Here is a 144,179-nt window from a genome sequence, read left to right as displayed (position 1 = left end):
TCATTCAGGACAGTGCTAGGCTCCTCATCTGAGACTGCTGCATTGCAATTCTATTTCTTCTCACCTTTCCGCTGTGTTTTTGAATTGAAACCCTTCACCTGCCAGGCACTATCTATTTGTCATTGTGCAATGCATTAAAAGGGTCCTCTCTTTCGACAGCACTACGCACTGTTCATTCCAGAATCCTATACTCTGTGACATCCAAACTCCTGTGTCATCCTGAAATTTAGATGGTCCTGATTGGAAACAGAGCCTTCTCCTTTCTAGTTGTGATGGACTGAGACTCTCTCCCTCTTGAGCTATGGCGTGACTCCAATTTCTGGGAAAAACACTTAAAACTGTCCTTTCTCCACATTAGTAAAGTCTGCACCTCTCCTTTGGAGCACTCTTAGTGCCAGAATGCCAGGTTTGCATATCATTTTCATTCATCCCACTCAAGAGAACAATAAATAGGTTAAATTCATTTAATGTATATCGACTTATTAGAGATTTAAAATTTATGTACGCATTTTATTAGAATTTTTAAAGCTATTTCTAACCATTTTACTTATATCAAAACTAGGTAAGTTGCTTCTTGCAAAGCGGCTTCAAACAATGCCATATAATTAATGTCCAATTGATATTACCTCCTATGAGGTCACTTCCTGTCAGGTTAAATCTTATGCAAATTATAGGGGCCTCGCTTGTTCCTATTCCGCCCGGGGCCCCACAAATCCTAGGACTGGCCCTGTGTGCCGTAGGCCAAGAGCTGCATGCACTTGTGTGTGGGAGCGTTGCAAGGCACACAGCTAGGGGTTCATGATGGCATGTGGGACGGCAGCTGGCTACATCGTCTGTGAGTGCGCTGGTCAAGGTGCCATTAATTGAAGTTGTTCAGGCCACACGGGCCTTGATTACAGCACAGCCACCAGGCGCAGTCGCAGCCCTGCCCGTGACCCCTGTCATCACGAGCCTCCGAGGGCCACGCCAGGCCGCAGCCGTAGCCCACGTCACTCTGCACCAGAAGGTTCTAGGCGGACATGCATGGTCATCGGCCCTGGAGCATCCAGCGCACCCACCACAAAGTCCCAGAGCTGGGGAGGCTTGCAGAGCAAAGAAAATATGGCCCAGGTCGGCGCAGGCTCTGGAGCTTCGGGCTCAAGCGCCCATCTTGTTTCTCGGCCAGGCCAACCCCCTACCCCCAGCATGAGGCTTCAAACTGCAGATTCCTCACCTAGGAATATGAACCAGGAGCCAGAGTGTGTCCGGTACATTTTGTAGCAGTGCTCCCATGTGCTGCTCGGTGGCATTGTGCAGCTCCATGCTGACACCACACCGCCCCGGATGTGAAGGAGCAGGGCTGCTTATAAGCATCACCCCTTCGCTGATGACAGTTTCTTTCTCTCCATGCCTTTCGCCTTTGGGTTTTAGTATAAACGAGCAGAAGCATGCATGTGGGATTCAAAACCATCAGAACCCTGGTACTTCATTGACCTCACAAAACACAAACACACCAGTAGAATGCAGGAAGGTAAATGTAAAAAAGAAGTTCCCCAATGACGCAAAACTACTAAAATATTTCTGTGCAACAAGCAGAAAAAAATGCATAATTTCAACCACAATCAAATACTACACCAGTGCCATAGATGAAGCAAAATGCTCTTCAAGACATCTAAGCAGTGCATCAATCCCCTGCCTGATGCTCAAGCCCCACACTCCACAGACTAATATGGAAGGGCGAGATTTTGATCAATACCTTATCACTATCGATCTAAAACCCCGGTCTGGTCGACTGAACCTTTATTGCCTGTCATTGAGGGAAGAAAGTGCATCCCTTACCAAGTTAGTTCTCCCAATAAAGGACTCTGCTTCAAAGGATCACAAACAACTTCTAGCTTTCAAAGGTTTATTATAAAGTCAGGATAAGTTGCAGATACAAGCATCTCAAAATGAGATTCACCAGATACACGGGCCCAACTACGTACATGTGTTCTCTGAAAGCCCTCAGACGAACAACGGAAACTACCAATACCAGTTCTAAAAACAATAGTGCTATTAGCATAGACACATATTGAAATCTATCAGTCATTTACAGCCGGAGATAAAATACAGGTTAGGCTGACCCTACCCTGCTCTAGATGGTATCCCTACTTAACCAGGTCTCAACCTATCAAAAGGTGTCAGCAGTGAATGACTCCCAAGGGAAGCCACCCACTCTCAAACTCTTGGTGAAAACCTATAGTTCTCCAATCATGACCCCTCTCTGCCTACCCATCCGCTCTCTAAAGGGTCCTCAGGCTTCTGCTCTAACTCCACCCAGGGGTGCTGTCCCTAATACAAAAATCCAACAACATTTAGGACGCCCCTCGTGAGACGCCCCTCACGTGGTGTAGCTTCTGGCTTTTTCCATGATGAAGCCTTGTGGTTAGAGTCGACCTTGCTTCTCAGACTCTTCTCCGGCCCGCTGATACCCCTTAAACATTCCGGAACCCTCCTCCATGTCTGGTCCATTTCTTGAACAAGCTTCTATTCATTTTATTAATAATTGAATACCCCCTTTTCTCTTCCAGACAGACATTTGCAGCCAAATCCCAATTCTCATGGTCTTCCAACCGCGTTGCAACATTCCCCGGCCCAGACTAATATGTGTAAATCAACGTTAAAGCTTTCCAGCTCTACAACATTTTTATAGTATTCAACTTCTTCTTTAATTATTAGCATGTTAATACTCTTATTCTACTGATTCGGTAAACACATCTATAAATCAAGGCCTACTCATTATTACTAAACATTAGTGCAATCCATATTGTGAAATTTAATCACCTTCCCCCTCCCTCCTAGCTCTGGCCCTGAGGCCTACCACGTTCAACGTTTCCGTATGCCATCTTACATTTTAGCAGCTACACAACATGGATTCAGGAATAATCACGTTTAATAAAATCGTATTGCTTCACACATTTCTGTATTAGTTCCACTTCTACTTAAATTTCTATATTAACTACACATTTCAGAATATAACTATGGATACTATCAGCACTCATGGCATTTCTCTTCATGACTTGTGCTTACTACGTGTAAATGTGATGCATTTCTACATTTTGGTCAGTTTGCGCTCTCTCAGTTCCCCCCTTTGATGACCTCTCGGGGTCATCACTAATATTAAACTGCAGTGATTGCTAGCATAACTCGTTTCTGTGTTTCCAGAGCCCTCAGACTCCGGTACTGACTATCTTGTATGGCAGCCAATCTCTGCAGCTGTTTTCTCTGAGCCCTCGCTGACCTTCTTGCTCTGTACCATTTGAATACCCTCACCAAACCCCATAACACGATCCCACAGATCAATATTATGATGATAGGTTTTAGTATTTTCCACACAAAGCTTTTGCCTAAGGTGGTGAGCCAACCTCCAGCTTCACTTATTCCTTGGCCCACCTTTTCCCAGACATTTTCTCTGCTCAGGTCTTCGATCTCTTTGTGAATATCAGTTATGTTCCTAATAACTTTTTCAAGGGGCTTCGAATTGTCTGGAATGTAAGTGCAACATTCCTGGACCTTCAAAGCCTTACAGACTCCGCCCTCTTTTGCTAATAGGACATCTAATGCAAGACGGTTCTGGAGAACCATAGCCCTTATCGATTGCATCTCTCCTTCTACCAGCATTAAGGACTGAGCAGTGCTGGCAGACAACCGGTCTACGACTGTTGCTAGTCGTCTAATTTTAACATCATTAAGAATTAATCCCAGAAGAGGGAACACAGCTCCAAAGACATCTCCAACCATTTCTACACCTCCTACATCTCTCCTTCCCCTCGATGATGTCTTGCCCTCGATGATCTCTAAGTCTTGGGCATGATATATTTTAGGGAAGATAATTGCCAAGTAACATGAGCCATACCAATTATCAGGTAGCCTCACGTAGGCATTTCTTCCACATACGAAATATACATTTGGAATCACTTGCATTCCCTTCAGGAAGTCCTTGGTGTAGTACTCTAAATTGAAAGCATGTTCACAACTAACTTCTCCCACGTATACATTTTCATAATACGTTTTGGCTCTATGAAGACATAACTTTCCTCTCTGCGTTCTATCTAAAGCTATTGGACCACTACTACCCTTTCTCTTGTGTGCCTTTTCTTCCTCGGTCCAATCTGTTTTCCATTGTCCTGATTTTTTCAAAATCTTTTGTCTCCTATTCCGATCATCCACCTGCCCTATGAACTTTTTCTCGACTTCTGACACCTTGCATGTCAGGTTATTTCTGCGGGCATGTGAAGTATCTAAAGTAATCCAAGGAATGAAAAACTTTGCCAACCTGTCTTCACTCTTCCAGTAGTCCCATTTATTCATTTGTTTATAATTTGGGACTTCTGGTAACACTGCATCGTAATTGGAGAAATAGTATTCAAAACTATCTCTCCCATAAAATATACTAAGCAACAAGCTACATGTAATGCCATATGTCAACGGGAGGTGATGATATCGAATGCCTTCATCTACAGACGCCGGCAACTGCATGCAGACGTAACAGTCCTTAACCTCCATGGCATCCACGTAGTCGTATAATAATCTAGCATAAGCATTTGACCTAAAGTCACCTTGGGACTCATCCACGTGTAACCTGCGGGCTTCTGCAGCTAATAACGCTTTTTCGTGTGTGTTTTCCCTTTTCTCCCCAGCAACGGTGGGGGTAAGCGCCTCTACAGATTTCACATCAGTTACCTTTGCCTCTTCCTCATGTCCCTTTACATAAGAGACCGTTACTACTAAAGCTATTAATATTATCACTCCTACTATTAGTGTGCCTATTATACATTTAGCCCTGCGGTTCTGGGTGCCGGCCTCCATTTCGTCAGATAGTGTGGCTCTCTCGTAACTCAGCACAAAGTTCTTTTCTTCTCGTTCCTTTACAGTCTCTTTTACTCCTTTGTCCTTAGAACCACACAACTGGAAGCTGACAACCTTCTTCGCAAAAAGTCCTTTATAGTTCAATACAGACAACCCTAGCCCTTCTCCACCAACTCAGGGAAAGTCCCTAAGATTCTCTGCTTCCTAGGCGCTAGGTAATCTTCTTTTCTTCACGCTTATTTACAAAGTCTTTTAAGCATCCACTATCAGGCGCTCGCCTGCAGCTTCGATAGCAAAATTCAATATTTCCATACGAAGATTGTGCTCTTCTGGGGCTGATATCTTTGTACCAAAATCGGGGAATTGCAATTCTGTGAGAAACATGTGCTTTAACTTGCTGAGGCGGGGAGGTCGGGGGAGCATGAATGTCAGTGACCCTTCTTGTTCAACTCCGGGTACTAACAGTCGTATCTCCACTGTTACGATGGGCTCAGAACTGGACACTACCACCGCTCGGATCCTCCCTGTCACTGGTTTTGAAGCCATCTGTCGCCAGATATGTCCACTCAGGGGTGGAGTATCTTCTGTTAGGCACACGCACTCTTCTTGACCTCCTCAACTCCGGTGCTCCAGCGCCCTGAGCACCTTCTTCTGGGTCTGAGTCTTCTGATATCGGAGGAAGGGTTCTCTCCGGAGTTGACCTTAGGCTAGAGCTCCTTCTTTGCGGCCAATCAGCTTCTCCACGTACCCTTCTACTCCGTCTTCTTCTTGTTTTTTCACGCTCTCTGGCAGGCCTGTCAGCGTCTGACTCGTACTCCCAGCTACTTTCTCCTTCAGTAGCATCGTCTGTCTCGCTGCTGTACTGACCGTCCTCAGCTTGGTCAGACTCGTTCCTCGCTTCCGCTGGCACCTCTACAGCTTGGCTAGCCCCCTCTATGGCTTCTCGGTCCACTGCTGGACGTCTATCCGAGAGAGGAGCTGTTTCTTCCAGAGGTGCTGGAACCCTCCGCGTGTGCGACGCGTGGATCCAGTTGGGCAGGCCTCCCACCTTCACCGCCGTGTTTGTGGTCAGGATGATCTGGAAGGGCCCACGCCAACGAACATCCAAGCAGCTGCTTCTCACGTGTTTTTTCACCAGGACCCAGTCCCCAGGAAGCAAGTCATGACACGGGTCCTGGCACGATGGTACCTCGGCAGCCTGCACCTGAAGGGACACAGAATGAATGGCGTCAGACAGCCCCTTACAATAGTCCAGGATCATATCATCTGTGATGCTAATCAGTGCAGCAGTTGGGACAGAAGGTAACCTCATTGCTCTTCCCATCAACACTTCATGAGGTGATAAACCCGTTCTCCTATCCGGGGTACTACGGAGGCTCATAAGGACCAATGGCAACGCATCAGGCCAACTCAAGGATGTTGATGAACACACCTTTGCAATTCTGGCCTTGATGGTGCCATTTATTTGCTCCACAATTCCTGAAGCTTCTGGTCGATAACTGCAATGTAGTTTCTGATCTATGTTCAAAGCTGCACAAATCATTTTCACAAGCGAGCTGTTGAAATGCGTTCCCCTATCTGATTCCAAAGAGGCCGGCACCCCGAAGCGCGGGATAAGCTCCCTAAGCAGTATCTTAGCTACTGTGAGGGTGTCGCACCTGCGTGTAGGATATGCCTCAACCCATCTGGAGAAAACGCAAACAACCACCAGGATATAACGGAGGCGGCTGCACCTTGGCATTTCGATAAAATCTATCTGCATTCGATTGAATGGACCTCCTGACCTCCCAATGTGGCTCAGTGCAACTGGTGTCTTTTTCCCTACATTCAACTGCTGGCACGTCACACAACGCTGGCACACTGCTTCGGCTGCTACTCTGAACTTGGGGTTGTACCAGGTCTGTCTAAACACTCTCAGCATAGCATCTCTTCCTAAGTGGACAGGACCATGTATGTGTCGGGCCATTGGGCTCACCATCTCATTGGGCAACACTGCTCTGCCATCTGCTGAGACCCAGAAATGGGCCTCACCCATCACACATCCTGCCTTTTGCCATGTTTCTCTTTCACAGTCAGGAGCATTCTCTTGCATCTCCTTCAGTTCGTCCCAAGTATCAACAGTTTCCAATATCATAGCTAATTCAGTCCTTACATTTATTCCACCCACTTCCACCTCTGTGAAAGAGTACCCTGTTTCCGCGCAATACCGCGCGACTTCGTCGGCATATCTATTGCCTTGTGACACGAAGTCCATATTTCTGGTATGTGCGGTACACTTCACAACTGCGATACCTGCTGGACATTGCAACGCCTCTAACAACAGGCGCACAAACTCTCCATTGCGAATGGGAGAGCCTGAAGAGGTCATGAAACCTCTTTGAGACCACAACTGCCCGTAATCATGAACTACCCCGTAACCATATTGACTGTCAGTGTATATGGTGACTCGGATTTTATTGCTTGCCAGGCAGGCACGCGTCAGGGCAATAATCTCGGCTACCTGAGCGGAGTGTACTCCTTCCAGGCATCCAGCTTCCACTACTCCAGTAATTGTACAAACAGCGTAAGCTGCTCTCAACTGCCCAACTTCGTCTCTTACACATGAGCCATCGACAAAGAAAATTTCATCTGGGTCGGTCAGTGGCTCATCTACGATGTCGGGTCTTGGTTTGGTGCATAGTTCAGTCACATCGAGGCAGTCATGGTCTGTACATTCATCATCATCCTCAATATCGTTTGGAAGTGGCATCAAGGTAGCAGGATTTAAAACAGAGCATCTCCTGAGGGTCACGTTCTCTGCAGCAAGAATGACTTGCTCATAGCGCGTGAGCCTGCTATTCGTCAGATGCTGGGTTTTGGTCCTGGTCATCAACAATTCAACGGAATGGGGCACATATACCTCTAACGGGTGCCCCATAACAATGTTCTCACATCTCTCAATGCTGACACCTGTTGCGGCAACGGATTTGAGACATCCGGGCAACGCTGCGGCTACTGGGTCTAAAGTAGCCGAGAAATAAGCGACTGGTCTACGGGCATTCCCATGGATTTGGACTAACACAGACAGCGCGCATCCCTCTCTCTCACAGCAGTAGAGCAAGAATGGTTTATCGTAATCTGGCATTCCCAGAGCCGGAGCACGACACAAGTCCTCTCTCAGCTGCAGGAACGCCATCAAACAGTCTTTGTCCCATGGTACCGGATCACTCACCTCCTTGTGCGTCAGTTTTTGCAAGGGCTTTGCTTTCAGTGAAAAGTTTGCAATCCACTGTCGGCAATATCCCACCATTCCTAGAAACATCCTGACTTCTCTCTGCGTTTTAGGCGCATTCATCTTCATGATGGCCTCTATCCTGTCTGGTGACACTTTTCGTTTACCTTTCTCAATTCTGTGTCCCAAGTACTGTACCTCTGTCAGGCAGTACTGTAATTTTCCCGGGGACACCTTATGCCCATTTTCAGCTAGGTGATTTAACAATGCAATAGAGTCTTCCCTGCAAGCTTCTTCTGTTTCTGACGCCACAAGAAGGTCGTCTATGTACTGGACCAGAACTGACCTCTGGGGCAGCACTAGACTTTCAAGATTTCTCTTCAGGAGCTGGTTGAAGATCGATGGGCTCTCTGTATACCCCTGAGGAATACGACACCATGTTAGGACGCGACCTTCCAGCTTAAATGCGAAAAGAAAATGGCTTTCTTCGTCCAAAGGGATCGAAAAGAAAGCCTGGCAAAGATCAATTACAGTGAACCATTCTGCTTGGAACGGTATCTGAAACAGTATCACTGATGGATTCGGTACCACTGGACAACACGAAACGACTATGTTATTAATCTTTCTGAGGTCCTGCACTATCCGAAATTTCCCATTTGGTTTCTGCAAACCCATAATCGGGGAGTTACATGGACTACCCACGATTTCCTTCAGTATTCCCTGCTTAATCATGGACTCAATCACGGGTTTTATGCCTGCAATCGTTTCTGGAGTCAATTTATACTGAGGGGTTCTTGGGAACTCAGCATGTGGTTTCACTACAATTTTCACTGGGTCCACCCCTTTCACCAACCCAATCTCTTCCCCAGTGAAATCCCACACTTCTGGAGCAACTGTCTCTCTCAAATCCCAGGGGAGCTCGTCTACTGTCAGAGTGGGATACAACTCCACACATATTCTGGAATTTGCGACTTTAAAGTCTGCATCATCATCATTAGTCAGTACCTCCACTCCTTGCGGGGTACAGTATATAGTGCAGTTCAATTTGCACAAAAGGTCTCTTCCTAGCAGACATACAGGACTAGAATCGCAAACCACAAACTGATGTTCATCACTGTACTTCCCTATTTTCACCTGCACGGGTTCAGTCAGAGGACTGGTCATTCTCTTGTTAGCGACCCCCACCACTTGTATAGTCTCCCCAGACATGGGCAGGCCTGGCACTGCGGCCGACCTGATCGTGGATCGAGTGGCTCCTGTGTCCACTAGAAATGTCGTGGGGAACCCTGCCACTTCAGCCTCAACATAGGGTCCCCTCTGGTCTACCTCCAGGGCTGCCCCAAGGGTGCAGTCATCCCTTTCCACTCTCTGTCCAGTTAGTAGGTCCACATAATAGCATTCCTCTCCTCCGACAAACAGGGGCATCTGTCTATACGTCTTACCCATGGTCCCTACTCTGGGTGGCTGCGGGAACTGAGCTCGGGGAGGTGGCCCCCCCCCTTTGAGCACCTTTCCCTGGTATTGCGTTACCCCTCTTGTAGGCACGCTCTGGGTCTCTTCCTCTTCTACCTCTTGGTCTCCTATCTCAACATTATAGGGACACTCGCGTTTCCAATGTCCCACCTCGTTACACTGGTGGCACCTAGTTGTTTTCTTTAAGGCAGCTATATCTATCCTGGGTCTAAAGGTGGAGTTCTCCTCATTGCCCTTGTTCTGGCTGTATTGTTTCTTTCCTCCAGTACCTGTTCCTGGTTGCTGTTGCTGCTGTCCCCCCTTCCCTGCTGCCTGCATCTGTACCACCATCAGTTTCTCCTTTAGTTTCTTAGCCTTGGAGTCTATCTCATCACAGCAGTACCTGGCATACCTCAGTATTTCGTCTAGGGGTTTATTTTGCCAACAAATCAAGTGTTGCTGTATCATTAAACTAATATCCGGTCTCAGCCCCAAAACGAATTTGGACACAAATTGCCCTATGTCCTTCGGATCCATGACATCCAGACCGCTATACTGTTTAAACGCCTTCAGCAATCTCTCGTAGTATTCGTGAACTGTCTCTTTGGGTTCCTGTCTTGTTCGGTCAATTTTTACCCAATCTATGTCCTGCATTGGCACTTTATCTTTCAGCCAAGTCAATACTCTCTCGAACTTTGCCATCACACTCTCGGACGGCCCATTAGTCCTAGCATCTCTCTCTGGCTCTATGGTGGGCCACTCAGCGCTAACCTTGCATGCGGTCCACAAATCCCCTGGCACTACTATGTCAAACAGCGTGTTCAAATCTATCCATAGGACCTTTGAGATTTTTACGAATCTCTCAACTTGCTTATACCACTCCACTGGGTTTTCCCGCAGTTTGGGGAAAGAGGTGGTAAAAGCAGCTAAATCCCCCCTACTCCAAGGGACGTGGACATAGGTCCCATTTGCGACTTCCCTCAAAGGGTATGTCTCTACTCCCTGCTGTCCTCCTGGTGTCATCCCAAGTGTGCTTCTCCTGACGGTCCCTCTCTTGGACCACCTCTCTTCCCACTTATCTAGGGCCCTCCATGTCCTTATTCCAGTGATCAGTTCCCTTATGTGTGTTTTCAATCCGATGGTTCTCCTCTCATCTAGATCTCGGTCTGTGTAATGTAGCCTGTGGGTGCCCTGTAATGCTTTGGTCCTTGACAGGTCTACCATATATTTGCCTGCTAGTTCGACTAATTTCTCATGGATTGCTCTCGCCTTTCGAGTTACGTCCTTTGCCATGAACAGAATTTCATCCTGCTCATACATGTCCATTCTTTCTAAGGGCAGGGTACCGTCTACCATGTCATCCAGATCTGACTTTAAGCTGGAGACATCGAGTCTTTTGGCTTTTATTTCTGCTCGCAATAACTCCTTCGAGGGAGGTTCACAGGTATCTCTCCCATCCCAACTCCGGGCCCTACGTTTGGGTTCGGGAGAGTTGGGGAGTGCTCTCTCTTGTTCCCATCTCTCCAGATCCCATGCTCGGCCATCCGATCTTGGAAGGTGATGGAACACGGGCCTGTTACCCCCTATCTTACTTTGTCCATTCTCTCCCCTCTTCTCACAGTAGGACTCTCTGTTATCCTCCCTTCGGTCTCCATTCTCTCTTGGCCTCGTATCACTTAGTATCTGATACGATCCTTCCTGGTTTCCCATATTCCCTGGACTGCGCTCATGTCCGTCGTCACAGGGACTATGGTGCGGCCTCTCGCAACTCCCACTCTGTTCTCTCCTGCTGGGCCCACAGTGGATACACTTAAAGCTATCCCTGTACTCCCGAGCCCTCCTGTCTTCTTCATTAGGTATCGGGCGAGACACCCCCCCGTTCTCTGGGCCCCCATTTTCCAGGTCTGATCTACCTCCACTCCGGGCCCAATGGGTGACTCTTCTACTGTCCTTCTCCCTCCCGTCCCACTCCGGACTGCTCTCTCCAGCCCCGCAGTGAGTCCGGGCTCTGCTGTCCTGACTTTCCCTTTCAGCTTCCGCCGCTATGATGCTCTTGTGAGCCTCAACTGCCTCATCCCATTTCTTCATGTACTCGTTTAATTCTTGAAAGGATTTCCGTCCTGGTCCCCTCATATCCTCTGGCCATCTAATGTCCCCCAGATCTCCTGTTGTGTGTACTGGGGTGCTCCAATCTCTTGGTATCGGCAACTGACTTGGGGAGTTGATCGTATCTTTCCTCCTTGCCATCTCTGCTCTTTCTCTGTCCCTCCGTACCCGTTCTTCCCCTCTAGCCCTGTCTGGGTCGTATACCGATACTATAGGACCTATGGTAACAGGTACCTGCAGTGCATCAGGTAATGCGTAGGATGTGGCACACTCCGTTTCTGGCGCTCTTTGCACCACAAACCTCCCGACCACCTGTTGCACTTGGCTAGGCTGGGACAGTTCTTTCTTTGCAGCGGGATCCCAATTGAGACTGGGAAGCGGCCCATGCTCTCCTGCATTGCCCCCCCCCCCTCTCTCCATTCTCGACATCTTCCCCTGCTCTGTTATACGGAGGTGGCCTGTCTGTCAATAATCTGTTTATCAGGCTGTCCTCTGTCTCGCTCTCGTCATCCTCTTCTAGGGGGCTTTTGTTTCCGGGCATCTCTAACACTGGATATAATTTATTAACTTCCATGTTATGCACCCTCCATCTTTTAGCATCCTCATCCCACTTGGCATCCTGTACTGCCCTTACCGAACGTTTCACTCTTTCTTGCCGTCTATTCATGTTCTTTTCATGCGCTGCCCTAATCCATGCATTAAGGGCTTCAAACTGAGTTGGTCTAGGCAAGGGTCTCGTAGAGGTCATAATTGCTTTTAATCTGTGTAGCACCTCTAATCTAAACGTCCCGTACTTCGGGAACGTGAGTTCCTCATTTCCATCTGTCATCTTACTCCACTCTGAGATCCACAGAATCGTGTGCAGCCCAACATTTGTCCCCATGTAACGAGCTGGCGTACCCTCCGGCGGGGCTTCTTCCCCTTCATACGATCCCCTGCGCTCTCTTTTAAACAGCGCTCTTAACCACTTAAAACACTTCATAATTACGCGCAAAATTTCCAGCTTGAATACTCTGTTTACTTCCTGATGACAATCCACCAATCCTAGCGCGGCTTTGCTAGCTGACCTATCGCAGCGCGGTCTTTCACCGGCCGGCCAATCCCAGCGCGGCACTTTCTGACGTCACTAGTCTCCGCTTCGCAGCAGCACCCCTCCTTTCTCAGCTCTCCTCGCGATCATGCATGCGTCCCATTCATACACCGAAAAATGACTACTTCCGACCAAGCGGTCACTTCCCTCGACTGTACGTCCACAGTCTATCTGTAATTGTCAACACAACTGACGAGATGTCTATCGTCTCTCTGATAGGTTCTTTACACACACAGTAACTTCCGGCCAGCGTCCGTTACTCACGCACTCACTCTTACGTTCCCCCTATCTGGTCCTTCGGGTGATCACTGGTACCTCATGACCCCCTTCACACTGGTTAACAATTACTCTGAGTGTCCGATACACCCGAACCACTTAAGCTCTCCTTGAGCTTAAGATTTCCACCGGTTGCGCGCGCTCACAACCTGTTCCACAGTCACTCTACAGGCATTCAACTCCGCCAGACATTACAACATAAATGCAATACAAAACACCGCAATCTTAACACGCATGACCCTTTATACTCACTCTCGACCGATACTGCTGCTTTTCTGTCTCACGTCATCCGGTCCTTCTTCGGCGGGCGGTTCTTCCGATCTTCGATCTCTAGGGGCCTTGGGGTAATCTAACCTGGCCTAGATCACCTTCCTCAAGAAGGCAACCATCCTCTATAGCTACCAACTGGAAGGGCGAGATTTTGATCAATACCTTATCACTATCGATCTAAAACCCCGGTCTGGTCGACTGAACCTTTATTGCCTGTCATTGAGGGAAGAAAGTGCATCCCTTACCAAGTTAGTTCTCCCAATAAAGGACTCTGCTTCAAAGGATCACAAACAACTTCTAGCTTTCAAAGGTTTATTATAAAGTCAGGATAAGTTGCAGATACAAGCATCTCAAAATGAGATTCACCAGATACACGGGCCCAACTACGTACATGTGTTCTCTGAAAGCCCTCAGACGAACAACGGAAACTACCAATACCAGTTCTAAAAACAATAGTGCTATTAGCATAGACACATATTGAAATCTATCAGTCATTTACAGCCGGAGATAAAATACAGGTTAGGCTGACCCTACCCTGCTCTAGATGGTATCCCTACTTAACCAGGTCTCAACCTATCAAAAGGTGTCAGCAGTGAATGACTCCCAAGGGAAGCCACCCACTCTCAAACTCTTGGTGAAAACCTATAGTTCTCCAATCATGACCCCTCTCTGCCTACCCATCCGCTCTCTAAAGGGTCCTCAGGCTTCTGCTCTAACTCCACCCAGGGGTGCTGTCCCTAATACAAAAATCCAACAACATTTAGGACGCCCCTCGTGAGACGCCCCTCACGTGGTGTAGCTTCTGGCTTTTTCCATGATGAAGCCTTGTGGTTAGAGTCGACCTTGCTTCTCAGACTCTTCTCCGGCCCGCTGATACCCCTTAAACATTCCGGAACCCTCCTCCATGTCTGGTCCATTTCTTGAACAAGCTTCTATTCATTTTATTAATAATTGAATACCCCCTTTTCTCTTCCAGACAGACATTTGCAGCCAAATCCCAATTCTCATGGTCTTCCAACCGCGTTGCAACATTCCCCGGCCCAGACTAATATGTGTAAATCAACGTTAAAGCTTTCCAGCTCTACAACATTTTTATAGTATTCAACTTCTTCTTTAATTATTAGCATGTTAATACTCTTATTCTACTGATTCGGTAAACACATCTATAAATCAAGGCCTACTCATTATTACTAAACATTAGTGCAATCCATATTGTGAAATTTAATCACCTTCCCCCTCCCTCCTAGCTCTGGCCCTGAGGCCTACCACGTTCAACGTTTCCGTATGCCATCTTACATTTTAGCAGCTACACAACATGGATTCAGGAATAATCACGTTTAATAAAATCGTATTGCTTCACACATTTCTGTATTAGTTCCACTTCTACTTAAATTTCTATATTAACTACACATTTCAGAATATAACTATGGATACTATCAGCACTCATGGCATTTCTCTTCATGACTTGTGCTTACTACGTGTAAATGTGATGCATTTCTACATTTTGGTCAGTTTGCGCTCTCTCAATACAATATCAACAACATCCTCTTCAGTGAAAAATGTGCAAATGATCTGGCAGATCTAAGCCTATTACTCCTCACTTTTCGCCCTTCGATGTAATACCCTGCATTAGTTTTCCCTCAAACTCATCTCACTTCAAGACCTCGCAGGCAACCTCAATACCCTCAAAGCCACCCCATATGAAGATGATGTCTTGCCCTCATCTTTTATCAAAGATACCTCTGGAAAAGCTCTTTCACCTTAAGGTGGGTCAGATGCTCCTTGTCCTGAGAAAACCTACCATCGTTCCTGATTATCTTGCCATCTATCAGCTTTCACCCATCTTTGGAAAGAATAATAAAAAAAGTAGTGTATACACTACTATAAGATCATATTAGCATCAACCGTCTCACTAATTATTTATTTATTTAAAGTATTATATAGCGCTGGGTAGACCCGGAGGTGTCAGAGCGATTTACAGAGTATCAGAACGAAGCAAGTTACACAAAGTTACAAAACAATTACACAATGTTACAAAATAGAAAAAAAGAACACGAGTTAAGGATATGAGAATACTCAAGGATGGGATGAGAAGACGCATGATGAGGCAACAAACAACAAGAGGAATAACAGTAAAAGCGGAGCTTAAGCGGCGGCAAGAAGCAGCCTAAGGGGCAGGGGAAGAAAAAGAGGGAGCACAGAAAGGAAAGGGTAAGGCAAGCAAATAAGGACAGGAAGGTAAGAGGGAAACAAAACGGAAAAGACACCAGGGATGTCAACAAAAACAGACAAGCATTTACAATGCAACGGTCTCGCCTTTGCCAAAGTTAGAGCTATTGGCATTGTAAATGACAACATTTTTATTTATGTGTTGGTTTTGAAAACAGATAAAGAAATGGCATTGTCATTTAAATAGCCATACAACTTGTAATTACATTAGACACACAGAGGGTCACACGCACACATACAATCTTACTACCACACACAATTTCTCTCTCCCACACAGTCTATGTCTCTCCCACACAATCTGTCTGTCTCTATCGTGCACACACACTTACAATCTTACACAAACGCTCACACATGCAGTAAAGCGCAGTGGGCGGGGGGGCAATGAAAGTGACAAACGACAGGATAGAGAATGTAAAATAAATAAGTGAAACGACGTAAGTGGTTTTATTTATTTAGTTTACATTCCATATCCCGTCGTTTGTCACTTTCACCCCCTGCCTCTCCCCATCACGCTTACCTGAACGGGCCGCCACTGATTCCAGTCCACCTTCTGCCTCTCTTCTCATTCTTCCCCACGAAGCACACAGCCATGAGACAGACTTTAGGTGTTGAAAAGCTTGATATTGTGAAGATGAGCCTTGATCAGGAGGAAGTGAGTCTGTATCTTAATGAAACTAAAGAAGGCCTGCCAACAGAACACTGATTTTATGTCTATGACATTGGATGTCTTCAAAGTGACATAACACAGGTTTCAATTCCACTCCTATCAGCAGGGCCTTAAAGATCTGAGGTCGTCACAGACCTCTTCAGCTCCCACAGACGCAGTCATAGAGCATCACCCCCACATACACTGATACAAGATGCGACAAATCTGGTCAAGTTTGTGCCGAATTTGCTCTGAGTGCAGAAACTTACACGGATACAAGGTACAGTATAATCTATGCATCCTAGAATGTACGCTATATCGTGGCACTAATCTGTACATCCTTGTAAAGATGTCTGAGAGAGAAGCACACCCTCCTCACAGCCCTGCTGGCAGTGTTGACGGAGACCTCTTTATCAGTGGTGTGGATTTAATTCCCAGACCCAATAAAATGTTTGAATGTCCCACCCCGGGGACAGTGTGGCGCAACGTGCGTATGTGCAAATCACCGCCGCATAATAGCGTGAATACCACCCCCTCCTCAACCCGGCAGGGAAATAAGTGTAGATGCTGGCTTCACAGGTGCATTGTGTGAAATACATTTAGTAATGACTCAGTGCCCCCACGCCGAGTCTGTGGATGTCCCCTCAGTAGTGCAACGCTACCCCACCTCTGACAGTGCTGCGGGCCCACACCCGCTTCCCCCAGTGGTGCAGTACAACAGAATCCTCAAACCGGGTCTATGAATGACCTAGTATAACGCCCGCCACCCGGGCTGTCCTCTGAGCCCACTTCCCCTCCACCTGCAGCCCCTCAGCGACCTCACACTGGGTCTGCGGACGCCCCTGCCGTGCTGCACTGCACGGACACCAGACAACGGAGCCGGCAGGGTGTGAAGGCGGAGAGACGCCCCCGGCCGGCCGGCAGCCTCCGCCCCTACAGTAGATCATGGCCAGGCCGGTCTTGTGCAGGAAGCGCGCGCGGCGGTGCTTGAAGAGCCAAATGGTGAGGATGGTGAGGGTGAGCAGCAGGGTGAAGGTCAGCAGGCTGACGCTGTCCTGCCGGTGGCTCTCCTCCGCCTCCTTCTCCGTGGCGATCTCCTCCATGGCGCTGCTGCTTTCCTCCTGCCCCAGCAGTCCGGGCACTCCCAGGGCCAGGGCGAGCAGAAGCCACCGCCGATAATAACTGCCGCGTCCGAGTCCCCTATCCCGGGAGCCTACCAGGGACAGCGCCAGCACGGCCAGCCCCCTCTCCCTACCGGCCTCTCAGAACACCCGAGCCTGGGGCTTCCTCCGCCTCACTGGGCCGCCCCTTCACGGCGCTCGACGCCGCCTGCCCCTCGCAGGGTTCTCTCTTAAATCTCACACTAAAGACATCCCGAGCCGCAAACGCAGCAGCCATTCCAGAGGGACACCCTAGCCAAATAAGCACGTAAAAAATGTTGCTTTCTAATAAGTCTCTGAATACACAAAAACCTGGGTGTCTGATAGGAAACCAATGTGTTTCAGGGACCATACACTGTATGAGATCTGTAAGATATATAGCTAAATAACAGAATGGTCTTTAAATAAAGTTTAACAATCCAACGCATGTAACCACCAGCAAGAGTAGGTGAGACCCAAGATCCACAGATGGATTACCATCAAAATCTTGTTGGTGATCTGATTTTTCTCATCTGGTCATCCACAGGGCCGGGCTGGTGTGTCTCTAGATCAGTGAGACTACTTCCAGAACCGCCTGGTAGGACTGGGGTCAAGCCCACAATCGCTTGTTTGACCATGCGTGGGATCACCAAATGGAGCAAAGAGCAGTGCAAAGGGTGAAAGTGTAAGGAAAAGTGAATTTAAAAAGGAATAGAGAACTCACAGTAAGGAAACTTTAATGGCTGTAAGTCTCTTTCTATTTAAAAACCAGAACAGCGCAAAACCGCAGTGTAAACAAATGACTGCTTAGGGGCCAACATGTTTCTGCCAAACAGGGGAAATACTCCCTTGGCTTTCATCAGGGCCTCTGTTCTTAAGGACTTTTGCTACTGCTAGTGCAATACACACTCATAAAGAAAAAGAAATAACAGTGACAACTTTAAAGGATATATTTTCTTATTCCTCCATGTCAGCTGGTGTATAAATCACCCATCTCGACAGGGGAAATTACCTCACCTCACTTGGACCAAACTCCGAGTAAGGGAGGCCACGCTCTCTCCGTCGTTGCCCCGAGCAAAATCTGAGGTTGGGGGAGGCCAATAAACTTCCCTTAGACCCTCCAACCCCCGTTGATGTTTTCTTCTAATAAGTCTCCTCAGAGACTCAGTTCGTTGAGAGCAATGTAATAGTCAATATTTATAAAGCCTAAATGAGCTGTCTCTAGGCTCTTAGATAAAATGTGCGATTACTCAGCTCAATGGTGCTCACTTTATTGGCATAAATATATGAACCATGCTGGAGTTCAAATCTGTCATTTAGACGCACTTTCAACGAGCCATGTTATTTAGGCTTTGTTGAGGTTTTTGACTCGATTCTATCAATAATGTTTATAGTAGTGGTGAACGAGCACCTGGAAGCTCGAGCCTGATTTTTTTTGTCCCGGACCGGCAGCCAATCACAGCGCGGCCCGGGGAATGACGTCACGGGGGTGTCCCCGGCCGGCAGCCAATCACAGCGTGGCCCGGGACACACGGCAACAAGGGGCGGGACTTAAAAAAAGAGTCAGAAACGCCCACGATTTGCGTTCTGACCGGGAAAAAGTGATTGACAATGATGTCTTCCAATGGCTAGCCTCCATTTATGGAGCTAGCCAATGGAAGACAGAGGCGGGACAAAGCCCCATACTGTCGGATCATAAGATTTCGCCTGGGCGGAGCACTGCTTTGCAGTGCTACGGCCAGGCGAAATCTAAAAAACGAGGAGCAGGTCCGTGGTAAATGAGAGACAATCGTGATGTCGCCCAGCAGGAGACCAGTGGGGACGGAGGATGGGACAGGGATTGCTGAAATGGTGGATCGAGGGTAGGAGAGGCAGTGGAAGATAGTCCCAAAATAGCGGGGAGCAAAAGGGTCCAAGTCCAGAAGCCATCGGGGCTCAGCCCAGAGGAAAAAGAAAAATAAGAGCTGATTTCATGAAGAGGCACTAGATGGGGAAAAGAGCCAGATATTCAGGGTGGGAGGCAGTCTATTTTCGAGTCACAGCTGTGCCGTCCATGTGCAAATGTTTTGGGCAGCGGTGTCCGATACATTGTCGATAGGTCACAGGAGGAACTGTTATGGGTGCCAATGCAGCAGACTAAGGGAACAGGAGGCAGCAAAGTTGGAGCCAGCATGGGCGCTTCTCCGGCACAAACGGGAGAGGGACAGGCTCAGACGCCATGCAGAGCAGTGCCGATAGTTCTTACCTCCGCTAAATCCCAAATTGTCCCAGGTGACTTGCGGGAGATGCTGTAGGTGAGGTAACTGAAGGGGAAGGCAGCGGTAATCAAGCTCGCAGGCAGGGAGAGATTCGGTCGGGTAGAACCTCCGCCCGGCTTCTCTGCGGCCATCCGGAGAGATCAGAGAGGCATCTGCAGTGTTGTAAAGGGTTCAGCCGAAAGTTGGTCATCAGGGACTTCAGAGAGAAGGTGGGGGAGGAGGAAGACATATAGCGGACTTGAGAGGGGAGCTGTGCCCAATGCCCGGCTGGGTAGGTGTCAGCCCCGGCGAGATACCTGGGCCAGACTCCCCTTTAGCTGAACAGAGCGGATCCACCTGACATCGGCCATGCTGGTCCTGGAACCCATGGGAGAAAGCCTTAATTGCAAATTCTGATGAGAATCTTATGCTAACAAGCGCTGGAATGGAGCATCGAGGACTGCAGTTGAGGACGGAAGCCCAGGTGAGTAGGTTTATCCCCAGAGGAGGTGGGAATCCAGGGATTTTTGCCAAAAAGACTATATCTGGCCGGGAGCCCCCGGCCAGAGCTCCTCATCGGGCGGCCATCTTGTCCATCAATTGTTACCAATAAGACCTCATATTATTCTGCAACAGTGAAACAGCCATCTTACAAATTATAAATAATGCTGTCCTGAACACAGATAAAGATGCCTCCTGATACTTCGTTTTATAAGAAGCCTTCATCACTGTTGAGCATCCTACCCTCATCCTCAGTGACGTTCAAAATTGTATTCACTGGTAATATCCCAAAAAGGGTCCCAGTGCACCAATTCAACAGTCATTTGTCAGCAGATCAAAGGAGCTCTCCTTCACCTGTGAAGTCCTCCAGGGTACCATACTATCCCCTGCAATGCTCAACATGTACATGAAATCCCTTACAATCACCAACAACTGTATCAAAATGCTTCAGTAAGCTTAGATGCAGAACTTTACAAGAAAGTCACCTTCTTCCTGACACCAGATGTCCTAGACGCTGCCTGTATCTCTAGTTCACCACCAACAACAAACTAGTTGAAGCATGGCTTAACATTATGAACCTGGACAGATTCGACCACAACTATCACTCAAGTCCAAGGCTCTCTAATTCACCCTCGACACAGGCCTCGATCTCAAATAAATCATTGGCAAGAGCACCAAGCCCGATTGTTACCAGCTTCTCTGTTAAAGACAGATTTGATTTAAGAAAGTGAAGCTACTGCACCTGAAAAGTGACTTTAGAACTGCCATCCAAGCCCTAATACTCATATCTGCATGGCAATAAGACCCAACTCAACTGAATTTCAGACAATATACTGGTACCCTGAAAGACATATTACAGGCTGCAGCACTCCTCCTCAAGGGTCTAAAGAAATTCAACCACATCACCCCTGTCTCGGTGAAACATCCCTGGCTCTGTTTCCCAGCTAGCACCATCTCTAAGACCAGTTGATGATCAACAAACACTATATATGCATGTAAAAAGATAGGTCTGACAAGAGTAACAACATATTACTTTTGTAAATCAGCTAGTGGCACAAAATTATATATTAAAATATTGTCAGTAATTTTCTTTTACTATTTTTTTATATTATTTTTTATTTTAATGATTATTTTTTTAGCTCTACACAGATGACCATTTGCTGAATTCAGAATTTGTTCTAGTTTTCTGAAAAGTATAGCTTTCTGGATTCACTCCTGTGTTTCATACCTGTTTTTACCACAAACTGCAAGTAGGCTTAAACCACACAAATTAGACAAAAATAAATAACTACCACTTAGACAAAATGCAAAAACTGTGGTGACATGTTTTTTTACAATTATGCTTATTCCTAAAAGGTGGAAAGATAGTGCACTGGTACAGAAATTACTTTTGTTTGTGCCATTTTTAGAGAAAAAATATACACTTTCTTGCAGTGGCGTAGGAAGGGGGGGGGGGTGCAGACCGCACCGGCTGTCATCACTGAGGGGGGTGACAAAATGGTAAAAATGTGTGTTTTAAACACATTTTTTGCCATTTTGTCAAGCCGGGGGTGGGGGGGTGGGGGCAAGAAATGTTCCGCACCGGGTACCATCTGACCTGCTACGCCACTGCTTTCTTGCACAGCACTATTTTCCATTGTTTGAAAAAAGCACAAAACTATTTGATATTTTTTTATATTGTCCCTGTTCCCTCCTGGCAAATCCACTAACCCTGGGTACCTTTAATATCTGCAGCACATGTGGGAGGTGAAGGATGCGTTTAGTGAATAAAAGGCGTGAAGGCTTCTCAGCGAAGGGCCCCAAACAGCAAAGGGCTCAGCACTGGAAGTGCAAAAGACTCAGTAGTTAAAGACTTCATCACTTTGATGGAAGTAATAGTGTCATCTTACAGTGGGCTTTTCATTTCACTCAAAGGCAGGCAGAGTGACTCCTTGGCACACGGTGATTGGGTCACTGTTTCCAAACTAAATGGATACCATTAGCATGGGGACAGATTGATGACTTTGTCACTCCTCACATGTGAAAAAGACTTCACAGTGATGCCAGCACGGCACTGTGTTTTGTTTCTAATTAAGCATCAGCCACAGTGTGCTGCTTCTATCGAGTCGGTGACCTACGAGGAAAGAGCAATATACTTTTAAATACTTTTAAAGTATTTTGAGTTAAAAAAAAAAAGTTTAAGCGTAGAGCCAGACTGGGAACAGAAACCAGCCCTGGCAAACTGCTCGACCGGCCTCCCTGGGGGGTGGTGGGGTGGAGGGGAGGGAGTAGTTGGGGGGGGGGGGGGGGCGGCAGTGGCGTTGCGTTCGAGCTGTTTACTAGGGCCGGTTTGGGGTGAGGGGGAGGGGGTGGCAGTGGCGTTGCGTTCGAGCTGTTTACTAGGGCCGGTTTGGGGGTGTGGGGGGGGGGGGGGGGAGTTGGGGGCAGTGGCTGTGCGTCCATGGTGCTTACTAGGGCCGGTTTCGGCCGATGTTGTTACTGGGGGGCGATATTGCCAGCCCCTGTAACAAAAACGGTCATCAGGGGCCCAAAACCGGTCCCCACCCTGGCGGCCCGCCGGGGAAACGCCGTTTCCCGTTAGGAAAGTCCGGCTGCAAGCGCCCGAATCATCATCCAATAAGAACGCTTCTAAATGAGAGTTCCGATTCATTGCCATCCATATGAGGGTAGGTGTCAGGGGCACATTTGCAGGTTGTTTGCTCACTTAAGACACTTATAACATCTCTGCCTGTGATTAATTATAAAGCACGTAATCATGGAAGGCGCTTGCTAAATAAAAACTGACATCAGTCTTAAGGATTGAAGCATTAAAGTGGATTACAAAAACAGCCCGCCCAGCTTCCCCTGGCAAGGATGGTGACTTACTGAAGCTGTTCTCTGACCTTCGCACGTACCTCGTCTTGTCTTGCTTGGAATCCTAAAACCGCATGCATGGGACAGTTGGAGACGCCCCCTAATGACCACATCAACGCATGACAAACCCTCCCCGTGTTATGAACTTGACCTGAGGGAAGATATTTGTTTGTTCTTTAGCTGATTGTCATTATCTGAGTTGAACGTTCACCGAACTAAAGATACTGTCTAGGGACCCTGGTAAAAGTGCCCATCTCTAAAGCAAGCTAAATTAGCACAAGTTGGCTCCGTGTTTGCAGCAAAAGCAGTATGAATGAATGAAATAATTTGACAATGCGACGAATCACCCCCCCCCCCCCCCCCCCGTCCCCCCAGGCGTATCTCGACGCACAGTGACTACAACCAGTATGCCAGTTAACTGCACTTAACTTTGCTTCTCCTTAGGGAAACTGCAACAACGTTTCCATGTCTTGTGTGTTATCCATGAGAATTTACGTTGTTCATGAGTGTGTTTCTTGCGTGCGTGGACTCACAGAGTGGAAGTATCATGGTATGTGATTTCTAGCCCTTTCTGCCATGAGTGTGTGACCAGTAAGCACTTCAGTGTGTGGTGCCGCCCTTGACTAAACCTGCTCCGACAATGGGGATGCTTAAAGTCCCGGTGACTCCGTCTGGTCAGCCAAATGGCACCCTTCAAACTGTTTAATATGATCTTAAAAAGGTGAGGTTATATTGTGGCGCTATGTAGGAGGAGCTCGTTTAAATGTCTGTCACCACACCAAATTAGTGTGTGCATTTGCTATAACACAAGTCTTATGGGCTCCTTCGCCAAAACTGGCAATCCTGAGATAATATAATGAAATGAAAGTAACATTTATAAAGCACGACAATCACTTTGGGGTATCTAGGCGCTAAGCAGAATCTGACAGGCTAAGAGGATCCAGAAGATGGCAGAATTATTTGGAAAAAAGCCACGTTTTTAGATCTTTCCTAAACTCTAGTAGGTTTGTTTTTAACTTTAGATCTGAAGGAAGAGAATTCCATAATCTTGATGTGCATAAAATGAAGCTTCTCCCGCACCATTTGGCTTTCTTAAATCTGGGGAATACCAGGTTTCCACTTGTGGATGATCACGGTGAGCACGTTTGGATATATCGATGAAAATGCTGTATAAAGCAGTCTGGGTCAACAGCTTGTTGTGCCCTGAAGGCAATGCAGAGTGCCTTAAACTGTATACGTTTGTCAATGGGGAGCCAGTGTAGTTGAAGGAGTGCTTAAGAAACATGTCTGTTTTGGAATGCCCAGCAGTAGCCAGGCTGCGGCAGTCTGCAGTGTTTGTAACTTATGTAGAAAACGTTTTTGAATCTTAATAGAAAAAAGTGCATTGCCATAATCTACTTTACATAACATACTTTATTGGTCATCCTAGTTATGTAGCATCTTATAAATATTTAAAATAAACGAAATAAAAAAGATTAAAACATTTGCCTAAGGAAAAATGTAGGCATAATCAAATGCTGCTGGTACTCGGCATTACTAAGCAGATGATATGTTTCTATGTCTCACTTACCCAGAAAGTAGGCAAAAGCCTCTTGTGGGCCACACCAAAACTGTGGTATAAGAGCCTACCTATTGCTTATCACTAGTTGGCTTTATTGTTAGCCTGATTAGTAAGATTTTGATGGCTTACCTTTCACTTCTTGAATTAGCCCCTTCCCTGGAACATTGCCTAATTACGATCCTTGTGATTGGCTTACGTATCCTCTCACTACTCACATTTAGGGAACTACTTTTTTGTTCTTCGCTTAGTCTCCATGAGAGTGCATGTGTTTTCTATCTCTCACTTGCATGCTGCTTCCACCCCCCTAGCATCAGCTTCCCTGGTGTCCTCTGAACTGCTGCCTCATACCATCCCTTAAAGCTTGTCCATTGCTTTCCTAGCCAATCCCTGGCCTTTTCTTGTTTTTTGAGCCTCCCTCTGCCCAGCCTCAAGCTCCTACATTGCTCTCTTTGGCAAAGCCAACTACCCAAAGATTTCCACCTCACCCACTCTGACACCTACTACTCTGTTTCCCCCTGAACCTCTCAAGGTCTTTTTTATTAATTGTATTATTTTTTCATGTTTTTCTTTAGGTGTGCACATGTACATACCTTGGGAATGATGTAGCTATTAGCACCGGCCACGCCATTTTTAGGTCTCGCCTGTCGATGCGCATGCGCATCGAGCAAGGCGAGAGTATTGGCACTTATCCGCTCTTTATCCACACTGCAAGGAATCGTGGCGATTCCTCGCAGTGCACGAGAAATTTAAGCTCAATGCGCATGCGCATTGAGCTTAAATGCGCGTGCACATGCCCCCAGCCGCCTGCCTTGCCTACTCTCTCTCACAGCCTCCCCCAGCTCCGCCCCCTCACTACTTGATTGCACGGCCGCTAGGCCGTGCCTCCCCTACTCTCCTCCCCCCTCCTCCTCTCCTCCCCTGCCTGCCTGCCGCTAGGCCGTGCCTCCCCTACTCTCCTCCCCCCTCCTCCTCCTACTCTCCTCCCCTGCCTGCCTGCCGTGTCGCACCTCTCCCCTCTCCGCCCCCTCCCCTGCCCGCCCCCTCCCCTGCCCGCCGTGTTACGGTGAAAGGCTTGTTTTTTGTTTGTATAATTTAACCCGCTCCGCCCCCTCCCCTTCCCTCCGTGTCGCATTTCTCCTCCCCGCTCCCCTCTCTTCCGTCCGTCCGTCTTGTTTTCTTTCTCTCCTGCCTCTCCTCGCCAATGTCTTTCTACTTGTAACCCCATTCCATCACTCGCCTCACTCTTCCCTTGTCACCCCACTCTCTCCCTTGCTCCTCTCATTTGCTTTGCTTCCCCACCATGTCCTCTGACGTGTGCCTTCCCCTCCCCTCCCCCGCGGCTCACCCCACCTCTTCTCGTTTTCCCCTCGCCCTCCCCCTCCTCCCTCAGCCATCGCTCCCATCTCTCTTTGATCTGAGTGAATTATTGGTATTGATTTTGGACTGGAAAGCTGCAGGGATTCTCCCTTGCTCCTCCAATTAATTGAGAGCTGCAGGAAAAAAATGTTTCATGTGAAATTCTAAAAGCTCACCACCCCTTCGAATATGTCGTTATGAGAGAAAGCAACTGAATGTGCCCACTTTCCGTGGTAGCACCCCTCCACACCCACATACGCAGTGCGCCGTTAATTATTAAACGCTGGTACCCCATTTTAGATTACCATTTCCAAATGGTGCCCCAATCACTCACCAAACGCCGACTGTATTTAAAACTACTGGTCTGTTGCCGGTTCTGTGCCGGGTGTGTTGGCTTGTGTGTTTAGTCTTTGCTGGATGTCTGTTTGTGTGTTTTCTTTCTCTCCTGCCTCTCCTCGCCAATGTCTTTCTACTTGTAACCCCATTCCATCACTCGCCTCACTCTTCCCTTGTCACCCCACTCTCTCCCTTGCTCCTCTCATTTGCTTTGCTTCCCCACCATGTCCTCTGACGTGTGCCTTCCCCTCCCCTCCCCCGCGGCTCACCCCACCTCTTCTCGTTTTCCCCTCGCCCTCCCCCTCCTCCCTCAGCCATCGCTCCCATCTCTCTTTGATCTGAGTGAATTATTGGTATTGATTTTGGACTGGAAAGCTGCAGGGATTCTCCCTTGCTCCTCCAATTAATTGAGAGCTGCAGGAAAAAAATGTTTCATGTGAAATTCTAAAAGCTCACCACCCCTTCGAATATGTCGTTATGAGAGAAAGCAACTGAATGTGCCCACTTTCCGTGGTAGCACCCCTCCACACCCACATACGCAGTGCGCCGTTAATTATTAAACGCTGGTACCCCATTTTAGATTACCATTTCCAAATGGTGCCCCAATCACTCACCAAACGCCGACTGTATTTAAAACTACTGGTCTGTTGCCGGTTCTGTGCCGGGTGTGTTGGCTTGTGTGTTTAGTCTTTGCTGGATGTCTGTTTGTGTGTTGGTTGACTCTATGTGTTATGTGGGTGTGTTTGTGTGCACGCGGGCCCGCGCTGCACGTAGGTTGTTGGTTGGTTAACTGCTGGCTGGATTCTAGCTAGTGCAGGTTGTGCAATGGCTGAGTTTTGCCTCTGTACTGCATGTGTGCGTTGCCTGCTTGTAATGCCATTGCTGGCTTCTAACTGATTATGCTGGCAAAATCATACATTAATAGTTTAGAGAACAGCAGATTTAGAGTATTTGGAATACATTATCTTCACTCTGTGTATTTTATAGACTGTAAACATTCCTCAAAGTTAGTGTGAGAAGCTGGCTTGGTATATTGTATTGTATTGTATTGTAATTCTTCACTCACCCTCAACCCCTCACCCTCACTCACCCTCAACGCCTCACCCTCAATCACCCTCAACCCCTCACCCACCTTCACTCACCCTCACCCTCACTCACCCTCACCCACCCTCAACCCCTCATCCTCACTCACCCTCAACCCCTCACCCTCACTCACCCTCAACCCCTCACCCTCACTCACCCCCACTCACCCTCAACCCCTCACCCTCAACCCCTCACCCTCACTCACCCTCACTCACCCTCAACCCCTCACCCACCCTCAACCCCTCACCCTCAATCCCTCACCCTCACTCACCCACACTCACCCACACTCACACTCACCCACCCTCACTCACCCTCACTCACCTTCACCCTCAACCCCTCACCCTCACTCACCCCCCCTCACCCTCAACCCCTCACCCTCAACCCCTCACCCTCCCTCACCCTCACTCACCCTCAACCCCTCACCCTCACTCACCCTCAACCCCTCACCCACCCTCAACCCCTCACCCTCAACCCCTCACCCTCAATCCCTCACCCACACTCACCCACACTCACCCACACTCACCCCCACTCACCCTCACTCACACTCACCCACCCTCACTCACCCTCACCCTCACTCACCCTCACCCTCACTCACCCTCACTCACCCTCACCCTCACTCACCCTCACCCTCAACCCCTCACCCTCACTCACCCTCACTCACCCTCACTCACCCTCACTCACCCTCACTCACCCTCAACCCCTCACCCTCACTCACCCTCAACCCCTCACCCACCCTCAACCCCTCACCCTCACTCACCCTCAACCCCTCACTCACCCTCACTCACCCTCAACCCCTCACTCACCCTCACTCACCCTCACCCTCAACCCCTCAGCCTCACCCTCACTCACCCTCAACCCCTCACCCTCACTCACCCTCAACCTCATGCTAAAGATTTAAAAAAAAACCCATAAACAATTCTAAAAGCACTAACTCTAATGCTGCGAGACCTATTGCATTTCTAATGCTTGTTGTTTCTTTTTGCCAAGGCTACACAGCAATAGCTGAAAGCATTTTGCTTATTACCGACGCTGGACTGCATCGAAAAGTTTATTTCGCAAAGCCAGTAGGTCACAAATGTGGACCTATAACTTAGTTGTGTTGAATCTTTAATTAGGAAATTAAGGGGTCAGTATGCTATTAATAAAACCTAAACATGACACGATTCTAAAGGTAATAACCTTGTGGGTTTATTGAAAAATATTAGCATTACAGCAATGGGATTACTTAATAAATCATAAGAATTTGTGTAATTATAAGTGTTCAAATACACCTGCAAAATAGACTGAGGTAGAGCCTATCTCCCTGGAAAGCCCAGAAGATCACTAACAACTGGCTCTCCTCCCAATAACACGTCTTTTATAATGTTTTTAGGACAAAAGGCACATGCTTATTCATAACATGCAATTGCTTAGAAGGGTTGCATTAAAATATTTCATTCATGACAACCCATGAGTCTTTTAGTTGGTGCAACTTCTCTTGTAGTTCCTATTTCATAAATCATCTTGCTGGTTAAAGCTGCACATATTTAGTTAAGGAGTCAAAATCATACATTATGAATCACAGGATTACAATAGCTTATTTAACTACAGCATAGCTTGGTTAAGTAGCCTTGAACATGTAACAGAAATATTCTTACCTTTAGAGAGGAGAATACATTATTATACACAATTATTAGGACATACCATGGATGATCCTGTGCTTCTGTTGATTTTCTAATATAGGTAAAACGCAGGCACAAGGAATGCTTGTACACTTAAAATAAACACGCACCTTTTAAGCAGCATTTCATGAATGATTGCCAATGCGGACTGAATGAAGCATGCGTGAATTATCATTATTATCTAGCAAAATTAAAACTCCTTTACATTTGTCATTCTACAATATATTCAGAGCCACAGGGATTATGCAGCAAATGAGCACCAAAATGTGCAGCAGAGTTGAAAAATGATGCAGCAAGAAAATGAAAACTATGTGACAAAATGCGGCATGTCTTATGGTGGTAGTATTTGATTATTTGTTCGTTGTACATGTTAACACTGTTTGGGAAAAGGTTTAACACCTTTTTGATCATTTTAACACCCTTTAAATACACGAATGAGCAACTGAAAGGTGCCCAGACAACCTTCGCGAATGGCCTTCTACTGCGAGGAGCATATGGTGCTGCCTTTTTTTGTAACTTTAATGCATTTGAGCTAGAAATATTTTTTGTTAAAATCTGCAAATTATGCAACAGTAAGCACTTCAGTGTGTGGTGGCGCCCGTTTATGTGACAAATTCAGCAAATCCACAATTATGTGGAAAACAAAATCATGATAGCCACAAAATATGATCATTTCAGTAGCCCTGAATATATTGTTTGGTACTCACTGAAAATAAAAACTATACCTCCATACTTCCTGTAGCAGTTATCAATTGTTTTCTAAATAGTGTATTTTCTTGAATGTGGACTAGGTCTCTTGAGAATGTACTCAAACAAACAGAACCATGCATATAATAAACATGTGTTTACCATACTTGTTACTGTGCAGTAATGTAAATACCGAGTTTAGGCCCTCATTACAAGTAATGCATATTTGAATACAGTAAGTGAGGATACCGTGTGACTGGAAATAACATTTTTGATCAGTATCCCTAGACACAAATCTACTAATAAAGGTTAATCCCTTAGAATTCAGAAGAAAGTGCAGACCCATTTTCTCCAAAGGAATACCTGCATAGGATTACTAATTCCATTGGGATTAATGCTCCCACTTCTCATCTACTCTAAGCAAATGCTAAATGAGAACAGGGCTGGGTCATATGCTGGAGGGAAGTGAAGGGGAGGTGGGTGTTTGGGTGGCAAAGTGAAACGTAGTTGATTTCTGCTGGTCTGTTTGGGGGCACACAATCAGGACCACACCTATCGGCGGGTTTAGTGCGCGGTCGTGCTAGAAAAGGAGAGCGCTGACACCCGTAGCTGCTTTCTGCTTCCTGCTGGTCTGTTTGGGGGCACACAATCAGGATCACACCTACGGGCGGGCTTAGCGCAAGGTCGCGCTAGAAAAGGAGAGCTCCGACCCGCAGCGCGAGGACGCGCCCGGGCTAAGACAGGGCCAAGTGCAGGCCCATCCACGCCTATTGGACGGTGTGCTGAGTCTGCCCTCTAACGTCCCGGCCCCAACACAAGTCACTGTGATCTTACTCCTTCTTGGGAACATGGTAAAGAGGAAAGGCAACTTGGAAAAAGTGGGGGGGCAGTAGCTACACTGGACGCATGCTTATCTACAGCAGTGAGTGTACTTACGCATGAAATCGAACTCATACAGAGGCGATTATCTTTAGAGCCCCTTCTGCTTGCGCGCAACAAAATTTGTTTTATTTATTTATATGTTTACTTACCTCTAATCGGCTGTAATCAGTAGTTTACTACCCACCATCCTGGCCCTCCCCACCCCATGTCAGCGCCCGGCAGCACTACCACCACAGGCCTCTACTGTGTGTATCGATAAATACACCAAAGGTAAAGACGGGAAGATGTACATGGCCTTTATGAACCTGACAGCGGCCTTTGATTGTGTATCCCATCATAGGCTGTGGACCATGATGGAAAGGATGGGGATTGATCCACCAATACTACTTTTCATCCGACAGCTATATGCCAATGCCACTGCCTGTGTTAGATATGGCACAAATGGGGAATGCACATGTCCATTTAAGATCAAGAGAGGAGTCAGACAGGGCTGGTGCTCTCCCCTTCTCTTTTTTCCATCTATTCAAATGGGGTCAGGCTGCCCTGACTGACTCCCCTCGGGACCTGCCCATCTTTAATAGCACCCCCCTTCCAGTATTGGCATATGCTGACGATGCCGTGCTAATTGCCATGTCTGGGGTAGCCCTGCAAGGCCTGATAACAACGTATGCCTCATTCATGGCCTCACTAAACCTAAGGGTGAATGAGTCAAAATCGTTTATCATTACAGCTGGAGCACCCGGAGGTTCGAAACCCCCTTGTTTTCACCTGGGATCAAAGAAAATCGAGGTAGTTGAATCCTTTCCATACCTGGGTGTATTATTCGATAAAAATAATTCTTGCGAAACCCTGGCTAGTGTCAGAGCCCTAGGTATGGAAAGAAGCCTCCAAGCTATTAAGGGCTTTGCTAAAACGTTGGGTACTAGTCCCCTGGACCCCAATAAAAAGGTATACGCTGCAAAAACAAAGACAGCAGTAATGTAGGGGGTGGGAGTCTGGGGGATGGCCAAGATTGTGAAATTACAAATATTATAAGATAGCTTCTTTAAAAACAGGGTATCGATTCCCCAGTCCTTCTCCAATTTCAACCTACATAGCGTACTTGGGTTGCCTTACATGACAAATTCAATTAGACTGGCCCCAATTCTGCTTTGGGTCTCAATGTGGCGTAGGACTACTGTTAACTTAACGCAGAGAATAATTGATGACTGCTTCAAACTAGAGCATCATAACAAGATTGGCTGGCTCAGTTACATAGAGGCGCAGCCTAGTGCAATCAGATTGGGCGTATTATTCGGGGAACCTGCATCCTGTAAAATGGTGTCTAAACAGAAAATCATTGACGCATTTACGCAGAGGGCAAATTTCACCCGTAGAGAAAAGAATCAGCATCAAAAAGGGTTAATTGTATATGACCTCACCTGCAAAGAGACGAGGGTTGTTTCTCCCATTTATCTAGTGTTGCGTCTAGCCAACACAGATTAATTCTCCTTCGCTTCCGCATGAATCTCATTCCCTTGATGATAGGGTTCCCGGATAAGTAATTTTAACACCTAGACTTGATTCCATTTCCATGTGATAATCACTCATCCCAGTCAGATCTTTATCTCGTATTGTTCTGTAAATTTTATCAGACAGAAAGAAACGTTTGTACCCTTCCAATTTTAAGGCGTACTAGTTTTAGTCAATGCAGGGTGGCGTTGATTTTTTTTTTTAATCCCTTCCAGATCCGTTTGTCTATTTTTCTGTAGCCATCTTTTTTGTGGGCATGCTTGAGAAAGAGAAAGTCCCTGGGGAGCCTGTGGAAGTAATTAACTAAATGTTAGTAATTTTGTAACTTTGAAATAACGAGGCACCTGGCATCAAAACTACTAAAGCCCCTTTATGATCTGGAAGTCTGTATAAAACGTGTTTGAAATAAATGTGTGCTTTTATGACCTCTACCAAGTGATCGAATAAAGATTTTTTTTAAAAAGAAGGGGAGGATATGGACGCTCAGGATAGAGCATTAGGCTTGCTTCTCTGTTCACCGGGAATGAGCCGGTGGAGGCCGGGAGCTGATTCTCTGTGAAGAACGTACTACCGAACAGCTCCTAAACAACAAACTTCTTTTCCCACCAGGCCATGAACTCCCACATAGTTATGAGGATGTGGTAGTCATTCTAGAGTGCTGGGTATAACTTTCTTTCCTGACCACATTGTCTTTGCTAGGCAATGGTGATGCTATGCTGATGAAGCCAGGAACTTGCTACCCATATCTGGATTTTTTTAACAGAACTTTTGCTTTCCATTTAAAGTTGTTTTTAAGGACATTGGGAAAAAAATAATGTTGATGTTGAGTTATGTTGTGAAATGAACTTCAACATATTTGAACATTTAACTTCTAAGACAGTAGGGTTTTTGATGTCACTTAAGGTTATACAGTACTCTTAAGTTTGAATCGTTTTTTAGAATGTTGTACATTTGTAAAAATGTGTAAAGTATTCAGAGTGTCAATAATTTTTATATGAGTTGCAAAGTTAGACATTTTAGAATATTAATGTTTATGCATTTCTTTACAATGAGTCAAGTAGAAACTACAGGTCATCTTCCACAAGAACGTGCGTAGTGATGAAACTTTGGGTAGTTAATAAGTTCATAAGGATAGCATTGAGGAACACATATTTAAATACTCATCTCTTTATTTACTTCAGGAGCAACAAGTTCCACATCAAAGTGCAAAGAGTTTATTACACAGTGCTATCACTAAGGTATGTCCATTCACAATCTAATGCAAGTATGTTGTGTCCTTTTACTAATTATATCTCTTATTGCCTTTAGTTAACTCACATCACCTTAAAGACATTAGAAGGGAGCAGAAATAAGAGTGATGTAATTCAGAGTCACTGCTTTTTCTCTGATCCTATTCCCCTTTCCTCGGGTTTACCACTGACTCTCATGTTCCTGTGCTCATTGCTGGAGTAAGAGATGGAAGAATACATCTCTCTTGTTCAATCTTATGTACAAGGTCATTGCTCTCTAACACTGAGTTTGGACTTTGTTTCAACTCTATTATTAATCTTCTCCTGGACCATAAACCACTCTGATGGCCCTACATATTCGTGGTCTAAGTTTAGAGAAACAGTGCTATTTTTTCCAAGATTCCTATCATGATGTCACTATTTAGCAAATATTTCTCTATCACTGTTAAATTCTAAACTGTTATCAAAGATAACTCATAGTATTTGACAGTTTTCACCAATACTGGTTCTTGACCTAACATCAGCTTTTGGGAAATGATAGCTCTCCTGTATTTGGGTGAACACCCATGTGTATACTTTTGCAAGTCACAATCTATTTTTATTTCTGACACCATTGTCCTCCTTACCCAAGATAATCCAAGCCATGCCTTGTGCTTTACCTTCTTCTCATGGGGACTCCTCATCAGACTCATTTAACGTGAACTGTCCTGACATTGAATACAGTCTGCTGCCTGGATGGTCCAACAGTGTTTGTATCATTTCAACCCACTATGCCAATACTTTTGATCGTTTCTTGTGCTTCCTTGTCAGTTTCATTTGCCCCTTTTCTGTGATGGCCATTTCATCATATCTCTTTCCGATGCTTCCAATCTGAGCGACTTGAAATAATAAAGTAATTTCACTAAACATGAGGATATATATTCAAAGGCAACCAGATTTCCCCTGTTCCTTTTAATGTATAAATGTGCTGCTTTCTGTTTCAACATGGCTCAACTGTATTTTTAACCGGCCTTCTCTTGGAGAGTATCAGTCAATATACTTCTTCCATATCAGGCACTGTACACCATAATATGATAGATTTCTACCACAGTGCTTTCCGTTCATCAAGGCCATGTACTGACATAAATTCATTTTTATACTGCCTATTCTAAATCATGACCCTCTTGTTGACATTCCTGCCATTCCATCACAGCTCAAAGGCTAGCTCTTTTTGGAGTGTCAGAGTGTTACCCCTTCCATCACTGGCGGGCAAATGATATTATAGGTTTTATAAATACTGTGTATATAAAATTATCTCACTCTACTTTCATCTAGGCTGATAAAGCTGACTGCTGCTTCTTTGGTTAGTACCATTACCTGAAAATGTTGTATTCGAACAAGTTATTTTTGCTGGGCATCATTTTATGTACCACGGCATACAATAATACTTGTGAATGGAGCTATTCTGAAGAAAAGGACAGCGAAAAAAACCACACGTAGAACAAGTGCAAAGGCAAATTGAAAATGAATGAGACTGACAATGTGTCTACAATTAATGCTGTGATTGCATGTGTTGGTGGGAGGTATTTGGTGTATAATTCCATTGTCTCTTTCTTTTAAAACTCCGTCTAGTTTTACTCTCAATACCAATGAGACGGATATTTCATTTAATTGTTTCTCTAGTCCGAAACCTTCATTTGTTATTTTTCAGTAGTATGTTTGTAAGTTGTGAGCCAGGCCAAAAGTCTTGGGTATGTACAGGGATCTAATTGGGATGGACTAGTAGTACATGTTTTGAATGCATTGCGGATCAACCACCATACTGCTTGACCTACAACATTACGATAACCAGTTTGGTGGTGTGGGAGTAGGCCGCTATGCCAGCGCCTCGCTCCGACACCATCAAACTTGACTTCTGGCCACCTGCCAGATTAGAAGTGTCCTCATAGTCTGGGGGGAGGTCCTTTGGTGGTCCACGGCGGTGCCTATTTGAAAGGCACTGCAGTGGTAGTGCCAAAGTCCATTATTGCACGGCATGGGCTGTGAAGTCCATGTCATGCAAGAAAGGGGTGCATGCACAGATGACGGCACACCACGTTTCCCCCTGTATGTACCACCAGGCCCAGAGGCAATAGGGGGCCCGGTATGGCCCCCTTAGTTTCCTCACCACCAGCATTTTCATGGTATGAGCACTGCCTTGAGACCTCTGATGGTGAGGAAACTCGTAACGTGCTGCGCCACCGCCAAACATATTGAGGCCCCAGACTGCCACGCCCCTGCCAGGGATCACGGATCCCAGGCAGTTGTGGTGGTCCTATGGCGATCTGACCACCGTAGTTGTAATAGGGCAGTCGGATCGCCGGTGCGTAATAGGGCAGTTCAATGGACCGCCAAACTTGTAATTAGTCCCTTAGTCGTTAAATCTGTTCTCTCTTTGTCTTGGAAATAGTAGAGTGCTTTGAGAGCTGGGTTAGAGTGATAAGAGTTCTGTACTTCCCATTATAGTTTGAAGAGAATAGTTTTTCCTATTAATTAAAATATTTTTGGTTCCTGAATTAATACTGAAAAGAGAACAGTGTTTCCGGATTATATAAGCTTTTTTGTTAACTATGCGGAATTACTTTTAAAGTACAAGTTGGCATGATCCCTAATATAGTGTACATGGCAAACTCAATTGCCTGATGGCACTAGAGTTGTAGTGTTATGAGAATAATTCAAAATGTTTCTGTAGGAAAGCATTATTTTCAAATTAAATAAAAGATCAGATTTTCCTGTTTATAAAAATCTAAGTAGCATTGTAAGTGCACGTATTTTTCATAATTGTGGGTGTTGTGAAGTGGTGGCCCTCCGGTTGTGAATCATGCTAATTGGGCCTCACGGTGCGGGCAGAAAACAGACGCAGACACTGGAGATGTGGTGTTCGTGGACTGCCTTGCAGCTTCGCCTCCTTTATTATATATGCACGCTCACGCCAGCCGCGTGAGTGCAGGGGCGGAAACTGACGAACGTGCACCAGCGGGGAAAGCTGGTGTGCCAACTGTTGCATACCATCTAAACTCAGTCCTTGACTGGATTATGAAAAGTCTCATTGTTCACTTACTTGGCAGGCAAAGTCTCTTAGGTAGGTGCTTGGTGGAGGGTTCTCTTTCAGAGCATATCTGGTGGCCCCCCCGCTGGCCGGGAGGGTCTGCACCGGGGTGCTGGGGATGGGAGGCAGGTCGGGATTGGCCTCTGTGACTCTGGGACTCTCAGGCACGGGGAATACTCCGGGATGTTGATCATCGGCTCTCAGGCACTCACTCTGACGGTCTTCCATTTCTTCAGTGTGGTTCTCGATGGCAGCAGGAGATGCAGTTTGGCCTTCTTGTTTGAACCATGAGATGTTACGGGTCACAGTTTCTCCTGCTTTCTCAGCCGTCACCATTGTCCCTTGGCTACCGATCACTGTCCAGTGTCCCTCAGGATAACAGTTTCTCCTGACTGGAGCGGGCAGACTGCTGCTCTCGGGCCTGGCTGGCTTGGTTGTTGTGGTTCTCTCTCCTCCTGAGCGCCCCTTCCTCATCGAATGGTGGTGGAGACCAGCCTGGGGCAACGGGGATACCATCTCGGCAAGTGCCGTTGAACATTAGTGCTAGTGCCCAGGGTGTTTGGCACATTAAGCAATGTGGTGTGCTCCAATACTCGTGTAGGAACTTCTGGAGTTCTTTCTCCGGGTCACTCTGCTCCGCTACGCCAATGCAAAGGGACTTGTTTATTGTTCTCATGAAGCGTTCAATCTCCCCATTGGCTTGGGGCCACTGTGGGGTGAAGCGCCAGTGCTGGATGCTGTGGTGGTGCATGAATTCGCGGAATTCATGTTCTTGGAATGTGGGTCCATTGTCACTATAGAGTTCTTTCGGACATCCGAACATTCCAAACATCTTCTCCAGGGCCAGGTCAACGTGTAGGAACGCTACTGAGCTCACCACTTCAACGATTGGATACTTGGAGTAACTCTTAATAAGAGCTAGGGTTACTCACCCATCAAGAAAACTTCCAAAATCCACACCCACTTTCTCCCATGGGCTCTTACCATGTTCTTCAGTGTGAATGGGCGCTGGTCTCTCGGGCCCGCTTGTGCTTTGGCATGAAGGGCACTTGCAAACTATCTCTTCTATCTGGGCATCCATCCCCAGGAACCAGACCTTTTCCCTCATGCTGGCCATCATCTTTTTCATTCCCTGGTGCCCTCCGTGAGCCAGTTGTGTCGCCCGCAGCTGCAAGGATGCTGGAATGATGATGCGAGCCCTCTCAGGAGAAGGCCACCTTGCAAGAGGCTCAGCTCGTTCCTCACCCTCCACATGTGCATCATGCTCTCCTTTTCTGTGCTTGACCTCCCATTAGAAGACTGCAGGAACTGCCGCCATAGCCCTCCCTGGATTGTGTCCCGGACTTTCAGCATCACTAGGTCTTCTCCGGCTGCAGTGGCTATTTCTTCAATCGTCAGTGCTCGGGGACACGTCAGGGCTGCTAGCATGTCCACTTGGGCTTCTGTGTCTTCACAGTTCTGCTCCTCTCTCTCCTCCCTGTTCGTGTCTGGGTGCCTTGATAGGAAATCGGCGGGGTTCTTGGCTCCGGGCCGGTAGATCACGTCCATGTTATAGTGTTGGAGCCCAATGGCCCACGTCTCAATGCACGGTGGTGCGCCAATCCTCTGAATAGCAGCACCAGGGGTTGGTGATCCATGAGGACGGTGAACGGGTGTCCACATATGTATCGGTGAAAATGTCGGCAGCCCCAACGGATTGCTAGGGCTTCCCTTTCAATCTGTGAGTATCATTTCTCGGTTGGCGAGAGCGCCTTGCTGGCGTAGGCTAAGGCAGCCCATCTCCTGGGCTCTTACTCTTGTGTGAGAACTGCTCCTAGGCCCACAGGACTGGCGTCCATGAGTATTTCAGTTTTCTTCGCAGGGTCGTAATACACCAGCGTGGTGTGGTCGAGGAGTGCTTTCTTGACTGCTTGGAATGCTGTCTCTTTGGCAGGACCCCACTTCCACATGGCGTTGGCTCGAGTGAGGTTCCGGAGAGGTTCTGCAAGACTGGCTAGGTCCGGGATGAATCGGCCGCAGTATGTGGCCATTTTCAGGAAACTGAGGACCTCCGTGACAGTGAGCAGTGCGGCTGCGGTCTTGATCGCTTGGGACTTCTGTGGGTCGACCTGTATGCCTTCTTGAGTGAATGTGTATCCGAAGAACTCAATTTTCTGTTGGAACAGCAGGCACTTCTCCCTGTGTAGGGTGACCCGTGTTCTGACAGTCGCTTCAGCGTAGCTCTCACGTGTTGGTAGTGCTCTTCCACCGTCTTCGAGTGGATGATGATGTCATCACTCACATTTAATACACCAGAGAGCCTGACCAGGATTTCTTTGACAGCGTTTTGGAAGATCACTGCGGCTGATGATATGCCAAAATTTAGCCTTTTGTATCTCCGGAGGCCTAGGTAGGTGCTGAAAGTGGTTATGTACCGGCTGTCTTCGGCGAGTGTGAGTTGGTGATAGCTGGCGTTCAGATCCATCTTCGAGAACCACCTGGAACCATTTAGATCAGCCACAATGTCATCCATAGTCGGCGTTATGTGACACTCCCGCCGGATGGCCTTGTTTGGGAGGTGCATATCTATGCAAAGTATGATGTTCCCAGGTTGACGCGGCTTCTGTGCGATTACCATGGGTGACACCCATGGCGTGCGCCCAGACACTTTCTCTATGACCCCTTGGTCTTTGAGTTTCTGTAGTTCCTTTTCTACCAGTGGTCGTAAGAGGAAGGGGATTCTCCTGTGCTTTAGAGCCGTTGGTGGGACAGTGGTGTCTATATGTAGCTTGATCGGAACTCTCTTTATTTTGCGTAACCCTTTAAACAGGTCTTTGAATTGGCTCAACATTTTGTCCGTCTGGTCCATCTGTATTCTCCTGGCGAACATTACTAGGGCCAGATCCTCAGCTGTGTGACTGCTGAGCCGCTTGTCCACCTCCTGGTTAGTTACGTGGATGTCAATGGTGATTTTGACGCTTCCTGATTGTACTGGCTCCTTTGAGCGGCAGTGGTGAGTTGCTGCCGTATGCGAAGATTTTGGCCTTTGACGATCTGAGCTCCGGTCTGGGTTTCAGCTTGTTGTACTGCTGGATCCCCATTCCAGTCAAGGACGCACCAGTATCAATCACCACATTGACGTCAGACTCTGGGATCTGGATCGTGCATCCAGGTTGGGGTCGCCTCCTGCTCTTTAGGGCTCAGGTGAACGAAATTAGATATGTCTCCCCCTCGTCTTCCGATGTGGATTTTTCCCCTTGGTAAGCTGTCTGCTCCCTTTTCTTGCTCCTGTGTTGTGACGTTAGAGAGACTTGCAACAGCTGGCGGACCATCCTTCTCATTGGTTTAGGCCGGTTTTCTTCCTTACTGCATCTTTCTCCTGCACACCGATGCGAAATGGTTCGCGATGCCGCAGTTAGTGCATGTCTTTCCTTGTGCCGGACACAATTGTGACGTGTGTTCCTCATACCCACAGTATCCGCAGCGATTCTTTGGGACCTGTGGTTGACGATCTCACGGCCTGTGGGTCTTGTCTCTTGTTCTAACTGCAACCGTTCTCTCTGACTTTACTGTGACGCGCTTCTCTGTCCCTCTCATCAGCGCCACGTCATCTCTTCTGCACGCGCCGCCGACAGGTCATGTGACCGTGCTAGCACTATGATATAATTTATCAATATGTTCGGTTGCCTCAAGAGGAGGCCACGCAGTACCTTACTGCGTATCCCGAGGATTAGCTGGGCTCTGATTTCCTCTGCGGCCCGGTCGCCCACAAGGTGAGTGGCGGCTAGATTTCTGAGCCGTGCGTGAAAAGCGTCTACAGACTCGCCCTCCCGTTGCTTGGCTTGTCTGAGCTTGAAGTGTTCAAAGTCTGGGTTCATTTGGGGATCGAAACGGGCATTTAGGGCTGTGACGGCTGCAGCATATTCATCCGGGGGTCCTGTGTTCGGTAGGTGCTTGAACAGAAGTTAGATTTCTTCCCATGCATAATGGAGTAGAAGCAAGCATTTCACTGCCCCATCCTTTTCCTGCGTAGTGATGAAGTAATTTTTCAGGCGGCCAAGCCATGTTTGCTATTGTGGTGCTATTGTGGTGCTGCTGTTAACCTGCCTCACTGAAGTGAGGCAGGTTAACAGAGGGGGGAGGATGCGGTACTGCTGGTGCGGGGGCTTGGGCGGTGTCATCTTGATCCCCCATGTTGTTTGACATGGGTGCTGACTTGAGGCCTGCCAAGGAGACTTGCTGCTGGCGGGCGTCATGTGGGCTGACTTGCACATGGGTATAAGGCACTAACTCAGGCTGGCATAGGCTACCAGGATGTCCTTATGGTTCTCTTTGAGGACATGCTCGATTCCCCTTCTCACACGAGGTGTCGGTTGTCCACCAGGTGAATGCGGTGGCCAGGAACAGTCGAGGAGACTGCAGATGCCTCCAGGAGACAGCTTCCTCCAGGGTCGGGCCACAACCAAGGGCATGTGTAGTGGGCCTGCAGAGCTCTGGAGGGGCCTCACGGTTGCAGCGAGGTGATGCTGCTAGTTTCACACCTTCCTTAGGGCAGGAGCAGGCATGAGTTATCCCACCCCCGTCGCCAGTGTTGTGTAGCGGGGGCTTCTCCCGCTGTGAATAACGCTAATCGGGCCACGCGGGCAGACACGGACACTGGAGGTGTGATGTGCGCGGACTGCCTTGCAGCTCCGCCTCCTTTATTATATATGCACGCTCATGCCAGCCGGCATGAGCGCAGGGGCGGGAACTGACGAACACGTGCCAGCGGGGAAAGCTGGTGTGCCAACTGTTACAGTGGGCAAACCTACATATGGTTCAAAATAATAGAGTGGAGTGGAGTGGAGCTTGTGGAGTGGTCCCACAAGCTTGGAAACAGGCGATGGTGATTCCCTTGCTCAAAAAGCCAGGCCTAGATCCGAAGGCCCCAGTTAATTATAGGCCCATCTCTCTGTTGCCGGCTCTCACGAAGATTTTGGAAAAGCACGTTCAAGGTGTGCTTTCCAATTTTCTTGAAACCAACGAGATCCTGCATGCCACCCAATCGGGCTTTCGTCCCCATCTTAGCACAGAGACTGCGCTCCTTGAGGTCTCAGAAACCATTAAAGGGGTTCTGGACTCTGGGTGCAAAGTCATGCGGGTGATGTTAGATTTGTCGGCGGCGTTCGACACCGTCCCCCATGATGGTCTTCTCGCCAGACTCTCTGAGATAGGTCTACGGGGGACGGTGTTCGACTGGTTTTCCTCCTTTCTAGCCGGCCGCCGGCAAACGATCTGGGCTCCGCCTGATTCCGCCGTGATGCCGCCTCTGGGAGTCGGGGTCCCACAGGGCTCTATCTTGAGCCCGACCCTCTTCAACATCATTATGACCCCGTTGGCGGCGTTGGTGGAGTCGCATGGCGCCCAGATCGTATCCTACGCGGATGACACCCAGCTCCTCTTCTCTTGTAAGAGAGGAGGTGACTTTGATGGGGAGAGTATTCGGGATTGCCTTGGGGCTGTTTTTCAATGGTTCCATCTGAACAGCCTCAAGTGCAATTCCGATAAGTCCGAGGTACTTTTCTTTGGGTGTGACACAGAGCCAGACTGGCAGGCCTGGTGGCCAATGAATATGTTCCCTCCGTCTTGTTCCTCCCAGGTTGCCAAGAATCTGGGGGTCAAGATGGATAATAGGCTAACCTTGAAATCCCAGATCCTGGGGGTGTCGGGCACTTGCTTCGGCATCCTTAGGATGCTGCGGAGGTTTCTTCCCCTGCTTTCCGAGGAACACAGGACACTGACAGTCCAGGCTCTGATTGGGTCCAGGTTGGATTATTCCAACATTCTTTACCTGGGCCTCCCAGAGTACTTGCTGCAGCGGCTTCAAGTGGTGCAGAACGCCGCTGCAAGGGCAATTTATGGTCTTAATAGGCGTTCCAGTGCCTCGGGCCTGTTGAAAACTTTGCACTGGCTTCCCATCCGCAAGCGGATCGCCTTTAAGGCTCTGACTCTGGCCTATAAAGCTCTTCACAAGGGGGGAGCTAAGTACCTCCAAAAGAGACTGGTCTTTTATCAACCGACCAGGTCTCTGAGGTCGGAATCCCTGTACTTGGCAGTTGTTCCACGTGTAAAGAAAGCGCGCCTCGGAGGCCGCTCTTTTGGATTGCTGGCACCACAGTTGTGGAACTCTTTGCCGCTTGCTCTGCGGGGAGCCACTAGCCTGCTGGCTTTTAGAAAAGGCCTTAAAACTTGGCTGTTTACTCAGTAGCCTGTTTACTGTGAGTTTATGTCTGGCACTCCGTTTATTTTATTTTTTTATCTGGTGTTATGTTATTCTGTCGCAGTTTTTCCTTTCTCCAATAAAGCGCCGGGACACTCTTTTTGAGTAGCCGAGCGCTATATAAAAGAATAAATAACATAACATAACATAACATAATCGTTTTTTTTGTTCAATTTGTTGCAATTTTAGTGGGAATAAACCTACCCTTATCCCGCAATTATCACTAATTCCTCACCCTGAAAACTCTTTCTGTTCTGCACTTTTTGCACCCGCCTACCTGGTTGCTGTAGTTGCCAGTAATCAACTTCTTATTCATTACACCTCCCATCTCCCCTGTCTCTTTCCATCCATAACTTTTACTTTCTTTTCTATCCGTCATCTACTTGTTTTCTCTCCATTTTTTCATACTTTTTATATACATTTTAAAAACAACTGGTTGCTGAGACTCCTATCCTTCTGCTTATTACATAATACAATGATTGTTTAAAAGAAACTATTTTTTTAAATATTTTAACAGCTGGTGTTGAAGGGGGTACTATGGATCTATATATATATATGCCCAAGCCTGAACCCTGAGCTTATAATAAATGTATGTAGAAAACATTGCATTTGAGTCGTGTTAAAAACATTTTTAAGGTCACTTCCTATGATATCATTTGCTCCCAAATACGTGCAATGACAATTCCACTATCCTTGTGTTTTTGATAATATAACACTACCGGATGTTTTCACATTATCACACTTATTTTACATTGTCACTGCTGTTTCTGCCTGGCCTTGCATTTTCTTGGAAAGTCCTTTTACTGATCCTCTGATCCGTCTTCATAATTCAGAGAGCCTTGAAAATCTGTTAAAGCCAGTATCTATTCCAGTGCCTTTTTATTCTCGTTAACGTCTAGGCATTGGCTTGAAATGATGCTTCAATACCAGGCGTTGTTTTACCAGCTGTCTCCGAGAGCCTCATCTATATTAATTTAACAGTTCATGATCCTCTGCAGCTCTACTAAGTTTCATTCCCACGGAGGATGCCCACTGAGAAAACAACAGACGAGTAGAAGTGAGGCAGGGTCTGCTTTCCCTGCTATAATATTGTTTCTCAGTTAATTTCTGTGAATTTTGGTATCACTAACAAACAAGCTCTGGTGGAGCATAGCTGTGTTCCTATGCATAGACAAAATACAAACCACTGTACATCCTATGACACAAGCTAATTAAAAAAAGACAACATAAAGGCAAAAAGATAACTAATATAGGTAAAGACAACAAAACATGAAATGTGACAGCATGAATTAAAGCAACATACAGCATGACAAGGCAAAAATAACACACACCATTGAAGTCTAGCACACAACATTGCAACCAGTCTTAGTATGGTGTCAGGCAAAATAACATAATGAAGCCATAAACAGCAAAAGAAAGCAAATATCACAAGAAAAGACAAAATATCAAAGTAACATAAGACATAATGTGGTGACATAACACAAAGTGAGACAACTCACAAGGGAATACAAGGAGACATAACACAATGTGTGGTCAGGCAACATGCAGACGAGGAGACATTACTTAGTGTCGGACTAGACAAAAGTATTACATAAAAGCAGGCAATATATTACAAGAATGGCCAACCTAAAACATGTCAGTATAGCAGAGGACACCATGGGGCAATTTATAAAGTCAGATGAAAACATCTGTTTATGACTGAAAATGTTTTCATTTACGCTTGCAGGAATTCACAAAAGGAATCCTGGAAGATATATATAGTTTGAATATTGTGTGCTTCTCCACTACAAGTGGAGACAAATGCGCAGTAGTGGTATGTTTTATGCTATGCAATGGATTGGAAGTGGATGGAACAAAGCGTGGCCAGCCTTGAACATTTGTGACCACCCACAAACTTGTATATTTTTGAGCATTCACACACTCCGCTCCAGTCGATTCCCACTGTGGAAATGGTCAGTTTTACTCCAACAAAGGTCTGCAGCAACTTCCATTCCAAAATCAGAAGAGACAGATAAATTCCAAACTTGATAGTGATGTTATGGGAAGAGGCTTCACAGGGGGACGCCGGTTGGGGGGTGGGGAAATGTTTTGCTCATAGGGTGAAAAGAAAAAAAATATAGATTTGCACATTTCATTTGGTTTCATTTATTCAGTATGCAGTATTCTGCATGGAGTAAATTGGATCCCTGTAAATATCCCTTATGACGTTCTCAATAGAATACGTGGAAACATGCACCTGGTACAGCTTTTCAGGTAAAATGCTTGCAAAGTGTTTTTAGGACTAGTTTTATAATTGCATTTGCAATAGTATATCTAAACTAAGCCTCCCTACGTGAGAGAACAAATCTGAGAGGTATACAAGAAGAAGTAACAAAAGAAAGCATAATACATAGCAACAGTGGTCATTACTACACACCTCAAGACATAACGACTAACAGGGGTATTGCAGAAACATTGTACTTAACAGCAAGAGATAACATAAAGGATAACACAGCATATCATGAGGTAAAAATGTGCCTTTTTAAATGACTGGCCCCGTTTGCTGGCAGATATACTGTGCATTTGGCAGACGCTGAGTAGGCCAGTTGGACATATTACAATGTGCAAGTGCGTTGTATGTTAAAGCTAAGTTCAAGCCCTCTGACTTGTCTGCTCACTAAGGATAAGAGGAGTGCACGCCACAGTTGCTTACCTTGGCAGGCCAATGATACGGTCATTTCTATATTTATATTTTATATGACAAAAAAGGTTGCAATGAAATGATGATCATTCTTAAGTGTCAGTCTCCATCCTCCCATATTCAGAGAGTGGGTGTGCCCAAGGAGGCAGCAGAGGCTTTATATAACTTAGGAAACAAAGGCTAGTAGCTGGTGCTGACTTGGGAGTTTGAAGTAAGTTTTGTCTCTGCTTCTTTTTGTCGTGCTATACCAATCCATTTATGCTGAGTGCTTTGACGTGCTTGTTACTTGTTCATCACTTACTCGAGATGCAGTCATTGTTGACTAATACAGACCCCCATCGCCCAAAATATTGTTTAGCTTATTTTAATTGCAAAAAAATGTTTTAGGAATATATTATATTTATATGTACTGCCTATTTAATTATGCAATTCTTTCATATGTACTTTAAATTTGAGTAAAAGCATGTATTTTTCTGTGCATTGAAGAGCGTCATGAAAACGATGTAAGACGCGACCTCTGTCTCTTTTGTAGTTTAGCAAAGCTTGCATTAAAAGCAGTTTTTTCAAAACGTTTTTACAGGTCAAAACTTCAACTATCTCCCTACTTTCTTGTACTCACAGTTTCACAATAAGGTGAGCAGCTATGATCCCATGTCATTGCAGTTTTGTGTCATGTTATACGCTGTAGAGCATGATGCAGTTTAAACATATTGCTCGAGTTCCTTATTGAATATATTATACGCTACATCTACAGCTATACATATAACGGCATATTTTAATTTTCCTTTGTACTTAACCCTCGGGGTGTGTAAAATGTGCTTAACGGTGGGGGACACCTAAGAAGGGGAGTGGTTGGCATGGCATGTTTGAACACTTGTGGGGTCCGATAAGCTACCAGATGCCAACATTGATACTACAGAATGAGCTTCTCGGGGGGAGGGGCACGTGCAAGGAGCCCCGGACCTCGGTATTCGCAGCTGATTCACCTCCTCACTCCTCAGTTCTTCCCTTCTCCGTACAATCCTCTATCAGATGTAAATTATGCACGCGGAGACGAGGCGCTGGATACCGTGAATAATTTATAAATGATGTATTGCTGCTGTGCTTGAAAGTTCTGCTGCAGAAATTAGAGAAGTGAGTTGAGCTCAGAGTGCCCGTATTTCCGGGTGTGGAGCTGTTTTGAAGCGGCGAACCTCCAGCACGCAATAGAACTATTATGATACGCAGCGCCATCTTGTGGCTGCTGTGGTATCGGTGACTAGTCTAGAGTGCAGCCTTTGCAGAGCTGAGCGTGGTTATTTCTGCACATGCGCAGCTGCTAAAACGCATAGATCAGGACCAGTTGGCCTTTAAAAAGCAAAGGGATATTGTAGGCCATGTATGGTTGACTTAGGAAGGCAAACACTTCACCCCTGGGATAGACTTTAATGATTGATTGGTTCAGTGACCAGTAATATCCTCATCTGCATTTGACTCAGAGTGTTCACATTGCCACTCATTGATGACAGGTGTAATACGTGACCTAATATATTCCCTTTTCCACTATTAGAAATGAAACACTTTTCACCCCATATTCTAAATATACTTGTACATGTGTAGGCACATGCGTGTAGACACCACCAGACAGTAAAATATCTAAATTATTTAACTGCTAGCAAGAGGTTGCTCCATGAAATTGCAGCTTTTTATTTTATAATTACTGGAGCACCAGAGTTTTAGTGCAAGAAACATTGCACTTAGCAACAACCTACCTGTCATCAGGTCAATGTTGGTTTGGGTGGTTACTCACGTGAGATGGTAAATTGTTAGGTCGTTGGAAAGAGGTGATTATGGCAACATAAAAATGTACATTACATAGCATTTATTTATTTACATAGCATTTATTTCTATATACTACATCACCCTACTCAGTGCAGCCTCCTATTTAGATATTGTACCTCAGAATGAAGACACAAGTAGAACCATTGATTGCGCAATGTGTATTAAATCATCAATCTGTAAGGGACGATCAATGTATATCGATTGCTCTTCCTTGCATGGTTTTAAAAGGATAGCCCTTTGTACAATACATTTAGTGTATAACTGAGACCGGATTCATTTGTAGTGGTTCCAGTGAGCATTGGTGTATGTTGTAAACATGTCTACCTCATGTACTACTACTCTGGAATGACATGTCCATATTTATTCCTCGCAGCTGCAGCCATGAGCAGTGATGCCGAGATGGCTAACTACGGGGTGGCGGCTCCCTTCCTCCGCAAGTCTGAGAAGGATAGAATCGAAGCCCAGAACCAGCCCTTCGATGCAAAAACATACTGCTACGTGACTGATGCAAAGGAAGAATACATTAAGGGAAAAATCAAGGGCACGGATGCAGGGAAGACAACTGTGGAGACCGAAGACAAGAGGGTAAGCAGGAGACGTTCTGGGACTCTGACGAAGGCCATGTGCAGCCTTCAATGTGAGCACCACAACCCTTTGGGTCCTTGTCAGGGGTGTGAGGTGCTATTCAAATAGTACCTTATAACACACTACACGGGTTTTTTGCATGTCACTACCTACTGAGAACATGAGGGCCAAGAAGGTGTTTCTAGGTCTAGTATTGATACACTTTTTAAATGTCTCTGTGTAGCTGTTACATTTAGAAGGACCCTATACTGGCGGACAGGATTATGTTACTTGCACATGGCATTGTATATCAGTGACAACTTGCTTGGCATGAACCCTAATTTCCAATGTGCTCTAACAGTAATACTGAGTTTGGAATCAATGGAGAGACATTTATACCATATCCCAACACTGAGAGAGGGAAAATGTAAGTAGTGCAGTTGTGGAGAGTTTAGTTTGTCTGCTACTACCAGGCAGCAAGGATGTGAATTTCCAAGTTTCATTCCAGAAGGACCTGTATATAAAAATATAAAATATAAATGGAAGCATGGTTGCCCTGGTGACGGGGAGAGTTTGAAATCCAAAATTGGGAGCAGCTTTGGCGTTTCATCTTGCTTAAGAAAGAAAGGCTAGGTACCTTGGTAGTGTTTAGTGCAAGGTTCATGCCTCCAGGCTGTAATACCTTTTATTGGAATTGCTAAAATAACATGCTCAATTGGCATTGCAGTACAAGTACACTTCTGTAGTTGTTGCCCTCCTTGTTGCTTTAGACATACACAGTGGACTGCCCAAAGATTTAGACCATTTACTCAATAGAATGCCCACACACATTCCACATTGTAGCAAGCCTCGGGTGCACCCAAACTTATGATATCTTTACACGTCATCTGTTGTATGATTCTTACGATACATCTTTGATGATTCGGCATGTGCTTTGTCTGTTGGACCAAGCCAGTCCCCTGGCCCTGCTAGGACTCTAACAATTATTTACTGAGTTTCCCACCTCAATGAAGCATTGCTGTAATCTTTCTGCAGTCTTGTTACTTTAGCAAAATATACCACAAGCTCAAAAGTGTGCTTTAGAACGCTAGTATTTCAGCACCAAACTTGCTACTTTACTCCCATTATGCTGTAACAAATATTCTGCCCTGAACCATCCATCATCTCTTCTTTTCATCCCAGACTGTAACAGTGAAGCCTGTTGATGTGTTTCCCATGAACCCGCCTAAGTTTGATAAAATTGAAGACATGGCGATGTTGACCCACCTCCACGAACCCGCCGTGCTGTATAACCTCAAAGATCGTTATGCAGCCTGGATGATCTATGTAAGAGCAACTCAGTTAAAGTGAGATTTGTCTGTACCCACCCAATATAAGATGCTGATGATATTCTGTTATTTCACTGTGCCAGACATACTCAGGTCTCTTCTGCGTCACGGTGAACCCCTACAAGTGGCTGCCGGTGTACAACCCGGAGGTGGTGAACGCTTACCGAGGCAAGAAGCGCCAGGAGGCCCCACCACACATCTTCTCCATCTCGGACAATGGCTATCAGTTCATGTTAACTGGCAAGTATTCTTTGATAACATTTTAAAACGACTGATGGTTTCGAGTAAATGAAGGACATGTTGGGATGGCATTTATAGAAGTTACTGGTGTCAGCTAGAATACATAAGGCCCAATTCACAAAGGTATTTTCGTCTGTTAACGTAAGTCTAGGACAGAAAGTGACTTCATATATGCCTATCAGGAATTCACAAAAAGTTTCTTGACAGGTGCAAATGGTTTTTACTACTCCACCTATTTCAACCATGAGTGTGGAGTAATCCACCGGCATAGATAATAGGTTGGGAAATTGGCATAATAAAGTGTAGTTTGCCTTAGAACTTGCCAAGGCCCGCAATCATTTTACTTTGTGGGCATTCACAAACTAACGTCTGTCCCCTTCCCCCTTTAGAAACGGTTTTAAAGTTGCCCTAACCAAGAAAAGCTGTAACTAAATTTCCACGATAGGAACAGATCACCTTCACAATTGGTGGGGCTGTAGGGGAAGGGATTTTACCATGGAGACAAATGGAAAAAAGCAAAGTATGCATTTGCACAGTGGACTGAATTTCACCTCTGCCAAAAAGGATGCTGCCTAGAAATCTGCACAGCGGGAATAGGAGCCCATAGTAGATGTCACAATACATTCATAGTAGTAGACCTGGAAGCCTGAGCCTGGCACAACTTTCCAAACAAACGTCTGGGAATTAATAATACACACAAGTACATCGAGACGGAGATGTAAATCTTCACATGCACTTTTCCGTTATTTCAACGATTTGGCACCATAGACTCTTTACAATGTAGACGAATGCAATTTCCAAGCGCATATTTCTCCAGGTATTTCCTTGGCAGCTTTTTTCATGTCCAGCTTCCTTCTCATGGCTTGGTTGCCAATGTCACCGAACGAAGAGCGTTTCCTGTAACTTCTGATCTTCTTTGGGGAGCTCTGCCTCTTCTTCAAGCCGTGGTAGCCCGGTTTTTATTATCTAAGCATGCCTCTATTCTGGCAACATCACAATCGCTGCACAAGTATACTTTATCTTTTTGTATATACTTAGAGAAACAACATTTATTAGGGTACTGTTGCAGAATGGTGCCCGAGAGAACATAAACTTCTGCTTAGCCCTGTTTAGGCTGGGTCATTTAACCCTGCTCTGACCAACTCCTACCGGTCTCTTTCTTGCTACCCTTTAGTGTCTTTGTTCAAATAACATCTTTAGTGAGATCTAGCAGTATGTCTTACTTCTGTCTTTCATATAGCAATGCATATACCCACTATAAGTGCTGCTCAGCCTCTGACTCCCCCTTCACTAGCAAGTTTGTATACCCCTCATTGATATATGCGTTTCTCCATCTAGCTTTATGTTGCAATTGTTCTATCTATATTACATCTCATTTCACTATTGGTCTTTAACTTGACATAAGTACAATTCCTGTGTATTACAGAATCATGGATAACTTCATTCAGACAAGATTCCGTGATGCACTCTCTTCCGTGTGCTGTGTGTTCTGCATACCCTAACTCAACCATCATATGCAGGCAATTAGGAGTGTCAATAGTGGTCTGTGTCTGCCATTTGGGTTCCCAGTTACACTAATCTACTTGCCCATCAGTTGTCTCATACAAGCAGTGTCCCATCTATTTTCTATGTGCCTATCCACATTCTTTACGCATTATTTCCTGCCTTCTGGGCTTCTTTTACATTTTGTGATGTTCTTAACCATTACCCTTCTATTTCCTTTTCATGATGAATACCCTAATTTCTTCTTTGAGATTGAAGCTTGCTCCTGACTATTATTAATTTCACCTTTCAATTTATGCCTGTTCCTGATTTCATAAGAGTTTCAACTTACCTCCTTCCATGGTTATGGCTTATCATTAAGCAGAATCTTTCAGACTTCCCAACTTCCTTCGCTTATCTCTGCTGATCTTTAGATTCTTCAGCTCACTTTACTCATTCACTATTTTCATTCCCTAATCTTATTTCTCTTCTGCCCTTACACTATCATCACCTTCACATGCTTGAACTTCCTTCTCTAGACATTTTGATCCTATTTTCCATACTTTCTTTTGATATTTCATCTACGTTTTACCCTAATCACACTGTTTTTTATTCTCTTTTCTCTCCTTGCTTACTGTCTTAATTCATTTCCTACCACCTTCCATTCAAACTTTCTCTTATGCAATAATTTTCCACTCCTACCATTTGCAGATTCTGGAACTTTTGCTATTGCAAGACGTATTACTTCCTAGCTGATCTGCTTTCTTTATATTCTCCATATGTTCTCCTCTTTGTCTTTGCAGCATTGCATGGAAAACCTCCCTCAATTTTTAATCACTTTTTTTTAATCTCAACTCCTCTTTCCTTGCTTCCTGTTACTCACTTCTTCTCTGCAGCCTGACCGTTCTTCTTCTTTTCAGTCTGACATGTGTGTGCTTCAACTATATTTCAAGTGTTCTAGTCCCTCATGTCGTCAAGCAGTCTAAGATTTTATGCTTGTTTTCTGCTCCACTTTATACTGTTATTCATCTAATTCCCTCTCTGTGACCGTGTTCTCTGTTGTTCTTCTTGCACCTTTCTGACCAGTTTTCTCATACTTTCTTCTATGACATTGGGTGCCCACAAGATCTGTAGTAAGACCATCATTTTGTTTACTATTGACTAACTCCCAAACATAACGTATCTCAATTACACTTATTTTCTTCAACATCAGAAGGATGAACGACGGGGGAGGACAAACACTGGGATTAGAACAGGTGGCCGAAGAGTCAAATAAAGATCCCTGAGGTGGATGCATCAGCCTATTAAGCCGCTACCCACTGCACAATATTGTTAATATTTCTGCCTTGGGCTGTCAAACCACTTCTGTGTGTACGACTGCCAGTTCTTTCTTTCCTTCTCTTTTTCTCAATTACTTCTCGACCATATCGCTATCTTTAAACTTGTAAATTCTACATACCTCTCCATTCCCCATATCACAACCCACTAAAACCCGACTGCCTGTTCTCGACCGTTCATGCATGCCCTACCTTTCGGTCTCCTTCCCTCTGCTCTTCTTATGCCCTTTTATGCCTCGCTTTGTCCATCTTCTTGGAACATTTTTCAACCCGTTTTCTCTGTCCAGGCTTCTGTTTTTATTGTGTCCGTTCTTTTTATCACTACAACCTTTCTTTCTCACTATCTGCAGAACCAAAGTCTTGAATATCCCTGTACTAGGTGGACCACTTCTTCTATCTATTAAATGGCCACTCCGACCTCTTTTTAATGCCTCTTTAGATGACCCTTTACTCCCATTTACTAACATAAATCTTTCTGTATGCGCAATGGCATGAATTACGTTTTTCCTCCCCGGCATCCCTTTATGCCCTCAGCAAGTCTTCAGCATTTAAAAACAATATACGAGATGATGGTTGATGCCTCTGAAATGCAGAGGTAGTGTTACAAAGTTTAGCAGCGACTTTTGGAGACAACAAAAACGCGTTGTTTCCAAATGACGCTGGTCTTACTCAAAGAACTACGAAAAACACCTTTTCCTCAGAATGGATTTGTGAGGTTGGCTCATACCAGGTAAACTTTTCTTCAAGAAATGCTGATTTATTTGTAAAACATCTTTGTGTGCAACGCCATAGCTTTAAAACAATACATCTATGTACTTGGTGCCAGTGGAAAGGTTTAAGGACAAGGCAGATAGAATCGTGCATCTAGAGGTCACAGTGAAGGTGGGCTGTCGTTCAGGAGGTCCCTCACGATGAAGCGCTTCTGAGCATTTAAAAGTCAGCCCATTCCGAATCCAAAACCAGATTGCGTTAGTGCAATGGTCACGGTGTCATACGTTCCTGATTCAAATAGTGGGACATTTTCCTTAAGGACTTTCAATGAAAGAATCAGGTCTTGGACAAGTTGCTACGTGTGAATTAATTCCCAGGTTGGCATTAATGTATATGCCAAGATTGTTAACCTGTGAAGGGGGTGTCTAGGAGTGTATGAGTGCAAGATGGCGGCCATTTGAAATACAATCAGCATTTTATCAATATAGTGTGCCCAGAAGTAGTCTACAATTACTGCAGGTCAGAATGTAATGACCATATTGTAATTGACCCTTTGGTTTTCAACTTTGGAAAATGTTCTTATTTGAATTGTGCAGGATCCTGAGTTATTTAAGAAGTATGCTGAAACAATGTTTTTTGTAGTGATGAGGAGTGATATAGTTCAGTGTCTTTTACGTTCTATCCAGGGACGAGTTTCACACCATCATGGAGTATGTCGCCAACCATTGGCTGAAAGTCCCGTCGGGGTGCCATGTTTTTTTTTCTGGAGCATGCTCCCATATAATGTTCGGATCCTACCATTTATCCCGAAAGATATTTGCAAACCCCCCATACGTATGCTTGCACATAGAGGCACACACAGGCGTACACTTGCTTTTATACTGTCTGTCGCTGTTGGTGGCTTAAACATGCAGAATATGTCACTCGAGAAAATATAAAATGGGTTTTACATCAAATTATCTGATGGGTGCAAAGCTGGCTCCTGCCTTTGCCAAATCTGTTGCTATTGGTGGCTTAGATGTGCCATCTGGAGCTAGGTTTGCTTCCATCTCCTCCAATGACACCGCCATTCCACTTCCTTGACACCCCTATCTTTCTTCTGGATCACACCTGCGGTTCCTCCACAGGCCTGTGTTGTGGTCCCCTCCTCTGCCCATCCACCCATAGAGTCTCTTCTCTCCTGCTCCCTAGACCGAGCCCACTTCTCCTTCATCATATTTACAGGAAACTGAAAATGGGGATTGGTTTTGTATGGGCAATCTTTTTTGACCCTGAAAGAAGACCTGGTGCAAAGATGTACAAGGTATATAACTTCTTCATTTAAATGGTTACTAGTCATTCAAGAGCATAATCACTCATTCACAGTCCTAAAAAGCAGTGCCTGTTGGATGTTCACACAATGGCCAGTGAATATGTTTAGGTCGCCTTCGCAATTCCATGAAATAGATCTTTGTTTTGTAGAGGAGCACCATGGTTAGATCAATGATTGGCTTAAGTGATGGAAGATTTTCAAACTAGCTCATCGGTCTGTGAATTTAATTTTCAAATATTCTTAAATACTCACTCCTTCCAGCTACACCGAGTTGTAGCTACTCACTCGTGTTTTTTTCAATATAATCTCAGTTTATGCATTGCTGCTTAACAGATGCGTAGATTGCTTGCAGATTGCATTCTGCATATCGATCTGTTCCGTCATGCTTTTTTTTTAAATTTGCGGATTGAAGGTTATGAACACTAGGGAGGCTTTTCATAGAACTTCTTTGTGTTTTTTTTCTAATACATATTTGTATTGCTTTAACAGATCGTGAGAACCAGTCAATTCTTATCACGTAAGTGTTTACTCACGTTTTATTCTTGAATACAATTTACATGCCAATCACTTCTTTGCTCTTCTGTTTATCTGGGCCAAAGTCATATAATCCTATAAAAATTATTGTTCCTTTTTCATGTGCTGCATCCCTCCTTGGCTATAAGGCACCAGTTGTTTTAGAAATATCTCTATAATTGCAGAGAACTAGAGAGGGATGTTTGGGCAAGTGAACGAAGGGGTCAAGAGAGAGTGGGGATAGTTTAGAGTTTGATAGAGCAGAAGCACATTGACCCCACCCTGCCAAACTCAGCGTTCTTCCACTCTGTTGACATCAAGGCGAAGCATTGGGTTTACAAACGCAGACACTCAGCTAGCTCCACCAGCGTAAACCCTTGACCTGAAGCTGGTCCACCAAAGTACTGTCAGTTCAGACTGACAGTACTCTACCCGGGACCGCCATGTGAGGCATGGTTGTCACTGGTAGGAAAAATGCAGAATAGCTCCCATGCACAGTGAGAAATGTCTCTGTGTGCATGGCCATTTTTGTTGTTGTTGCTGAAAACAAACTCCTGCAGCAACATAACAAACATGGCCCTGCGTTGTAAAACTTTAATGACCTCACAGTGGTTGCTCCACTGAAAGCACTTACACTCCTGTCTGATGGCTGAGATCTCCAAATATGGAGACAGCTCCTTTGCTAGAGAGCTGAGGCGCTGATGACTTGGCACGCTGGTGAACCGCCCGTCCTACTCAGAGCCTTTTTTTAGTGTAGTCTTTCGGTCAGTAGAAGCGATATGAGCAATGATTTGGTTATGCTTTGGTGTTGGTGGGAGTAAGTTGTCGCTTTCTTTCTTTTTCACACTAAAGTAAGAGTACAGTGCCCATTGGGCTCTTGATATGAACCAATCCGTGCGAATACATTCTGTACATATGTGACTATTTATAATGTATCCATGACATCAGGGATATGCAATGGGCTTTCCTTTCTGCACATCATTGAAGTGCACCAAGAAAACAACTCTCAAAATGTATTAAGTTGCAAAGAGAGAGTCCGGGACTGGAAACTGGTGTCATGGAGGCACCTGCTAACCTTAGCTTTAATGCAATTCTTTAAGTTTAATTTGAAGATGTGGGGACTGTATTAGGATTCCATTCGGCACTTAAATCAACTTTTAATTGCTAGTTATTTTTGCTTAGTTGGTTAAGTGGTGTGGCGCTGCGGCTAGAGCAACTGACTCTGGAATCTGGGGATCACGGTTCGATCCCTGGCACCAGCGGCAGATTAGCCCAGCACCATGTGACTCTGGGCAATAGCTCGCTTAATCTTCCCGACGGCCCCCAGCGCCTAGAGACACTTACGGGTGATTGTGCGCTTTACAAATGTGGATTATTATTATTATTAAGTAAAATGCGGCATAATCAATAATTCAAGAAAGACTGGTTAAATAACATACACAGGTATGGGCATAGGGATTAACGATCAATGCCATCCGTTTCATCTAAAGCCTTACATCTTTCTTCATGCCTCTTTTTGCATGAGTTTGCTGAGTGTCTGTGCTTCAACTCCAGAAGCACATGCTAGAAATTAATTGCATGGCTTTGTAACAGTTATGTGCTACGTCTAAAAAAATATTTTTTGGTTTCCGACATATAGCTTCCTGCTATTAGAAGCTTTTTCAAGATATGGGCTTCCATTTTCAGCACTCTAGAATACATCACATTATTAAATTTGTTTTACTTTTTATCACAGTGGAGAATCCGGTGCTGGAAAGACTGTCAACACAAAGCGTGTCATCCAATACTTTGCAACAATTGCAGCTGTTGGTGATGTGTCCAAAAAGAAGAAGGAGGAAGCAGGTGGCTTAAAGGTATCTCACCTCTTAGTTTTAGTAATTCCTAACACTTCATTAGCAAAGATCAATGTGCATAAAAACTGCATTTGCATTACAAGAATCAATACAATTAACAAATTGCAGTGGAAATTAAAAAGGTAAATTTAGTAGTATCAGAAAGATTATGAAGTATCTAGTAATTCATAGTGTCTATTTAGTATTTCCTCCCATTTTCTGTGAAAAAGACTGTATTAAGATGAGGTTTGGGGAGATCCTAATGGCGAGATCGAAGGATTTTGGCAAGAGGTTCACAGAAAGAGCTGACTTCTTAGTTTAAGCCATAGGTCAATTTGGGATAGGGGTCATAAGACCCCTGGACGTGTTTATTATAATTTCTAACACAATGAATAACACATTTTATAACCCTTTTACACAGTAACCACATTATTTACAATTTGCTTACCTAGCCTTAACAGAGACTCTGGTACATGGGTATCACCTAACCATAAATAGTCTGCTCCTGTGCAAACAACAAAAATATTCCTTAACTGTTCCGAGTGAGATCAAGACCGGCTCTGCCCCTTCTTTTACCCCATTCCTCCGTCCCAAAAGACCTCCTTATGGGCCAAGCCCATTTCCCTCTCCCCTCCCTACAGGAAGGTCTCCAACCTCTGAAGTTCTTGTACAGGGGCCCGGCTGCCCTTAGGATACTACTATAGGCATTTCCTACACCCAGGTTTGTCATCCTCCAAGGGCCAGTGCTAGGTTGTGCACAAATGCGCCTGAGTGGGTTGTTGATAGGTAAGGATCGCATGTCAGCGACTGCCCAGAACCCCCCCACGTCCCAGCCACCTCCTTTCGACATGGTAGCAGCACCCCTTGGAGGGTCCAGGGTCGTAGAAGGGAAAATTGGTAAACAGGATGCCGTAAAGGGTCCCTAGTGTTCCCCTCAATCTTGACATCACCCGCCAAACTTAAATATGACAATTCAAGAGAAGCAAAATACTGCTACTGATAAACCAAACCAAGAGAACCAAACAAAGAATATGAAATACCATACCTATGTCATGATCAATCACTGGCACAATACTTACAATGTTATCATTAAAAAAAAAACTTCTTCGCCCGACCCCTATGAGCAACCCCGTGAGCCCCTTGCTCTGGGGTTGGTGAGTGGGAAAAAGTTTGAGGGGGCCCACAAACTGCCTGCAGCATGTGGTTCCTGCGGGGGACGGGGGCGGGGGGGTGTGGCGTCTAAACAGTGACCGCATCTTCTCAGGCCACGAGCAGGAAACAAGAGATGATTAAATAGGGGCAGGACCAACATACACTGCCCTGGAAGCATTTAGTGCTTCCGGGGCAGCGGCCGCCGATAACCAAGTAGGGCAATCCCTCGCCAACAAGACAGGGCGGCCATGCCCGTTCGTGCCGCTGGCCCACGGCTCCCCGCCATATAGTTGGCTCTCCTGAGGTGTGGAGAGCCTCTGTTATAGAACTCAGTCCTGAATATTCTGTGTCCCATGTTCATATTTTGGATGTATAATGTATGAAGGCTAGTACATGCACTTTATTAACAAGTGTGGATTTGAGAATGTTAAGTACATTAGTTAAGTGTTTTTTAATGTATTGGTTTTTATGTCAAATTTGCAATTGGCCCATAATAGGAAAATATGTATAAGGTACTGTTTAGTGAATTATTGAAATCCTTGGAAGATTTGATGAAGTCAATAATAAACATATATTTGATTTGAAAATACATATTTAAAACCAATTATAAACAACAATTATAAATAGGGTTTGTTTAATTCTGTTGAGACATCTTTTTTTAAACTGAGATTTGATTAACTAAAACCAATAACAAAATCATAATTCTTTTTATTGAACACTAAGTTTAGGTTCAGGGTATAATCACTCAAAGACTTGCAAAATAACATTTCTTATAATGCTATTGATATGGCAAAATGTACATAATATTTAGAGCAATTAAACTAGGTAGTGTGGTTTTCAAATGATTACAACAAATGGTAACATACTACAATTTTTACTTGTTCATAAAGGAGATTGTGAACTTCACATAAAAAGCAGCAATTTCTTCAGTTGGTTTATAAAAGGGCCCGTTTTAGAATTCAAAAATTAGAGCTAATATGAGTAATGTTTTTGTAAAGATTGGTAATTGTATGACAATAGTTTCTGAGAAAATATGTATAGGTATCATTTCAACCAGTCAATGTATTTGAAACTAGTGTCAAATGTTGGTACTAAAAGTATTGGGTTTGAAACTCGTGTTTAGTGATTTGATGATAAAGGTCCATATATGTCATAGATAAATGTTACATAGTGTAATTTTTTTCTGTATTGTTTTGCTATCACCTGCATCAAGATTATTGTAACATATATTTGTAATACTTTTAAGGGTACACTGGAAGATCAAATCATTTCAGCTAACCCACTCTTGGAAGCTTTTGGGAATGCCAAGACCGTGAGAAATGACAACTCATCACGATTTGTAAGTTCACCATGTAAACCAAATCTGAATTGTTTAGTTTCTGTGAGCAATTCTCAGAATAAGAAGGTGGAGGGGGCACTGTAGTGGACATAGCACCCCCCAAAAATGACTACACATTTACATTAGGAAAACCTTTGAAACACCTTTATACAACATACAGCTAAAAGCCACATTGCAGCCATTTGATTTCAAATGTGTATTAGTGCCATAAGATACCTTTTAAAGAGATGCTTTGATAGAGGTTTGACCAAGACAATTGTTTTTCTAAACCTTTCCCAGGTGCCATTTCGAGTATCCCATGATTAAACAGAGAAAGAAACAATAATTGTGGGACCTGAATTGGGCTAGAATTATTCTATGACATGTTATGATTTTAAGATGCCTGACCCAATATACTTAATCAATCAATCAGTCAATCAATTAATCAATCAATACACTAAATTTGATTTTAGAATTAAGATTATAAAAGTCAAGCACAAAACAATACAATAAATACACAGAAGCAGCAATACAGAATTGATGAGGTCACAGTTTACCCAGCTTCAGAACGCTTGAGACATACCATGATAAAAAACATAACACACTGTGGGGGGAGGAGGGGTGTAGATAAACACTGTAAAAATAACAGCGCCGGTCTCACTTGATTAAAATTCATAGATAGCAAAAACAGCTGGAAAAATGTGCGACACGAATTACCATACCTAGGGCAGATCATGACTATATGCAAAGTATCGGTGATGGAGACAATATCTCATATACATGCAGTTAAACCAGAATCTTCGTAGCAGCAACAGCTGGGGGACATATGACATGGAAAGAAGACTGAGCCTAAAATGACTTCGATGGTAGCTAGACATATCAATATTTACATAAGCTTCCTTGCGACTCATAATTTTGACTAATATAGTGTGACGTACTGAGTACTTGGTCAGAGCAAGTGCCTCAGGTTCTGCTACCACCTTGCCACTAAAGGGCAGGCCCATTTAACCCAAGAAAAAACAGTTTTAACAATACAACCGGGTTAAAAAAAAACAACTCAGGTTTCCCAAGGGTTTTCAGGTAGGATGAGATATAATATATCCAGTGAGTTTGTAACGAATTATCCAAGGCAATGCAATCATAAACGATGAATCTAATAAACCCCAGCTTGCCCTTAATCCTAACTGAATGCCACAGAAGCAAGGGCAAAGGCGAATAAAATCAGAAATGTAACCGGTGCCCAATTCTTCGTGGGCTACCTCACTGGGTGTACTTTGTGGGATCGTTAAGAGCTCCCTAAAACACTTGTTTTCTGCTATTTGGATGAATGCAATAGGCCCGTAGCCCAAATCCATAAATGACTACGGAAATGCATTTAGCTTTAAAAATATCCAAAGCTGTCTTCAAATGAGTGTGCCCTAGCCGCAAGAAAGATTACTAATGCTATACATAGCCCTGTTGAAGAACATTACGTTGTGGTGAATCAGAGGGTACCAATTAAGCCAGGAATCCAGGATGCCCAAGTATCGAAAATTGTCAACCTTGCTGGCATGGTTATCCTTCACCACAAATTTCTTGCTTTTATTCTTATTTGAGCTAAACACCATCACATGCGATTTTGAGAGATTAGTGGAAAGATCAAGGCAATTCATAAAACCATTAACAAGATCTAAAAGACACTGTAATCCCCTAGCAGTGCACACAATTAAAACCATGTAATTTGCATAAAGCAGAGCAGGGATCTGATGACCTCCTGCCCTAGGAACATCCTAGGGTACTTCTGTTAAAACTGATCCCAAACAATAGATATAAAAAAAATTACAAAAAAGGTGCAAGTGTATAACCCTGACGGACCCCATGCTTCAAGTTAAAGTGCGATGTGCATTCCACATTGACACCGTATCTAACTGATGTCGATAGGCCATTGTGCAAATCACACAAGAAAGTGACTAATGTGGGCTCAACCCCCATCTGCATCATCATGGACCACAGCCGGACAGGCCATAATCCTATATTGTAGATCTGACAGAATGTTGTGCTCTTCCACCCAAATACTCATAAAATCCTATTTCATCTGTAGGTTATCCTATTTTATCATTGGTTCTTTCGAAAGTATACCGCGTAATTGACTTGACATGTATTGAATATGTGCACATGGGACATGCTTCAGGGCATTAACAAGAAATTGCAGGGCCAATTTAGACTTTGACCATTGCTTTAGAGTAGTTTTGATGTATATTGTTCTTGTTCTGAACCCACGTTATGTGTTGGGTTTTACCATGATTGTAACACCCTTTTCCCGCTGGTGGTACATTCCAACACCTTATACAATAGTTAGGGGAGATGGACAATCTGTACAGCTGGTGGGGGAATAAAGCTGCTTACCTGCCTTTTCATTCCACATCCACAACCCCTCACAGACTTAAGTGATAGCAGAGTGAAGACAAACACTTCCAATCTGAAACCAGGTGCTGCTATTCCTTTTAATGGTATGTTTGCCAGTTTTTCGATGAAGATATGATTTATGCCCTGGTGGAGCTCGGTCTCTCACATCCCTAAACTGCTATAAAGCTATACATTTATTGATATATATCACGCAGCTAGAGTGGCAAGGCACGACTTTGATATTTTGCAAATTAAGGGTATGTGAAATATTCTGGGGAAAGATTAAACCCAAGGATGACTTTCCTGCAGATGGTGCGATTTTCAGTGCAGCGAGATGATGTTCCATAAAAGTGGTCATAAAGTTATGAATTTAAACATCTTTTTCAAACTGAACTAATGAATAAACATTGCATAAGTAGTGAACTCTCATATGGAAAATGTTAAACCTGTGTCTTATCGCTTTCCACTTCATAACAGGGTAAATTCATTCGAATTCATTTCGGCACCACGGGGAAGCTTGCTTCTGCTGACATAGAAACATGTAAGTTGCTTTTTTCTGTGTCGTTTACTTTAGTCTATAGATGAGATAGTTGATTTGCTGTGAAGTGACAATGTTATATCTCTTCTGTAGATTTGCTGGAAAAGTCTAGAGTCACTTTCCAGTTGCAAGCTGAAAGAAGCTATCACATCTTTTATCAGATAACATCAAATAAGAAGCCTGAGCTAATTGGTAAGCGATTGGGCCTTTCAAGTCTATTACATAAAGTGCAATATTGTGCTATTTGCAAGTTGTCTGGAAATACCTGTAGGTAATGTAATCTGGTATTTATAAAGCGCGTACTGTCGCTCCAAAAGGAGCATCCTGGCGCTGATGTGCAACGAGAGACTAAGCTGGAGAGAGTTAGATTGGAGCCCAGACCACTGAGTCTGTTGCTTTAAAAATCCATGTTTTCAGTGCCTTGCGGAAGTTACTTTCCAGGGTATGGAGTCTGATATCTGCCGGGAGGGTATTCCAGGTCTTAGAGGCTAGCACCGTGAGAGATTTCCCTTCCTTGGTTTGATATTTGAATTTTGGAATGTTAGCTAAATTAGTGCCTCTGTTTGACTAAATGTACACATATGGAAACCGTAATTGTTGTGGAATATTATGTGCATGCTATGGAGCACAGCACAGGTGAATCCACCAGCCTTGATATTAACATTGTGGTACACACTTTCTACTGGAAATGGAAATAGTGTGTTAACTGTGTGTCTGGGATGTTTGAGCAGTGTATGAGTTGAATTCTTGTGTATTGTGTTAATGCATGTAGTGTGTGTTTGTGTTTTACAGAGAGTGTGTGGATAGCATTGAGTGGTACAGGATGTATGTCTATATGTGGGTTGTGTATGTGCACAATGACGTGTGGATGTGTTAATGACTGGTGGAAGTCATTGCACTTGGTGTTATATTGGAGGGACGGAGAGAGGGCTTTAGATTTTGCTTGCACAGTCTGAGAATATTAAAGAGGCAATGCCACCTTCGGAGGAACATTTTTTATAGCTAAAGTATGATTTCTCTTAAGAGGGATCTGGTGCTTTCAGGTGTGCTTGTTATTTGATAAGGTTCATCGGCTAGTGTAAATGAATTCCACTGAAAGTAAGGATGCAGTATTGAAGACAGACTTAGTGCCTTATTTACATCTTGGCGGACGGGATATCCGTCCCCTCTGTGAGAAGTAATCTGTCCGCCAACATCTAAATCTGGCTCTTAGTTACCAGGCTGAGATAGTGCACGGTTCCTAAATTGCAGTCATGTGGTCCAAAGTATGGCAGCATGCGATACGGTGGACTGCATTCCACAGAGCCTATTTGCATAATCTGAGAATCCAATTAGTAGAGTGTTAATATACTCAGCCCTAGAATGCAATGTGGGATGTAGTGATTAGTGGATAGCAGATACAATAATTGGGCTGATGGGGCAGTTATGTGGGGGTCAAACCCCAGTTTATATCCTAGCAGGAACCCTTCTAAAATTGCTTAGGAGACCGGTGAAGGGATGGCCTAGTTTTCTGCCAAATATCCTTACCAGGTTTTATAGTAAATCTTCATGACAAGTGTAACAAAAGAATTGATTTACTTTAAGTGGAAACAGTCTGAGACATGGCCATGGAGCTCAGCCTTTGTTTCAGAAGACCATTGTCTTGGAGTGAAGGTATATCTGTATATTTGGCATACCTTGGTGCTATGATTGCAGTGCAGACCAGGACTCACCAAACCTGACCACCAGATGCTCCAGTTTTAAAGTTGGACAACATGGGCAACCAAATGAATCTCTCAGGCATTACACAGATAATTTGTATATGTTAAGTGTAGACTCTAGTATGGCTGAGTGTTGATAGTAATTTAGAAAAGACTGGAGCCTACCCATTTACTAATGGCATTGCCCTGCTCCATTACCATTGCTGCATCTGTCTACATTTAGAACCTAGTACTGCACAACAATCAAGATGATCTTCTTGACTATAAACAGACAGTGTGATGACAGTTGTTGTGTTACAGTACTTTAATGACGTTCATGCATATCAAATCAGACAATTCCTGTTACTTCTACAGCCCTTGCATTTATCTTGCCTGGGCTTTCTTTAAATGGCATACTCCTAACTGAAGTCATCTGACAGATGAACACTCAGGGCCTTAGGGCTGGGCGCAGAGGAAGGCATGTCCTCCTTCCCAATAACAGTGTCTCCATCCTTTAGAGCCCAGGAATCTGCTGGGGACCCGATCCAGCAGTCTGTCTGCCAGAGTCATTGCGTCACAGCGACAGTCGTCCTACCCTAGCGAGGGTGAGACTCCCATAACTTATTTTCCCTGCCCTTAACCACCACCGTTAACTTGGGTGTAAGAGGCATGGGAAAAAAAGGCCAGGTGTAATGTTCCATCAGCTATTTTAACAAACCGACAGGGCGTGGATTACCGGCAGTAAGCATCAGCTAAAGAACATGAAGTTGTGGGGTTTGTTTTACCTGTTAAATGTTTAAGGAAATCTTGACACATTTGAAATTCCTCTTGCACCAAGTCAAAAACGAGCATTCTATTGAAGGTGTTTGGGTGTGTGAAAGTACAGACTTGAAGATATAAGTCTCTTAATCACAGCAGAATGAGGAGAAGGTGAAGGGACAGGGGACAGTAAGAAAGAGTAAAACAGATTACCAATACAAAGACAGAATGGAAAGGAAAGCAGAACGAACAAGAGATACGTAAACATTAAACATGTTGAGGCGGGATTTATGTCCATTGTGAGAAGTGTGGGCATGCTATTCGAATGGCATATGAAACCCTGAGAAAACAATGCCGGACAAAAATCTCACCATCATCATCTCATACATCTCACGCACTAAATAATGTCTATGTAGAGCGGAGTTGATTTGCGTAACAGGCTTGTGCACATTACTAACGTGTCAGGAAGTCTGCCTTCTTTAGTACATTGCTATACTACTGCCTGTTCTTCCTTTCAGAAATGCTCCTTATTACCACCAATCCCTACGACTACCCGATGATCAGTCACGGGCAGATCACTGTGGCCAGCATTGACGACAGCGATGAACTGATGGCAACAGATGTAAGTACACGCTGTGTTTGGCATTGTACACATGACCTGCTCAAGAGAGACCCTTCGGTTCAAAAACTCCAAATGTGGGATGTGGGCAGTAGTGGCTGGCACGGATCGGGGTGGCGTAACAGTCGGCGAGGAGGGGTTAAGGGGATATATAAAAAAAGAAAAAAACATACCTTACCGCCAAGTCCCCCTATTGTCTCTCCTAGTGAAGGGAAAGGAACAGAAATCAGTCAGGCACCCCAGTTCGGCCCTCAACCATGGACTGGGGGCCTGGCATGTTCTCCAGGCAGGCTGTAATGCAGCCTGCATGGAGAACATGCAAAGTCTGTCTCGGGCTGGCCGAACAGTCATTGCTCACTTAGGAGTGTGCTACCACTCCTCCCCTGCCCTGCTCTGCTCTGCTCAGGCTGGAGCACAGGATGTGGATGTGGGGGTAGGTACGCCTGGTTTTCCTTACTGACCTGCTCTCTCTTTGAGCTCAGTTTAAATTACCCAGCCCTCTCTGCAGGACCAATCCTCTCCAGCTGCAGAGCTCTCTCCATCAGATAACGTCAGCTCCGTCAGGCCACTCATTACCTAATCAAACCAGCCTCTCTAACCCTTTTAATACTGACCAATCCGCAGAGAACATTAAAAGGCTGGATTTTGGCTTACAGAAGAGAAAGTTCCATAACTTTTCTTCTCTACTAGTTATGATAAATTCAATAGTGGCAAGTTGCATTGATCAACACCAATCTTTTTGTCCTAAGAATTATAATGTTTTACTCCTTTCCTAGCAAAAGTTATATCTACATAAAATATTGTAATATTAGCGTGGAGCTCAGTATCTACAATGGAGGAAAAATGACATGGGCGCTTTTTAGCTCACCAGGCACATAAAGCAATATTGTATTAGGTCCTTGCTTAAGGTTACATGACCCTCACCACTTGGACAACTTGAGGAGACCTGGAGGATGCCTAATATGTAAAAATAAAGTCAATTATCACTTTTAAAGGGCCCATGCCACCAAAGTCTAGTTTACACATAATTTCCTTTTAAAAATAGTCTGCAAAGCCAGGCTGCCTTTAAAATGACAGCAGCCACTCAGCAGTGCACGCATGTAAGTGCAGGAAATCTGCCCGGCCTCTAAATATCCAAGTCTTATAACGTAGTAAGGACTTATAGGTATTTTTAACCCCATAGCCCTATTATAAAATAGGGACTTATAGTGTCAGCCATTACCAATTGTAAGAATTTACTTTTAAAGACAGGCTGCAAGGTAGGACTGCCTTTTAAAGGCCAGAAGACACACAGCAGCGCAATCATGCTAGTGCATTAAATCTGCCGGGCCTCTAAACCTCCATGCCCCATTATATACTAGGGACTTAGGTAGATTATACACCCTGGCCCTATTATCTAATAGATTTTTATAGGGTTTGTCATTGCCAATTGTAAATGTTCCCTATTACATTTTCCTTTTTACACATAGTACTGGCACTGGGCCTGGTTAGCAGAGCCCAGGGCACAGACAGAGTCAGTTAACACCAGTATCATTCATCAAACAAATGGGGGTGAACAGGACCAAAGGATGACTTTCTAACAGTTTCCCATTCCAAGCTGAACTAAACCTGAACATTTAAGAATGGGAGGAGAAGTCACAATCTTAGAGAAGTTTAATCTTCCTCAAAGTCAAACCATCTGACCCGGATCTTAACCTAGTTTCTGTAAGTAGTCCTTGGCTCTCTTTGACAATTTGGATCAAAGAGCAAGGAGCACGGTTTTCCTCTGAGAAAATTCATGTGGTATGTGTACAAAAGTTGATTTTAAAATCAACTTTTTAACACATGATCATCTTAAAGATAGGAAGTATGTTCATTTATTGGGATTATCTTAGCTCAAACGCATGACATAGAGGGTCCTAAGGCATGAAGATTTCCATTTAAACCAACCTCCTTTAGCAGTCTGTCTCAGAAGGCCCTTCTGGTCACAGGCCGATCTACATTCCCTGAACACTCAGGTAACTCAGAGGAAGTTTCAATTGGGCAAACATAACCTTTCTTTGGGCATGCACATCAAAGTATCCGAGCTGCGTGGTTCTGCACTGAACATGGAGAATTCATGGTCAGCTAAGGGTATCTTGTCAAGACTTGTTTAAGGCTTCTTGGATAAAGTACCTCCAGTAGGCAGGCTGAGTGACATATTTTTGTGAATGGCAATGCTCTAAACTGGCTTTAAAGTTATTTTTGAAACGTGTTCTGTTGTTACTGTCATCCACATCACGGACTGCATAGTTTTACTCTTCAGGAGACTTCAGTAATTTTCCTAAATCAGTGAAATCCATGTGTGGTGAGATGTTGGATATATCACAATATAATGTTACTCTCCTAGCCTCATCATGTAGAACTGTGAGTTTAATTGTTTTATTTATTGTCTTTGTATTGCAGTCAAGCTGCACTTGGCTGAGATATAGTATTTGTACACATGCTAGTTCTAAAACTCTGTCTGACCTAAAGTGTATAGCATCCTACCAAATGGTTCATACTAAATGTATTCCATGGATGTTTGCAGGAATATGTTAGTAATATATATTGCGATTCAACACAATAGTGTTCTGATATTTATGTGATTTTTTTTAACCTAGTCTGCTATTGACATCCTCGGCTTCACTTCAGAAGAAAAGATGGGCATTTACAAGCTAACTGGAGCAGTGATGCACTATGGCAACATGAAATTCAGACAGAAGGCCCGTGAAGAGCAGGGAGAGCCTGATGGTACAGAAGGTGAGCAGGATCCTGCTTTGTGCAGAGTGAAAAGTTCACTTTCTGTAGTGGCAGTGAGATTATGTGGAAGAGCCTTGACTTTCAACATTCCTAATTTTTGTAGCAAAGCCTCTCCACTATCCCCATGCTCATGATACAAGAGTCTTAGGGGTTCATTAGGATGTCAGGCGGATCTCCACCGCACACATGGCAGTGGCGATCCGCCCGACATCCGTCCCTGCCCGCCAACCATTTCCCCCCAGCCATATTACTATGGCGGGGGGACCAAGGCGGACGGAAAGACCGTCCGCCGCTTTTCCGCCCGTCGACAAGTCGACCGGGCGGAAAAGAGATTAATATGGTGGCGGTGTCTACTAGACACCGCCATCCATATTATGATGGGGGCAGACACATGCCTTTATGTGGTGGCGTTGCGGTCACAGAAAGGCATACGGGAATCTCTTGCGGGAGCCCGTTGCGGGCTCCCAGGGATTCTTGGGAGTGCACATGGGGGGTACCATAGGTACCTCCCTACATTTTAATGTACAACATGGCAGGCACTGGGCTGTGCCTGTCATGTTGTGCATTGAAATGCATGACGTGCATTTTTAACATTGCGGCGGCCCGCCACAAAAGTTAAATATGCGGGATGCGCCCACCAGTGTGGCGGGCGCATCCTAATAGCCCCCACGGGACCCCTGCCCTTATGGCGGGCGGTCCCTTTTTACGTTAGGATGGCGGGTGGACAAAGTCTGCCCACCATCCTAATGTGCCCCTTAATAATAAAAGTCATGAGTCACTAGTATTATCAATCCCATGAGGGGCAATCCCGTAATCTTTTAATAACTCTTGAATCTCTGGTGTTCTTGAACCATAAGCATATGTCAAGTCTTCTGGAATCCATGAGCAATAAGTCTGTGGTGTTGCCAAAGTCATGAATCCAGAGCTTTCAGTGGCCTCAGACCCATGAGCTATGATTGTCTAGGGTTCTCACATTGATGAGCTAAACCTAATACCATTAATCCTGGTTGAAAAAATCTCTCACCTCCATGAGCCTCATGCATATATATTTCCTCTAGCCATTGTAAATTGCAATAGCAATAAGCCAAATAGATTCTCTGCAAAGGAGGCACGAGTCCCCAGCTTTCGCAAACATGTCTGCAATTAGTGGCCAGAGTTCCTTTAAGCATGGATCATGGGCCTCAGGGGTTTTCAAACACATTAACCATGTGTGTGCAATAGACTTGATCACATGGACTATTAGTTTACAGAAATCATGAGCCACGGTCCACAGCTCTTCAGGGATTTTGAACTCAGAAGCAAAATGTGAGCACCATTAACAAACGTCTGCTTCCAGAGTCTCCAGTTTTCTGAATCCCAGCAGATCCCCTTTGTGAATGTTGCCAAAATCGTTTTTTAGATGTAAGCTCATGGGACCACTACCTACTCCTAAAAATGGTTTGTGTAACTTTTCATTTTTTAACACATCTAGTTTTCCTTTAAGGAAAACGGGCTGCTCAAAATAGGTTGCTTTATTTAAAAAGCACCCACAGACATGGTGGTCTGTTGACCCCAGCATGCCACCCTCCCTGTGATTATTGTCAGTCATAGTGTCTCGCAATATGTGACTTGCCTCATGAACATTGAGGAGGTGAGCCGAATCGTTACCCAAAACGATTTTGTGAACAGGCTGATTAGTACTTATATCTGTTTGCAAAATACCAAAGCATTCTGTAGAAGCCGCAGGTTGCGACCCCTTTTACTGAATCCATTGAATCCATTACAAAAAAATAGTTGCATATATTGCGAATCGGTATTAGTTGCAATTTCCTGTCTGCACAGAGAAAGTTCCTGTCTCGTGCTCAGTGAACATTTCCATTTTGCTCAATTGGAATTCTTAATTAGAACTAGAAACTAGAAATCAACGTTAGTCAAAGAGATGCCCCTTAAGTCATTGAATACAATCACAACAGACAGTTATTTCTGAGCAAACATAGATTCTTATTTGCAGGGCTCGAGTCGGGGGTACACGCAGGTACACGGCGTCCCCCCCCACTCTTTTCACATGGTGGACGCCGTCCCCCTTGCCAAGAAGTTGGGCCCCACAGAAATATGCTGAAGTTGTCCCGGTGGACACGTTCAGCAGCACCTGCACGTTGCCTGCTTTCCATTCCCAGCAGCAACGTTCAGGCAGGGAGGGAGCCTTTGTTCACCTCCAGCTGGGCCGAAGTTAAGGGGCCATCCGGCCTCCTTTGGTTTATATGCTGACTGGGGGCCGCCTGGAACCTTACATTTAAATGTGAATGCCACAGAGGGAAACAAAGGCACACAGCTTGCCTTCTCTTCACAGGTACTTAAGAGAGGCATTCTTTTACCTTTGTTCTATCCCTGTATATAAATGCAGACACTGTACGACTGTCAGATGGGTTAGTCTGTCCCAGTATTTACACAAATAATTTAACTATTGTATTTCTTTTATAGCGATACTTCGTGACTTCATGAGGTCATTTGCATATTGCCTTACTTGGTCAGTCCCTCACTTCTTTTTATAGGACTTGTGCCCTGCTTATTTGGTTGTAATCAGACCACCTCCACTAAACATGAAACTTACTGCACTGAAGTTTTTGCTTGCTAAATAAAACGTGCATGTCTTTAAATACAGCTGCATTCTGTGTGCCTGGTATGTGTATCCCTTGATGACTTCTAAGCTTCCTGTCACATTTGCTTGGCATCATGGGCAAGGCACCTTCTACGGAAACCGAGTATATTCAGCTATGATTTGACCAAGCTAGTTAGAGGTGCTCTTGATGTATATGTGGAATATTTGTGGGAATACCTTGTGTATATAGTGTGTGCACATTCCACATAATTCATTATTTCACTGGCTTTACTCATATCTGGTGTGTTTTGATAGAGGAAGTGCATTCTGACAGAAAGTACTGTATATCTCTTTCCTCTATGCAGAGGCTGACAAAGCATCATACCTGATGGGTTTAAATTCAGCAGAGTTACTAAAGGCACTGTGCTACCCAAGAGTCAAGGTTGGGAATGAGTATGTAACCAAAGGCCAAACGGCAGAACAGGTAAATGAAGGCATGAACCATCTTGAAAGATTATGTCTGAAGACGAATGCCTTGTTGAGCAACTGGCTGACATGTCTTTGGGACCTTTTCATATTCAGGTTCAGCAAAATGTAAATGCCCTTTGCAAATCGGTTTACGAAAAGCTGTTCTTGTGGATGGTAACCCGCATCAACCAGCAACTAGACACCAAACTTGCACGACAGCACTTCATTGGAGTTTTGGACATTGCTGGCTTTGAAATTTTCGAGGTTTGTAACCTTTGTTTCAGCATTCGCTTGTAGTTATCTCAGGCTGATAAATGAAAAAAAACTACTTTTTAATGTCACAAACTCAGCTAAATGGCAACTAAGGTGTTGGAATTCTCTTAATTCACTCTTTTGTCCTCAATGTTTGTTGTGAATGTAAAAAAAGCAGCATCTTGCTTTGCTAGGATGGAAAGGGTCACGTTTTTAAAACTGACTAGTCCAGAATTACCTGAGTCGGGCTCCCTCTTCTGGCCTAACTGGAATACTACATCATAGTGACCCTTCCAAAAACTAAAGAGCTGTAAGGTTGTGTATCGCCTTTTCTTTTTTAAATAGATTTCTCTTCATTCTTGCCATATAAATGGATCTTGGCCAACTGGGATGTCTTTCACATAGGTCTAAATATGTTTTGCACTGTCATTTGACTGTGAAATAATCTGTTGATTTGTTTTGATTCGCCTAAATTCTGTGACGTTGTGATTCAGATTGCAAAAAGTCTACTTTTACATTTAGTAATTTTCATTCAAAATATTCACTTCATTTACCTTAATGAAAATCTCAAATCCACTTTTCACACATCTAATTCTATTGTTCTGTCTTTCTTCTTTATCTTGTTCATCGATATTCTTCTCTTGGGTTCGTTTGTCTTCCTCTACAATTAATAAAGTAAAATTCCACTTCAACAAATCATCTGAGCCATTCATTCCCCCCCTCCCCTGCTCGATTTTTCATCAGACCTTCATACTCTGCTTAGATCACCAACAGTGCCCACCACCTGATTTTCCTTCCCTTATTATGCCTCTCACTTTTTATATTTTACCGCACCGCTTGAGGAAAGTTCATCTGGTTGTGGGTTGTTTAGTAGATGGGCATCCAGTCTTCACTTGCTCTAGAACTCTAGCTGTTTGTGGTCTCCTTTCCTTTGTTCACTAAAACCTTGCAAATTCTGCCTTCATCTATCTCTCCTCCCTACAGACGGTTCTAATCCAGACATCAATGTGCTTATACTCTGCTCCCTCTATCTATTATGCTCTTGAAATTTCCCCTTACATCTACTTTGCAACCCCATGAAGCAAGCTGAACATTGGCGTTCTCCTTGTCTGAACCATATGCTGCTCTCCGGAAGGCTGCGTTCTTTGAGCTATAAAGAGACATTTCAAATATCGCCTTCCATTGATTTTCTTTCGTTGACCTTATTTCTCAGTACTCTTCTGCCCGCTGATCTATTAAATCATTTTACTTCAGACCTCTCATTTCTTTTATTTACTCTTGTTGTCATGTCGGAACCAGCTACTCATCCCTTATCTGTCTGAATCCTCTTCTTCTTCTTGTTGTTTTTCTCTCACAGCCTCTGACTTTGACAATTACGCCGCAAATACAATCTCTCATCTCTGGCTCCTATCCCTTTTTTTCTGCTTCTGCCTCATTGTACCAAAATGCACCCCTTCTTTTGTTCTTGCTCATCCTACATCATTAACTCTTGGCCTTCTTCTAACAATTTGAACTCTGGCTATCAGTAATACTGTTCTTTATTTCAATGCCTTTGTAAATACGTCATGGATCTTTACTCGGTTCTTTAAACATACAAAACTTATTTTCTCAAGAAACCACCTCTTCATTCTCACACTTTGTAGCTTATGTTGATCGTGTTTCAATTCTTTCTATTTTTTAACTTCTTTTGTGCTTTTTCTCATGCCTCGATTTCCAAACATGGTTTGCCGTGATGGATCTACTTTCTACTCTTTACATTTCACTGAAACTCCTTTCCTATGTCACTATAAACTCACTTCCATTGCGATCCTCAGTACCCCTTTTCTCTTTTTTTTTATATAGTTGATGATCTAAGTCTTTGTTATTTTAGAACTTCAAACTCAGTCCTTCATTGGCAATCCTATTGCCTTTGTTAGCGCTCCTTTTTGGAGTTATGCTCTAATTGTTCTTCATTTTCGATGCCCTATGAAAAACACCAAGGTTTGGTATAAAACCACCTTCAATTGCTGTTTCACTATCTTCACCTCATTTTGATTCTCTTTTGTCTGAAGTTTCATTCTCTGAGTACCTATTTGCCTTTATCTATGCACATTTTCTTCCCTGTGCCTCTCCATTTCACTGTTCCCACTCTCTTCTTTATCTTCTCCTAATTCCTTATCTTGATTCGACGTCCTGCCAGCTTTGCTTCTCTAAAGACCTAGATTTATCTCCCACTCTGATCAGCTTCAAATCTGATATTCATGGCGTTCACCATTTTATCACTTTCCTTGGAAATGACACCTGAGCAGCTGTTCCACACCTCTAATTTAGCCTACCTCACTATGCTTTCCAATATCTTCAAACTATTGTTTCTTGTCTTAAAAAATCCCTAAACCTTCAAATTCCATTTTGTATGATTCAGCTTCAAATATATTCTTCCTCATGTTAATTCATATCACTGGTTTCTTGTCTGTATTTTCTCAGTATCAATATCAGCACTCAGCTGACAAGGTTCTCTCAGCCTCTCCTCTTTTTGCCTCACTGTGATTTAATTCCTTCCCTCCCAAAGCTTGTAAACCTCTAAATACACTCCTTTCTCTAACAATATACAGTGCACCCACTTCTCTCCACTACACTCTACTCTTTTCTTAATTAGCACACATCTCGCATCTACCCCTCAACATAACACCCCTAGATCTCCTACTCATAATCTAATACATTAACAGACTCTAAACCTTCCATCTTCTCATTACATCATGACATGATATAAATGACAGATAATATTCATCCTGTACCTTCTTTCCCTACAGACATACCAATATCTCTGACAAAACACACCGACGTTCTCCCAGAGTTCCTTCACCAAGCCCACAATGCCCTCATCTCACTCTTGGACAATACATAATTTAATCAACTCAACTCTCATCTACACTTCAGAATTTCAATATTCAGTAACCCACTGACTACCCTTATCCCCCCTTTAACAGTCAGTCCCACAGACATGGACCACACCAGACATCTGAGCTGCACAAATCAAGAGGACTGCCTTGCTACACAAATTGTGCAGCAAACTTACCAGGGCACATCTACTGTCTACTGCAATCGACAATGCCAAATCCTCTTACTTTCAGAACTTCATCTCATCTCCTTAACCAATCCCTCTGAGACTTTCCACAACTGCCTTGCACTAATCCCAAAACGTCTAGATCTTTCTGATCACTTTGATACTGTCACACACTTCTGTCCTCTCTTCACACTCATTGCATCACAGGTCTAGCAAACACCTAGATTACAAGGGGGTGGGTGCACACTGCTTGCATGGTAATCCTAGTCCTTCCAAGTGCATTATAGTATATGCAGTATTTGTACTCACAGTAGAAGGTATTCACCATCCCATATAGGCGCAGCCCGTGCTAGACATGTCTGGGCATGTGGTTAAGGCTATTTGTCTTTCATCATAGAGACAAGCATTCCCTGGAATAATCAGTGACGTAGCTAGGATGTTTGCCACTTTAGGCAGTCCCTGCGTTTGCCACCCGCGACGGCCGCAGGTAAGAGCTGGTGAGGTTGGAGGACATCGCCCCCAAAACTCATGCCAGCCAGGGCGGACCGCTCACCACCCCCTTGCTACGCCACTGAGAATATCTCGTTTATCTCCAACCACTCCTTTACAATCACATGGGACTCAAAGACACCTGTAACAACTCCTTTGCCAGGGCGTGTTGCACAAGGGACATCCTTTGAGCCTCTTCTTTTCTCTTTATAACCACCTCCCTTGGAGATATCTTCCCCTCCTAGATTTCTCATTATCATCTTAATTCTTATTTTAACCAGATTTTCTTCTTCTTTCCAAACTTCACATTTGACCTTCAAGCATACATCACCGATTTTCTCACAGCTATCTGTCACTGGATGTTCACTACAATTGTTGATCCTATATTCTGCCAAAACTGGAGCTGTAGTCATCCCCTCTTCCTATTCACCTTTCCGTCTGAACGACTCCATTTCGCCCCGATTCGCTGAAATTAACCTTATCAACTAGGAACTTTCGTGTCTTTTTAACAGATCAATGAATATGGAGGCCATCTTTACCAATATAGGTACAGCAGCACGATTCCAACTAATTAAAACATGTAAAACCACCTCTATCAAGACTAATAGACGTATGCGTATACAATGTGATCATGACTTGAAAAGATAAAAATCTTCCCTTAGGCCCCTTAACCTAAAAATGATGTTTAAATTCTATGTACTAATTTCAATACAGAAAGTGCACATTTGAAGAAAAAGAATAAATCAGTATATTTTGGCTCTATGACATTACTTTGCAACTCCTTTCTCCTAATTCTGTAGTTCTGTATCAGTTGTGCTATGGTAACCTAATTCTACATTGAGTTGACTATTGTTTATTTTGCATTTGGTGGTAGCTGAACAGTTTGGAACAGCTGTGCATCAACTTCACCAATGAAAAACTGCAACAGTTTTTTAACCACCACATGTTTGTCCTGGAACAAGAGGAGTACAAGAAGGAAGGGATCGAGTGGGAGTTCATTGACTTTGGGATGGACCTGGCTGCTTGCATTGAGCTCATCGAGAAGGTAGATATTATATAGTAATTCTAAAAGGGAAATATATATTACATTTCTAAGCAACCATACCTTTTGACTAATTCATCCTTTTTTTGTTCAAGCCAATGGGTATCTTTTCAATTTTGGAGGAGGAGTGCATGTTCCCCAAGGCCTCAGATGTTTCCTTCAAAAACAAGCTCTATGATCAGCACCTGGGCAAGTCCAACAATTTCCAGAAGCCCAAGCCGGTCAAAGGAAAGCCTGAAGCTCATTTTTCGTTGGTCCATTATGCCGGCACAGTAGATTACAATGTCAAGGGATGGCTGGAGAAGAACAAGGATCCACTGAACGAAACAGTTGTTGGATTATATCAAAAGTCATCTATGAAGATTTTGGCCAATCTTTATGCAACGTTTGCTGGAGCAGAAAACGGTATAAAATAATTTTTTTAACGAAAATGTGTGGAGATTCTGCATTTATATTTTGGTTTTCCTTTTTAGTAGTAACAGTGACATACCAATCATGAATGTTGTTTTTCACTTCTGACCTATAATATGCACATTTCTTTACAGAAGGTACCAAAAAAGGAGCTAAAAAGAAGGGGTCTTCCTTTCAAACCGTCTCTGCACTCTTCAGGGTATGTCTATTATTGAATATATGTGCTTCACTTTGAATGTGTCTTACCTCTATTCTGACTGTGACTTAAACTTAAATTCTCATGCTAAGCCATACTAACTCACACTGTATGCAAAATGGTTTTGTTGACCATTCCTGAAATGTTCTCCAGTTCATGAGCAATGCAACCCGAAGCATTGAGAGACTTTAAGACGCACTAAAAGTTAGGGAATAAAAAACATTGATCCACAATTAATAGAAGTGGCACTATTTCTACACTACAAAAATTCTATCCACTATAAGATTGTTTCCGAACCAACAAGATGTAAGGTGTTTGCAAAGTGCCATGTCATACATTAATGAGAAACATGAAAATATGTAAAACATGTATTTTTCAGAATATTTTGTAGATTAGAACTTTGCAGAATGGAAGTTAGTGAAGAATTTGTGTCAGGAACAAAGAACAGAAAGTAACAAGATTCTATAAGGGAGCATGATGGGATGTGGGACTTTAAAAAAGAACATCAAATAATTACATTCAAAAATACCTAATCTCTCCAAAAACAATTCCCAAAGTACAATAGATGCTACTATATTAATTAATTTATTCCCAGTTTTATCACATTTTACCACATACCATATAATATCCCAGGAAAAAATGAGATGAACACATTAGAAGGTGTGCAATGTTTACTATCAATCACCTGTGCGCTGATACAAAATGTGATCTAGGGTTGCCATTATCATAACTAAAGGGCTAGAGGAGAGACACATCATTGTCCATTTTGGCTTTAGAGTGTGTAACGTCTGAATCATCCAGAGGCCAGTTGACAACACTTGTTGCTGCGGGGCTGCGGGAAAAGTACTCTCTGAAGATAAAATGCTCTTTTAAGAAAAACAAAAGCTTACCAGACTTTACTGTTGTGACAGTTATAAGAAATTTAAAGTAAAAAATGGGCAATCAAATTAGCCATTGATACAGTTCAGCTGGAAAATATCGTTACTGAAGTAGTTTGGAAATGCATTTCGTGCCAACTAACCTTGACATGAAGCTATAATTCTGAATACGTCATTGACTGCACATGATATTTTGACAATTTAATATTTATTGTGATAGAATTAATTAACCAGCTAAGTTTTGTGACTAGAAAGTTTGTTGTTCCTACCCACTTCATGCTGCAAACAGTCTAACCAAAACACAGATCTAGACTTAAGAAGATCAGTCCGAATGGCATTAAAATGCATTAAACTTTAAGGGCTGATTTTTATGTTGGTGTGACCACCACCGACAAGTTCTCGGTGGCGGTCCCACGACAGACAGTCCTTCGGTCCGACCGCCGCATTATGATGCAGGTGGTTAGACCGAACGATCTCATCGGGGTGGTGGTTGGAATCATATCTTTTGAATGGTGGGGGTGCTGAGGTAGGCACCGCCGTTAGGATTACTGTAAAGTGGCCCTGGGAGCACATGTAGTGCCCCAAGCATATCAACGCACAATGTGCACCATGCATGGATGTACACAAAGTGCTCTTTTACCCTGTGGCTTGTGCTGTGGCCCTTTTCCTGGGCCGCAGCACTAGCCGCTATATTAAAGAGCACTTTTGCGACCACCAGCATGGCAGTCACATCCTTATTCAGTGGTCAGACCACCGACTGCTTGTCGGGCGGTCTCCGACCACCCGCTTTCATAAGTTAGCCCTAAGTTGCAGTAACATGCTTTATCATTGTGCATATGCAAAAACAACAGTTGATGGACAGAATGCAGAACAATGAAGTGAGTCCCATGCTCTCCACACCTCTGGAGTCAAGCTATCCTGGCTGAAGACGGCTGATAGCCAGAAACCGGTCCTAGGATGCTTGATTCCGGTCCAGGAAAGACATGGCTTGGCAGTTCGGGCTGGACTGTTCCCATGAGGCACAGGGTTAAGGCTGATTTGTATATGGCCATGTCTGAACTGGGGTGGTGTGGAGTGCAAAAAAACGATGGATTTAGGCCCAGATCTCTGTACTGGGGTGAATGTATGACATTGTTCTGCATTCTGTCCATCAACTGTTGTTTTTGCAATTGTCACCCCAAGTGGGATGGGTATGCTCAGACGTGAGTCCCATGCTCTCCACACCACTGGAGTCAAGCTATCCTGGCTGAAGACGGCTGATAGCCAGAAACCGGTCCTAGGATGCTTGATTCCGGTCCAGGAAAGATATGGCTTGGCAGTTCGGGCTGGACTGTTCCCATGAGGCACAGGGTTAAGGCTGATTTGCATATGAACATGTCTGAACTGGGGTGGTGTGGAGTGCAAAAAAACGATGGATTTAGGCCTAGATCTCTGTACTGGGGTGAATGTATGACATTGTTCTGCATTCTGTCCATAAACTGTTATTTTTGCAATTATCATTGTGCATGACACACGTTTTCAAACATATCTTAATTAGTTCTTTTATTGTAATTGTTCATTAATATGCATGCCATTTCTTGCACAGATTAATACATGTCAGCAAGAGATAAAATTCAAAGAATGCCCCTCATTGCTAAATTCTAAATATTGTGTAAAAATTCCAGGAAAACCTCAATAAGCTGATGACAAATCTCAGAAGCACCCATCCACATTTTGTCCGTTGCATCATCCCCAATGAAACTAAAACCCCAGGTAACCTACACCATTTGAACACATATAAGACTTCAAAACGATGAAATGTGCATTACCACATATACTCATGATCTTTATTGTATCAAGGTGCCATGGACCACCATCTGGTTTTACATCAGTTGCGATGCAATGGTGTACTGGAAGGTATTAGAATTTGCAGAAAAGGCTTTCCAAACAGGATCGCGTATGGGGATTTCAAGCAACGGTAGGTGACATAATCAAAATTGTTTATCTTTAAAAGTTTTGTGGTTTGCTTAACTTCAATAGCAAATAGAAGCAAATGCAGGTAATAATATGAATATGTTTTCTAAGGCGAAAGACGGACATGAGTTTCAGTTCCTTTTTACAAGTTATTTGTCTGAGCAGGTGAAGTTGTTCCCTTCATTCCTATTATTCTGATCTCATACTTACTACATCATTATATGTACAAATTAAATTGCCTAGAGGTACATTTGAGTTACTTCTTCTCAAGTCACTTTACCATTATATGTTATGTGTCATTCCACAGAAGCACAGAGGTGTCAATACCTATTTGCGAATGCACATCTATATACCAAATCAGCCGGAAAGTTGTATATATAGCTATGCTGTAGCAGGGGGGCTGGCACGAGAACCTACTCAGTGAGGTCAGGATACGGCCTCCATTAATTTGGTCCTGGGGGAGGGCAGGGTGCTAGGTGGCAAGAAGAGGGAATTGTTGTGAAGAGGGAAGAAACACGCAGAAAAAGGCAAAACACACAGCAGAAAAACAAATAGAAAAAGCGAAAGGCAAAAAAACGAACAGAAAAGGCAAAGCAGAGGGCAGAAAAACTAGCATTAAAGGCAAAACAGTACAAGAAATGAGCAGGAGGGGTAACAACAGAGCAAGAAACGAACACAGGAGGCACAAACATAGGGCAGAAAAAGGCATAACAGAGAGCAAAAAAACAAGCAGAAAAGGCAAAACCAGGGTCAGGAAAGGGAGCAGACAGGCCAAAAAGAGGGCAGAAAAGGCACAACAGAGGGCAGAAAAACAAGCAGAAAAGGCAAGAGGCAAAACAGGGGCAGAAAAACGAGCATAAAAGCCAAAACAACGCAAGAAACGAGCAGAAAAGATAACAACAGAGCAAGAAATGAGCACAGGAGGCACTAAAATAGGGCAGAAAAATTTGCGGAAAAGGTGTAACAGAGGGGAGAAAAACAAGCAGAAAAGGCAAAATGGAAGGCTGAAAAATTAGCAGAAAAGGCTAAACAGAGGGCAAAAAATGAGCTGGTAAACTAGACAGAAGAGGGCAAAACAGGAGAGAAAAATGAGAAGAGTAGGTACAAACAGAGGTCATCAGGTGGACATGCAGCAGAGGGTAGTGGACTGCGGGCGAGCTGGACAGAAGAACTGTAGCAGGGGGTATGGCAAGAGAACCTGCTCAATGGGATCAGGATGCGGCCTCCATTAAGTAGGTCCCGACGGGAGTCAGGGCGCTGGGTGGTGGGAGAAGGGAAACAGCAGGAAGAGAGAAACGACGGAAAGAGGGAACAAACTAGCAGAAAAAGGCAAAACAGACAGCAGAAAAACAAATAGAAAAGATAAAACAGAGGGCAGATAGACGAGCAGAAAAAGGCAAAATAGAGAGGGCAGAAAAATGAGCAGAAAAGGGCAAAACAAAGGTCAGCAAAATAAGCAGAAAAGGCAAAACGGAAGTCAGAAAAACTAGCAGAAAAGGGGAAAAGGCCAGTACATCGTGGCCGTTTCCACGGAAACCTTAACCACGCATGCGTTACAATGCATGCGCGGTTACCACAAAAGCCTTTACCATGCATACCTTTACTACGAGTTACGTAGGAAAGGCATGTGTGGTAAAGGCTAAAATTAAAAAAGGTCTCCCTCCCCTCAAAAAAACCCCCACCTGATGTCACGTCGCGAAGTGGAGGCAATCAGCGTCGTTTGAGAGGAAACGGAAAGAAACTTCCGCTTCCTCTTTACGACGTACGACGTCAACAAGGAAGATGAAGGAGAGGAGACGGCATGAAGAGGTAAGGGGAATTTTAGTTAAAAAAATATATATAAGGATTGAGGGTTTAGGGCAGGGGTAATTATAAGAAGGATTGGGGGCTGGGAGTTCACCTAAGGGTACAGGGGAGGGGTATAACCTTTGCCAAGAGTATGCCCTTAACATGCATAAACTTACAACAAAAATCGTTGTAAAGGTATGCGTGGTAAAGGAATATTCGTGGTAAAAATTATGCGTGGAAATAGCATTCCGTTGTAACGCAAGCATGGTAAAGGCATGCGTTGCAACTGAATGCATTTTAAAGACATACAACCGCAGAAAAGGCAAAACAGGTCCAAAACATAAACAGGAAGGGTAAAACAGAAGGCAGAAACAAAGAGTAGAAAAGGCAAAACAGAGCAGAAGAGGGTAAACCAGAGGGCAGAAAAACAAGCAGAAAAGGCAAAACAGAGCAGGAAATGTGCAGAACAAGCCATAACAGAGGGCAGAAAAACATGCATAGAAGTCAATAATGAGCAGGAAATTAGCACCAAAAAAAGTAAAACAGAAGGCAGAAAATAAGCAGAATAGGCAAAACAGATAAAGAAATGAACTGAGGAGGCACGAATAGAGAGTAGCAGGCATTGGCGGCTTCTCCGATATGGCAAAGGAGCATTGCCCCACTGCTTTTGATCAGTGCAAAGTAAAAGAAATATAAAATGATAATAACTTTAAATTATTATCATTTTATGTTTCCTTTGCGGGCGGGTGGGCGGTGTTGCTCTGCTCTCGGAGCAGGGCAGGGGAAAGGTGGTTTGCCCACTCCTAAGCGAGCAATGACTGTTTGGTCAACCCCCAACGGTCCACCCAAACCAGTCATGCTGCACTTTACCTGTTCTCCATACAGGCTGCATTACAGCCTGAATGGATAACATGCCCAGGCCCCCCCTCCCTGGTTGAGCGTCCGACCAGGATGCTCAAAACCAATCACAACGCTGCATTGCAGCGTTTTGATTGGTCAGGGGAGCTTGGCTGTTCTTCTTGGTTTAATATCCCATGAGGAGAGCAGGAGCAGAGACGCGGGACCGGCGGCAAAGTAAGTGAATAAATATATATTTTTCTCCATTGCGTGCTCCCGCGCTCCACTCCCACGCCTGCCCTACCACAAGTCAGTCCTGCCAGCCGCCACTGGCAGCAGGTAGACAGGCAGCAGAGGCTAATGAACTGCAGGCAGGCTGGACAAGAGAACTATCACAAGGACCTGGCCCCATTAATGTTTTTTTGCTCAGTAGAAGGTTAGTGACTCTCAACAATTATATTGAGAAACAGAAATGGTCCATATCTAACAGTGATGTAAGCGAGTTCAAGAGAGCTGTTTGTTATTCAGCTAGCCAATGCTTCTTTCTAGGTATTTATATAAAAGGTGTGGTAATGATCAATATCACTGATCTATATACTATGGATTGGTAAACCGTTTAACATGCAATTGAAATGACTACAATTGTATATGTCAAGTGAATTAAAAGTATATGTTTATAGTTATGATATATTAACACCTTGGCTGCTAGAGGTTTTCCCCTCCTGTGCTGGAAAATCCCTGATGCCATTTGTTCATGATGAGCTCAGCTCGTCATAAGCACACAACCAGTGTACTGCATGACGAGCTGAGCTCGTCATGAGCAGCGAAGGGGTTAATTGTCAAACATAATGAATATGGTAAGCCTACACATTGATCCAGACCCACTTATGCGTTGGACCAGAGTACACTTAAAAAGCATATCATGGCATGTGGTAATCAATTGAGATTCCACATCCAAACTAACAACAAACAATTGAACAAAATGGAGTTTTAGGATTTTAGTGTGGGTGGTATTAAGGGGAAGTCAAAATCCAGTTGGTCATATCAACATTCAGGTTGTTCTGCTCTTATCATATACAGTAAGTATGCTTAGTCACTTCCTCGCTTACTCAATTCATTCACTGATCATTTTATTAATTTTCACCGTCATCCCTTCTTGTTTGCTTGCCTTAGTGTAAATCCTCACTATCATCTACTACCATTTCTGCATATTTTGCCCCAAGCACCTTTTATTCTACAGGTGAAGAGGATGTCTGCTTAAGAACTCTGCAAGTTCTTCATTTCACTCCACATTAATTCTGTTATTCAACACTGCCACTTCCTTCTTACATTATCTTGATATATACATTGCTGTTTCATTTTATATTCCCATCTTCACCTCTACAAACATTCACATTATGCAGGCTACAGCTGCTTCTGTAGTAGGCTAATGCTGGTTGTCTCCTATGTCCTGGTAGATTTGAGGCTTTCACAATTCTTAACTCACTAATCAAGGAACCATATTTAAGTTATTCCCTGAATTTTAGGCTTACAATTAGACAATGAATCATATCTTTTAAAGAAATCCCTTTGATCAGCCATTTTTTCAGTCATGCCTTCTATCAATCATTTACTTTTTTCATATGGATAATGATTTCTCTATTTCCCTTTGTCATTTTTATTTTATTAACTGTTTTGTGTTTGAGACAGTATGAACTAGACTGTTTTGAGGTCCACTATTTTTTGTGTTAACTACTTAATCAATCCACAATAAATGACATATTTTCATCTGAATTTGAGTGTATCATTTTGCTGTTTTGAATGCCCTTTCTTCCCCGTGCTGCAACCTATCTGTACAAACATATTCTTCTTTTTCCAAACAAATCTCTTGACTCATTTCTCAATACTCATGTTCACCTACTAGTACTCGATCTCTGTTTTCACAGTAACATTTCTTCTGTAAAGGCATCAGCTTTACATAGAGAAACCCCTAAAATAATTTCATAGTCTAAGGAACTCTTATTTCTGAAAATATTTACAGGCCAGAAAAGTTGACAGCAAGAAGCACAATTCAAATATTGCAAACATTTTTGACAAGAAGATATATTTGTAAGAGACTTCTATAATCTATATTAATCAACGTATGCATAAGAAAACAAATTAAAGCATATTCCTGTGTATTTGTACTTCCTGATTATTTTTCAATATCAAACTATCCAATCAAAAAAAAATGTGGTTAAACATCAAAATAAAGTTCTCATCCAAATCCAGTGTCAACTCTAATTTCATTGGCAGTGATCATTTTGATAGCTTTCACTGGCCTCACCCTTTCTGGTGCACCTTCTTTACATATATTTTAACATCTTTCAATCTTCAATATCCTATAAAAATAGTGATAAATAGGTTAGATATTAGAAACACAAAAATATACATGATGTCAGTATAATACTAAATAGAAAAACATAGAAATCCTATAAATCTACAAAAAAGTGAACAAAGTGACACATTCTAAAAAGCAATAATTCCCCAAATCATCATACTCTGATAAATATTTTTAAATAAGAAAGATAACATTTTGAAACAATCTGGAAACTGAGAGATTAAAAAACGATTAGAAATCCTGAAAAGTCGCTGAGGCATTCAGCAAGCAAAAGGGATTCTCAGAACCTGACCTGCAGATGTGGACAATGCTTCTTGTCTGTACAGGGCTTGCCTTTTAGTTGTCAATAGTGAGGCAGCTCCATAAAATAAACACTGACACATTACAGCTAATTACGAACTAAAATATGAACTGTAAAAACCAAAGAGGCATGGAGATTCCCCTAATATTGCAATTACCGGAATTAAAAAATAAATATTTTTATAGTTGTTTAGAATTCTTTGCGATCTTCCACAAAATTATTTCACAGTTTATTGTGTTAGCATTTATTTAATATTTCATAGTTTACCAGTCCACAAATGTGCTGTCCATCTCGGGTGATGCTGAAGTTAGTTTCTTAGCTTTGTTCATTAATCATCACAGTCTTAGCAACAGCTTACTTGCCAGCTGCTATCTTCTGATAGTTCATATAAATGATAGAATCTCCTTTTGCATTCCTATACTTTATTCTCTATGTTTTCATCCATTAATATTTAAAATACCTTCTATGTGTTATTTTAGGTAGGTGTGTTTTGTAGTTAGAATTGAACTGAAATGGATGTTCGAATAACCATTCTGTTTTTTAACTTTCAGATACCGTATTTTGAATCCTAGCGCCATTCCAGAAGGACATTTTATAGATAGCAAGAAAGGATGCGAAAAGTTACTGGGGACCATAGAAATCGATCATACCCAATACAAATTTGGACACACAAAGGTAGTTATTCCTTGTCTTTAATGTCTGATCAGGGATGAGCCACGATTAGATGATGTGACAATTTTTATAAGGGGATTTATGAATCGTAACATTGCTGTGTTATCACTGTGGAGGGTAGAGAGCATAATAGAGGTGTTTGCTCTTGCACAATATGCCACGTTGGCAGAAACAAGGAATACAAATACCGCATATTTTTTAAAAAACAATGTAACACGTACATTAATAAAGCATAATAAAAAAAATGTATGTAAAGTACTTTTAGAACATGAATGTATTAGAAATAATTTAGGTATAATACTACAATAGTGATTATTGTTGTTGTCTCAGATTTATCATCTGTTAATTTTGTAGAGCATGCTAAACATGAAATAGGTGAAATTGAGGGGCAACAAAAAAACGGCACTAGCTAACTGACATTTGTTTTAGAAAAAAATAGGCAGTTAGTCTGTTGTAACACAAAGATAGAGGCCCATAACTTGACTTCCTGAACCGCCAAGGCTTGGCTTTTAGTGAGATTGTGTTTTACCTATAGGGACGCTAAGAAGATTTGCATTAGTTTATCTCTGTCAGGAAAGGCAGACAAAGTCACGGTTGTACCATATGCACCACAAATAAATCTTGATATCTGCAAATAAGACATAATGACACACTAGTCTCTTCCAACTATTTGATATCTGCAGTTATGTATGTGTTCTATTAGTGGAAAGATATAAGAAGTAGTTACACTACATAAGTTTTGCCAATGTTCGCCAGCTTCAGTGGTTCATTGAAATGCATTTTATGCTATCAACAATTTTTTTAACAAATCAATGTGTCCAAGTGAAGTCTGTCTTTATGGGGTTGCCTGTTTCTATGTTTGAGATGTACTTACAAAGTTGTTTTTTATCATCTCATTCAGGTGTTCTTCAAAGCTGGTTTGCTCGGTACACTGGAAGAAATGCGAGATGACCGTTTAGCGCTCTTAATTAGACGCACGCAGGCTCTTTGCAGAGGCTATTTAATGAGAGTTGAATTCAGAAAGATGATGGAAAGAAGGTAACATACATATTATTTGTTCTGAAACAGCATTCAATCATGTGAAAGTATTCCTCACAAATAAAGGACCTTCCTTTCATTCCTTTACCATTCATATTAAGGACTCAGGACCAAACAGACATTTATGAAACCCTTTCTGCATGATCCTTCTTATAATTTTCATAATAGGTACTGCTGTAGACCCCTTGAGTGCTGGACATACCCCTTCATATGGCTGTTGAGTAGTGATTGTGAGTTCCAGACCTGAAGGTATCAGAGTGCTTTACAACATTTATCATGTTGCTAACAGACACACATTGTTACAGTAAACAGCATTGTCTGGTGTCGAATCTGGTTAAGGCCTGGAGGGGATCTTAAAAGTGGATCAAAAGACAGGAGATGTAGATGCCCTCTTATTCAGATGAGTGGTTTATCCTCTGGACGAGATTCCTGTAGCAGAGGTACTCAGCAGATGTACTCTGTCTCTCTGGGTGGTTGCAATCCAGGTGACTGAGTTCAGTTGAGGAAGAGGTCTTTGAGCTGTCTTTTGAAGCTTATGAAGGAAGGGTTGGTCCTGATATGGGTTGGGATGGAGTTCCAAATTTTAGGAGCATTTCTAGGGAAGAAGCGTGATGCGGTTTATTGTTTGCAAGTTTTGGGAGGAATGAGAAGTAGTGTGTTTGTGCTCCTGAGATTTCTTGTCTGGCCTGCCTTTTTGAGTTTGGATGCCAGGTAGGCAGGTTTTCCGGTGTGAAGAGTTTTGTGAGTGAGACATGCAGTTATGAAGTTGAAACGCTCTTCAATCGGGAGCCATTTTAGTTCTCTTAGAGAGGGAGAGTTGTGGTTGTATTTCTTTACTCTGGGGACCATCCTAGCAGCTGCATTTAGTGTTGTTTGGAGAAGGGCTAAGTGAGATTTTGCTGTGCCTGTGAGGGTTGTATTCCCGTTGTCCAATCTGGACAGAACCAAAGATTGTGTGTACTGTTTAAGATCATTGGGAGGGATGAAGTGTTTGATTTTGTTGAGTAGCTTTAGGTTGTAGAATGAGCTCTTCGCAATGCTCTTTATATGTTTGCTCATGTTGAAACGTGGGCCCAAAGTGATTCCCTGGGAGGAGTCAGCCAGTGTAAGATTGCAGTTAAGAGCATCAATGGATTTTAGCCATTCTGTGACTTGGGGAGTCTGCTCATTATTGGATATGAGAAGGATTTCCGTCTTATCTTGTTTGAGTTTTAGGTGGTTGTGTGATAGCCAGTGCTTGACTTCTCTTAGAGTGTAATTTAGTCTCTGTCTCCAATTGAGGATGTTTCTAGGTAGATCTGGGTATCACTCGCATAGCTGTGGAAGGTGATGTTGGCTTTTTGAGTATGATGGTGAGGGGCTCCATGTGGATGTTGAACAGTGAAGGGGAGAGAACTGACCCTTGTGGGACATCCCGGTTTAGAGAGTATGTCAGAAGTGGAATTGTTAATTTTTATTTGTAGAGAGCGGTTTTGTAGGAAGGAGGGGAACCATTGTAGGACCACCTCGTCCGCTCTGATTCTATCTCGGAGTGCGTTTATGAGAAGTTTATGATCAACCGTGTCAAAGGCTGCCGATTGGTCAAGGAGTATGAGTAGGCAGCATCGGTTTACATCGATTGAATTATATACATCATTTATGGTATTCAGGATCGCTGTCTCGGTGCTGCACCCTTTTCTGAAGCCCGATTGAGGAGTTTCTAGAAGGTTGTTGCTGTCAATGTGTTGGTTGAGTTGGAGGAGAACACATCTTTTGAGTATTTTGGCTAAGAAGCGGAGGTTGGAGACAGGCCTGAAGTTGTTGGGGTTATTTGGGTCCGTGCCCAATTTTTTTAGTAATGGCGTGACTTGGCCGATTTTAAGACAGTCTGGCATGACTCCGGTTCTCAGGGAGCTATTTACAATCTTGGCCCAAAGATGTGATTCAGCTTTTTGCCAGGTGAGCAGAAATAGTGTCAGGTATGTGGGAGGAGAGTTTAGACATGTTAATCATTTCAGTGATGTCTGCTTCTGAGATGGGCTTGAATGTCTTCCAGCACCTGGGGGAGTGCGTGGGGGTGTTGTTTCCTTCATTACTGGAGGGCAGGCTTTCGTTGCATGACAGGGAGTGGTCATCAAGGGAGCGTTCAATCTTGGTGATTTTATCATTAAAGAAATTGGCAAAATTGTCACATAGTTCTTTGGAGGCCTGCACAGTGGCTTGGATGTTTGTTGTTTAATGATTGTGAAGAGCTCTTTGGGACGGTTTTTTACATTGTCTAATGCGCTGCGAAAGAAGGTAGCATTTTCTTTCCTGATGTGTTTTTTATATTTCCTGCATTCTGGTTTGAGCTGGTCAAGGTGGCTTATGGAAGGGTTATTCCACCGAAGTCTTTCAGCAGCTCTGAGTTGTCTTCTTTCAGAGTTTAGGTCTATATTTAACCAGGTTCTCGATGGGGTGTTCCTGACTCTTTTTTGTTTCAAAGGGGCTACTTGGTCTAGTATGGTTGTCATTGTTGCGTTGTAGCGTGTTGTGAGTTTGGTTGTACAGAGGTTATTTGTAGTGGGGGGAAGTAGTGTCTTCACCCTTTCTTCCAGGTCGGTAAGAGGAATCCCAACGACAGGATTCCTGTGTATGGGGTTAGTAAGGAATCATGTGCTTATTGTGAAATAGAATAATGTGGTGGTCTGACCATTCAACAGGAAAGATGTGGTCAATAGTAGCTGTATCTTCATGTGCTATAATGACGTCAAGGATTAAACCTCTGTTATGAGTTTGTTCTTTGCAGTACTGGATAAGATTATGATGATAGGAGAGAGTTGGGTGGATTTGTTAGTGGGTCGTCCTCATGAGCAGCCAGTGGGAAAGAGGGTTGCGGTAAGGGAAGGGTGGAGGGGGGGTCGCCAGGGGGTTGGGAAGTCGCAGTAGTGACGTTCCTTAGAATTGGTCTGGATAAGATGTTTTTAGTGTGCGAGTGAGAGGTAGTGGTTTAGCTAGAGAGAGTGGTGGCGGAGGGGGTAAATTTGAAGTTGTTGCAAGTCGTGAGATTGTTTTGTGTTGTCACTAGTGGGGGCGGTTGGTTGGGGGAGGGGAGTTGTGCGAGTGGGTAAAGTGCAAATGAGTGATGGCGTTCCATAGTGTGGGGAATGGGGATTCAAGTGAATCTAGGTTGGCGTGGTTGGCTTGAATCAAGACTATTCCGTTCCTGTTGATGGTAGCAGAGGTGTTGCCAAGGTGAGTTCGAGTTCGAGATTGTCAGTTTGCAGCTGTGAGGGGTGTTGGTAGTTTTGGATATAAGAAGGTAGGTCCTAAGTATAGCGTTCCATTTCCCAGGTCGTTGGGTGTTGGAAATGAGATCCAGTTTTTGTTGGCCTTAGAGGTATTATAGTATATATCAGCGAAGAGTGCTTCAGGGTGTTATTTAATCAGCCTAAGTTTGACCTTTTTTTCACCTTTAGTGAGAGATTAGGGAGGATGATGATGGAGAAAGAGTTTGGGCCGTGGGGTTTCACGCACTTCGACAATGAGGGGCAGAGGAAAGTTGATGGGGCAGGCAGCATCTCACCTCAGTGAGTACCTTGATGTCGTTTACGTGTAGATAGGCGGATTTCAACCTGGGGGTCTACCCTGGATATTGGTATACGAGGGGCAGAGCAAGGAAGTGCTGGAGGCGGCCTGGAATGAGCCCAGTCCTTAATGGGTGAGAGTATGAGAGCTTAACCAGTATTTATTATTTCTTTCTTCATTTTATTTTATGAAACTGCCTTTAGAATCCACCTACATAGCTGGAGAGCGACTGGTTTTGTAATGATTAGCTAGTGCAGTTGGAGAGTTGGTTTCCTTTGTCTTTTCCTGTGCTGGGTTGGTACAATAAGTCCCTTGTTAGTTTCCACAGTATTTTGATCCCCTCTTGCTGGGAGTCCTCTTTTTGTTTCTCAGCCTGGATTGTTAGAGCATAATTAGTCCTTTGTTAGTTTCCACAGTATCCTCAACCTAGGTCGTGAGAGGGGTTTTCCTCCCACTGGTTTCCTTTGAAAAATACATGTAAAGTGTGCATAAACTACTTTTCCAATACACCTGTTATTCATACTACAAAGTTTTTCAAGATAAACAAAGAACAAATAACATCCACTCATATTGTTTTACAAATCATGCAGTGCCGCAATTGCACACAACAGATACTGTGCAGTACTACATGTTGATGCTGTTTCGCCATATTACATTGCTGGGTTATAATGTGTGTTCAGATCTGAAGTAATACTTCACTGTGTAATGAACTGCATTTATGACATGTCATAAGCTATTTGAAAAGATTGTGCATTTGTGTAACTCTTCCAGTGAAAATCTGACACTTCTTGTCCTTAATATAGGATAATCAACAGCAGCACTACACCCTCAATTGTGCACCAGACATTGCAGTAAATGGCGTGTGACCAATGCATCATCCTGTCTTAAGAAAGTCTCTAGTTTCATCACCAGAGTGCTCATAGTGAATGTCATATTTGTTCAAGTCAAGAATAAGAAATCACTATGATCAGAGAAGTTTGTTTGTTTCTCATAACATATAATAAGAACAGTGTGTGTCTTTTAGTAGAGTTTGACACAGGTGTCTCCATAGGACATGCAACAGATACCATGATGTTAATCAATAGAATATAACAAAGTGTAGCTTGATGTAATCGGACATAATATAATATATTATAACTTTAAATAAAACATAATACTATTTGAAATAGGTTATTCTTCACTAATTGTGTTCAGTTATTCAAAAAAGTAATTTGGGTTGATTATCTTTAGGTTAAAGCACATACTGTTTATATATTGACTAGTTCCTCACAATTCAGGTCTATAATTTGACTTTTCTGAATACCTTTTATCTTTTACATTCTTCTGATTAGCCACTATCTTTCTCATTTCTGGATTATAAAGTTGAAGTACCTGTATTTAAACAATTATTCTTCTAATGCCCACCAATGTCCTACTTTCCTTGAACGCCGTGGTCTTTCTTCGTGTTTATGCTCACTTCCCACATCTTGGCTACAGTTGCTGGAATTGTTGTCACCTCTCTGCAGCAGTTTACTTACGTAGTGCTTTCTATTGATCATCTTTTGTATTTTTCCTGTTCATCAAATCCCTGCACCCCAAAAATTAGCTCTTCTGTTTATTCACTGTTGCTTCACAGTACTGCTTTTTCCATTTTATCCACTAAATGAATTTATTGCATTGCCTAAATATTTATTTTCCCATTTACAAACTCTTTCCACTTGACATGTTTAATGTATAATAAATACATTTAAACCTCTGTTTAAGCTCTGACACAGTCTAGGTTTTTTCATCTTGTGCACTAGGTTAAAAACAAATGCAAATTTTTGAAGAACTTGCATTCTGTGTAGTAAAAATATTTACTATACACTTTGTAGATCAAATAGGGATTTTGTTAACACGCACTGCTTTCTTGTTTTCTCAAGTGCTGGTTACATTCATGCAAGTAATAATTCACTTAGCTGCCTGCTTCAGGTCTATCAAACTATGCCTATTGATAAGTTGTCCAACAAATGCATATAAATACAAAATGTATGCATGGCTAGCTAGTTTCATTTGTCTTTTGCTTCTTTTGACATTTTGACTTTTGACATTCAAAGGGATTTTGTATCTCAAATGATAAAAGTGTAATTATCCTAATAATAAAACTGTAAATCGCAAATATTATATTGACCACAATGCAAGTCTATTCAGATGACAAGTATCAAGGTAAATGTATACCAGTCCCAGAAATGTTATCGGATGTGCAACACATACAGATGATTTGGAGAAAAAGTAAATACATTTGCAACACCACCAAACGGTTTCCCTGACAACCGAACATTTAAAGTTATTAATGGTGGACCAGGAACTATTGTATTTTATCTCCTTATCTCTATTATGGGACATACTATGTTGAGGTTAATATCTCACTTAGGGTCTACTCTTGGACTTTCAATTCCTTAAGACCTGTTTTTTTATCTGTACTTGAGTGTGTGTGAACTATGTACCAATTGCTTTGCCGGTTCAGATTTTGATTTTGCTCCCCAATGTTCTCCAGAAATGCGCAATTAGCTTTATTTTTACAATGAAAAGTGGAACATATTCAGGATACTTCACATTATTGGTTTGTTAATCTTCACAGGGTGGGTTGTAAATAAAAGAATTTGCTTACTCCTGTTATTGTGATTGACAATGTTCTGATCATAATCCCACCAGGTAGCTATCATAAGAAAGCTTACATCAAATGTAAATGTCTTAAAACAGAAAGCCGGAGGTAGACAAGGTGATAATGTGCCCTATATTTAAATTGTTTGTTCTTATTCTCCATCATTCTCCCTTATTTATTTTTGCTAAAGGCTTCACCTAATTTAAAAAATTGCCCCTATCAAGCAAACCTTCTCTCCTAGGCATCACACTAATATAGTATCCTTTTTTTCTACAGACACTTTATTCAACCTGTCTTTTCCTTGTCACTCCATTACATAAATTCATCATCATTCTTTCACTGTCTCCTCCATCTATTTTGCTCATGACATGCATCCTACTCTTTGCTGCAAGAACCTGTTCACTTGTTTACAGTAGAGGTCTTGCCATCAATGGTCTACCTTAATATATGTTTTTACTCACAACACCGTAATATTTTTATACAATACCTATCCAGTCGGCACAGCTCACAAAACAAAATACCGGAGTGACTGGCCCATGACCTTGACCCTGGCTTGAAAATTAAGCATCTATGGGTTTGTTTGTCTACGCCAGTATGTATATTCATATTTTTGTCCGTCCACTTGAGCGTCACCACAATACTATGTATGATGACAGCCTACCACCTGGTAAATACTATGCTGGGTGATAACAGTGGTTGGTAAATACCACAAGCACACGATCGACCAATGGGGGAACTTAGCTCCGTTCAGTACCTGTACCCTTCTACAAGGTTTTACACACACAATTGCATTTCCTCCATTCCTTTTATCTTGTTTCTTTTGTCGTTTCAGATTACATTACTCTAACAAGTGGTACTTCGACTAATTGACAGGCCACCACACTACACTAGCACTCACTCCACTCTTTACATTGGTCCTGAAGAAGCACAATGGATCTCGTCCTGAGACCACGATCTTCGCGAAACATGTCGACCTTCAACATGCCCAATATGGACATGACACCTGTCTAGCTATGGGGGCCTTTATCACCTCCAAGCAGCACAACCTTCTGGTTTTTTATTGATGACAGAGGGGTTATTCCCTGATAAATCTAATAGTTCCCCCTCCAGCCATCCTTTAACCTCACAGTAGTAAACCACTCCCACTCAGACCCACACACATCCTTACAGCTTCATTTTTTCAAAAGATCTCTGATAAAGTGACTCTTCGGGGGACCCGTAGGGCATTGCTGTGCAGGTCCAATGAGGTGCACCGCTCAATGATGAAGCATGACATCCTTTGGGGTGTGTGAGGGCACCAAGATAAGGACACACTGTCCCTAGGCATTATATTAAGAGAACGACTCCTTCTCCCTTCATCTATTCTTTTCGACCCCCTATTTCTATTTTATACATCTTCACACCTCTTTCTTTTGGATTCCATCTTTAACCTTCATTGATCCACTATTCCTATCTCTTTTTTCTCTCATAACACCTTTTAATCTCTCTCTCTCTCTGCTACTTCCAATATATAATACTTCAATAGAGCATATCTTTATCCTGCTCAGTTTCCAAAATTGATTTACACCAATGCCTAATAAACCATAGATTTAATTTGCGATTGGGTACTCAAACAAGTAACAAGATTGTTCTATTAAACAAGGTGTAAATGGTAGCTCTTGGGGACTTTAGATCTATATTACATGTCTGAAAGAACCCGAAAGTGCTACAATTGAAGGAAAGAAGATACATAACTTAGGTTATTACATTAGCAGAGTTTTTTATATCATATTGCGTAGCTTCATCTTTTCTGTCATGCTTTTTTTGCAGCATTTACTTGTTTAAATATAAGAACATTCTTGATGCTAATTATTTATGAAACTGTGACCTTAGCAGTTATCCATATCTTCAACATGACTGAACCAATTTATAGTTTGTTGAATTAGACATTCATATAGGGCACATTTTACAATATCTTGTAGATATGTTTATTGTTATGAAAGAACTTGAGTAAACTTAGCACATGATATTCCTGTCTTGTTATGCCCAGAATCATGGTTGGAGATACCAGCTGGAATCCATTTATCTTAACGCCAGTATCACCACCCGTTATTTCTAGGCATTTTGTTAAACCGTCCTATGTTGTCACTGGCAAGAGGTTACATGGTATATGGATATAAAAAAAGAAAAAAATGCTTATTAGAGTGCCCATGACTGATGCACGTAAAAATATTTTGATCACCTGGATACTTAGTTTCTTAAAATATAATTGTATTTCAGGGAAGCAATATTCACCATCCAGTATAATATCCGTTCATTCATGAATGTCAAACACTGGTCCTGGATGAAACTTTTCTTCAAGATAAAGCCTCTACTGAGGAGCGCTGAGAGTGAGAAAGAGATGGCCAACATGAAGGAAGAATTTGCGAAAACAAAAGAAAACCTTGCCAAATCAGAGGCCAGGCGGAAAGAACTAGAGGAAAAAATGGTCAAACTTCTCCAAGAAAAGAATGACCTACTGCTTCATGTCCAAACTGTAAGTAACCACGTCTCTGTTATTGATTTTATTTTAGTTATTGGTGATATTTTTTAAAACTACAACTGTAGCCATGTAAATATGTCTATAGATGAGCTCGTGTTTGAGATATTGTCCTCCAAAGACATGCATGTTTTGTTAATTTTGTGGCTAGGCTGCCAAACCACTTATGTGGCGGAGTCCGGTCCCAGCCTCCAGCAATCTGAAGGCTGCCCAATATAAAAAAAAGTGGGCTTCCTGCTACTTTAGTGGGGAATTTTCAGTCAAACTGCTTTGTGAATGCAGAGGGGGCATTTTCAGTGAAAATAATAATATCCGATTGGCTACCAGTTCGTGTCTGTCTACTCAGCCAAAATAAGGGATTTGTTTCTAAAAAATCAGATGACCCAGAGATCGAGGGTGTTTTTTCCATTTTAATTTGGGGCATGCTTTCTTACTTGGAACTGTCATGCATAGCTTTGTCAAGCCACACAGCCAAAATCAGCATTGAAAGGGCTACAATATGTGGCAGATAGGCTACCAGTTAGACTTTTCAATGGGGGAGAAACCTGAGACTCTGCTGCTGGAAACTCAGCTGTTTCCCTGACACTAAGGGGGTCATTATGATGACGGGCAGATCGCCACCGCCGGCTCGGCGGTGGCAATCCGCCTGCCATCCAAACTTGATTTACCCACTGCAATATTATTATGGCGGGGGATATCGTGGTGGATGCAAAGTCCGTCCTCCACTTTTCTGCCGGTCATCAATCGTTACGATTGCCAGCCGGCGGGCTTGGCCACTAATATGGTGGCGGTGCCTACTAGGCACCGCCATCCATATTAGAATGGGTGTGGTAACTGGCCTTTCCATCGCGGCAGGCTGGCAGGGATGTGCTTTGGGTGCCGGTTGCGGGCCCCCAGGGGGATTGGAGGGGATGGGGATGTGCTCAGGGCTACATTCCCATGCACAAGGTGGCAGGCACCGCGCAGTGCCTGCCACGTTGTGCATTGGAATGCACAACATCTCAATTTGGCATTGCGGAGGGTGCTGCTGTAAGCAGCACCAGCCGCAATGTCAAATATGCAGAATGCGACCGCCAGGTTGGCGGTCGTATCCTAATCAGCGGTGCAGGACCGCCGCACGCCTGGCGGCAGGTCCCAGCACCGCGAGGATGGTGGGCGGACTGATGTCCGCCCCCATCCTAATGGCCCCCTAAGTAAGTCAGCAAAATTGTGAGTGTGGTGGAATGTTCTTTCATGTTGTTGTACATATTGTCTAACATATGTATTCCGCCTATTTCTGAGGCGTCCTATTGTTACAGATAAGAGGCTGAGACATCGTTAGATAAATGTAATTTGCCCAAGTTTGTCCCATCATTTAGTGAGGAAGACAGTGTCCCATCTCTGTTCCACCAGTTCTTCAGCTGATGACTTGAACACTTCTTGTGCTCCCTTTTTTCTGATAAAGAGAGGTTTGTAATAAAATAAACATTTCGTAGTGCTAGAAGGGGTCATTCATCAAGTTCACGTCATGCATTTAATCTTGTTTTGCAGAAGAGATACTTGCTCTGAACAAATCTACTTGTAAATGTGGAAAGGTATGCCCATGTAGGACTATTATAGATCCAAACAGGCAGAATTAAGTTGTAAATTTCAGAGATCCAGTGATCCTAGTGTTTTACAACCCATCATCTTTATCTAATATGCAGTAAACTACCAAGTTTCTACAAACATAAATGCTTGTGATGTTGTCTTACTTTATTCAAGTTGACAGACATCAATCAGCTATGCACCTACCAAGATGAAATATGACAGTCCTAATGCTGAGATGCATTGCTACTTTAGCTGTGGTCTCACCCACTCCCCCTGTATGCTGTTTGTGAGTAGCCCTTGTATAGATTGTGCAGGGACCCCAAAAGTGAGTTTGTCTGCAGAGACAGCGTTCACTTGGATCATTCAGTATGACAGAAGAACTGACCACACCTTTTGTTAATTACAATTTGAGTTGGAAATCCAAAATGTTTTGATATTCACCTGCTCTGCCACAATGTAATCACTTGCACCTCCAGCACAATTTATGCTATGAGGCTCACAGTATCACACAGTTACAATATTTAAACAAGTAAATCATCAAGAATACAGGCATATCAGTGCCCTAGATTACTACTGTAAGGGCCCTACTCAACAGTTTAATTAGCTCATATATTTCACCGAAAGGCCCAATACTGGATTATATAGAGATCAGCCCTGAAATAGAGGGGCTGTAGCAAAGTGGGTTCTGCCCATTTAACCCCTCTGGGGTTTTCATGTTTGGACTCCCCAGTTTTGAACGTTTACTGTGAGCGAGTCTCACTGAGTCTCATGCACAGTATATCTAAAAGAAATTAAATTAATGTGCTGTCCACTAGATAAGGACACTGCTGCACCACTGGGGAGGGGCTCTGGGTTGGTTACACAAGAACATGTGAGCACATGCATATGCATGGGCTCTGCGTATGGGACTACCATGTTGTGCAGTCAGGTATCTTCGCATGGGTAGCCTCTCACGGAAGGGATCCTCCAAGGACTGGAGCTGACCTAGCGCAAGCCTTTTTAATGGGAGTGGGCATTCATAGTGTAAGTCTGTAGTGCTTACTGAAAGTCTGTGGTGATTCGCTAAATGACACATTCTAAGTAAAATCGGCACCAACATACAGTTTTGCTCCACATAGGCCTACAGGTCCTGTGCAGTATCAATCTTAGCATAAACCTTGAATGTAGATCAATTGTCACTGTTGTCATAACTGCACTTCTTATGGCAGAGTGAGATTTTTCATATTTCCTTGACTCAGCCATAATCATATTTTAGACGTTTATCACCCTTACTGGTCCAAGTTAATTAATCTGCTGGCCAGCAAGAGAGTCAGATGCTTCCCCGCACAATATAGTCATTAACCGTGCTTGGCCCAGTTCCTGTGAAGTGTGGAAAGGAAATTTGCATCTGCGAATTAACTGTTCACACTGTACCTGGCCGGGGCATGTTGAAGACCACAGAAACAAAGGAGGAAGGCTAGACCTCTGGAGCCAAACACAGGAGGGGCTCCTTTTTGAAGTTTTGATGGGCAGGGTATTGGCAAATGTTTCAGTTGGGAGTGGAGCTGAGACTCCGAGGGAAGATCTTTACTTACTTAGACAACTTAAAGTTGCCATCTTAAAAAGGTCCAGAATACTGTGCAGGAAAGTTGCGACAGGGGAGGAGTGATGATGTGGCCCACATGGATTGGCCAGGGGCGCCTGGCTTCTATTACTTACCATCCTCACTTAAAAATCTGTGCACATGGGAAGTTTTCTGGAAGCGATGAGTCAAAGAAGGAGAAACCACCTGGCCCAACTGAGAAGATGGACTGGAGGACTTTGACTCCAGTTAGCACCCAGTACTAGGACGAGTCTATTCAGGGCAAGTGGTTGGCCATCGTATGCCCCCTGAGGAACATTTGGGAGAATAACCTGCTGGGGATCCTGGAGTGTTCCCCTAAGATGTCTGTGGACTGGAACTTGACTCTGCTGAGTACAATGGGGGCCTGCAAGAAACTAGGAAGCTGTGGGACATAGTGAGTGTGGAAGGGAGAATGTTCTATGAGTTGGTTGTGGTTGGGCTGTCCAAGACACGCTGTAGCAGTAGAGTATCATGAGTCCAGGCAGAGGACATTTCTGGCAAAGGAGCAGCAGAAATCAAGCTCCCCCAATGGCAATCCAATTTAGAGGTCAGGAGACATGACAAAATTGTTCCTTCTGGCTAAAGCTTGCCATTAGGGGTAAAACTACATGACAATTAAGAAAATAATCCATATGAGGCCAGAGAAACTCAACTCTAAATTCTGGTACTGGATGGGAAAATGAGTCAAAGCACGCCATATTTCCAAGAATTCCCCGGGAAGGGCCAAGCCCACGGTGGTTAGCAAAACAACCTTTATTCATAATTTGAATGGGAAGTGGGGAGTTGTGTGAGTCCCCTTCCAGAGCCACATTCAGCTTCTGGGGTCCATCTCCCAGATTCAGCTGCAAGAATGCTGTTCCAGGAGACCCTTTCTCCCTGAGGCAGAACGCCAAATATTGAGTGCAACCATGCAGCCAAAGTGTGTGTCCCTCATTCCCCATGCCTGTGTGGGGGTGGACGGTGGCACACCACATCACCACCAGCCCACAAGCCATACAGATGGGAGAAATAGAGGCTATTGGCTCCCTCGCAGGCACCCGATTGTGTCAGATGGGCAGGGATAGTGTAGGGGCTCCCCATGTACCCCCTAGAATTGCCACACACCATTTGTCCCATTAAAGGGGCACCCAGCTCTTATATGTAAATAAACATATTTGCACAAAAAAGGGTTGAAAACACAACGTGAGGCTGTATCTTAAAAAAATGAAGCATCATTGGTAATACCCCTGCTCACATAAAATTCATCCCTTGGGATAAATGAGCACCACAGAGTCCTCTGGAGCACCCCCAAAATATGCCTACATGTGTCCTGTGGTGGCTTAGGAGGGACAGGGGCACCACCAACCATTTTGAGGAGTGTTTGTTGGGCTGCAAGAAACCCAGAAGCCCTCAAAAGATACTCATAAAAAGACTCCCGGTGTTGCATCCATGACCCCAGGGTAAGTACCTATGTATTAGTCACCCGTTCTTACTAATATAGTGGTATAAGTCCCCGCAGTGTAGATAAAGAAACAAGGGTCCGACCAAAGTACCGGCCGCCCACACGATTCGCTCGAGTCGAGTCTCTGCAAGTGTAGAAATCACAGATTTCTACATAGGTCGGACCCCTACATCTTTACTCTTCTTGCGGAAAGTGACATTGTTTACAGAGACTGGGCGACCGTCACAGAGGTCATCCTTTGGTCGACAATCCTGATAGCCAGCTTGGAATTCTGTCACTATATATTGCCCTCAACTTTGATTCTTGGTTGGGCCTGAATATTGGAATTTCCATCACATGAGAGCCCTGACGAAGTTCATGCGAACGAAACGCGTTGGCTGAAGTTTTAACCCGAAAATAAATAAAGATTTTTTCAACACTACTTCAGAGCTTGCAAGCACTCTGTTCTGTGCACCGTCCTTTTGTACACATAGAATGTGAACACTATGTAATTGATGATCTTGTGAAAGATATAGAAACTATGGCAACTACCAACATCTACCGAGGATGAAGCAATTAGGTGAAGCACACAAGAACAAAAACAAATGCAATTGTAGAATAATGTGTAGCTCTTCAGATTCCATTAAGTAAATATTTGGGGGAAGGGGTAGATTATGGTCTCCTTCTTTCCTCAGGGGCTACTCAGATGCTAAAAAGTAACTATTGAATTATTTTTAAAATCACGAAGCAAGAAGAAATTAGCATTATTTTTACTGCTTTGCGTGTGTAGCTTGTAGTTGACAGTGAAATTATTTACCTAGCTTCTGTGTCTTCTACATTTCTCTATTCTGGGCTTCCTCAGACTGCCCACCCTGAATATATACCCCAGAATATCGATGGGACCTAATATTGAGGGTAAAATATCGAAACAAAATATCAACAGATAATTAAGTCTAGACTTTCTATACCTAACTCTAGATGTACGTAGTTCATGGTACATATAGCTTGAAGGTTCTCAGATGTGGAGTTAGGAATAGCAAAGCTATAGTTCTCTAAATGCCCTTACTTTCTATAGTTTGTCCCTCAATATCCTGTCCTCAATCTACTTGTGCTGTAATAATCTGGTGGCGATATTTAGTAGCCTAAGCTTCTCCACTGAGTATTGCAAGTCAAAAGTGACCTTTTTCTGGATCACAGTGAACACGCTAGTGAAATCATTTAGGTTTCCTACTTACATAGTAATCTAAACATGGAATGACCAAGTAGAAGTGATGCTAAATCAAAATCCTAATCAAAGAAAGAAATCAATGGATTATAGAAGTTTCATGTCATTATTTCAGCAAGTTGTTTCAAAAGATTCTAATTAGGTAATATGAGCAAATCTAATTTCACTCATTTTTGCACAGGAAACTGACAATTTGATGGATGCGGAGGAAAGATGCGACCAGCTGATTAAAAGCAAAATTCAGTTGGAGGCTAAGATCAAGGAGCTCAGCGAACGCCTTGAGGATGAAGAAGAGTCCAACGCTGAATTAACAGGGAAGAAGAGGAAGCTAGAGGATGAATGCTCTGAGCTGAAGAAAGACATTGATGACCTTGAGCTAACATTGGCCAAAGTAGAGAAAGAGAAACATGCCACAGAAAACAAGGTGCGCTGTCATACTTTACTGTTTATTGTATGGAAATTCTTTTTTAATTATAGGCAACATCATGGGAATTAAACTGACAGTTCAGTCTCAGTGTTACCCTAATAAAAGCATTATACCTATTGTATTGTACTCACATCCACATATGGGATGTCCCTGACTTTCAGCAATACAATCAATAGATGAACAAAGAGGTTAATTGATCATTCATGTACATCTCATTCCTAGGTTTTTATATTTTGAAATTCTTAATTCATTGTAAATTAACTTGCGGTTTGAAAATTGTCACCAAAAGCTTAAGCATCAACTGCATCTCATTATAATATGTGTGTTTCACATCCTGTTGTGTGACATCTGAGCTTACACTTGATTTTGAGCATTATGTCACTGCCAATTATTTTGGCAGCATTCCAAAATTCTGGCAGAATACAGCTGTAAGTGTGCAGTGTATAGTAGTAAGGAATGACAATTAGAACACGAGTAAAGAAAAAATAGTTTATAGAGAAGACAATGATAGGAGAGTAAAAACATGAAAGAGAGGAGTCATGGAGGGTGGCAGAGTATTTGGAGGAGGTAGAGTGGACCATGGTTCTGGAGGAAATCTTTGTGAATTTAATTTAGACAAAAGGTTTAGATTTTGTTAATATGAAGAATATTGGACCTTCTCAAGACCAAGATAGGCCCTTTCCTGGAATCTCAGGTAACCATTCTTTGAATTTAATAGTGCTTACTGTGTAGAGTTAACTTCTGTAGCCTATAGCCACAATAAGGGCCATCACCCTCCAAACTGAGTTCAATGCATGAGCAAGATAGCAATATCAACTAAAGAATCTAAGAAAATATGTACAAGAGTGTAGCTTACAAATATTGATTATAATTATTGTCACAGGTGAAAAATCTCACTGAGGAAATGGCGGGTCTAGATGAGACCATTGTAAAATTAACAAAAGAAAAGAAAGCTCTTCAAGAGGCCCACCAACAGGCCTTGGACGACCTGCAGGCAGAAGAAGACAAAGTCAATTCTTTGACCAAAATCAAATCAAAATTGGAACAGCAAGTAGACGATGTAAGCATTTCTTTATTGGGAATATTGCAATCATGGAAAGTACAGTTACACCAGGAGCAACATTGATCTAAATCTATTGTTTTTCCGCAGCTGGAAGGTTCCCTGGAACAGGAAAAGAAACTTCGCATGGACCATGAAAGGTCAAAGAGAAAACTGGAAGGGGATTTGAAGCTTGCCCAAGACACCATTATGGATTTAGAAAATGACAAGCAGCAGCAGGATGAAAGACTAAAGAAGTAAACAAAATACCAGTCTGGTTGGTTTCAATATGTTTATAATAATCGTATTATCCTAACTCAAGATGTCTCTAAATCGTCTTGCAGAAAGGACTTCGAGATAAGCCAGCTGCTTAGCAAAATTGAGGATGAGCAAACACTGGATAACCAACTACAGAAGAAAATCAAAGAACTACAGGTTAGTGTCTTGGTTTGTTCACTCCAGCCACTTTACGTACTTTATCTTAATTTTCCTTATGATGGGTAATTTTCTGATCAAAGCACTTACTTTTCAATACTATGCAGAAGCAATGCCTTGAAATTCTAAATGATAATGATAATTCGAATAATAAGAGAAGTATGTTTAGTACCAAAAACGTTCACCTCAGATGCATAGTAATGTGACATTGAAACAAAATTCGAGTATTTCTGGGTGTACTAGTGCATCCTGTATTACTTTTTTTAAAGTACTAAAGTTGTTCTTATTGCACTGGGGTTTGGTCTAACATATGCCTGTAGTTTGAAAGGAGAGTATATTTTTCATACCAAATCTATGAAAGAAGTTGAATAGAACATTGCCACAACTGTTGGTCTTGCCCTGTTCGGGCACAGATCATCTTGCCTTTGTTGTAGAATTGTCTCACCCAATGCGTATATCTGCTGTGCAGGTATACCATTACCCTGGCATAGTGGGCAGCACTCCTTGCAAGACCTCTTCCAAAATCATGCTGAAAATTGTAAATGTAATCTTGTCATTTTCCTTTACATGCTAGTATTGCATTGGGGAGGTGATGGTGAAGGGGGGGGGGGGCGGGGGGAATAGAGGGGATGAGCAAGCTAGAACAAAGTGACTGATAGTAGGGACTAGAAGCTGACCAGCAAAGATTGGGTAGGCTGTCTTTGACATGCTTCCATTCTGGATAAAGAGCTAAAAACATGTTTGCTACCTTTCACCTGAAAGAGTGAACAATACACTTCCAGAAAGAAAAGAGAGCTGCGTTCTGGTACTGCGACCTTACGGAAAACATTCCCCTATGGATGAACAAGAGTATCTTCTTTTCTTTACATTTCTACATGAAGTACGGCACACGATTTACAAATTTAGCTACATGTGAAGCCACTTGTCATGGAGAGACAGTATAAGGTAAATTATTCACATTAAAGAAGTAGAAGGACTCTCCTAATGCTGATATGGAAATAGATTTGAGGGGACGTAAAAGGACCTAACACACTGGCATTGCTTGTCTCAATATTTGCTTTGTGGGGAACAACAGAAGCTTACTTAAGTTAACTAATAACAATGGGCAAAGTTAACAATATCCTGCATTGAGTGGTGATAGAGTGCCAAGTCAATAGTATAACGTTTGTTTAGGACGCAAAAGGCTCACTAGCCTTTATGAAGGCCGGACATTTGCTGAAATATCAATGCCTCTGAACGACCTGACAGGCTAGCCCTGAGCCACTCACAGGTTTTTGATTAAACCTACCCTGCTTACCTTTCAGAGACTCCAACCTAGCATCTGAAGTCTCAACACTGCAATACAGCAGTACCCTCTTGTTATATTTACACCATTGTATTTAGAGAATGCAGTCTTTTGACCAATCACAAAACATGAGCAAAGCACTAAAGTATAATGCCAATTACATACTCAAGGAGTAATTAACTAACATAAATTGATAACTTAACTGCATAGTCTATGATTAGGGTGCATTGTGTTCTGTTAGAAGCCTGGTAGCAAGCAAGGCCTCTAAAAAGTTGCAATGACTTGTAAATAAAGTATATGGTAAAACTTTCTTTCAGTTCCCGGTAAACAATTTATGAAGTCACAGGAACTCTCCACACCCAAAGTCCTTATTAATAGGATGTTCTTGAACACAGGAAGTCCCCACTGCAGAAAGGCCATGGTCACAGGAGTGTTTGCTCTCAGGAATGCATAGCTGCTCCTAAAGATGGAAGACTTAGCCAGTCACCACACTTGTTACTGTGATTTAGGAGCTAGAAGCACCTAGTGCTTGGTACAGAGAGGCCTGGTACCAGGAGGGGATAGGAGGTAAACTGTCAACCCTCTTGAGTGACACATAGCAGGCTTTTTGGTAGCAGTGCTTATATAGGTTGAAAGGAATTTTAGAGTTTTATAGGGTTTATGATGGTGTGCCACATGGAATACGAAATATGATAAGATAATAATATTTATCTACAGTAGGATTGTCACATTGAAATCATTATGCGAAAATGAGTTATACACAATTGATAGCCAATATTTTGGATTTTTTAGGTATCAAGACTTTTTAAACTGAACAAACAATTTAAATGAACAGTCATTAACTACTTAATCATTGTCATAAATGAATACATTTATTAATCTAACGCTTAACTAATCCTCAGTACAAGTGGGGTTAGGGAATATTTAAATGACATAACTCAATTTTTTGTGGTGGAAATGTAGTTGAACTCTGACTTATTTTCTACAAACATTACATTGATTAAAGCACACATTGAGCAGAAAACAAGCTCTTCAGGTTAGGGTCTTGGTGGAAGGTGTGTAACATTGAGGAATCTGGCCTCCTGAAAATGGTTAAAACAGTTTTTACCCCTCCTTCCTGTTCCCCACAGGAAAACAGTGGTCCAAGCCCAGATCGGATCTAGGTTGGACTATGTTAACATCTTGTACCCAGGACTACCGGAATACTTACTTACCCACTTACAGGTGGTCTAAAACGCTGCAGCCACGGCGATACTCTTACTCGGACCGAGGACACAGATGTCTCCTCACCTAAAATCTCTTCACTGGCTCCCGATCCGCAAGAGGATCCACTTTAAAGCAGTTGCCCTGGCCTTTAAGGCTCTACATGACACTGGAGCCCATTATCTTAGAAAAAGAGTCCAGTTCTACCATCCTCGGCGCACCCTAAGCTCCTCGTCGTTGTCGCTAGCACGCACCCCTATGTTCCTCTGCTCTCAAATAGGAGGTCGATCTTTCCAGGTGCAAGTTGCCAAATTCTAGAACTGTATGCCACCAACTCTATGACAGATGCACGATCTTCTCTCTTTCAGGAAGTCCCTAAAAACGTGGTTGTTCCGGCAATAGCCTCCGTGTAGTCCTACTTAGTGAGCTTTGTCACCCCCCCTAGCGCCGGGACACTCTTCCGAGTAGCTGAGAACTCTACAAATACCCTGGTAATATAACATAACATAACATGACATAACATAACATAACATAGCATAACATTTTCTGTTGAAATTGTCTATCATTGCTTATTGATGGTTAGTTTCAATACAGTTGAGCAATAGTTGAAAGCTCCTAGTAGAGCATTAGTTAGAGTTGAGCAATTCAGAGTCCATGTGAACATCTTTACCAATGTTCAATGAGGCTCTGTATCAAAAGGGCAGAGAAAGAGCTGAAAGCTGCAAGTGGCGTGCACCATGAATTGTTGGGTTGGCTACCTCATAACAAGCCCAATCATCTGTGCAGTCAAATGCTCACGATGGATTATCTGCACTGAAACTAACACTCTAAAAGGATGTGTATGAATCATATGCATTCAGTTTACCAGAAGGCTAAGACCAGCCAAATCTTTGGATAGGGTTCAAATATTTTACTTACTTATGGTCCACCGAGTCTTTATCTTCTGACTGTACATCATCAGCTGGCTTCAAGGAGGTGCAAACTGAACACGTCCAAACTAATCTCAATTCTACAGATCATTGGGTCTACCCTCAGTGTTTCTCCTCTGATTATATAGCCCCGGTTCCACCATGCTTACTCTTGCAGTTTGGGAAGCTAACACCTCTGAGCCTGTCCACTGTTGTCTAAGGCAACCACTGTACCGATTGCACTCTTTTGTAGCCCGCTTTGTAGAAAGTGAAATTAAATAGATAAAGGAATACACTGGAAGATACTAGATTAATCAAGTGAACATTATTCCCTGTTAGTTGGCTCCGTTGACTTTTAATGGCAACACTTTCCATACCTGTTTCTGAAAAACTTTAAAAGTGCTTGCATTTTGCAAAGAAATAAAATGTTGAACATATTTGAAGCCGATTTCCTTTCCACTATGAACTGGATATTCAGTTTATTCTCAGTTTATATATTACATCAAAATCTCAACAATGTAGCCTTTCTTTCTCTCTGACAAATGGTAATTTCACTTCCGATAGGCGCGGGTGGAAGAGCTTGAGGAAGAAATGGAAGCCGAGAGGGCGACGCGCGCCAAGGCCGAGAAGCAGCGGTCAGACTACGCACGTGAGCTCGAGGAGATCAGCGAGCGCCTCGAAGAGGCTGGTGGCGCCACCTCCGTCCAAATTGAGCTGAACAAGAAGCGGGAGGCTGAGTTCCAGAAGATGCGACGGGATTTGGAAGAGGCAACGCTGCAGCACGAGGCAACGATGGCCGCCCTCCGCAAGAAGCACGCGGACAGCGCCACAGAGTTTTCGGAGCAGATCGACAGCCTGCAGCGCGTCAAGCAGAAACTAGAAAAAGAGAAGAGCGAATTTCGGATGGAGATTGATGACCTCACCAGTAACATGGAAAATATTTCGAAAGTAAAGGTATGGTACACAGATTTCTGCAAGATGCATATTGGCTAAAATATTACAGGGGTGTTAGTAGGATAAATAATGACCATGTAACCTGGTTTGCTTTCAGGCTAATCTGGAAAAAATGTGTCGCACCCTTGAGGACCAGCTGAGTGAGGTGAAGTCCAAAAGCGAAGAGAACCAGCGCGGGATAACGGACCTGGCAGCTCAGAAGGCGCGCCTGCAGACCGAATCAGGTAACAATGTTTTATATCAATGGATGAAATAAAACCCTTTGAAATGTCAAGGCTTGATGTACAGTCTCTGCAGGTGTAAAGATGAACCAAGCATGTGAATTTTAACAAAGCTTTATTCGGAGTAAAGCGACACACTGGTAGGAAGAGCAGCGCTCTGGTCAAAGGCTCACCATATGGATCTACAACTCACCTCACTGTCAACAGTGTCAACTGTCACTGGCAGAGCCACTGACGTAACATATGTAAATGTGGGAGGTCGCGCGGCAGGGACGGGGGCATGCAGGGGACAAAGCGCGATAAGCGAGACTGTCAACGTAACACATCTCCTTCCCATAGAGAGAAGAAAAACATGAACCGAAGTAAAACAAAGAGTCCTTGTTCTTCATGGACTTGACCGCCACGTGTCATGACAATGGGCGACCTGAATCTTCCTTGTCGTAGTCATTCATGTTAGGTCTCTCATTGGATTTCTTGTTGTTCACTGTTCCAAGAATCACAGGTGTAGTCCTTGTAGATAGGGTCCATACCATCCGGGATGACTTCTACAAAGTCCTGACCTTCCTTCAACGTGGACGATTCTACTTCGCCAAAGGTGTCAGCAGAGTCCTAGGATTTCTTGTACTCGTGCTTCTCCACTGACTCTACTTGCATTTGTTTAGTTCCCAAATCCACTTCTGGGTGTGGACGCTGTGGATGTATTTGTGCTTTTTCACTTCCGTTCTGTGACTCTTCATTGTACAACCATTCATAGTAGTCCATCAAGTTGTTGTTCACGAGACTTCTTCTTTTACCAGCACATTTTTCTTCGCACTGGTCTGTGATACACGCTAAATAATCCTCTTCCTTAGGATACTTCTTGGGACGGGTTGCTTTCCAAACGTCTACGTCTGTCCTCTTGCTGCACTCAGTACTGGGACCTCCGGTGATGTTACTGTCCATAAGATCCATCTCATTCATGCGAACTACCTCAAGGACATTTCCTTTCCTCAGCATGGTATTTTGAATTGAGCAAGAAGAGTCGCCCGAGTCCTCTGTACCGTTGTACACGTATCCTCTCCTGGACTTTTTGTGCGTTACGCTCATCCTGATATCAACCTTAGGGGTTAGGCGTAGCATGTGTTCTTGTGTCTCTTCACTCTCATTCTCTGACTCCTCCAAATACAGCCAGTCATAATAATCCATTTTGTTGTTGCACTCTAGTTCATCTTGACACACAACCTCTTCTTCCCCCATGCATAGTGTTGGTATACATTGTCCCTTTTCAACCAGTACACACTCTTCCACTTTTACACCCTTACCTTTCCTGATCTCACATATTTTGTTTTCGTGTTTTCCTTCGTTATTTTCCATAGTTGCTTCACTTGTTCTTGCAGCTCTACTTGCTGTTTTTTCCCACGCATCATTGTCTTTAACCTGTGAAGTCTTTTTGCTCAACATCCTGGAATGATTATACTTTTTCCTTTCATTCTTTTCCACCCAACTCATTTGTTGGGAATTGTTGGGATTTAGGGTAATTTCTAATTTACTTTGTTCTTTCCATCCCAGTACCGAAAGGCCTTTTTTCGAAATGTACACTGTACTCCAGGTACTTCCTCCTTGGAAACTCAATTCCATTTCTCTGCATCCAACCAGGTCAATGATTTCACCTGTGTATGTTCTTGGGGTTGCGTTTGCTTCCATTAACTCTTCTCCTAGTTCTCTTGCCAATTTGCTTTTCCACACCTTCTTGCTGACCATTGTGAAACCTGACCCAGAATCAGCGACCATGTCAATGTCCACCCCACCTATGGTGATGACACACACAGGTTTTTTTACAACCTCTTCATCCTCGTCATTGTTATCTTCATCTGTTATGATGAGTACACATAGATTATATTCAGACTCATCTGAAGATTCTGATTCTTCCTCCTCGCTCACTTCTACATAACTCATTTTCCCCTTAACTCTCCTGTAGCACACCTTCTGAGAATGACCTATCAGTCCACATTGGGTACATTTACTGTTCCTTACAGGACATTCCCAGTTATCTGCCAAGTGTTTTTTGCTCCCACATCTGAAGCATCTTAGATCCTTGTACTTCCTAGTTTCGTATTATTATCTTCCTCCTTTTCGTTTTTCCATAGTGATTGCTTCTTCCTTCTTCCGCTTAATTTAGCTACTATTCCTGTTTCCTCCTTTTTATTCTCTTCCTCTTTTATAACTGCTTTGGCACAACGACCCGTTAATTCTTTCCTCTTTACAATTTCAATAACTTCCTTTAGTGGTTTCTCTCCTTTTGCCCATAATATGTCTTGTATGTCGGGATTAGCCGCGCACATGACAATTTGGTCTCTTATCAAGTCATCATGCATGTTTCCGAATTTGCATGTAAGTGTCAAATTTTTAAAGCGGATACATAGTCTACTATACTTTCTTCCATCCCTTGTTTACGCCTATAAAATGTACATCTGTTAACTGCTGCACAGAGTTTTTTTTGTGATGTTGTTGTACACCTTCAGGCCACCTGCCCCTAAACAGTGTAGTAGTATCTTTTTCTTTTGCTCAGCTGGTAGAACCTCATCTGGTTTGTCAAAAGTCGTTATGTAATTATTGAAGAATTCTTTCCATTCCTCCCATTTTATTTCAGGTTCCTCTTTTCCTTTTAGGAATGATTGTGGGGGTGGTAGATTGTATATATTGCCCGTTGCCATTCTGATATAAAAAGAGTTTCTCTTGATATAGTCTCCTAATTTCCTATTTCTCACGTTGTATCTTTCTTTTTTTTTTGTTTCCTTTGAACTTTCCCAATAAATGCTAAGCTACTTAATATTCTATATGTTTCTTCAACACTCTGGCACCAATAATTTATACCACACAGGTACTTCTTTCTTTTCTTCTGTTTATTTCCACACATGTGTCTTTTTTTTAAAATTTAAGTTAATAAAGAACTGCGCGGTGATGAAAAATGCTTCCTTAGCAATGAAATCAAAGTTATAATTTTCCTCACTACTGAAATTGACTAGGAGACTCCTTCACTCAATATCGCCCCCAGACGTCAGTTTCTTATAAATCTCACTTAGCTCAATTAACTTCCTCATTAACGTGACTGACTCGGAGACTTCCTCACTCAATATGGCCCCCAGACGTCAATTACGTCATCACGTTACTCTGGAATAGGTGCTGGAGAGCTGAGGCGAGTTTCTTCCTCACAAGCTACCGCGTCTTCTCAATTTCGGTTTTTTACACGGTTGCAGGGACCAAACTGTATTCCCACACCGATCACTCTACCTCCACCAGCATTCCCGGCTCACCTCAACTCAATTGTGCAGATGTCAACTTATTGTGCTTCGAGTCTTCCTCCGTTACTTGAAAACACTTCAAAGTTCAATCTTTTTCTCAAAATCCGTTGACAGCGCTTAATCCTTAATCATAAATTATTCTTGTGCGTCCATACCCTTCTTCCGATGTCTAGTGCCGCCTTCCTCTTTAATTTGGTTAATTCTCACGTCGTGGATTCTTCAGTGTGTCGTATCCCCGTCCTCGTCGCCAAATTTGTAAAGATGAACCAGGCATGTGAATTTTAACAAAGCTTTATTGGGAATACAGTTTGGTCCCAGCAGGCTTTTTATAACATTATAGTTAATGAGTGGAGAGCCCATGCTCTGAGATCATGAAATCTTGAGGAAATGTATTATACTTTCAGAGTTATTGTGCAGCCCCATTAAACCACTTGAATCAGGGAGACAAACTGCAGAAGATAGGGGTGTCTGTTTCTGCTGCACCTTCCTATCATGGACGCCAATTAGGGGCTTAGATGCTTCCAGTAGCTTTCCAAGGTGCCCCTGACACTGTCCTTCATACCCTGATCCGAGGAGCCAATAGAAAATAAACGAAGCTCAAAAAGACCTCTTTCCTTTTCTTAGTTTCCCTTGTTCTAACACTAAGCAGCAAGTAAGATGTTGTTGGGAAGTGTGGGGCCAGCGGTGAATGCTGCTGTGTCATTGGGTGTGAACATACGGGTGATATCAGTTCCGGTATTTTGTTGAATTGGCATCCATATTGTCTTTCTCCCTTAAAACTTAGAGACATGTTCATGGTTCATTGAACATGCAACTGGTCCACTTGGGTGGATCACCCAAACTAGTCCATTTGTTTTTCTTTACTTGCGGCTAAGTAAGATAATATACAGAAAGAAAACAATATTGACATGTTTATGTACCTCTTGCCACTGTCCCTACCTTGGGCCCTCATTCTGCAAAAATCTGAAAAATAATTAAGAGAATTAAGGATCAGTTGTTCCTTTTCAGCATTATAAGTACTGGGTAGTGGCATGCATGCGTTGAATATCCAAGGACAATAACACTGCTCTTTACAACTAGAACACTTAAGCACACAGGAGTTGGGTCTTAAGGGTAACAACAGTGGCAAGCTCAGGCATATGTTATTAGACCTATACATGGCTATAGTTTAGAAGCTCTTTAGCTAGCCATTGCCGCACCATTTCACTAGGCACATTATTAAAATATATGCTTTGGGATGTACAAGATTACCCATGTAGATTTCACATACAGTTTACCCTATTGGAGTGTGCTACGCATTGCTAATACTATGTATGCATGGGGTTACAAATGTTGTGGAAAAACACTATGTGAAGGGTGAAAAGTTCAGGGTAGGATGAACATTGATATTTAATCTTCTCTATCCTCTATGTACGTAGATCTACAATTAGATTTTTTTTTACCCATTGATGAAGAAAAATAGATATACATTGAGCAAATTATACAATTTTTCCAATGCCTGTTTGCAACATTGATTATTCCAAATGCATGAGTCAGAAAGTCCATTCTCTTTCTCTATTATTCCCTCTCTTTCTCTCTGTCTCTTTCTCCCTTATGTATCGCCTGTTAATCATTCTCTCTGTCCCACTTTCTGTTCCCCAAAAAGCAACGCAAAAAAGCGCAAAGTGCTGCTTTGCGTTACTATGCACCAGAAGGGCATTACCTGGGTGGTACATGGGCATTTTCATGACACCACCCATGCTTCTTGATGCAAAACACTATCTACTAACTATAGTAGTCAAGGTTCCATGCCAAAAATTAATACCAATTCAAAGGAGGTGTTAAAAAGAAAAGCATTTTTATTTCTTTCTTTTCTGACTTTGCTTTTGTGCTGCACTGCACAGCACACATACTAAGTAAGAAAAGGTTTAAAGTTAGTGTAAGCATTGTATTTTTGATTGGAAGGGTACCCCTCCAGTATAAAAACTACACTAGACTCTCGCAGACAACCTTGCACTATGGTGCAATGGTGTGCGTGGCACACGACTGCCTGATTGTGCTAGGGAGAGGGGATGACAGAGCCCTATTTCTGGAGATATGGCGCATTCATGCTCTGTCCTTGTCACGTAACACAGCAGAGCAACTTTAGGTGGTACGCTAAATTGCCCGCAACACAGCAGAGCAACTTCAGGTGGTACGCTAAGTTGCCCGGCCTCTTTCTAAATGTGGGTCTGATCATATTCAGAGCCACGTGCAGGAGCAGATTTTGTTCCATGCTTTTGCCTTTTTTATATTACACTGTACACAGTGCCACTGAGTCAGTTTTACGAGGCTTCTGCATCAAATCCTTACGCCTGCTTGAAGCAGGCGTAAGGAGTGACGCACCACGTTATGTATGGGTGGCCTCTGTGCATTGCAGGAGTTGCGTCGCACTTGCGACGCTACTCCAGCAATGCGCCACCCATACACCACAAGATGCGTCACGCATCTGCCCTTCCTTGCACCATGGTGCGCTGCATTGTAAATGCGGCGCATCTGTGGTGCCGCAAGGAGGGAATTGCGTGACGCATCAGTTCTGGCGCATCCCTGCTGATTTGCAGAGATGCGCCAGAACTCATAAATCTGCCCCAAAGTGTTAAACAGATACTGCTATTAATAATTTTACATTGAATTTTATGTACTAATCATGAATTACATTGAGAAACCACTAAGTGGTGTTATCTCTTAATGCAAGACTTTTTCGTCCGTTGCAATACAGTTTATGTACTCGTGTAATAATAGGAAATCCTAAAAGTAAAATACTACGAACAAATAGGACAATAGGCATGCAGAAATCACAAATAAGTTAGTCAGTGGAAAAGTTCACACAAAGGGAACATTAAGTTGAAATTAGTGTCATTTTGTACTTCGGTTTCATTTATATTCTTCTAGCTTTCAGTCGAAATTCAGACTTTAAGATTTGGTCGGATGATGTTACATTTTCCTGTTGGAAGTCTAATTGTGGGAAACGTTTCTCAAACGCGGATTCAGAAAATAATTAAACTTAATTGAGAAATCCGAATTTACATAATTGGCTAAATCATTTTCTAGATAATAATTAATTTTCTGATCAGTGCTTAAACTACGTGGGATGTGCTGATGAAATGAAAGGAATAAAAGAACTATGTTAACATTCCATTGCAAAGCAAAATAAAAATGCGTTCTTCAGCAGGGGTTTGTTTTTTCTGTTGAATACGTGTTGAAAATAGAAAACAGCTCTCTTGGTGGGATGGCACATAATCTAGTGGTCCTCTCGTGCACCAATACTTTTATTTTGGTTAGATTTCAGTCAATATTGTTACAGAAATGGATTTAACATCATGTACAAGATTTTAAAATGTGCAACATGTTTCTAGACTAAGCCAATCTTAGACCACAGAGCAAAGAAGAGGAGAACCCGGAAGTCTTTCTAGCATGGCTTGTTCCTATTGAGGCTATTTGGAATATAATTTTGTTCTTTTGATTTGAATACATATTTTAGAAGGCTGCGCGTCGCCACGAACTTTGGTATTTTCTCTCCTCCAGACTCCAGCGCCTCATTAAGGTCCAGTTAAACTAGAGACTGAAAGCTAATCGTATTAACAATTATTTATCAGGCACACGATGTAAAGATTCTGTACCTACAGAATTGGTCCTTATTACTGCTTGAGTTCAACAACCTCAACAGTAGTGGTGGCTCCCTCCCTGTTCCAGTTTCATTACCAAACGTGGACCAAACTCTTGCCCCTAAATTGTCCCCATTTGAACCGACAGATTACATCAGCTTAACCTCCAGAAAGAGCTAAAAGATGAACCCACGAGGCCAACTGTATGCACTGTTTACTTGTTTTTGTATACTATTTATTGAAGATAAAATGAATAAAGTTTTATGTGATTTAGCCTACCTTATATCATTTGATCATAGGTGAATTAGCCCGTCAGCTGGAAGAAAGAGAAAGTATAGTGTCTCAGCTCTCCAGGAGCAAGCAAGCATTTACCCAGCAGATTGAAGAACTAAAAAGACAACTGGAAGAAGAAATCAAGGTATGAATCAGACATAAATGACTATTTTGATACAGATAATGGTCCAACGTCCTATATTGTCCTTTTAACAGAAAAGTTCCATAAACTCCACTTCATGCAACACCATTAAAATATAGTATGCATTCTTTAAAACTTATTTCTAAAAAATCATGTTCACTTTTCATGCCTAACATTCTGCATTGCGGTGACAAAAATGTAGAACTTTAACGAAAGAGGCCCTCCATTGTGCAAAAATCAAATGCACTTTAAGGAACAGGTATCTCACATGCGGACCGGAAAGAAATATTGACCAAATATACGTACTGCTGCAACTGTACCAATTGTCACTAGAGAGGATTTACTATTGTGGGGCTAATTTTGTGGTAGATCTCATTATTGCTGGCTGAGCACCCCCTAAACTAATTCCAGGTTGCCTCTATGCTCACATTTGCTGTAAACTAGTTGAAAAAAGGGCCTATCTTAGAAATATTAATATTTCACATTGATTCCTTTCTGTATTAGGCTAAGAATTCCATTGCACATGGTCTGCAATCATCCCGCCATGATTGCGACTTACTGCGTGAACAGTATGAAGAGGAGCAAGAGGCCAAATCTGAGCTTCAACGCGCATTGTCCAAAGCCAATGGAGAGGTTGCTCAGTGGAGGACCAAGTATGAGACAGACGCCATCCAGCGCACCGAGGAGCTAGAAGAAGCTAAGTACGGATTTTAAAAATATTTTTGTATTAAAAATAAAATTAACTGCATGTTAATTTCTGGTAAAAATAAGTACACCACAGTTAATACTGTTACTATATGCCCTACATAAATTCTGATCTTTAAAATCGTGATGCAATTACATAAATTATCATCTTACATTGCATTGCCAGTCAGGTATAATTCCTATAAATCCATGTTCAGACATATGCTTATTTATAGGTAGTATAGAAGGTGAATAAAACACAATTTTTAAGTTGAGTCTACCAGACAGCACAAACTGTCTGGTTGGAAAAAACCTGTGGGCGGCTTACCAAATCTTACAGTAGGCTTAAACCCGCCTATTGCTTACTATTGGTTGGCAATACTGCCACTTTCATTTGTGTGCTTCTTATTCAATATCCTGCCTTGTCCATCTTGTGTATGTGCATCTACTGGAGTGTAGCCTCTTTACTTGTGTTCTTCCACCGTTTCCCTCTGGGGAACTTCCTTTTTCTGTTTGCTTACGCCCTCCACAACTGCATGTGTTTAGCAGCTATCTCATTTGTGTGCTTCTCATACCTTTTTGTGTTGCTCTCTCTCATCTGAGTAGTTCTCCCTCAAACTCATCAAACTCCACCTGCTGCCTGTGGGTGGGGTTTTCTACAAATCAATCCCTGGCATTCCCCATTATTAGGAACAGTTGTGGTCCCAGAGGCTGGTCCTCCATAACGGCGGAGGAGCGTCGCCCCACTGCTCAGCTCCAGCAACCAGGGGCAGCGCACATTTAGAGTTCCCTAAAGTTTGGCTGATAAACAGTTTTGATGCGTAGAGGGTAGGCCGGGGAGGGTCCGGGCCATGCTCTATTCTCCAGGGAGAAGGGGTTGTGGGTACTGTAAGTGCGCATATAAGTTTTGCTGGCTTTCCTAGGGCGGCCAAACCAACATGCGCACTTAGATTTCTCCAACCAGCTGTGTTGTACAGCTGGGTGGAGAAAAGGCACAGGATCGCTGTGCATAAGTGAGTGTCAGACCAGCTTACCCAGGCCAAACCTGGCACTGCTCTCATGTTGATTAATAGCATAAGTGCTGCGTCTGGATTGGGTGGGGAGTCAGAGAGCCTGTGCTGTGTGCCTGCGGGGCCAGAGTAGCACCGAGGTAGCCGGCAGCGGGACAGGGAGCGGTATGTAAGTGTGTGTTTTTGTATTATTATTTTCCTGTGTGCTCCCCACCACTTTCTTTTGGAAGCAGCCTCCACAGTGGGCTCTTTTATCAGGGTGTTTTATTTGTAGACAAAGCTAATCAATGACTCGCAGTCAAACATTGGCCTGATGGACAGACAATTTACAGAGTTTCTGCTTGATCAAACTACCTTATTCTGCAGTAGATTGCTGAAACCACCATTTTATTTCTTGAGAACAAATAGAATAGGATCCATAAATTACAGATTTCTTGAATTTTCATGTGTTTTTTTGGGTCATCAGTCAAGGTTTGAAAGCCCAAAAAATTCAGTTTCAAAATTCTATTCTACATGGCCGTTGATTAAATTGGTAGGTTTTTATTATTATTTCTAAAAATGTGCATAACTCTTAAGGATTTCTCACTCACAATGTTACAAAGTAAATAAATACTGAAGATATATGTCAATGTCTGCAATCATAAATATATTGAGAGCAAATAGGAAGACTAAACATTTAGTTGTGCAGACAAAACAAAATATAAGTAATTCCGAATGCTTGCTTTTAGCATTGTGCAGATGATAAAAATTTACTTTGTTTCATGCCCTTCGCATTTTGAACAAATGCATTTGAAAATCAAATGCATTTTTAATAAATAGTAATTCTGCATGTGCATTATTATATGCTACAGTCTTCAACAGTAGCGGTCGGTGGTGGGAGTAGCTGCCGGCGGTGACGTGCGGAGGGGGAGGGGCAGGGCGGGGGGTAGTAATCTATCGATTACCGAGGATTACAGATAAGTGAACATATAAATAAATAAAACAAATTTCGTTGCGTGCACTGCATCGCATTTGGGAATGCTTGGCACGCAAAATAAAGCGTTTTATTTATTTATATGTTTACTTACCTGTAATACTCCGTAATCCATAGATTACTACTCCGCACCCTGCCCCTCCCCTTCCCCACATCACCGCCCGGTAGCCACTCCCACCAGCGCCCGCTACCAGTCTTCAAGCGGTCTAATCCCAAGTCTTAGGATGCGTTTGAATTGGGATATATCAGAGACCTTCTGTTGTCTAGGTCTAGTCGAACTTTTCTGATGATAAAGCACAGGGAGATCAACCCAGACTGTCAGAATTTACTTTAAATTTCATTTATTCAATGAGAAGGTCTTTTTCAAGAGATATTTGAATTACAGTTTACAGGTAATCTATTCATAAAATTTTGCAACACACATTTGCTTCCGGGCATCAAACCACATGAAATGGAAGTGTTGCTGTATTTTTATGCAAAGGTAAACCCGTCCTCCACCCTCATTTGATGTGTGCTTATATTCCAGGAAGAAACTTGCTCAGCGACTCCAGGAAGCTGAGGAACAAATCGAAGCTGTGAATTCTAAATGCTCCTCATTAGAGAAGACAAAGCAGAGACTTCAAGGAGAGGTTGAAGATTTGATGATTGACGTTGAGAGATCAAACGCCTTTTCAGCGGCTCTTGACAAAAAGCAGAGAAACTTCGACAAGGTACACAGATACATCATTGGGCGATTCTGGGACAGTCGGCTCTATGTGGGTTCTCTGGCATTTGACTACCAACAAGGGGAAGGGTGGAAGGCAAGGTCTAATACCTACACAAATATTTGCATTGTGCATTAATACCATAAATACACGATCACAAGTTGCAGGGTACTTGCAGGGGACATAATCTGCACTCATATGTTCTGGTACCATGAGGTCAATACCTCGCCAGTACCATGCAGTTATGATTTAGACCACTTGGAATGGAGATTAACTGTGTGGGCATGGAATACCATGCCTGAATTCTGCATTCTAATCTCGGTTCTGGGGAATTTAATGCCCCCATTTACAATTTGCTCTGAGTAGGTGCTATTCTACGTGGCTGAGTAGAGGAAGGCGGTCGTGAGGCTATGAGATTGAATGGGTAAAAGTGCCCCAATGGGTAGAGCGTTATATTATATGGTCCCTCCTTGCCGTAAAGAGATGGCCAGGTGGGGACACAGACAGAGATCTGGCTGTGATTGCAGCTGAACCCTCAATCAATTTACTGGCCAGCAGTTTAAGTGGGATGAAAAAACTGGGGGGGGTCTCTTAAAGGGGCGTGGTCAGTGTAATTAAGGGCGTGGCTGAGAAGCACGTAAGCTACAAATCTGTGCTTAGTATAGTGTGCTGCCTGACTAGTATTTTGCTGCTTCTGTCATTGCATCCAGATATATAATTCAACACGTAACAATACACCTACAACAAGCCAGGACTATTGGCTTTGTCAATGGATGTTAGTTGCATAAGATAAATAAGCAACAATTATGGCTTCGTTGTATATAGTATTGAAAATGCTTTCGTTCCAAAATGATGAGACTGTGCAAGAACTATAACAAGTCTCTTTGAAGTTACATCAGAGTCAGTGAAGGGTGGTATTGCTGCAGAGTTAAGATTTCTTTTTCACCCTGAGAGTGAGGGTAAAAATGGAGAGCCCGGTAGAGACCCATCTCAGCACCTGTTTTTTTATAACTGCCAGTACTGAGCACTTGCAGGACCCGACCCACTTAAAGCACTGCTTGCCAGACTTGCAGATGCAGGAACACCATTCCAGTCGTGATTGGACAGCAATTCTGTTCGGCCTTAGCATTCAACAGAGCTGCTTAATGGCCTTTAATTAGGTAAACAGAGCGGAAGTTGTTTAATCTGTGAAGTCGGATACACTCTCAGAGCACGGATGTACTTGCAAGTATGTTAAAATCGGCCCTCCTGGGATTGCAATAGGAGAAGGTAGGATTCACAAATAGAACATCTGCAAGGCTTGTAGAACAAGGGTAAGTTTCTCAGATGCTCAGATGCAGCTGATTGTTGCTTTCTTAACTCAACCTATACGTACCTTGAGGATATATGTATATTATGGGGACATTTTTGCACTAAATAAACCTTCAGCACAAAGAAACTGGAGTCTGCTTCAAAGTTGGAAAATCGATATGTATATGTATATATATATATATATATATATATATATATATATATATATATATATATATATATATATATGCTTAGTTTTCCGTTTAAAGAATGATGACACCTTGTCGCTTGGCTAATTACTTTATTTATCAGCTGAACAAAGTTAGACGAATTTCACCTACCCAGCAGGCTTGTTCACTAACAACTTTGCAAAAGTTATTTCGCCATATTAACTGTGAAGTTTCCGTGACATGTGATGGACTACAATCATAAACAGAGAGGAAATACTCGTAGTTCATTTGGTTCGCAGTACATCGGCTGGTTGTCTTTTAAAGCTTAAGAGGCTAAACATTCAAAGTCTAGTATTTACATACAACAATACTGTATATTGTGTTAAAACAATTGTTTTAAGCGCCGACTTCCTTTAAACGGAAAACTAAGCATATTTTCAGACCGGGCTTCACAGGTCTACATTACGCCGACGCACCTTTTGGTGAGGAGGTGGAGGGCTACAGAAGCTTAAAGTGAAATATATATATATATCTATATATATATATCTATATATATATATATCTATATATATATATCTATATATATAGATATATAGATATATATATATTTTACCAAGGTACATATATGTGGAGTGATAAATAGTAAACATTTGCTTACCTTTACCTTCACAATATGTGTGTCCTCAATATTCTTGACACAATATTTTGTCCCACGATATTTCTGTTTCTTATATTCTATCTAAACACCATGGAAACATCTCTGGTATTATTGAGTGATGCAGCAGAATTGCTAAGAACTATCTGCAATACCAAACATCTCACATCTTCTGGTTTCCAAATGGAGGACTACAACTCCTTTGCCATTGGTGTAGGGCGGCCTGACTGCAACAGGTTAGAGTGTGGCATGGAGGGGGCGCTGCTGCTACCCATAGCCGTGCTTTACAGCAACGTACGCTGATTTAGCAAAGTGTAGTGCAGAGATTGGGCATGAGCAAATCTAACAAAAACCCATGGTTATCAAAATTATTATTTCAATCAAATTCAGTAAAAATGTCAGATACAGACCTTCCAATATGGATTCTTCTTTATTCCCGCAAAGGTTCTGGCGGAATGGAAGCAAAAGTACGAAGAAACCCAGGCAGACCTTGAGGCCTCGGTGAAGGAATCTCGATCCCTCAGCACAGAGCTTTTCAAAATGAAAAACGCCTATGAGGAATCCCTGGACCAGCTGGAGACAATGAAGCGAGAAAACAAAAACCTGCAAAGTAAGATTGTTGCGCAGCATTCGGTTATTCAAATTCATTGCTGTTATCCTGAAAGCTGTGGTGCTTACACAGGAAGGGATGTGCTGTGGTCGATGGAAGAGTTGAGGGCAAAAGAAATATTTTTCTTCCTTAAAGAAATTCATTGCCACAGAGTGCCTTACAACAAGGCATTCATTTCTATTTTTGTTGATAAAAAGAGAAACAATACAAAAATCCATTTTTGGTTTTGTAGGTGGGAAAACAATGTATCAGAATGTCTTTTGGCCCAAATATGCACGGTGTGCGGCCTATTTATATGCAGTATATAAAGTCATTTAATTTATAGATTTAGCACTTTAAAATGAAAGTGGTTGAGATCAACTTGTTTCAACAAACATTATTTTCCTGTGAAGCTATTATTACAATTGTTTTGTCCATGGATCTATTTTATGAGCTGACACAACTGAGTGGCTTTGGATGTTTTTGTTGAAAGCTCCTCCCCATATCTAGCAGAAATACCAATCATAAGGAGTTTTTGACAAGCATACTGTAATAAAAAAGTACAGTCCTCGCTGAAATGGAGGTCTGTCTCTCTTAATATGGGGCAAGATTGAGGGTGCCTTGGAAATATATAAAGGAATAGAGGACATAAAGTACCAAGAAGGATCTTACACTGCTTCTCAAGTTGTGATATTTTTAGCAGGCACTAGATCCAAATCCAAAGCGAATTACTGATGAGTTTTGAAGCCCAACTATCCGGGGATAGGGTCAGGGCTGGACTGTGACGTTTTATCATAGACACTGGAATGCTCATGAGTTCAACCGCATGCTAATGCAGTCTGACACCCTCATCTATATCCCCACAGGTTGTTGTAGTAGCAATCTACAGAAAAACTTTCATTTACATTGTACAGAAAGCTCTTCGCTTCTGAAAAACAAACACATATTGACATTATGTATTTTTCTCAACCTTTGATTCATATCTTCTTTTATTAAAAACACCTAAATTAATTGTTCCTTCTTTACCCCTTGTCCCATTCAGCATACCTGTGTGTCTGCCATTTTCTATCCCCAATCGAACTCATATTCATAACATTTGCCCAACAATATTTCTCCCTCCCCCTTGCCTGTAAACCTGTAAGTCCACTTCTAAAGCAAGCAACCTCATCTAGTTTGATGACGCCTAATGACCACTCGGTCAATTCTATCGACCTACCGCAATGCAAGCCTACATCGTGCCTTATCGCTTGGTCACCCATCACTTCAGACGGCGCACGCTGCTCTAGAAACTTCAACACGAATTCGGATACTGACCCATTGGATTTTGATATTATGGAGTGCTTTGTCTTGCACTATTGCTTTATTAACCCACTCAGCACCTCATTTGAGTTCTAAAACAATGTATCACCAATGTGCTATGTAAGCCTTTATTGATAACCTTGACCAATACTTATTGTAGAGGTGTATAAGATTTATAGAATGTTAAGAACACAATCGAGGACACACACAGCCTTCCCCTTTCCCTCCTCCTGTCGTTCAGTACCATTATGTCTTCAGAATGCTGCTCAGATCTGGGGTCTCCCTGGCCTGGCTGAACTACTAAAAGAAGTTTAGCCAAGGCAGGGAGGACTAGGGGCTGATTTCCACCTATTTCAAAGCTATTGCTGTGAATGTTTATCAGCTAACAGCTGTTGCCCTGTGTGTGGCTGTTAACTCTAGAACTTTAACAGCAAGAGCTGGCAACCACCCGAGCTCCAAGAGGGGTTTATTTTTCTAATTAGAACATTCTGCCCTCATTGAGTGTAATATTCTATTAGCTTTATAGCATGCCTTTGGCTCGGGCCTTTAATGCTGTATCAGGGCTTTAATAGCCTGTTTAACCCTTCTACGGTAGGCTATAAAGCTATAATGAATACGAATACAAGACACAGACTGACTAATAGTGGAAATTAATTCAGGAAATGCAATTCATCTTTCCTTTAGAAATATTACAATAATTTGTCAGAGGTCAGATCAGACTAACATGCTTGTACTTTCAAACCTTTTACCTGGTTCTAATGTTTGCGACTTGGGACTCCATTCGCCCTTTTCTTGCCTTTAGGACCGCTACCTATATAAAGCATTATTAAACATGGGTTTTACTTGGGCAAATGCCACCCCTCCAGACACCCAAGAATGCAGCCACTATGACTTAATTTCCTTACCAATCACGTTTATAATCTCCCAAGAGCCACTGAAAAGAGACAAACTGTTCTGTTGTTTCCACTGCAGGTCACTCACAGACCTTGTTCAACACATTCCGTTGTGAGCTCTGAACACAGTATTGTTTTGCCTGTTGTTTCCTTGGTCTTCTACACACTTCCCACATGGCTCTTAAAATCCTACATCTGCACCTTATTTTTGCACTTAAAAAGCATAAAATATTTTGTATCTATGCTGCTTAGATTTTGAATCCGTCTCTTTGTTGGTGGCATGGTGTCATGGCATTCTTAACTACTTATATCAGTCTTTTAAATCTGACTATATGTCTATATCCCTATATAATTTCGTGTTCAGTTGAGTTTCTGACTTTTCCGGTCATTAGGTCAATCCCTCTTCCCTTGAGCACCTTATTATAGTTTCTTTCTACATACGATTGCAGGTGAACATAGCACTCCTTATTGTTATCCATAGTTATCCCACACTATTCAAATTCTCCTTTTCTAGTAGTGTAGCGTTAAGGGAAAAATAATCTAAAGTCCAAGGGGTTTCTTTTGCTATGCACAGTCTTACAATCTGCCCATTTAGACCCAACAGCTAAAAACAAATGCGAAGACCAATCATTACTGAAAAACACAAACACACCTCTCAAATCGGAGGTGCTTTTGAGGCTGACTATTACCTCAGTGTTAAATAATGGAGAATAATGTCGAAAAAGGTTTTTGTATCTGTTTGCCGTGTGTTTACCCCTTACACCAGTGGCTTCCATACTTTTTAAAGCTGCACCCAACTAGTGAAAAAAGTGAATAAATCATCGCCCTCCCTCAACATTTTTGACAATTATCTATTAAATTGGCGATGTTTAAAAATGTCTAGATTTATGTAAACTAGCAGTTAAGTTATTTTTTAAATGCCATCAAACACATGATTACTAAGCATACTATTCTGGTCATGCAGGCCTTACTAACATGTAAAGGTATCCTCTGAGTGATTGATAGAATGGAGGTAGGGGTTTTCAAGAGTAATTTGAAGTATCTCCCCTTTTGAAAATTCTCCCAGCCAGGATGTAAATGACAAAAGATGTTAGTGATTTCCCATTATAGAGCGGCTTATTGGTGCTCATTTTTTTCCACTGAAAACAAAGAACTGTTATCAGCATAATGCTTCTTTTGGCCAGAGCCTAGAGACCCCCTGAGAATACATGAATCCCCCTTGGGAGGTGGGGGCGGGGCTGCCCCAAGTCTGAAGACCCCTGCCTTACACACTACTTTCTACAAGCAATTATCAGCAGTGACAATCTGGCGGTAATAGAATGAGGAAAAACCAGAGCAGTTGCAATTTTGCTCAGTTGGTAATTGGAGAATTTCCTAAAACGGGTGCATATGGTGTGCATATGGTCCGAATGGCCTTGATTTTGTGAACGATATTGCACAGTTGTCACGAGATCTCAGGAAGGCCCCTACCACAATGTCTGCCTCCTTCCCACTACTGTAAAATTCTGTTGCATTTACAGAAAGGCAGAACGAGTTTGTGGGTTTTATTTGGAGAGGGCAGAGCTTGCTGAAATGTACCTGCTGTTTTGATTGCAATGGTTTTGGTGCATGTTGTATTCAAGTCGTGACATAAAATATCGGATTATCTTGCATTGTTTGGTAAATGCAGCTTAGAACTTTCAACTATGGTCTGTGGCTGGTGCTCTCGCTATAACGGCGTGACTTGCATTTTAACAGGTGAAATAGGAGATTTAACAGAACAAGTTGTGGAAAGTACCAAAACCATTCATGAGCTGGAGAAATCCAAAAAGCAGGTGGAGCAAGAAAGGAGTGAGATGCAAAGTGCCTTGGAAGAAGCTGAGGTAAGATACGTTTATTGCTGTACACTTCGACCGTTGCTGGCTGACTAGATTCACTAAATGGAATCTGGCTGACATGAGCAGTTTCCACTTTGCGAGTTCCTTTCCATTGACACATTGCATTTTCGTTGGGAAAAGGGGAGTGCCCCTTTCACGCCCCCATCTCCCCGAATGAGTCACAAAGTGAACATTGTGATTTAGGAAGACATTTCTGATTCCCAGTGTTCCTTTCACACATTGTGACCTGTGGTTTTGCAGCAGTCATATTGAGAATTGCATGCTTTGCGACCACAGAAAGCATTTAATCCATTAAGGCCCTTAGTTGTTTCATCTATTAATTAATTACAGAATTCGGTGTTTTTAGTGGTTTAGTGGATGATGATACCTACATTGAAACTTGAAACTTGAATGAGGAAAATCTGCTACTTATTTCATATATTTTGATTAAGATAACCAGTGGCGGCTGGTGACATTTGAAAGTGGTGTGGGGCGTAAAATGATAATCATACAGCACCGTAGCGAGCGAGCGTAGTGAGCGAGCCGGAACCCCCTAAGGAGGGTTCGGGGGGATTTCCCCCGAGAACATTTTGAGAAAATGGTGTATTTTCAAGCAAATTTGAGAAAGCAGGAAGTGCATAATGTGTAGCTCAGCTGCAAGGGCTTAGGGGCACTGACCACTAAGAAGTACTAACTCTATTACTGAAACCCCCAGACCACACTCCTAATGGACAGGTTCCTGGCATTTCATTTTTGTTATTTACATTTTACATGCACTCAATTGACTTTTTAAATCAACTTTTCTAGACTGACAATGTGTTATAAGTGGGGTATATATTGCCAGAAATTGCTGGCGCTCTACTCGAGGCACATTAATATTCAGCTTCTGCGCACATCAGTATTCAACAGCGGCACAACACAAATTATAAAATATGTTCAATGATAGGAGTTGAGAATAGGCAGGCCTGCAAATGAAGCCACTGCCGTGCTCCGACTGTAACACAGGCGCCCTAGAGGAGTTATTATACTTTGATGGGGTGTGGTGGAAGGAGTTCTGGCCTCCAGTGCTCGGAATACCTTGCCTCAAATGTTTTGGACCCCGAGACAATATCATGCCAAATGTGCAAACCCAGCCCCATCCTCTCCACATCATGCACACAGTGTTTATCTCAAAATCCATATCTAGCTAGAATGAGCGGTGTATAACATACCATATTTATGTATTTACAATGAATCAGTCTGTGGCTGCTATTTAACAAAACTGATTTTATGACCGAAAATGTTGCTATTGTACATCCGTGATGCTAATGCCCAGATCATTTTGCCAATCTAGTCTTGCTTTCGTTAGGCCAGGCCTACGTGCCTCTTGTGTACATGCATATATTCTAGCTACTATATGTATGGGTGTGGGAGATTGTAGGAGAGAGGAGAGAGCCCGTAAATCCAAAGGTTCCTGTAAATTGTCTCCCAGAAAGTTATGCATAGCGCGTCTAGTTCTATATAATGGAACTGTGTGTTTGGCGCTCAGGAGATTTTTCCAGGAGTAACTTGTGACATTCAAGGAATTAACCATATGATAACGATGCACAGGTTTATGAAAAAGCACCTGTGGTAGAGATAAGGGAGCCACCACTGCTCGCTCCAGCCATAAGTGAGGAATATCTCTCATTCCATGTATCCAGTTATGCGCAAAACTATATTGTGCCGACTTAATGTAGATTTCAGTATCAGGGGCATTTAGTCCACCTTCACTCATAGGGCATTGTAAGAGTCTCCCAACGTATCTGAGGTCTGAGGATGTCTCCCCACCCAGGCCAGCAGAATCCTGTGTGCCCTCAGAGTAAATGAAGAAGTAACAGTGGGATATTCATAAAAATTTAAAAGCAGGCGAGTATCACCCATTTTCATAATAGCCACCAGACCAGCAAGGGACAGCAGCAATTTTATCCATCGATCTATTGCTTCTGTTAGTTTTTGTATCGCCTTGCCATAGCGCTCAAGAAGCACATCTTCCGGATGCATGTGCACCAGAATTCCCAAGTATTGTACTGACTCCATAGTCCATTGCAACGGATAGTCTTTTTTGCACTGGGACCGTTACTGGCATGAGTGGAAGGATTATGGATTTGCCGCAATTTATACACAGCCCGAGTGCCCTGCCCCCCAAAGTCTTCTGTGGCCTGGTGTTACAAGCCTTAAAGTTCACGCACCATGAAGTGGGCACGGACAGAGTGACAGAGTGCAGCCTGGCTTCCGGCTGTGGAGGATGCAGGACTGAGCTGATGTGGGGTTGGGTATAATGGTATGGCGGTTAATGCGACGTAATTGGCGCTGCTGCCATTGGCTCGTCTAATAATGGGATCCATTTCGCACTTCGCATTACCACCAGGCAGGCGCAGAGATGAGACGAGGCCAGGCCAGGGGCAGAGGAGGGCCGGCAGTCAGATGACACTGACGTCAGTGGGGGGATGTAGTAGGCTAGGAGGCCTGGCACTGATGAGGGATTGGCTTGGCAGATGGGGCTCAGGCCTGGCAGTGGCACTGACAAGGTCGAGGAACGACAGAGGAGGCCTGCTGCGCTGGCCTAGTGACACAATGAGGAAGCTAGCTTCAGCCTGGCACTGGTTAGGGATGGCAGAGGTCAGAGGAGGCCTGCTGGCGGCGGGCGCACACCGGGGAAAAGGGTAGAATGGTTTTATGCAATGGGGGTGCGTGTTAAATGCTTGAAATGGTTCAACCCAAAGACTGCCCTAAAGAAATCAATATTTGGAAATAGGGGTAGAAGAAGGGGACACGGAGGAAAGTAGGGGATTAGAAAAAAAAGCAGAGGGTTAGAAGAAAAAAACATGGTTATGTCATGATTGCTGCTGGTATAGCGCTTACTCTGCCTAAGGTCGTTTCTAAGCGCACTTATGATGCACAGTTGCCCCTTGCAACGTGAGAAGGAAGATAAAAAGGAACACACGATAGGTGGTGTGCATCAGGAGAGATACCAACACGCAGACTGCTGTTGTGAAAGCTGCGTGCACAGCGAGAAGGGAGAGGGTAGGTTGGGGTAATGAGAAGGAAGTGGAGAAGAAGAGGAGGTGAGATGGGGCTGTGGCTGAGGAAGGTGAAGGGAGAGAGTGAAGAAGTACTGATTTGCGCTGTCATCTCTCCATGCAAAACGGATAATTTTAATATACAACCTCCTGGTGGGTACATTTTAATGCATCTTTCTGCATTTTAAAAATAAGTTGGCCCATGCTATTGAAATGCAGCAGAACACAGGCAAAACTAACATTTGATATGTTGTAACTCAAACCCTTTTTACACATGCACGTTGCACGCAATATAGGCTGCAACAGTGAGCCTTAATATATTTGGAGAAAATAATGCAGAAAATCACGTAAAATTTGCTTGTTCCTACCGAGGCCCTGAAACAAAGAATGGTGGTGACTTCATTAATTCAGAAAATGACGTAGGCTCTTATGAGTTCTGCAGCAACTGGGCGGTATTAATTTCAACAGCTAAATACCACAATCCTGGTTGAAATGATGTATAAATGATTGCTATTACTGTTTCGTGTACCAAACACTATGTAATTCAAATTTTTTTCCACCCGTTTTCACTTAGACAGTTTTACCTGCTTTACCTAATAAAATGTACCCACCCAGTTGAAATTGCGGAGTGTTGATTACACAACTTGGATGAGATCCTAATATTTATGTCAACTTCTCTTTGCACACAAATTAGTATGTACCTTTCTGTTTTGAAAGATGACCGCCGTTCCATTCAATCCACCTACTATAGGTGTGTCTGATTCATTTTGGCCTAATACAAAGTCCCACTGTTAACGCAGAATTACTGCAGTCAGCTCAGAGACTCAGCATAATGGCTGGCTCGTGTAGGCGTGTGCCTGCAGCAGTACACCACACAGTAAGTAGCACACTCACACTTCGGAAACCAGTCTGCTCTGCGTATCTTTTTTTCCACTTTCGCCACTGCCCTCCCTGTGCCAACCAGGAGAAGCCAACAAATAGTTAACTGCTTTTAAACCGCGTGCCACGGATTAAACATTAAACCCCTAGTTCGCATCTTACACACAGAGCCTTTACAAGCAGTCGTTTGATAGAAATATTTCCTGAAAGGGAGGAGAGGAACGTTATGTTTGAGTAAGTTTAAGTACATAATGCTTGCACAGACATTTTACCAGAGATGTAAATTTAGAGGTGTTTTAGCGACAACGCAAGTGGTCACAATAAATAAAAAATACGTTTCTACTAATCTCTCCAGTTCAGAAAAAACACGCTCTGTGAGTGCAACACATTTTCATTACAGGAATTTATGTTTTTACAAGTGTTGGCTTCAACATGGTATAATAATATGCTACAATCTAAAGCATATTAGAGGAATGAGCAAAAAAAAAAGTAATACGAAACTGAAGGCAAAATAAGCAGGTTGAGACGTTTCCAATGGAACTAGTGGTCTACTGTAGGACATTACTACCACTTAATGGTTGCTTGCTCACTGTCACTTCAAAGCGCTACATTTGAAAGAAGGACTCTGCTTTCCCATCACAGCTCAACTCCTACCTGTACGACTGTCCGATCTACTGTAATGCAAGGGACGTAAGCATCAGGCCTTTGCCCACATGAGGCGGACACTTATTATTCAGCTTCGCACAGACAGACCCATGCCCGCGCGTCTCCTGCCCTCTACACTAGACCCACTCGTCTTCTGCCCCAGGGATCTTGTGCTACATTTGAAAGAAGGACTCTGCTTTCCCATCACAGCTCAACTCCTACCTGTACGACTGTCCGATCTACTGTAATGCAAGGGACGTAAGCATCAGGCCTTTGCCCACATGAGGCGGACACTTATTATTCAGCTTCGCACAGACAGACCCATGCCCGCGCGTCTCCTGCCCTCTACACTAGACCCACTCGTCTTCTGCCCCAGGGATCTTGTGCTACATTTGAAAGAAGGACTCTGCTTTCCCATCACAGCTCAACTCCTACCTGTACGACTGTCCGATCTACTGTAATGCAAGGGACGTAAGCATCAGGCCTTTGCCCACATGAGGCGGACACTTATTATTCAGCTTCGCACAGACAGACCCATGCCCGCGCGTCTCCTGCCCTCTACACTAGACCCACTCGTCTTCTGCCCCAGGGATCTTGTGCAGTGTCTGTGTGTCTCCTGCCCTCCAGAACACTAGGCTTGCTTAATGCTACCTTTCCTTTCAGTCACTGTAAAAACTTTAACTTAACTTACTAGTTCTCGGAGTGTACTCGATCGATGACGTCTTCCCACCGACGCAGATTACAACAAGCACCAGGCGGTCCATCCGTAGAAGGCACAAACTGCAAGTCGGTCACGACGACGCACGAGTCACATGGTCCACTCTCCTTACCTTCGTGCTGATGATCTACTTTCACTATCACTACTTCACGCCACGCGGGTGACATCACTGCAGTTTAGGGAAATGGCCAATCACAAACGACATGGCTGATTATAGCCATATGTGATTGGCCATACTGTGCGGCCCTCAGCCAACACCCACGCGCGGTCCCATCCTGCTGCAGCAGCCAATCCTGGTGCAGCGTTATCAGCACCACTGTGCCAGGATTGGCCTACGAGCAGGAGACTATCTGCCCCAAATGAGCCCGGGGGCCCGGGTCCTGCTATGTGTGTGTGTGCTAGAGAGAGGGGAGGGGGAGGGAAGGGCTACACTGTGCGCATGCGCTAGGAAGTCAAAATATTGAAGACTCCGGGTTTTAGCTTGTGCAGTCACTGCCTGCTGCTTGTCTGTGCGCTGCCTGCCTGCCGGTCACTCTTTCTGCTGCAGCCCCGCCCCCCACGGCCCACTACCTTTTGGATGCCCGATTCAGTTGGGCTGGTCCCGGAACGGTCGCACGCAGTGCTCGGGTGCCTGAGTCAGTGCGCATTTATTTTAAAATAAGTTAATGATTGATTGGCAGTGCGGGTGCGGTCGTCCATGGCATGGGATAGTGGGGCAACGCCCCAACGCCCCCAATGGACGCACCGCCACTGAAGATAACAATTTTCATGAGATATTAAGCTCTCTTGCAGTAGCTGGATGGGTGATTTGGGTGTCCCGTTACCTGTGGGCCAATTTACACCCATGTGAGTCTGAAGCACGCTGTAATATATTACATTTGCACCAAGACTTGTGTCTACTCTTGAGCCCAGTCAGCACTAGTAAATGGATGTTGGGTCAGTCATCGGTTAATTGTTGCTACTTGTGCGCAGATTTGCAATTACAACCGTAGTGACAATTACAATTGGATAAAAGCTGGCGCTCACTGTCCGCACAAGTACATGAGGAATGCAATTTGTGCTCAACTGCTAACTTATGTTGTTTCTTGAAGCTTGCCAAATGACATTTTTACGTCTAACTTATCCATCTAAATGAGCCAGTTAGTGTTATCACTTAGCTTTTAGATGGTATATCACCTGGCATCGTACCTCTCCTCCAACAAGATTTTTTTAGGATATTTCTTCGTTGAGTATCTGAAAGCAATTGTCTAGTTTAAGTACCTGGAAAAAATGTGAATCCTACCAACTTACCAATTACTGACATCTAAGTACGTCATTGTGTCCAAGTACTAATCTATTCAGTTTTTGCGGAAAATAGTTCGCATTTTAAGGCTTAATTTCATGAAATTCTCTACCAGGAGAACTGGTATCACTTTTCTCGCTTGGTCGCTTGGTCGTCTTGATGCATCTAAAAACAATGCATGTTTCATTAACACTTTATGTCTTCACCTCTTTATTTCAATAACAGGCAACTCTTGAGCACGAAGAGGCAAAAATCCTTCGTATTCAACTTGAATTGACTCAGGTGAGAGGTGATATTGACAGGAAAATTGCTGAGAAAGACGAGGAAATTGATCAGCTGAAGAGAAACCACCAGAGGGTGACGGAGACAATGCAGACCGCCCTAGAATCTGAGATCCGCAGTAGGAATGAAGCAGTGAGGCTCAAAAAGAAGATGGAGGGGGACCTGAACGAAATGGAGATCCAGTTAAGTCATTCCAACCGGCAGGCGGCTGAAGCTCAGAAACACCTCAGGATCGTTCAGTCACAACTTAAGGTCTTCTAGGTTTTTAATTAATACATTCTAATTGCTGAATCAAGACATTTTCACAGTATCTAATATGCATTCTTTATTTTTGCATAAAGGATGCACAGCTACATCTGGATGATGCTCTCCGAGGCCAGGAAGATTTGAAGGAGCAGTTGGCGATGGTTGAACGCCGAAACAACTTGCTTCTGGCTGAAATTGAGGAGCTGAGGGCTTCCCTAGAGCAAACTGAAAGGGCTCGGAAAATTGCTGAGCAGGAACTTTTGGATGTCACGGAACGTGTACAGCTACTCCACACTCAGGTAAGTTGAAAAATTGATGGATTAGACTGCTTGGGTACTACCAAAGAGAAGAAATGTGTTAAAAACATAATTGAATACATTTTCTTTGCAGAATACCAGCCTTATAAACACAAAGAAGAAGCTTGAAACTGATATTTCACAGCTGCAAGGGGAGGTTGAGGACTCCACACGGGATGCGAAAAATGCAGAAGAGAAAGCTAAGAAGGCGATAACAGATGTAAGAATTTACATTGCTTTACTGCTTTTGCAAAATGATATTTACAAGATTGCATTCATGATTTTAAAGATTATTGGCCAAAACCAAACAACATGGCCGCTTACTTAAAAGGCTGATCAATGCTGTAAATGCATATTCATGATTATTGATTGTCATTTTACGACCATACATACACTTTGACATCACAAAGAAACATTTTATGATTTCAGATTTCTACTTCAGTGAAATGTCGTGTTGATTGCATGCACATTACCTTCGGCACTATCGCATTGTATGTGATGGCACTACATTTAGGATTGTAGCTCACAGAAGTAAACAATGGGCAGTTCTAACAACCCTGATACAGTGCATGAGAAATCAGTTTCATATGAGAATAATAAAAAAACATTTAATCTAAAAGACTGAAATCAATTTTTATGAATCTCTAACAGATTATTGTGTTTTGGCAAATGATACTTTATGATGTACATACTGTTTCATGTGTTTTTCATTTTCACAGATCTTTTCTCTTAATGTATGATGTCAAATATATCTTCGATTGGTTTTACAATTAACGCTTCTTTCCCAACCAGGCTGCCATGATGGCTGAAGAACTAAAGAAGGAACAAGATACCAGCGCTCACCTAGAGAGGATGAAGAAGAATATGGATCAGACTGTGAAGGACCTGCAGCTTCGGCTGGACGAGGCCGAACAACTGGCCCTGAAAGGAGGAAAGAAGCAGCTCCAGAAAATGGAGGCTAGGGTGAGAGCCTGGTCCAGCTCAGCCCCAACTAAGTAGTGTGGCCAATCTTCTTCCATTTGTGAACCAGCAAAATGATTCTCCTTTTCTCCTAACAGATTCGCGAACTAGAGGGGGAAGTTGATGCAGAGCAGAAGCGAGGTGCAGAAGCCATAAAGGGTGTGCGCAAATATGAAAGACGCGTCAAGGAGCTGTCCTTCCAGGTTGGTTTCGGAGGGATATTATGTCATGCCTGGCTTCTTTTTCAAGATCCTCAACAATCTGTAACTCACCTAAATTGTATTTAATAGGCTGAAGAAGACAGAAAGAACATTCTAAGACTGACCGACCTGGTGGACAAACTTCAGCTCAAAGTCAAATCTTACAAGAGGCAGGCTGAAGAGGCGGTAAGTGCAGTACAGCCAATAAATGTGTGTAAACTTTGAAAAGTTTTCAGAGATGGGTGGTCTTGGTATGAGATTGGATAATAAGAGTGGTATTTGCAGCTGAGGACCAGATGTCACAATGTAACTGTTTTTAATTGAGCATATGTGGACACTCTGGAAGCCATATTGAGAAAGTCAGAAATGTACAGTAATTGGACTTCAGCGCTTGTCACATGATTTTCTCTGGAATTATGGAACCAAAAAAAGCATTGGAAATTCATATCCATTAGCAGCAGCAAGCATCTAGTGTGTATTCTGCCCCATCAAAGGTAGAAAAGGATGTAAAAATGCCGTTTTCAAATGTTATTCCTCATATAAAGCGATATATGCAATAATAGCATGATTACCGATAATGATAATCAACCCATGCCATATTCTCTAAGTGACTCACCCATTTTAGCATTCCACACCACGCTCTAGTTTCCCAAATCTTGTTTTTTTTGTGACTCAAAAGAGTACTTGAGTTCTGCACTTATTAAAGGGCTGATCTTTCTATGAGGTGCACAAACCCTTAAGTTTTATTGCATGGGAAAATTTGAACTTTCATACAAGGCACTTATTGAATGGTTTCAAATTTGTGTTTCTCCAATAGGAGGAGCATTCTAATACTCACCTGTCCAAGTGCAGGAAATACCAACATGAGCTGGAAGAGGCAGAGGAGCGTGCGGATATTGCAGAGTCACAGGTTAATAAACTGAGAGTCAAGACACGTGAAGTTACTACCTCAAAGGTAAGCAAACATTCATTAACCAAGCCAGATAATCATATTTCTGGAAACAATAACTCAGACTTATTCTTTATATAAGAAGACGCAAATTGACATCTATCCATTCATCCATCCATTTATCCATCCATTTATCCATCCATCCATCCATCCATCCATCCATCCATCCATCCATCCATCCATACATACATCCACCCATCCATTCATCCACCGAAATCTGAAGGTACGTGTAGGCAGAAGTATGTTATACAGCCTGTAACCAATGAAAACATTTGTAACTATCACCATTACCTGGGTTATTATTAAGCCTGCATGAAATTTCAATTTTGCCTGTGTAATCTTGTGCAATTTTCAGGTTTTTGCATTTTGATTGGTAGACAACATGGCTGAGATTACACCATTATGCCAAGGCCCATAATTGAGTCTTCGTTTGAGTAAAAATCCAATTGTGGATCATGGGAAGCATACAAACAAACCGAATGCGAGCAGCTGTTATTCGCATTAGGTGTGAATTTATTTTTAGCATAAATTGTGTTTCTGCACCAAAAATAGACACGAGGACGTGTTGTAGCTAAAAAAATAGTGCAACATGCCGTAGCCAGCATTTTCAATAATTGTGCACAATTGATTTTTCGGAATTTCATCCAAGCATAGATATTATGCTGTCACGCTAGTCTTCCCACTAACAATGGTGCTACATGGTTGATTTGCTCACTCAAATGTTTATATTAACTTGTTTATTTTCCACATATATAACAGCACACTAATTTTGGTAGTTCTACTTGTATTTGCCGCTCTTTATGCCTTATTGGCTCCAGGAGAGCCCTTATTTGTCTGATCTTCCTTACAGCACCATTTGTAGTGTTTTAGCACAGCCTACCTAGCAGCGTAATTGAGCCTAGTGCTTATTTGGTTCAAAATTGACAAGCATATGTAATAGCACAACAAAAAGCAACACAACACATCCTCACATAGTAGTGCCGAACAAAAGATTTTTACAGCTAATATGTATGTTTTTGGAATATTGAAAATTAAGGTTAATAAGATTTCCTGTAATGTTATGCAAGCAAGGTGATTGTAACAAAAGATAAACATTGTTTTACATATTTTAAATGTGGGCTGTCACACATCACAAACTCTTTGAACTCTTTCTATTTCTTTGTCCAGGTGGTCATATCAAATGAAGAATGAGTTCGTGTCTGCGGAGTAGTGGGAAATTGCACAAAATGTGAAGGTTCCTGAAGCTAATAGTCTTAATAGTAGATGCCTTTTCAGTCCACTGTAATTAGAAAATAAACGTTCCATGGATTCAAAAATTGTGTAATTGTTCCATGATATTGTGCAAAGAGCATTATTTTCTTTGAGTTTAACTTTTCTTTGGAATTTATGAATTTGAATGTAGATGTGGATGGGATGAAACATATATATAAATATATATATATACATACATACATATATCATATTTACATGGCGCAAACCTAGTTGAAAGGCAGCGGAGTGGTGTACAGGGTCAAAGGCAAAAATGGTATCAACGACTGAGTGGAGAGTGTTTGGGAATTTAGGACCACATGTAAAAAAGTTTGAAATAGCGAGTTCCTAATTACGGTTTAATGTGAATCACAATTAGGAAATCACCATTTCATAAGTATGAAATTCTTTAGAGTTTCATTTGCGATTCCCAGTGGGTCACAAGTAGACCTACAACATGAATATTAATAAGTTAGGGCTCGATTTGCGACCCGTTTTCCTTCAAGGAAAATGGGATGTTTTTTAAAAATTAAAATGAAAAGTTTTCATTTCATTTTTTAGAGTAGGCAACGGTCCAAATGACCACTGCCTGCTAATAATAAATGCTTTTACAAACATTCACAGAGGGGATGAGGTCAGGGCCCCCTTCTTATTTGTGAATGGGTTACCCCCATATTGAATTTTGTGATGAAATGCAAATGTTTTGCAACTGCATTTTGGTCACAAAACATTCATGCATACTACAGCGATTTGGTATTAGGAAGGGATGTCCTCAAAACACCCCTTCCTAATATCAAATCACAAACTCAAATTGTGATTCGGCAACAGGGTAGTGAATCGTTATTTGGGTTTGGTACATGTCGAATGGGTTTTTGCATTTGCAAACGGCCCACTTGCGTCCTCAAAAATGCTTCGTACATGTGGCCCTAAGACCATGTGGGAGTGCTCCCCCACCTATAGCAAGACTAGGATGTGTGTGGGCAACGGGAGGAAGGTGAACTGACATAAGGAGGTCAGAGTACAAAGAAAGTAGTAGGAGATGATACTCCTGTGTCCCAAGTTGTCTATCTGTGCAAGTCACTGTGAGGACACAGCAACTGGTGATGAGGAGCAACCGTGCTTGCATCGGAGCCCTCGCTCTCATCGCAGGACCCTGCCCGCTCTCTCTTCTCTGCGCTCAAGGATTTCCCTTGGTGCTGGTGGCTGCTCCAACACTTAGTTGGAGTGGGAAAGTGACAGCTCACATGGCAACAGACTGTGCTGAGTAGCCCTGCATGCTGCCGCATGGATTCCTAAGTGACTGTGGGCTCTTCATAGCACGCGCTGGCTCTCCTCACCTGCACGCTGCTGGTGACACCTATCTGTTTTTTCTGGTCTGGTCATGAACACATGGAACTCAACTGCCGCATGCTGCTGGGGCCCATTTTTCAACCTCCCTCCTGCTCTCACATGGCTTGCTTTCGGACGTGTTGGAGGTTTATTTTATGCATAAAGGTACGCCTGGCCTGCCTTCTGCAAGTCTTTCTTTTACATGCTTTGCTTCTGTAAGTCTTTCTTTTACATGCTTTGCTTTTGATCCTGTGGAACTCTCGACTGCTTACCTGAAGGGGCTGCCATTTCTACTCTTGACACTACTGCTGAAAGACACTGGCAGATTTCTGCACATTTCCCTCTTTACATAACCAGTCCTGTATCAGCATCGCCACAGTGACACTCCATTTTCTGGGCCTGCTGACCCTTCTATGTACAATGACAGTGCTAAAGGAACCCTGATGGCCCACAAACACCCATACTTCTGCCTCATCCTATCACGAATGCTACCTCACCTCACAATGGCGCAGGTGGGAGGAGTCAAGTACCACACAGCTGCTATCTTGAAGCTGCCATTTCCATTTGACACTGCTAAGCAACAAAATATTGATGCCAGAGGGCCCGCATGGATCGAAACATTTGACAGCTCCATTGTCACTTTGGATGAAGACAATGATGCCAAGATAATTAAGTAGTGTAAAGTTCTCTCCTGTATAAATAACGACAGGACACCACCTTAGGTTTAAGGGTGATTTATTTATCTTATAACACTTCGGAAAGCGCCGAGCCGATTTCCTCGAGGCTCCGGCACTCGCGCTTCTATCATGAGGATGCGCGCGCATCCACCAAAATGGCTGGGGGGCGCGTTGCGTCATCACGCGACGTGCGTCAGCTAGAGCGCTGACATTACATATCTCCCCTTTTTTCCACGACTGAAACAAACATGAAAATTTACAGTCCACCACTCATATCATAGTCCTGGAACCTGGATGGTCTCACCACTGCTCTCCCCCCTCGGGTGTGCCTTACCGGGGTGGTCGCAGCTTCTCTCTCCTGAGTCTCTCCGCTACATTCTCCACGGCTCGGATCAACTGCGCTCCCCATCGACCTCCTTATACTCTTCTCCATCTCCGTTCTGGGGGTACCTCTGATGCTCTGCTCCTCGTTTGAGTCTCCAATTTCCATGTCCACCTCGAAGTTGGAGAGTTAATTTCCTTCATTGGCCTCCACTGCCCCTTCCAGCTCCTGCGCGCCAGAGTTCCACTGTAATATTTTATTGCATCTCGCCATGCGGTCCTGAGACCATACGTTGCCATCACTCAACAGGGCAGCTCTGTTGTACACCTCCTTGACCTGAAGGGGTCTACTGCATTTGCTGGCCCCCTTCCTTTGCATTACCACAAAGTTGACTCTCACCCATTCGCCTTCTTCTAATACAGTGTCTCTCACGTTCCTTCGTAAGTTATAGTATTTGGCGCAGACAGTTTGTGCTCTCTCCAAGTTCGCCTGAACCACTACCGGGGACCATTTGCTGGTTACTGTCTTCTCCTTCCACACTCGGTTGTCCTTCGTGAAAGGATCTCGGCCCCTCAGTATTGGAAGGGGCTATACCCGGTTCCCGTGGGGGTGATTCGGTACTCCCAGATCATCTGCCATATTTCTTTCTACCAGTCCTTGTCACTCATTATGGCCGCCTGTACAGATCCCATCACCACTCGGTTAAAACGTTCTACTAGTCCGTTACCAGCCGGGTGATATATGGAGGTGTGCTTGGATAGGATGCCATTCTTTTCATTAAATTAGTCAATTTTTCTGAGATAAATTGAGGACCGTTGTCGCTCAGTATGGATTTGGGAATGCCTTCTCTCACAAAAGTGTCATTCAGAAATCTCAGAATTGTCTCTGTGTCCATTACTTCTTCCACCTTCACTTCTGGCCACTTGGAGTACCTGTCTATGAGTACGCACACATATTTCTGGGTTCCTTGTCCATCCAAGATCGGGCCCAAGATGTCAATAGACAGCTCTTCCCACGGGTTCTTCGGGGAGTAGAATTTTCCTAATGCAGGCCTCAAAGGCTTGAGCATTTTGTCCGCTCCTTGGCACTGGATGCTTTCCCTAACATATCGTTCAGCTTGCAAATCCATGCCTGGCCACCAGTACCCCTGTTTGGTCCGTAGTTTTGTTTTCCGGATCCCCAGATGTCATTCATGGAGTATCGCTAGGAGTCTCGGAACAATTCCTGCCGGGGGGATGACCTTGTCTCCCCTGTATACGATCACTCCCTTATCATCCACTGACAGTTCCTCCTTGACCTCGTAGTACTTCCTTAGATTTTCGCTAAGGTGTTTCTTTTCTGGCCAACCATTCACTATGCATTCCTTCACCTCCTGTATGTCCTGATCTTCCTTACAGGCTTCGTTCCACTCTTGGTTGCTAATGACCCTCTCCTGGGCATCCATCAAGGCAACCATCTCTTCCCCAGCTTCCTTGTCTTCTTCTTCCGTCTCCATGGCAGCCGCTCTACTCAAATAGTCTGCCACTTTATTCCGACTGCCGACTAGACATATGTTTTTCCTTTTTCCTACAGAGCTTACTGACCCTGGTGAGAATCCTGTGAACATTGAGGATTCGAAACGCGCAGGCCCTTGGTCTGCTGTTTATGTTTTGGTGCCTAAATGGATTTTGTGCATCTTGACTTTTTTTGCTTTACCCTCAAACTTTATTGACCAACATTTGAATTTTATGATTACAAACATTTGTACTGAGGTGTGTTGTTGCGAATTATTGAAAAAAGCATTAGTAATACAGCAGACTTAGTACTCCCCCACTGGTTTCTTTAAAAAACATCCCTGTCCAGTAGGTGTTGAGTACATGTTTTTGATTGGTTGAATGTGAGCAGTATGAATGTGAGACGCCTGAATATTATGAATGAGAGTTTGTATGAGGTTTTTTATCCCACTCCAGTGCCCTTTTCATGATTGTTCTTTTGATATATTATGTTGTCTTTCGAACCCCAATATTAATTCAAAATTTGTTCAAAAAAACTTTTCTAAAATAAATTGCTATTGAGTAGCATTCAGATGTATTGAACTGTGGTCTTTACATTTTTTGCAATTTGTTTTGTTGGAATCAAGTATCAGTACTGGCATTTCTTTTGTTATATTGTATCTGGCTCAGCCCTACTGATAAGAGCCGACCCCGGTTGTTATCAGATCGTCATGTCCAGCACCGGCTTGCTCAATCTCTTGGTATCCACGCATAGCACCTGGTCGTAAATGCAGAGTACCGTGTCTTCTTCCTCGAGGTTGCTCTCCTCTGGGTCTTCTTGTCCTTGGTCGACATATTTCACCACACTCCTGGCTGTCTCCCTACGGCACACCTTCTCGTAATGCCCTACAATCCCGCAGAACCTACATTTGGCGCGAAACGCCGGACATTTCCTGTCATAGGCCTCGTGTGCCGTGCTTCCACACCGGTAACAGGCGTCCTTGCCACTTCCCGCTTGTTTCCCCGGTGGGCCTGGATTTCCCCGCCACCTGTTCGGGCCTTTCTGTGGGGTTCCCTTGTTGCTGTCTCTTCGGGGCTCTTCCTCTTCTATTCTGTTCACCATCGGTCTGGCCAACGTCTCTTTCTTCGCCGCCTCCGCACATCGTCGTGCCAACTCCGCTTTCTTAACTATTGCCATGACTTCCTTCAGTGTGGCATCCCCGCTTGCCCATAATTTATCCTGCACAGCCTTACTTGTGGTATGCATCACTATTTGGTCTTTTATGAACTCTTCTTGGAATGCAGTGTATCTGCACGTGGATGCCAGTTTCCTTAATGCCGCTACATACTCTTCAACCGATTCCCCGGCTTCCTGCTTTCTCTGTTGAAAATTGTATCGGTCAATTGAGGCACAGACTGCCTACCTGTAGTGCTCATTTAATTCCTCAATCACGTGGGCATAGACATCGTCGTCGGTGTCGTCACGTTGTTTAGGTACTAGGGGCCTCATTTATGAGGCCTTGCGTCAGTTTTGCGCTGCGGATGCGTCACTTTTTGTGACGCATCTGCGGCGTAAAACATGCGCCTTGTTGCGCCATATTTAAAAAGTGACGCATCTAGGTAGATGCGTCACTTTTTAAACCCCTGCGCCACATTATACCTGCGTCAGGTATAATGTATGCAGAGGGGGCGTTCCCCCGCAAAAAGCCTCGTAATAGTGACGCAGTGAAATCTCTGAGATTTCACTGCGTCACTTTTAGGATGCTGTTGCGTCAAAATCTTGCGCCTGCCTCACAGCAGGCGTAAGACTGACGCAGGCCCTTTCACATGGGGCTTTCCCCATGTGAAAGGACGCATTGCTGGAGATGCGTCACTTTTGTGACACACTCCAGCAATGCGTCACTTTTGCGCTTACAGATGCGTCAGAAATACTGACGTGTCTGTAAGTCCTTGCGACATGATGCGTCATACATTAAATATGACGCATCATTGGTGTCGCAAGGAGTGGGCAGTGAAAAGTGACGCATCGCTGTTTTCACGCAGCGATGCGTCACTTTTCATAAATGAGGCCCTAGGTTTTTGAATACTCTTAGTCCCTCCGGAACCAGGTTGTGTAACAGTATCCGTTTCTTCCTTTTACTTGTAAATTTCTCCTCGTTTTCATCCTCTAGTACTTCAATAAAGTTAGCTATGTAATCTCTCCAGTCTTCCCACTTCATGAGGGGTTCTCCTGGCTTGGGCAGGAACGGTACGGGCACCGTTGCAGAATACGCCTGCGTACACATGGTTTCGCGCCTTTCCGACGGTGCGCTCCAACTTTAGCCCTTGGGACTGCCTGGTGCGCTGTCTTCCTCCTGCTTCTTTGGTTGAAGTTGGGGACTCTTTGTCTCTTCTCCTTCGCTCTTCCCTGAGGTCGCCAGTGCTCCTGCCCCTCGGGTGTGTATTTGCTGTGGGTGTGCCCCTTGCGTTCCTTCACTGCTGCGTGCCCTCTCTGTCCTTCTGTGTGCCTTATGTGGCTCCCTCTGTGGGTGTTTGCGCAGGGGGGGCTCCCCGTACCTGGTTCCTTATGGCTCCTTCGTGAAGTGGGGTGTTGTAGGCTCTGCCGCGCTCTCCAATGTCCCTGGTGCCCTTTGGCTTGTCTGTGCTGTCGTTGTCCTGCCTCTGGCCCTCTTCTGTGGCTTGGCCGTGACTGTTTCAGTCACCATGTGCTGGTCTGATGTTTGCCTTGCTTGGTCCACTGCACAATTTTTCCATTTTTCCGTCGTTTTTTTCTTTTCTTATCCCGACCTCGTCGCCATTGTGAAGTTCTCTCCTGTATAAATAACGACAGGACACCACCTGAGGTTTAAGGGTGATTTATTTATCTTCTAACTCTTCGGAGGAGGATGCGCGCGCATCCACCAAAATGGCCGGGGGGCGCGTCGCGTCATCACGCGACGTGCGTCAGCTAGAGCGCAGACATTACAAGTAGCTCAAAAACCTAGCTGGGAAGTGGGTCAAAGACACCACCAAGAAACTACTAGGTGAAAATGCTACCTCCTAACAGAAAGTGAAGCAAACGCTGGTGAAAAAATGTGATCCTTCACCAAACGTTGATTATGAATGCTACATCTTCAACTTGAAATCCTCATCAAGCTTTGCAAATTCAAAGAGTTCAACGACGAAGAAGCCTTGTGCTATCGCATCAGAGATGGGTGTCAGTCTGACTCATTTCGATGCTGCATGCTCCTTGACACCCTTACATTGAACAAAATGCTACTGGCTTCTCAGGCAGAAGAGAGAGCAGACTGACAAGCTGCTGCCATTAAGGCAGGATCCTCGTCTTGAGAAACACCACTTGCCGTGAGAACCTGTCACCAGACTAGCTCTGACACATGCATATCAACTCACAACAAACTGGTGGGGATTTTCGTTCCCAAATGGGGGTCAATGCCCGGCCCTCATACAAACCTGTAAAGGATCTGGTCAGGGGCGGCTCTAGGCTCATGAAGGCCCTGGGCAGGGAGCGTAGGTAGGGGGCCCTGGAAGAGGGGGGGTGGGCAGGGCGGGGCACGGAGGCCAGTTAAGAGGGGGGGGGTCAGGGTGTTTGGAAGTGGAACAGAGCCTGAGGCCGCAAAATCCCTGCCAGAGGCCACCACGCAAATATGTATCCCTCCTCAGAGGATTATTATATTAAGGATATATATTGGCGTGGTGGCCCCTGGGGTTGGTGGCCCTGTGCAGGTGCACAGCTTGCACATGCCTAAGGCCGCCCCTAATCTGGTAAGGAGAACCACTTCAAGGCTGTATGTCTTGCTCGCCAGAAGAAAGGCCAGCTAGACACGAGAAAAAGCACGCACATTAGGGACATTCAGATACAGTCCAACAATAGTGTGAAGGGAAGGCAGAGACATCATATACCACAAATTAAATCCAATGTTAGTCCAGAATCCTCTTCACATTGCAACAGTGGGTCCTCTGCCTCAATGTCAAGGTAAAGTGAGATGGAAGGATATCTACTAGTGATGAGGATGGGCATGACCCCAATACGTGAACTTGATTTAGCAAATCAACTCCGAACATCCACCATCTGTCATCAACATGAAATTGCAAGTCAAGTGAAACCAAGCCCAAGTTACCTGACATTCTACTCAAAATAAATGGTAGCTCCATATCATTTATCATTGACAATGGAGCGTCCATCAACCTAATGCCTGAAGACAAATTCAAAGAACTGATACTAACACTGACTCTTTACCCACCAGAAATTAAGGTATACAAATTCCCTTGAAAAGCCAAGGATCCTTAATGACAATGGCGAAATACAAAGAAAAAATCAGCTCAAGAGACAATACACTTTCTAAAGGGAACAAAGTCCAGTGCATGCCTTCTTAGTTTCACAAAAGAAGCTGACAGGAAGCTGATCTCTGTCAATTATCATCTGAGCACAGAGTCTGACGTAGCTCACTCACTTTTCTTTTTTCTCCCTGAATCCTCCTCATTGTTGTTCGTAATATTACTGGCATTCTGTGTGCCATGCTGTTAACTCTGTGGTATTTTGTTTACCACTGTGTGTTCGTTTACTATACTTTTCCCATCACTGCTGCCCCTATTCCCCCTCCCCCGACACAGTCCTGCTCCCGCTTCCCTACCTCCTCTGGTCCCGCCCCCCTCCCCTACTTAAGGCCAGCCACTGTGGGGAGCGCGTGTGAAGCCTTGACCTCGGGTCCAGGGGGGGCGGGAGTAGAACGAAATAAAGTGATAATTTACTGCACCGTCAGAGCATCGACTCGCCGTGCAAGATGGCTCCTTAGGCATGCGGGTCAGCGAGGGGCTGCCGCATTGGATCGCCTGTAAGATGACCCACCTTATCAGCTACTTGTTGTACGAAATAAACCTGCACCACTGCTTTCCCACAAATATGTCTCATGAGTTTCCTTGGTATGTAAGTGTTAACGTGCGCAGTGTGGAGCGAGCGCTGGCGGTGTGGGCACTATGCCGCTGGCCGCGCGACACAGAGGGGAGCATGGGCGAGACAGCATCTCAGTCCCACACGTCGCGCGAGAGGAGCCTGCAGCGCAACCCCCCCTCCTCGCTAACGGCCAATGGGAGGGCGCTCATAGGCGGGGGGGGCGTTCCCGGCGGGTTATAGCAGGCCCAGCACGTTGCTCGGTCTTTCCTGCCGCGTCGGTTCCTTAGGCTGCTCTGCGCTGTTCCCACCCTAACCCTGACCCAGCGGCAGAGCGGAGGGCGAAAGTTGTGAACTTTTAATGGTAATGTTTTGTGTTGCAGGCGGAGTCACAGGGCGATCTGGAAGCAGATGGACATTAGGGGTACCTCTGCGGCAGAAGGATACAGTCTAAATACCTCTGCCTGGCACAGTAAGGGTGCCTGAGCCAAGAACCTGGAGCCGAGGGGGTTCCAGGAAACAGCGTCGGCGCCCCGTTAGTCC

At 43.4% G+C, this 144,179-nt stretch overlaps 1 protein-coding gene and 1 pseudogene across 1 annotated transcript; one reads left to right on the top strand and one right to left on the bottom strand.

Annotated features, from left to right (window-relative positions):
- Nucleotides 1-45,266: 45,266 nt before the first annotated feature.
- Nucleotides 45,267-135,016, top strand: LOC147701933 (myosin-3). The gene is made up of 41 exons (XM_086930559.1): nucleotides 45,267-45,340; nucleotides 45,710-45,762; nucleotides 47,324-47,535; nucleotides 48,697-48,840; nucleotides 48,926-49,082; nucleotides 54,414-54,441; nucleotides 56,173-56,290; nucleotides 58,668-58,760; nucleotides 61,602-61,665; nucleotides 61,756-61,854; nucleotides 64,619-64,722; nucleotides 67,341-67,479; nucleotides 70,423-70,541; nucleotides 70,640-70,789; nucleotides 75,184-75,354; nucleotides 75,447-75,756; nucleotides 75,897-75,961; nucleotides 78,501-78,588; nucleotides 78,676-78,793; nucleotides 84,626-84,749; nucleotides 85,648-85,784; nucleotides 94,213-94,468; nucleotides 100,470-100,712; nucleotides 101,599-101,775; nucleotides 101,866-102,011; nucleotides 102,099-102,189; nucleotides 106,150-106,539; nucleotides 106,637-106,763; nucleotides 113,964-114,082; nucleotides 114,584-114,780; nucleotides 117,273-117,456; nucleotides 120,010-120,175; nucleotides 124,084-124,208; nucleotides 130,993-131,301; nucleotides 131,391-131,594; nucleotides 131,686-131,811; nucleotides 132,384-132,554; nucleotides 132,650-132,754; nucleotides 132,842-132,937; nucleotides 133,569-133,706; nucleotides 134,868-135,016. The coding sequence occupies exons 3-41, from the start codon at nucleotides 47,332-47,334 to the stop codon at nucleotides 134,889-134,891; spliced, it is 5,826 nt and encodes a 1,941-aa protein (XP_086786685.1). The 5' UTR covers nucleotides 45,267-45,340; nucleotides 45,710-45,762; nucleotides 47,324-47,331; the 3' UTR covers nucleotides 134,892-135,016.
- LOC147701934 (uncharacterized) lies at nucleotides 107,223-108,695 on the bottom strand (annotated as a pseudogene).
- Nucleotides 135,017-144,179: the final 9,163 nt, after the last annotated feature.

Source organism: Lissotriton vulgaris, chromosome 7, assembly GCF_964263255.1.
Source record: "Lissotriton vulgaris chromosome 7, aLisVul1.2, whole genome shotgun sequence".
Classification (NCBI taxonomy): Eukaryota; Metazoa; Chordata; class Amphibia; order Caudata; family Salamandridae; genus Lissotriton; species Lissotriton vulgaris.
This window is presented reverse-complemented; position numbering and strand designations above follow the sequence as displayed.

Excerpts from the sequence above, each read along its gene's own strand:
- LOC147701933 (XM_086930559.1), top strand. The coding sequence starts at position 47,332 with ATGAGCAGTGATGCCGAGATGGCTAACTACGGGGTGGCGGCTCCCTTC. Across the intron at positions 54,442-56,172 it reads AACCAGTCAATTCTTATCAC|TGGAGAATCCGGTGCTGGAA; the intron begins GTAAGTGTTTAC and ends TTTTTATCACAG. Across the intron at positions 132,555-132,649 it reads TCCAGAAAATGGAGGCTAGG|ATTCGCGAACTAGAGGGGGA; the intron begins GTGAGAGCCTGG and ends TTCTCCTAACAG.